This window comes from Cynocephalus volans, chromosome 3 (assembly GCF_027409185.1).
Source record: "Cynocephalus volans isolate mCynVol1 chromosome 3, mCynVol1.pri, whole genome shotgun sequence".
Taxonomy (NCBI): Eukaryota; Metazoa; Chordata; class Mammalia; order Dermoptera; family Cynocephalidae; genus Cynocephalus; species Cynocephalus volans.
Window position 1 is genome coordinate 129,130,159 of NC_084462.1, and position 122,521 is coordinate 129,252,679.

At 34.9% G+C, this 122,521-nt stretch overlaps 4 protein-coding genes and 1 non-coding gene across 11 annotated transcripts; 4 read left to right on the top strand and 1 right to left on the bottom strand.

Moving 5' to 3' along the window:
• The first annotated feature begins 3,852 nt into the window (after window positions 1–3,852).
• Window positions 3,853–37,649, top strand: PRPF39 (pre-mRNA processing factor 39). Of its 3 annotated transcripts, none has more exons than XM_063090732.1 (14): window positions 3,853–3,968; window positions 19,833–20,185; window positions 20,642–20,767; window positions 21,417–21,535; window positions 25,826–25,993; window positions 30,598–30,763; window positions 31,234–31,341; window positions 31,807–31,971; window positions 32,285–32,411; window positions 32,779–33,047; window positions 34,359–34,543; window positions 36,151–36,225; window positions 36,579–36,699; window positions 36,972–37,649. In XM_063090732.1, the coding sequence occupies exons 2-14, from the start codon at window positions 19,862–19,864 to the stop codon at window positions 37,026–37,028; spliced, it is 2,010 nt and encodes a 669-aa protein (XP_062946802.1). In that variant the 5' UTR covers window positions 3,853–3,968; window positions 19,833–19,861; the 3' UTR covers window positions 37,029–37,649. The 3 variants fall into 3 exon arrangements, with proteins under 3 accessions (XP_062946802.1, XP_062946803.1, XP_062946804.1); XM_063090733.1 differs by lacking the exons at window positions 3,853–3,968; window positions 19,833–20,185 and adding exons at window positions 20,954–21,022; window positions 21,126–21,288 and having other exon boundaries at window positions 20,684–20,767; XM_063090734.1 differs by lacking the exons at window positions 3,853–3,968; window positions 19,833–20,185; window positions 20,642–20,767 and adding an exon at window positions 21,084–21,288.
• LOC134374463 (small nucleolar RNA SNORD127) lies at window positions 33,108–33,189 on the top strand. Its single transcript, XR_010023307.1, has one exon. It is a non-coding gene; the product is annotated as a small nucleolar RNA SNORD127 (small nucleolar RNA).
• A 344-nt stretch (window positions 37,650–37,993) lies between the features above and the next one.
• Window positions 37,994–56,529, bottom strand: FKBP3 (FKBP prolyl isomerase 3). Of its 5 annotated transcripts, none has more exons than XM_063090737.1 (7): window positions 56,357–56,529; window positions 53,438–53,539; window positions 52,556–52,663; window positions 42,079–42,214; window positions 41,389–41,456; window positions 39,793–39,890; window positions 37,994–38,339 (listed from the first exon to the last, which is right to left on the bottom strand). In XM_063090737.1, exons 1-7 carry the CDS (start codon window positions 56,462–56,464, stop codon window positions 38,285–38,287), a joined length of 675 nt encoding a protein of 224 aa, XP_062946807.1. In that variant the 5' UTR covers window positions 56,465–56,529; the 3' UTR covers window positions 37,994–38,284. The 5 variants fall into 5 exon arrangements, with proteins under 5 accessions (XP_062946807.1, XP_062946808.1, XP_062946806.1 ...); XM_063090738.1 differs by having other exon boundaries at window positions 39,809–39,890; window positions 56,348–56,529; XM_063090736.1 differs by having other exon boundaries at window positions 56,348–56,529.
• Window positions 56,530–57,962: 1,433 nt separating this feature from the next.
• LOC134373547 (Fanconi anemia group M protein-like) lies at window positions 57,963–86,256 on the top strand. The gene is made up of 11 exons (XM_063091454.1): window positions 57,963–58,470; window positions 59,053–59,225; window positions 61,651–61,728; window positions 67,284–67,442; window positions 70,309–70,440; window positions 72,480–72,612; window positions 73,122–73,247; window positions 73,753–73,839; window positions 78,439–78,623; window positions 83,889–84,095; window positions 86,035–86,256. The coding sequence occupies exons 1-11, from the start codon at window positions 57,963–57,965 to the stop codon at window positions 86,254–86,256; spliced, it is 2,010 nt and encodes a 669-aa protein (XP_062947524.1).
• A 3,487-nt stretch (window positions 86,257–89,743) lies between these two features.
• LOC134372751 (Fanconi anemia group M protein-like) lies at window positions 89,744–120,769 on the top strand. The gene is made up of 12 exons (XM_063090131.1): window positions 89,744–89,887; window positions 91,355–91,552; window positions 91,700–93,260; window positions 97,594–97,688; window positions 97,804–97,872; window positions 100,070–100,198; window positions 101,085–101,241; window positions 103,507–103,613; window positions 104,375–104,938; window positions 117,508–117,883; window positions 119,389–119,680; window positions 120,631–120,769. Exons 1-12 carry the CDS (start codon window positions 89,744–89,746, stop codon window positions 120,767–120,769), a joined length of 3,831 nt encoding a protein of 1,276 aa, XP_062946201.1.
• The last annotated feature ends 1,752 nt before the right edge of the window (window positions 120,770–122,521 follow it).

Below are 122,521 nucleotides of genomic sequence, written 5' to 3' on the forward strand. Positions count from 1 at the left end.
AAAAGCAAAAGACTGAACAATGGTAGGATTTCTTGGCAAAAATAAGGATCTGTAGTGTTAACCTCATTTTTATTTCTGATGTTATTAATTTGTATACTACTCAGTCTGTGGATCACTTACTTTTCAGACTTTACCCTTTTCTCTCTTAAGGTATCTGAATATACAACGGGTCTTCAAAAAGTTAATGGAAAGATTTGTATTATCTATTCATTCCATTTTCCCATGAACTTTTTTCTTTGTTTTTTTTTTCCCATGAACTTTCTAAAGTACCTTTGTATGAGTGGGATCACTGTGTTATTGAAGCAGGAGAAGAAAATAAATCCTTGGTTCTACAGATCCTTGTTGGTCTCAGCTTTGGTGTGTACGGACTAGACTGCTCCATGGATTGGGACATTGATTTCTAACCTTTTAGGCTTTAATTGCTGGTGCCCATCACCAGAATCCACACCCTGGCCATTTGCCTTTGGTCATGAAATTTCTGCTTGAGGCAACCCCTTCATCCTGATCCTCTTTGCCCTCTCAGCACCTTTTTGTTCCTTCAAGTGGCCACAGAAGAACCTAAAAATCTCTTGCACAATATGAGCAGACCATGGTGAGAAGGAAGTGTGCCTCAAACTCATCTAGCCAAAATGATTCTTTCTTTTTCCTAGCAGAATCCTTAGGCTTGCTCAGTCTAAGACCAATTATAGATGCAGTTTCATAACACTGTGAAAAGAGACACAAAGACCTGGAATACAGAAATGGAAAAAAAAAAAAGATTAGAGATTAAAATGCAAATATCGCTCTCATTTGGTCATTTCTATAGCTGTAAAAAATTACAAAATTAATATTTTAATAAATTATCCAGAAATAAGTTGAACATAAGATCCAAATAAATAATTCTCAGAAAGACTGAACTGAGGAGATACCATTTGAAGTAAATCTTAAAGATCAAGTAATAGTTGGGAGGAAATAAGCTTCATGTTGTGTTTAGATTTAAATCTCCTGGGGCCACACTTTTAAATTTACTTGCTTTACCAGTAAGGAGAAAAACTACATATAGGAGTTTGAATGTTTCTAATAGAAGAGCCCCACGATTTAGTAAATAATGGTTTATTTATAATATAGACCAACGAGTTCCTTTCCTTAGAGCTAATACGTATTAATCTGTAAATTAAATGGCCACATGGTGCTTTATGCACTTTTTCATTGTATCTTACATTTTGAAGAGAATAAACAGGAACCTTGTACTCAATTGCCCAGAAAGAAATTGTGATTAACACTGGGTATCACAAGAAACATTTTGCTCTTTTATCAGTCAGGATTCCAGAAGGAAATGGATGGCATACCAAAATCAGAATGATTTGAGAACTTGTTAATAAGGGACTATATACAAAGGCAGGGTTTAGGGAAACCTGGAACCTGGAAGAAGAAAGTGATATGAAAAGGGCCATCTTGATTAGAGCTGAGATCCCCACATAGAGGAAGCTGGGGGAACAAATACCCTTACTTCACTTCTCCCTTCCATTGTGCCAGGACTCTTTGTTGGCCAGACCCAACCAGCAACCAGGGAGCAAGGGAACCCAGTGAGGTAGTCTCTACTGGTCAATCTGCAGAGAATGGAGGAGGGTGGAGAAGGCTAGACAGTTGATCTGGAGGGGCAAATGGAAGAAGACATTGCATTAATAAATAAAACCTTTTCCCATCTGTCTGATCTGTTTGTTCTCTTTGTTTTTGAAATCATCTGACTTTAAATATGTATTTGAGAGCACTCTCCCCCCACACCCCAAACTACAGTATTTGGTATCTTTTTTCTTCCCAAAGTTTTATGATTGTGATATGCAATTTCTTTGAAAGCCAATTAAGGCTAAATGAATTTTTAAAAATAACTTATATTTTCAGTGGTGAGGAACACATTCTAGGCAGAGAAAAAAAAAGGGCTCTGGAAGCAGTAGGTTCTGTGGAGTTATGGGGAAGCAGAAACAGTGAGAATGCTGGTGTGATTATGAAAGACAGTATTTTCAATGCTAAAAAGTTTAGGTTTTTCTTATAAAAAGTAGGGAAAAACCAGTAGAGATTTTTTAAGCAGGAGAGTGAGAACAACAGTGCTGTCTTGAAAGGTAGGATGTAGAAAACTAGACAAAGGGAAACAATGAATCTACAGTAAAGAAAGTTGAAGAAGCAGGTAGATTTTTACAAAATGGCTATTAGACGGGATGAGATCTCACAATCTCACTTACTGATGAAGAACTTGAGGCCACTTAGGAAAGACTGAAGGAACCAGTAAAGGAGTGAAGGCTGTACCAATCACAGCCACTGAATGACAGTGCCTGCAGCAAACTCCAGCCTGTCTTCTCTTGACTATATCACTCCCTTGACTGCTCCTTCCCACAGTAAACACTTAAAAACTGAAGATTAAACCTGTAAAAAGCATGGCTGCATTATCAGAGAACAAAAAAAAGTTAGCTGGAAGAGTTGAAGAGGCAAATGGAAAGGGAAAGCTGCAACTAGGTGCAGTTTGATGAGTGTTAAAGGCAGAAGATAAGACTGATTTTGATGTTTGGAAGCAAAGGGGCTGTTGAGGGGATTTCTGATTAACAGGGTTGTGGACAGGAAACATTGTTTTACACAGAAACATTTCTGGAGGCAGACAGCTTCTAGAGGAGGAAATTGGGTCCACTTGTGATACTACAGAACCTTGAACAAGACATTACATGCTAAGTGAAGGTGAACACAGGTACAACTGTAACAGAATCTTAAAGAGAGAAATGCCAGATATAAAAGAAAAACAAATTTTTTTAAAGGTGTGCTGGGGATACAACTGAAGGGAATTGCTAAGATTGTCAACAGAAAGCAGCCTCCATTCGTCCAGAGGATAATTTTAAACATCCCTTTACTTGTGACAAAGTTTCTTTGCTTAGCCAAACCTTAGTCAGGCTTCTGGATCTTCTGCTAGGCCCATCTATGCTCTTCCTTGTAAAATCTAGTTTTAGCAAAGAACCCTGCTACCTCAGTTTAGTAAGAGCCCTTCCCAGCCTTGATATTTGGTCACCCTTGATATCAGATAGGTTCCTCAGCCTCCACCGTCCCCCAGGTGATGCCTGATCACCCTCACCTGTCTTCAGCAAGAACCCTGTCGGGTCAGTTTAGCCAGAATTCCGCTTATCCCTTATCTTTCCTCTCAGTAATTTTCCACCCACTGAACCCCACACTGTTCTTAAAATAAATTTCCACTTGCCTATGCTGTATTCCTCGAGTACAATCTCTCTTCCTGACTTTAAAACCCTGCCGGAATCGTCCCAATACCTATGCCAATGGTCCTGAATACAAGTCTTTCTTACCGAGTGTCACTGAATAAATTTTTCTTTAACAGTAGTTCCCCAACTCCAAAACCCAAGACTGTTTCATCTTCAGCAAACTTGAGTGGGCCCAGTGTCCATACCGTCTTGAAATCTGGGGCTTTAAGACTGAATTTCTAACTATTTTCAGGTAAATTTTTCGGGGTAAAACCTGAGTAATTGTGAGGAAAACCTTTGAAGATTTGTCCCCCTTCCCTCCCCTCCAAATAATATCTTACTGTTTTGGGGGTGGGGAGCGAGGAGGGAAGCTCGGGGCGCTGTCTGTACTAGCATGAGAGGCCCTAAACACTGTCTTCTGGCTTGACAAACCCCATCGATGGACACCCAGGCAAGCGCCTTGTCCCCCGCCTTCGCGGGCGGCGGGGGCGGGGCGGGGGCCGAAGCGGCGGGGGCGGGGCTGGAGCCGCGGGGCAGCGTAGATCCCGGGGAGGGCGAGGCTGGCGCGCTGCGGAATCACGTGACTTTCTCCTCCCGGGACTCCGGCGCATGCGCAGCGTGCTCTCGACGAGGCGGCCGTGGCACTGGAGGCGGCTGCTTCAGTGGCTGTGAGGACTGAGGCGGTGGAAGTGCCATCTTCGGCAAGGTTGGCCCAGGCTTCGGCTCATGGCATCCAGTGTCGTCCATCGTAAGGTCAGCTGGGGCGGGCGCCTTGGAATTGGCCGGAGGGGGTGATACTCGGGGAAGGGGCCTGCTGTGTCTCAGGCCACTCTCAAGCCGCGGCCTCCCTCTCTGGCCCTGTTTGAGGCCTGGCTTGGACTCGGCACCCAGCTGCCCGTTTCTTTCTCCTTCCCACCTGTTGGGTGGAGCGCTGCGAGGTTTTTTTTCTTAGACAAACGTTTCTCTTGACGGGTGCATTAAGTCGCGCGGAGAAGTGTGGGCCTCCTTCACCTGGATTTAGGAAGAGATATGGGTGTGAGTTTGAAACCCTTCCTTCCCCAAGAGCTGGAAACCAGTGTGGCTGGGACGACTGGAAGTGGAAGGGGCTCATTAGCAGCTGCCAGAAGATTGGGAAGATATAGTACAAATTCTATTAATAAAGCATTTTGGCACCACGTAGGGCGCCTTCCGACTACATAAACAACACTTTTGGGACCCTGAGTCGTAGCACACCAAAAATCAACCAAACCTTTTGGCGAGGTAGGATAGAAACAGAAAAAAACAAACAAACATCAGAGATCTTATTAGGATCTTTTAAAGAAATCTGTTTGACAATGCTTATCTTTTGTAATCAGAGACCAGCACTGGTGTTTTTCTCGCTCCAAAATCACATCTTTAAGTTGATAATACTTGAAGTTAATAAGTAGTACTGTTTAATGTATTATTGATGATGCTATAATACCATATACTTTTATGCCGATTCAGATATTACTTTTTAGTTTGATGTTCATGTTGCCTTCTATATGAGGACTTCAGATTATTTGGCAACTGATCTAATCTGTTCAGAAATACTTTAAACTTTTCCACAGCTGGAAATGGTGAAGCTTAAGAAAGCAGGTTTCATACGGGCAAGTATGATGCTCATGTTGGAACTTAAAAGTGTTTTGGGCTCTGTGAGAGCTTAAGTGTATTGAAAAAACAAACAATTACTGTCAGGTTCCCCTCCCCCCCCAAGATTTATAACCTCATTCTAGAGTTGCAAAAGTTGGAACTTTCCACTGTTCACTTTCTGGTATGGATAAAGTGACCCAAAGGAGTTCTCCCAAAGAAGACTTAGTTCCTTCTTAGAAGCTGTGAACTCTGAAATAATTAGGGGTTCACCAAAGATGTCTAATTAGTAGGTGGTATTGAGATATTTGAAGTGAGAATAGAAAAGCAGAATTTTTCTAGTTTCAGAATATTTGATAGTATTTTTATTTGTGTACCTTATAGTTGAATAAGAAAAAGGATTTTACAGGTCAAATGATAAATATCTTGTATGTGTGTTGTTTTCAAGAGAAAGAACAGAACCTTCTATGATATGTTAACAAATAATTCTGCATAAAACATAGGACTTTTTTTTTTAATAGCCAAAGGAGGAAGAAACTAGTAGTTCCAGACAAATGGTAATTTTTTTCCAAAGATCTAAAGATGATGCTTGACCTTTATGTAAATATGTATACAAAGTCCAGTTTCTGGAATGTAATATGTGTTTAATACTTGTATGTGAAAACTTGGAAAAAGGTTCAAAAGGTTTAAATGAAGTGTGGTTTAAGTTTAGGTGTGGTTCACTTAAATAAGTGAACATTATTTTTTATACTCTAAATACAGTAGATATGATAGCTTCTTTTCTTCTTACAGCCCAAATTTTCAAATTGGCTTGTGGATGAGGCAAAGAGTGGTTTGTGGATTGCAAGGCTAGTTCCTTTGCAATACCCAAACTCCTGACTTTCAGTCTTTTGTGATGACTTAAGAGTTTTATATATTGCTGTGTTTATGAAAAAGAATAACCAATGATGTAATTTTTGAGTACCTCTACAGGTTTAAGGGGCATACAGAGAGTAAAAAAAGAAGTCATTAGGTCAAATGTCCCACTTGTCCCATTTTTAATTATGTGTTGGTCACTTAAGTCATTCTCTAAAAGACCTTTGAAGTTTTAAGGTGTCATGCTGAATCCTTAGTCACATGTTTAATGTATACCATAACTACACTAAAAGTTAGATGTATGATATAGAACTGTATTTTTTATGTACTGCATATTCACTTTATAATTTATCATGTTTCTTTTTTATACCTGTGTACTTTATGCCTATCATCTGATTTTATAAGAAAATGTAATGTAGTAAAAAAGGTATCAATTACCTTTTGAGTTGAGAAAAGGAGTTTTGTTAGTCAGAGGGAACAGCATGTACCAAGGCTCAGGCCTGAAGAATGTAATGGGCTCTAGAAATGGCAATGAGGAGGAATACTGTAAGATTAATACATTTGGAAAGTTAAGTATCATTCAGTTGTTCAAAGAGAGTTATTGTGCTGTTATGTATCAGGCACTGTTTTAGGTTCTTGGGACACAGCAGTGAACAAAACCAACAAGGCTCCTTTCTTATTGAATTTAATATTCTAGTAAAAGTAGTTTATCTGTAGCAGTAGTGCTGTAATATTATTCAAATTTTTGGACTGCCTTTCACATCACAGCCCAGTAAACAATAGTCAAATTGTGTGTTTGTTTTGACAATATGCCCTTAATGTGTGTATGCATTCTGATTTTTTTTTTTTTATGTTTTTCCATTAAAAAAAAAAAAACAGAAGCTGTTTGAAGCAGTCTGCAGTTTGAAAAACATTGATGTAGAGGGGAGGGAATAATTACTTAGATTGTAACAATAGTAGTATGAATGATAGTAGTATAAATGAAAAGAGGGATAGTTCATTTTTATATCAAGGTATGTGTGATTATTTTGTAGAGGAGGCTTAGAGAGTTTAAGTAACTTGCTCTAAGTTCTGTAATGAGTAGCCAGACTAGATCTTTAATTAATTTCTGTTAGCCTCTAAAGCCCAAGCACTTACCACTTTTCATTTGGTTATGAAAATAGTATACCAGGTTTTAATATGGGTGACTAAGAACTGTGATGCTGTTTGTTCATTACGCAATGTACTGAATTTGTATGAGGCCTCCAGGTGTACCATATTGACAGATCTGGTCAAGAAACTTGTAATCTAGTAGAAAAGAGACATTGAACAAGTACATAAATGTGATTTGTGCTATTGAGAAAAAGAGAGAATGCTGTGGGAGCATAATTGGGGACAACCTCCTAACTTATTTGGAGGGTGTGGGAATACTTTACAGAAAGTGATATTTAAACTTTGTCCAGAAGAATAAGTAGGCTTTAGTTAGTTGGAATGCACTGAGTAGGAATGTGGGGATAGGGGAGGAGGAATGGGAGAGCGTTCCAGATAGAAGAAACCACATACACTAAGGTCCCAAAGCTGAAAGGACAGAATTGAAGGAAAAAAAAAAAAATACAGAAGTATTATGTCTGAGCTATAGAAGTGAGTAGAGAAGAGGCAAGAATTTTGGTGTTAGGATGGGGTTGTATCCTGTTTTGTTCCTTACTACCCTTGTAAACTTGAACAAGTTACTTACCCTTAATAAATTTTGGTTTCCATTCTTAAAATCGGGAAAGTGGCATTTAACAAAATATTCATTCAATAAATAGCATCTCTTATTATTATCACTAATAGCTAGTAATTGAGTCATAGCAGTACATGGTGACATGCTTTTATTCATTCATTCTTTCATTCTTTCAAAAATAATGTGTCTTCTGTGTGCCAGGCAACTCAATATTGCAATAGTTGAATTGCACGTGTGTGCATAATTGCATTAAAATGTCATGAAACAATAGTTCTACTATGTGCAAAGCATTGTGATAAAAATTTTTCTATTCTGTTTTCCACTTGAAAAAAAGGAAAAGAAACTGAAGCAATCTGCAATTTGAAAATTACTGATACAGTAGAGAGATAATGATTATTTAAACTATAGCAATAGTAGTGTGAATAAAAAGGGGCTGGTTAATTCTTATAGCAAGGTATACTAAATAAGTAAATTATTCACTATTTAGAATATAATAAATTCTATGTGTAAAAGAAGAAAAAGTATTTTGGGGATGGGAGCAAGTTATAATTTTAAATAGAGTGGCTCAGGCAGGTCTTATTGAGAAGATGACATTTCAGCAAAGGTTTAAAGGATGTGAGGACGGTAGCCATGTAGGTATCTGGGAGATCATTCTGGGCAGAGAGAACAGTAGTGCACAGATTCTAAGGCTGGAGAGTGTGTTCTGTTTGAGGGATAGCAAGATGTCAATGTGGCTGGGATTGAGTGAGAAAGGTGAGAGTAGTAGTAGATGAGGTCAAAGAGGTAAATGGTGGGAGAGTGAGCCATTGAAAGGACACTGACTTACTTTGAGATGGAGCAGTGAAGTGACATAGTATGATTTATGTTTTTAAAAAGTAGCTGCTGTTTGAGAATAGACTGGAGACAGAGGTGGGGGTGAAGGGAAGCAAGAGAAGAAGCAGAAGGCCTATAGAAGGTTATGGAAGACTATAGTAGTATTCCAGCTGCAAGATAAGTGGCTTGAATGAAGATTGTAAGAAATAGGATTCTGAATATATTTGAAAGATTTCCTAACAGATTGGTTGGGTGTGAGAGAAAGAAAAGTCAAGGATGACTCCAAGATTTTTGGCCTGAGCAACTGGAAGGAGGGAGTTTCTATTAGTGGAGATAGGGAATTCTGTGGATAGAGCAGGTTTTGGGAAAGAGATCAGGAATTCACTCAGGGACATTTTAATATTTGAAATGACTACCTATGTACAGATGGTGTGTACTAGGCCTTTGGATATATGACTCTGGAGTCTGGAAAAGAGGTCTAGGCTGGAGATAGAAATTTGGGAGTCTGCATACAATTAGTATTTAAAACCAAATGAAAGTGGGAGTTAATGGAGTTGGAGAAAGGAAGATGACCAAGGACTGAGTCGTGGGGCACTCTAGCATTAAAAGATCGGATAGAAGAGGAGCACCCATTCTGTTTTGGGACAGTATCACTCAGAGAAGGAGTTATAGTGTGACAGTAATACCAGGAGAGGTGTGACCTGGAAGCCAAGTGAAGAAAGTATGTTAAAGAAGAGATCATGGTTAGCCCAGGGAGAGTGTTGACTGGGAAAAGGAGAGGCTGAGGACAAAGCCTTGGGTACTGCTAATTCTTATTGGATAGTCAGAAGAAAAAAGGGTCTTCAGAATAAGGGAGCAGCCCAGGGTAGGCGGAAATCTAGGTGAATGTGATATGTCAAAAAAGGCAAGAAAAGATAATCTTTCATGTAGGAAGTCATCATTACTGTTGGATGCTGTGAAGAGTAGGTCAGAAAGATGAATTGGAGAGTGTCCAACTGGACTTATAAACAAGGAGATTGCAGCCTCGAAGCTAAGTTGAAGAGTAAATGGAGTATGCAGAAGTGAAGATAAGAAGCTTAGACAACTTCTGTGGCTTCCCATTGTCTTTAGAACAAAGTCCAAATCTTTAACATATTTATGGTTACTTTTTAGTAATTTTTAAGTTTGGCTATGTTGTAGTATTGTAGTATGTATGTTATAAATTATTATATGAAAGAGGAGAGATTTTTCATTTGAATATTAATGGAAGTAATCTAATACACTGAGAAATACTGGTAAGGGGAGAGTAGAGATACCTTAAAAAGCTAAATTCTTGAGAAGATGGGTGGGAGAAGTGATCCAACTCATGAGTTCCTGGGTTTGGCCTTTGATAGCAGATATACTTCATCCATTGTGACCAAGAGAAGGATGAGGGTTTGGTTACAGATGCCTTTAGGTTGGGAGATTTGGTAGTGGGAAGAATGAAGAAGTCACACTTGATTGCTTATGGTCTTAATAAATTATGAGAATACATGTAAACACAAATAATGGTTGTATATTTCAACTGTTATAGGAGTGCTGTAATACAAAATACATACTTTGAAAGCAAAAAGGAGGAAAGATTATAATAAATAAGGTAAGGGGATTGGGAGACTGTGGTATCATGATGGATTTACTACTTGGAAATGTAAAAAATCCAAGAAGAAGGGAAGGGAATAGAGGATTAATAGAGCTCTAGTAGGATAAAGACTGACCATTGGTTGTGGCAACCAGGTCATTATGAGAATCGCTGGAGTGATTTGGGCTGGACTGCTTAATATACCAACAAATGGTTATTTTTTTTAGAAAATGCTGCAATAAACACCCTTGTTTGTTATTAATTCTCCCAAGTGCTTTAAAAAAAATAATTATTTCTAACTGTAGCTTCTGAAGATGAGAATGCTGACTGGAACTAAAAATAGGATTGGTTCAAAGTTTGGTATAGTTAAGATCCTAGATTTTCCTTCTCCATCTAGCATAGCCAGTGAAAAACTGGATGGTTTTTATTTGACAGGGGTGGAACTATAGAAACTTTGGCACAGCTAGTGGGAGTTGAGTTAGGCTGAAGTATCTTAATGAAAATGGGGAATTGAATGAAACTTTTCATATTGAATGGGAGATCACCAGCCCCATCTGTCTTCTTTGCTCCCAGAATGCTGGTTGCCTTGCTTATAGTTTTCTTAAATTTTTTTTTTTTCGTCTTTTTCGTGACCAGCACTCAGCCAGTGAGTGCACCGGCCATTCCTATATAGGATCCGAACCCGCGGCGGGAGCGTCGCCGGGCTCCCAGCACCGCACTCTCCCGAGTGCGCCACCGGCTCGGCCCTAGTTTTCTAATTTGAAAGATTCTTTGGAGAAACTTAACCCAAGGGAAAAGATGTACAGCGCTGACATTTAGTGGATTCCCTCCCTCAACAGAATGTCGTCCTGCACTGAGGTCCACCAGTTGACAAGCCCTGTCTAACTTCCAATCCAGCTTTGTAATGTTTGACACTTTTTCCTAAACACAAGTTTGAAGGTCACTATTCTTGAGAGACCAGAACAGTAAAAAGACACTCAGAAGAAGCAAATAATGTTGAGAACAGAAGAAAATCTGAAGTGAATTATAGAAAGATAACAGGAGATATTGCATCAGTAAAACAGGAACAGGAGACTATACAAAGATTGTTCAGAGAATAAGAAATGGAAATTAAAAATTTGATGCATATAATAAAAATCCAGTGAAAGGGATAAGAGACTATCTCAGAATGAGTCAAAGGAATGGGAAAAGATAAGAAAAGTAGAGATCAATTCAAGAGGTCAAACATCTGAGTAATATGAGTTTAAGAAAGAGATAAGAGAGAAAACCAAGGAGAGAGAATCATCAAATAAAAAGTAAATACGGGCTCCCCTGCCATTTACCTCAGTTGATTAGAACATGGTGCTGATAACACCAAGGTCCAGAGTTCAGTCCCTATACTGGCCAGCTGCCAAAACAATACAAAACAAAACAAAAAGAATCATAAAACACTTCTAAGAATTAAATGGCTTAAATATCTAGATTAAAATAGGACTTCCCAATGAATGCTTTGCAGAATGAGTGGAAAAGACTCACATTAAAGCACATCACTTATGTAAAAGGAGTTCTTTGGATGAAAATGAGTAGACACACTTAGACAAGACAAACCAGTCTAAATTGCTATAGAATGTAAGATGGTTTCAGAAAGGATGTCTCCAGAAGGGAAAAAAGCATTGATAAGTATGAATGCTACATTGTTTTTGAAGGACTTTTAAAAGAGCTTTGGAGGGTGTGGTTTCAGTTTTGAAAAACAGCAAAGCAAATGAAAGTAATGAAGAAAGATTTAAAGATGTAGAAGCAAGGAAATGTAATTATAGTATACAAGATAGCTCAGCTTGAAAAAAATGTTTACATAGGCATACTAATGTAAACCTGAATAAGGATTTAACCCCAAACTGATAGAGGGAAGTGGCACAAGTGTTTGGTATAAGAGCTAAATCCTAATCTCTAGATTAGGAAGATAGCCAAAAAAAAAAAGGTCTAAAATTGAAAAATCAAGAAATAAGATATACCTCATATAACTCTGTGTTGACTACAAGTATTGTGAAGTCAAAGTTAATAGCTTTTTTCTCTCTTAAAATTTTTACTGCAAAAAAATTTTGTGCATCATGAAGTTATTTTTATTTTCCTTAGTTATTTTAAACTATAAAATCTTAAGTTGGAATATCAGTTTCAAAGGAATTCAACATTTTATAGTAATACTTTCACTTATGGGAATTTATAGTTTTTAAGACTTTCACATGTTTTTATCTCATTTAATTTTCTTAAAAACCCTATGAAATAATGTAAGTACAGTCATACGTCACTTAATGGGGGTATGTTCTGAGAAATGCAGTTAAGCCATTTTGTTGTGCGAATGTCATAGCATGTGCTTACACAAACCTAGATGGTGTAGCCTGCTGCACACCTAGGGTAGTATAGCCTGTTGTAACCACCATTGTATATGTGGTTCGTAATTGACCAAAATATTATATGGCACATGACTGTATTATTAGTCCCATTTAGAAGTGGGAAAAGTTAAGACTGACCTAGGATCACACAGCTATTATGGAAGAGGAGTAGGAATCACTTCTCTTCACCTTGTTCTTTCTAATATTTATCATACTATACTTTATCTTCTTATGACATATTAAAAAAAATTGACAAATTAAATTTAACAGAGTGTATTTGAGCAAAGAATTATTCATGAATTGGGCAGCAGTCAGAACCAGAAGAGGTTCAGAGAGCTCTGGTCTGCCATGTAGGCAGTGAATATATACAGATGGAACATGAGAATAAAATACAAAAAAAGCTTGAATGATTATAGCCAGGCATTTGCCTTATTTGAATATGGTCTGATCAGTTGGCTACTTGTGAATGCTGAGACACAGCTATCTGTTACAGAAATTAGATTCCTAAGTTAGATTTTGGTTTAAGTACTAAGTTGGGTTGCATTTTGTTACATAGGAACTCAAAGTACTGAGACAGACTCAGGCCAGTGACCTCTTGCTTGTTTAAATATTTAACAGATGAAAGAAAGACCTGTAAATTCTACTTTCTTATGTTTTGAACTCTATATTTCCTAATTTATTTATAATTTTAGATGTCTTTTTTTATTGTGGTAAAAAACCACATAACATAAAATTTACTATTTTAACAATTTATAACCTTTTATTTATTTATTTATTTTGGCAGCTGGCGGTACTAGGATCCAAATCCTTGACTTTGGCATTACAAGGCTGCCCTCTAACCACCTGACCCTACTGGCCAGCCCACCATTTTTAACTGTTTTTAAGTGTATAGTTCAGTAGTGTTAAATATATTGACATGGTTGTGAAACAGATCTCCAAAACTTTTTCATCATGTGAATCTGAAACTCTATACCCTTAAACAAACAGTTCTCCTTTTTACCCTTCCCTCCCCATAACCTCCCTGCTACTTTCTATTATTTCACTACTTTAGATACCTCATCTGAGTGGAATCATACAGTATTTGTCTTTTGTGACCAGTTTATTTTACTTAGCATAATGTCCTCAAAGTAAGGTTCATCCATGTTGTAGCATGTGACAGGATTTTCTTTCTCTTTAAGACTGCATAATATTCTATTGTGTACATATGTGTATATATATATACATATATATACATTTATATACACACACACACACACACACATTTACATATTGATGAGCATTGGGTTGCTTCCTTCCACCTCTTGGCTATTGTGAGGATAGTGCTGCTATGAACACGGGTGTGCAGGTTATCTGTTTGAGATGGTGCTTTCAATTCTTTTGGCTATATATCCAGAAGTGAGATTGCAGGATCATATGGTAATTCTATTTTTAATTTTTTGAGGAACTGCCGTACTGTTTTCCATAGTGGTTGCATTATTGTACATTCTCACCAATGGTGAATAAGAGTTCCAGTTTCCCCACATATACACCAGTACTTGTTATTTTCTGGTTTTTTTCCCCCCCTGGTGGCTGGCTGGTATGGGGATCCAAACCCAGGACCTTGGCGTAGTAAGGCTGCACTCTAACCAACTGAGCTAACTGTTTTTTTTTTTTTTTTCGTCCTCTTTTGTGACCGCGCTCAGCCAGTGAGCGAACTGGCCATCCCTATATAGGATCCAAACCTGCGGCGGGAGCGCTGCTGCGCTCCCAGCGCCACACTCTCCCGAGTGAGCCACGGGGTCGGCCCTTGTTGTTGTTTTTTATAGTAGTTATCCTAATGGGTGTGAGATGATATCTCTTTGTGGTTTTGATTTGCATTTCTCTGATAATCATTATTATTTTTGTTGTTGGTGGTGTTGTTTTTATCTCTAACAATGATGTTGAGTCTTTTTTTTCACATGCTTGTTGATTGTATATGATTTTTGGAGAAATGTCTGTTCAGTCTTTTGCCCATCTTTTAATAAGGTTATTAATTTTCTGTTATAGACTTGTAAGAGTTCTTTATGTATTCTAGATATTAACCCCATATTAGATGTATGATATGCAAGTATTTCTTCCATTCTGTAGGTTACCTATTCTGCTGATTGTGTCATGATGCCCAAACGTTTTTAAGTTTGATGTGGTCCCATTTGTCTTTTTCTGCTTTTGTTGCATGTGCTTTTGGTGTTTTATCTAAGAAACCATTGCCAAGTCCAGTATCATGAAGCTTTTCCTCTGTTTTTTTCCTAGGAGTTTTATAGTTTTAGGTTTTACGTTTAGGTCATCAACCCATTTTGTGTTAAGTTTTGTATACGGTGTAAGATTAAAGGGCCTAAGTTCATTCTTTTGCATGTAGATATCCAGTTTTCCCAGCACCATTTGTTGGAGACTGTCCTTCCCTCATTGAGTAGTCTTGGCACCCTGTTGAAGACCATTTGGCAGTATACAAGTGGGTTTATTTCTGGGCTCTGTATTCTTTTCTGTTGGTCTGTTTTTCTGTCTTATGTCAGTACCACACTGTCCTTTTCTTCCTTTTAATAGTTACTCTCTACTCTTTGCTGTTTTATGTTGCTAGTTGGAGGTTATTGGTTGTTATTAAGCATAAACAGGAGCTAGTAATTGACATAAAGAATATGTTGTAATAACTTAGTAAAAAATAACTTCAGTGTATTCTTCTTTTGGCCCTGTGATTTATGAAGTAATCTTCAAAATGATCTCCTTAAGGGTATGGCTGATGTTCTTAATTCTTTTTACAACACTGTGATTGCAGGGTGTGGAGTAATTGACAGTGTCTGAAGATTTAGGGGTGTGGTAAATTTGCTGATGCCAGAAGAAACTTTTATGTTCCACTTAAGTATGCAATTAGAATAGGGTAGGTAGTATATGATTCAGAATGTATCAGCTAACAATCTTTTTTTAACTTAGTTATGAAATAAAAACCCCACAAACTAGTGGCTAATTTGCATGTGGAAAATTAATCTTCAAGTGTGTCTTTTCTTTAAAGGAGGGGGAAAAGAGAGCAAAATAAATTGAGAAGTTTCTTTACCTTTTCCAAAGGTCTGAAATGGTTTAAACTTAGAAAAGTTAATGATGTTAATCAAAGTCATTCAAGTAGAAGGGGATTTTTCTGGTAGTCTAATACTTTGGGTTCTTCTTTATATACTTTGGTTTCTCCTTTATTAGGTACTAATTAGGTTTGCTTTTTGTGTCATTTCTTCTCTAATTCCTCTGTTGATAATCTGGCCGCACCCTACTTATTCTGCTTCTTACCCTGCAATACAAACTCTCTTTATTCTGATCAATCTATGTCTACCTTAAGTTCTTGTCAGTAATTTCCACTTCTTGTGTACTGTCAGAAGTTGTTCTGTGAAGTCAGATGGGTTGTTCTTCATTCTGGAATAACTTACCATTCTTTTCCAATTATTTAAAGCCTGTAATTTTTCAAAGTTAAGAACTAGTTCTATATTTCATGAAGATTTTGTAGATTGCTATCATTGACTTTGTTTTATTTGAGATTTTAACTTATCTCAATATTTATTTATGTCTAATAATTGGTTTTTGTGTTTTTGATCTCTTTCCACCTAGTTAATAAACCTTGGAGACTGAGGACCTTATCTTACATTTATCATGTATCTCTACAAGGAATGTAATACTGTGCTGGACATACATCAGGCGTTGGAAACTTTTTTGTTCCCGTCTAACCTCCCTCCATGTCCCTTTTTTTCTTCATATTTTTGTCTAATCCTTAGATTCACCTAGTTATAGTTTATTTTTCCAGTAGTACCCAGACTCGGAATGTGTATTGATGTAACATTTTGGATTTATCTTTTGTTAGGAAAAAGTTAGCCTCATACTACATTTTTTTTTCCCAGGAAATTCTTATTGTTCACAGTAAACAATATTTTTAGAGTTCTGGGTTGCAAGTATTATAGGTTTGTTTTTCAGAGGCTATATATTATACACAATTTATATCACAATTCTAGACTTCTTTATAGTAAAAGTATGTAATTAACAAGTGATTTGTTGGCCTTTTTTTTTTTCTTTAAAAAAAAAATTTATTTATTAAGAGTATTCATGAGATACAAAGCTAATTGTCACCCCTGCTGTCCATGATGTGAGGGCCAGATTCATACTGGGGGCATACCCATTACCAGAAATTAGTTTTCTACCCCTTGTCCTCACCCAATTATCCCCGAACCCCCCCCCCCACACTCCACTTTGTAGCCCTAGGAATGTTTCCTCCCTCTGTAAGACCATGGCACTACTGTGGTCTTTCTTTCCTTCCTTCCTTTCTCTCTTAGCTCCCACATATGAGTGAGCACATGCAGTATTTATCCTTCTGTGCTTTGTTTATTTTGCTCAATATAAGTTTCTCCAAGTTCATCCATGTTGTTGCAAATGGGAGTATTTCATTCTTTTTTATGGCAGAGTAGTATTCCATAGTGACATACTGTGTATTGAAATGATGAAAATGTTTTAAAATCTGGATTTCATATCTACATGACAGTTTAAAGGATGTCTTACACACACACACACCTCAAAACGTAAAACTAGCAAGAAGACAAACTTAAAAATATCTCATAATGTATTTTTACAGAGATCTGATTTTCTTAGTTTACAAAGAGCTTTGCAAAGTAATAAGAAAGAAAAAAATTAGTAATGCAGAAGAAAATATGGACAAAAGATGTGAAAAGGCGTTTAAGAAAAAAATATAAATGTTACTTCTCTTATAAATGAAAATTAAAATGAGGTATTCATAGATGAGCAAAACTTAAGTTTCATGTTACCTAGTGCTGGTGAGGGGAGATGGAGAAATGGACAGTCTCAGGGGCTGTTAATGGGTTAATCAGTTAGGAATGCATTTTGTCTGCAAGTAATAGAAAATCTGTCTGTAGTATAAACTATAGATAGTAGTTTAAACAAAAAGGAATTTATTTTCTCACACAGTAGGAAGCTGGCATTGTGATAGCAGCTTGATGGCGTCAGGACTGGCCAAAAATTTTCTTTATGTTGTTGGCCAGTCTCTTATTGATTCCCTCATGGACATAAGTTGTTTCAAATATGTTCAAACTCAAGGTAGGAATAAAGTAGTAGAAGGAAGAACCACAGTAGTTGTGACTGTCCCTTTTTATCAGAAAAGCAAAAGCTTTCCCAGAGCTCTGCAGCAGGTATCAGTTTCAGTCTCATGATCCTTTTTTTTTTTTTTTTGTCGTTTTCGTGACCGGTAAGGGGATCACAACCCTTGGTGTGGTGTCACCCGCACCGCCCTCAGCCAGTGAGCGCACCGGCCATCCCTATATAGGATCCAAACCCGTGGTGGGAGTGGTGCTGCGCTCCCAGCACTGCACTCTCCTGAGTGCGCCATGGGGCCGGCCCAGTCTCATGATCCTTTATGTGGATTAAGTATATTGCTGCTCTGAACAAAATCAGTGTTTTATTAGTAAGGAAGATGGTGAGAGGGGTTATTGGATAGGCAACTAAAAGTGTCTGCCAGATGACTAAGTTTAGTTTTCCTAGAGGTAAATGGTCAGCATCTTTCCAAATTTAAAAAACACTTATTTTTTGATCCAGAAGTTCCATTGTTCAGAGTTCACACATGAATAAGTTTCTATTTCTCAGAATTACTTAGAGAACTTCATAGAAGTACAGCTTTGTGGGCCCTAGTCTAGACCTCACAATCACTGGAGTTGAGGCCAAGGAATCTGTATTTGTTTTAAACAGCTTACTCATTGACTTTTGTGTGGGTCTAGATTTGAGTATTTCTGTGTAGACTTCAGATTTAAAAATCTGAAAGCCAGATTTTTAAAAAACAGTCATAAAATTCCAAAAGAAAATTGTAGCCAGCCAACCCACAGCTGGCTTTTTCTTAAAATAACAAAAACTCTTTTCCCCCAATTCAGTAAAATAATTACAATTAAGCCAAAAGAATAAAGCACTCATCCCACTTTTGTAGGGAGAACAACTGTTAACAACTATAAACATTTTTGTTTTATTTAGTGTAAATCCTTACAGATCTGTGTGTGCATGTATACAGTTGTGTGGCATGTGTACGTATATATATATATATATCCACCTATATATATATATATATAGTGGATATCTTTCAGTATCAACACAAATATGTATATTCTTTTTAATTGTTTATAATTCTATCATATGAATATACGTTTATTAAAATAGTCATCTTCTTAATACCCCTCCCTTTTTACTATAATAAGTGTATTGGATGGATGTTTTTGTCGATTATTTTCATAGTGTAAAATACGCACAATTGCCAGTTGGAACATTTTGCTTGAATGTCTTCCAGAAAGATACCATTTTTTAAAAAAATAAATTTTTGGCATCTGGCTAGTGCAGGGATCTAAACCCTTGACCTTGGTGTTATAAGTCTGCACTCTAACCAGCCAACCAAGAAAGTTATCTTTTTAATTGTTACCAATTTGATATTGTGTTATTTCAATTTACATCTTTATTATTAATAAAGATAGGATTCTTTCATATGTTTATTAATCATTTTCATTTATTTTTTTGCATTATCATAATAGTCTCAATCATCTTTTAATTACACTGTTCTATATAAAGTAATAGTATATTCTGAGTATATTTTAAGAGGAAATGATTTTTAAGGTCTGTTTAGTTTTAAACTATTAGAAGAGGTTAATTAAACTAACTATGAAAATATACTGTGATATTACCTTAAAGGGATAATTTCTTATTGTCTTATGGACTTAAAAATTAGATGACATAATTTAAAATATGCACTTATGATCCAGATGGTAAATCTTTCTTAAATATGTTTTAAATAATGTTTATTCACTTTAAAAACCATTCTTTAATTTTTTAAAACTGTAATTTGTGTCTTCTGTAATAAAAATGAAACCTAGCTGCCAGGATTTAAAATTTATTATAAAATATGTAGATATATTTTAGCAATATGAGTTTCCCTTTTCTAAAACTTTATCCTGAGCTAAGTGATGTGTTTATATCCATGACCAGGGTTTGTTTTGTCAGTTTTACTTTTAGCCTCTGGAACAGATATTAAAGATAGCAAGATAGTGATTGATAGCAAGATAGCATTTGAGCATTGAATTTAATATTCTTAGCTAGCCAAGAAACACTGAATTTTATTTATTTATTTATTTGTTTGTTTGTTTATTTATTTATTTATTTTTTTAAAGATGACCGGTAAGGGGATCTTAACCCTTGACTTGGTGTTGTCAGCACTGTGCTCACCCAGTGAGCGAACCGACCATCCCTATATGGGATCCGAACCTGGGGCCTTGGTGTTATTAGCACCGCACTCTCCCGAGTGAGCCACGGGCCGGCCCCGAAACACTGAATTTTAGATATAGTTGCTTCATTAGGGAGCAGGCATGTTACTCACTTGTTTTGTGAATGAAAGAACTAAATTCATGATTATTTAATTTTTGTTCAAACACCTAAGAAAAAAAATGCAGTTTTGTAAAGAATTTGTTACATAATTTTCTTTATATATAGAAACTAATGAACTTTGTGGTTATGACTTATGGGAGAGATCAAGAATCAAATTAATGTATTTCTTTAATATCTAAATAGGGCTTTTAAAAGGTGTTCTTGATACCAACTAATTTTATTAGCATTTGGAAGATATTTCTCTTTTTTTTGTGTTTCCACAGATCATTAACTAAAGACAAAATAAATAGCTATGCAAAATTCTCACATGGATGAGTACAGAGATTCTAGTAATGGCAGCACAGGCAACAGTTCAGAGGTAGTAATAGAACAGTCGGCTGATTTCAGTACTGAGATTATGAATGTTACGGAAATGGAACAGTCACCTGATGGCTCTCCCAATGTGAATGCATCTACAGAAGAAAGTGAAGTGGTGAATGCTGTGGATCTTCCAGTGACGGTGACAGAAACGGAAGCAAATTTCCCTCCAGAATATGAAAAATTTTGGAAAACTATAGAGAATAATCCTCAAGATTTTACAGGCTGGGTATATTTGCTTCAGTATGTAGAACAGGAGGTTAGTAACTATTTAAATAGTATCAGAAGGAACAAATTAATCGAGTAATGTCAATTTAGGCCTTAATGTTTTGGAATTAAAGTTGACATAATTTTTAGATTGTTGAATAACATTATGTACATACATTTTAGCTTTGAAAAAAATAACTAACAGCATTTGTACATTGTGGAGAGTCAGTACAGTCAAAACCTAATGTTCTGTAATAAACAGGGTGTGTGGGGGGGCATGTAAAATTACTGAAATAAGAAGTTACATTGCTGTTTGACAAAATTAGTTCCTTCTGTTTCAATTGCATTTACAGGAAAAAGGGCAGCTGTGTGTGTGTTTTTAAGCCAAAATTTGTTGTTTTTGTGGGTGCGTGTGTGATAATACATTTGAAAACATAATAATTTTTTTTTTTTTTTTTTTTGACAAAAACTCCCAAGATCTTTAAATGCCTTGTTTTATTTTCATCAGAATCACTTGATGGCTGCCAGGAAAGCTTTTGACAAATTTTTCATACACTATCCGTATTGCTATGGTTACTGGAAAAAGTATGCAGACCTTGAAAAGCGGCATGACAACATTAAACAATCCGATGAGGTGCGTACATCATTGAATAGAGTTATCTCCATTAGGTACTGTAAGCCAATTAATAACAAAACAAAGGCTTTCTTTTTTGGCTGGCAGTACCTACCATTTATGGTCAAACATTTTTTGTAGGGTATTTTATTTGCATTTGTCACTCTTGTGGCATTTGTAGCTAATATTTTCTCTCTTTGTTGGCAGGTGCGTTAAACCTCTACAGTTTGTCAAGCTTTGCAGTGCAAGCCTCTGTATTACACTGCAGCTTAACAAGTAGGGCAGGGCTTTTCTCTCACTTACATTTATTTCTCATTTTCCAAACAATATAGTTGGTTTGCTAGTCACATTTGCTACGTCTTATTGCATTTTTGGTCAGACGCTGTCATTGATGCTCTAATGGGTCTGTGCCCTATGGTCTGTAACCCAAAGCCTGCCCACACAACCCGGTCAGAATGCAGGGACTGCTGCGCTTTGAAGATCAAGACTCTGCACGTGGGGATCAGAACATTGCCATGTTCTATCCAACCTCCACCCAAATGGTAATGGTAGATTATTTAAACAAAATTCCAGTAATTAGTATTTCTAAGGTTCAGCGGATAACACAGTGTTGCCTCTCTTTTAAGAAATAATTAAATATTTGAAGTACAGTTTGTTATTTTCTTCTTAGGTTTATCGGCGGGGGCTTCAAGCCATTCCTCTTAGTGTTGACCTTTGGATACATTATATAAACTTCTTAAAAGAAACATTGGAGCCTGGTGATCCTGAGACAAACAGTACAATAAGAGGGTATGTGAAATGTTGATACTCAAATGTATTTGAAGATAGGAATAATAGAACTACTCATGAATGCTAAGCTAGAATTTTAACTTTTATGTTTCTTTTCCACTGTTTTTTTAAAATGATACATGCAATAAACTTATGCTTGATTATAAGAAAAATGCAGATAATAAAGTCCTCCTCCATTCCACATACTCCACTCCCCTCATGGTTAATGGCTTGGTGTGTGTTCTTTCAGATATATGTAGATGTACATATTTGTGTGTGTATTTTACATGTTGTTCTTTGACTTGTTTTTATTTAACAGAATGGTTTGGAATCTACCATATTTTAACCTTTGCAAAAGTATTTTATAGTGTCAAAGTACTATATTTTATTTGACCCAATCCTTATATATAGGAAATTATCAGAGCTGCAGTGAACATCTCTGTACAAGTCAATATTTTTGTAGAATATGCTAGAAATGGTACTTCTGTCAAAAGGAATACACAGCTAAGTTTATCAAACGTTCCTTGAAAAGTGGTATCAATTTTAAAATCTCAAGAATAGTGTGTGAAGTTAGTCATTCTCCCACAGTGGTGCCACAGTTTTTTAACCTCTGTGGTATCTCTTTGTTTTAATTTGCGTATACCTAGACTGCTCATCCTGGTTTACAATCTTCTCATAGGCTTATATGAGGCATTTTAAAATTGTTTTTTCATATCATTTGCCCATTTTTCTATTGGGTTGTCTTTTTCCTATTGCTTATGGGAATTTGTTAACGTATTTTTGATTTTGGTTTTTAAAAGCAAAGTATGTGCATATAGTTGAAAATGTCAGTTAGTGTTAAACTACTTGTAAGAAAAAACAGTCCCTCTACCTCCCTTCAAATATTTTAGCTGTTTCTTCTGGTATTTTCTACCATCTGTGTGATAGCACCATCCTGCTTTCTTTCTTACTGTATCAGTTATAGGCATCCTGTATCTGTTATGGTAGATGAGAATTTTAGCTCACTTATACCCTGGCTTCCCATATCTTATCTTTCCAATATAGCTACAAGATAGGTTTCAATAAAGCTGTTTCAGTGGGGGTTTTTTGTTTTGTTTTTAAGTCATTCTAAAGCTATAGATATTTTCCATCATAATGTACTTTTATATATAGCCTTTTGTTTTTCCTGGAGTTAATTACCGCCCCCAGCCCCCGTTTTTCCCATTTGTCTAATTTTAAGATTTTTTGTACCCTCTGACAGCTTTGTAAATGGCTTTAGATATAGCTTTCCACACAACCAGACCTGTCAGATAATCTGTAAGTCCCATTATTACTCCTCCCTCTTGGAGCTATCCTTCCTGGAACCCTCTCTTCTGTAATCTAGACTGGTTGCTCTCTTCTAGATCTGCTGTACAATAGTTGTTTTGGGATTTCCTCATTGTCGTGATTCTTGGAGATGTCTTTACCTCACTCCTGAGTTTCATGCCTTGTTTATTAGAATTTATTAGGTCCCACTCTTTATTGATATTATACCCACCGTTTAGAGGAACACATCCTATAACTTTCTGATAAGGGTGCTTGGGATGAAAAAATAATTTTAAGATTTAGTAGGATATAGAATTTTGGGTTGAAAATAATTTTTCCTTAGAGCTTTGAAGGCACTATACATTCTTGTATGACTTCTGGTGCTGCCGTTGAGAAGTCTTGTATCTTCCTCTGAATTCTCTTTCTATGACTTGTTTTTCGTCTCTGGATGCTTTTAGAATCTTCTCTTTATTTTGTATATAATGCAAATTTTATAATGATGGTTTTGTGTGGATTTTCTTTTTCTCATTTATTGTGCTTATTGAGTGGGTCTTTTCAATATGGGGTGCTTACGTCTACCTGTTCTTAGAAATGGTTTTTTTTATGGATTCCCTTTTTTTTGGCAACTGGCTGGTATGGATATATGAACCCTTGACCTTGTTGTTATTGGATATTCTTATTTTGATAATTTCCTTCCTTTGGTTTCTCTGTTGTTTTAATTATTTTAATTAAAAAAATTTTTTTTGACAGCTGCCCAGAACAGGGACCCAACCCTTGACCTTGGTGTTACAACACTGTGCTCTTACCACCTGAGCTAACCGACCAGTCTGTCTGTCTTTAATAGTTGGATGTTGGCCCTCCTTTTCATCATTGCATTTTATCTTCTTCCTTCCTATTTTTCATCTCTTAGACTTTTTGAGGATTTTTTAGCATCTGCCATCAGATTTTTAATATCCAAGAATCTTTCTGTTCTCTCAACATTCCTTTTCTTATAACCTCCTATTCTTATTTCATGGCTGCATATCTTATTACTTCTTTGAGGTTATTAAGGATAGTTGAAGTTTTCCTCTGTTCACAGCACTGTCTTGTTTCCTCTGAAGTTTTTTGTTTACTTGCTTTCATCTCTGAAATGTCTGGTTTCCGGATTTCTGTTCGTGTTAAAGATTAGATATTAACAAACTGTATGGAATCTCTCTGTTTTTTATGGAGCATTGTTAGCTGGCCTGGGGGGCACAGTGGGATGATCAGGTGGCTACTCAGGTTTTTGCCCGGAGATTCCCAGTGTTTGTATCCTTATATCTTATTCCTGAACCAAGTAGTTTTTTCGGAGAAGGATCATCTGATCTGCCTGGGGAATGCAACATAGCTTCTGAAATCCCATAGCTGGGCAGGAGGTTGAAGATTTCTTATAGTTTATTATGCAGATCTTCTTCTAAACATTCTGTCTTTACTGTAACACCTTCTTATTATCCTCTCCAACACTTTCTCAGTGTCCTATACATTAATTTCCTGAATCATTTCGGGGTTCTGTAGGGACAGAAACATCTACTTTATTCTTTTGAAAACCTTACACACAAACATGCATATGCATGCCTATGTGTGCAGGCCTGCATGCATGCACACGCATACACACACTCTTAATCCTTTATCTCTATATATTAAACATATTTCCTCCAATGTTGGCATGTCTTCTAACTTTGTTTATAGGGTATCTGTCATCATATGGAGGTTTTTTTTTTCCCCCTTACTGTGGTTTAATTCTTAATCTTATATTGATATTGGTTTCTGACTTTTGTGCTTGTCTTGCCAAGAATGTATAATTCCTATATTTTTTCTAATTTTTTAATAGGGTTTTTTTTTTTTTTTTTTTTTTTTTTGGTCATTCATCTGGCATTTAATTTGTATCAGTTGTGAGATAGACATTAACATTTTATTTTTTTCCTTTATTGAATAGTCCAACCTTTCTGCATTAATTTAAAACAGCTCCTTCTTCATATACTCAATTCTTACACACACATTGATCTGTTTTTGTTTTCTTGGCACTGTTCTGTTGGTCCATTTTTCTGTTACCAGGCTAGTGCCATACTTGTAATTGCTGTAGCCTTTTAGTTTCTTTTGATATCTTTCAACAAAATGCCTGCCTCACTGCCGTGCTGCATTGTCCTTTTACAAAAACATTTTGCATTTTTCTATGCTAGACAAATATTAGAATTTGATTTTCCTCTTCCACCCAAAATTCATTAGAGCTTTTGATTGTGATTATATTAAAGTTGTAGGTTAATTTAGGGAGTGTGTAGTTTTATACTGTTGAAAAATTTCTCTTGATTTTAAGATATTTATTTTTAAAATATGTATCTAAAAGTTTTATCTTGTTGAGATATCAAATCCTGTGATTAAAACTGTTTACAGAAATTTCTTGAAATGAGCTAGTTATTTTAAAATACAGTACTTGTTTTGGTAATAAACTTTAATTACACAATTTTAGAATTGGGAGAGGCCTTTGAGAATTTCAGAATATATGTGTAGTTCTCATTACCTTATGAGTCAACTAGATCCCTTTTTAGAGAGGTTTTTTTTCTTTGTTTTGGGTTTTTTGTTTGTTTGTTTGTTTTGCTAGAAAGTATTTTTTAAATTGAGGTAAAATGTGCCTCTCTGTAAATTCTTACTTGGTTTAGTTTTGTCTTCTACCCTAAATGAATCTATACAATAGACATTTCCAGTTTAACAAATACTTGTCTCCTGTGTCACTCTTACCTGTTTACAATGTATACATTTTGCATTGTAATTTTGTATAAGATAAATTACATAAAAAGTACATTTATCTATTCTTTTTATATTTTTCTTTTTTCTTTTTTTAAGCAGGTATTGTACACTTTCTATCATTCCTTCTCCCTTTTAATCTCTGCTTGCATAGGAAGCATCTGAATATAATTTTTTGAATTTAGCATTGTATTCTAAATTTAGAAATAATATTTTTAAAGTGATTTAATCTTGGAAAGGTAACTAAAGAGTAATTTAATTTTTCAGAACTTTTGAGCATGCTGTTCTAGCTGCAGGAACAGATTTCCGATCTGACAGACTGTGGGAAATGTATATAAACTGGGAAAACGAACAAGGAAACCTGAGAGAAGTTACAGCTATATATGATCGTATTCTTGGTATTCCAACACAGCTATATAGTCATCATTTTCAGAGGTAGGTGGAAAAATTCAATATTTGAAATATCTTTGATTTCTTAGGTAATTAATTCCTAATATTGAGTGTTATAATTGTCTTGAAATGTTATTTAAGATATTATTAGATAGAAACTGGAATAAATTTTCTTGCTAGGTAATCACAATTTATACACTTTTTAATTTTGACATTTTTCCATATGCCTTATGAAATGTTTAGGAATTTTACTGTTTTTAGATAGAAAGTTCTCCTTATCCATTTTATAGATGAGGAAACACAGGAATCCTGTCTTGTCTAAGGTATTTCAGAGTAGTAACGGAATGAGAAAATCGAATGTAAGTTGATTTATTTGTTTGTGGTACTAAATTAGCACAGTGCCTGGCACATAATGTATGCTTATTTTTTTAATAACTTAATGATTAATATAAACACATTTTTGTGATTCATGTAACACCTTATATTCAAAACAGCGAAGAATGTATTTATTTATTAAGTCCTATCTATAGCCCAGTAATCAAGTATCGTCCCATTTTAATTTTCCACCATGATTTTCTGTTATGGATAGTATTATTTAATTTTAATTTTTTTTTTTTCTTAGCAGCTGGCTAGTAGAGGGATTGAACCTTGGACCTTGGTGTTACCAGCACCATGCTCTAACCAACAGAGCTAATTGGCCAGCCTGAATTTTTCTTTACTACAAAAAATAGAAGACTTTGTTAAGCATTTGTAAAGTACTGTGGATAAATTTGCTAAACATAGAAGTTGTTATCCAGACTCAGGTTAGAAATAGGAATCCTGTAGATCTGAATATACTCTCTGTTTTTGATGAAATGGAGGAGCTGGGCAGATTTCTAGGATGTAATGACTCAGGGAGACACTTGCTTAAAAGACATTATTAACACAAGGCTTAGTATATGGAAATGCTGGGTAAATATTTATTGAATGGATGAATATAAAGGTACTTTTTTAAAAGCCTTATAGGCCAAAAATGGTACCTTTTCATAGACTAATTCTTCTGTGATTTAAAGTACTCTAGGTAAAATCTATAATCATAAGAACTTTACTGATGGCAAGAAAAAAATTATGCCCAGGAAACACTTTTATATAACATTTGCCATACCCAAGACACTGTACTAAGTACTTTATAATTCATTTTACCTCACAATAACTCAGTGAGGTTGGTATTATTGTTATCCCCATTTTATGGAAGTGGAGGCACAGAGAGATCAGAATATTTGCATAAGGTCACAAAAGTTAGTAAGAATCTAGTTGGAACCTAGACAGTGTGGCCTCAAAGTTCTTGATATGTTCTTTAAATCTTGTTTTTAAATGAGCATCCCGCTAGGCTTTTAAAAATGCATATATGCTTATAAAAGAAATTAGTAGGATTGTATTACACACACTGCTCTATAATCTACTGTTTTTCACTTAATATTTTGAGAACCACTTTCCTTATCAGTTTATAGAAAATTTATCAGTAGTCTTTGTGTAAATAAGTTATATTTTATATAACCAAACTGATTCACTTGAATAACTGCTTTGAGAACTGCTGAAATATTTTCTTTTGCCTAACTCCCCATCCCCACCAAAGTCATATATTTAGTACTTGCTGTTTGCCAGTTGATATGCAGTTTAAGTTGTAGGACTAAAGGCCCAAAGAAGTTATGTGTGAATGTTCTTGCCCTCAAATTGGTCAGAAGTGTAGAGGAGGAGGCATGTGTTTAAACGTGTATTCTAAGTGCTATAATAGAAATATCAATTGTGTAGGCTTGTATATTGGATATACACTGAAGATTATCTCTAAGCTAATGTCAGATTTAAAATTTTCTTTAGCATGAGCACTTTGTGATCTTGTGTAACTTCTCAGGTTCAATCCCTGGTAGTTCCTAAGCTCTAGACACACCCAAGTACTGATAATTTCCCAAAGGGCAGTGTTGTTTTATACTTTTTATGGCTATAATACATTTTCTACTTTCCACTTGTTTAGTGAACTCATATTTCTCAAGACCACACAACTTAGTGTCTTCTTTGTGAAACTTTCTCCAGTTCACCTAAGTTGAAGTATCTGTTCTGTCATTTGTGCCACCACTGTACCTATGTTTATTTATATTTATATTAGCACTGATAACACTGGTTTGAATTTACATCTCCTATATCCTCTACACATGTGTCAGTTTTTGAGGCTTCTTTGTGTCTCTAATACCTAGGAATAAAGCTCAATATATATTAGACATTCAGCCAGTCTTTATTGGATAAAGATTAGCTTTATTTTTTAATTTTTTAATATTTTTTGGCAGATGGCAGGTGCGAGGATCTGAACATTAGCTTTATAGTACAAAAAAGTGAAAAAGTACTACATAGTATTATGCACATTTTATCACCATTTTAAAGAAGTTTCTACATGTTTTAAATTGATCTGAAAGTAGTTATTTTTAAACTTTACCTTATTTCAAGTTTTTTATCTATATTCTGACAATATTGAGTTTTAGTGTTTATCTGAATATTGATACTTCATTGTCATACCTCACATTTGAGTTGCTTCCTTATTTTTTAAATTTTAAGTTAAAAGGCAGTATTACTTTAAAAGGCAATCTATCGTAATTTTTTCCTCCCAGTGTTGGAGGTGGGTCAAATTATCCCGAGTCCATTGACTTTGCAAAATTTAAATTAGTTACCAATGTTATTTCATATATTTGTGAGAGTCTTAAACCATTTAAGAAACTTGGGGGAAAGAATCTGTAAGTTTGGAGCATATTGCTGTACGTGTACAGCCATGTCAAATAATTAATTTGAAGAGGTGGGCCTGGGTCAGCATATAAAAGACTTGATCTAAGGAGGTTAGATTTGAGCCTGAATACAGAGTGAAAACACTGAAGTGATTTTGGCAGAAGAGGGATGTTCATGTTTACCATTTTTATGTTTAGTTTTTAATAATAGAACTGGTAGCAGTATTGGGTTGGGGATGGAATTTGTGAGAATAGAAGCTAGAAGGTCAGTTTATGTTTATCCAGGTGAAAAGTGAGGAGGTCATGAAGATGTATGTATGTATGTATGTATTTATTTTGTTTTGGCAGCTGGCTGGGGCATGAAGATGTATTTAGAAGGTAGATCAGTCAATAGGGCCTGGTATCCAATGCAGTGTAAGTGATAAGCTAGGTGGAAGAGATCAAGAAACTTAGTGGTTGATAGTACCATTAATCAAGATTAGAAATGCTGAGGGTGTTAATATTTGGATGAAGATGATACCAAGTTTAAGACATGTTGTAAATGAGGTTTGTATGGTACATTCAAATTGAGTGGTAATAGATATTTTAGCTGCTCAACCTGGTGTTTTTGATTAAAATTTGTATGTAGGTGTTGTAACACCAAAGTCAAGGGTTTCAGATTCCTAAATGGGCCAGTTACAAACAAACAAACAAACAAACAAACAAACAAACAAATAAATAAATAAATAAATAAATAGCATGTTTATAAATTAGAATGTGTGAAAATAGTTAAATGACATTTTCTTCAAAAATATTTTTATAGATTAGCTTAAAACCAATCTATATTTCCTTGTGCAGTGTTGGCATTTGGATATTTCTCCTAAATCTGGAATTTAGGAGAAAGGTTTGAAGTTGTGTTACAGTTTTGAGAGTCATCATAGTATAGGCATTATTTGAAGCTGTATTAGTGAGATTGCCCAGAAAGTATATAAAAACATGAGAACAAAATGGAGAGTGGAATTCTTGGAATACTAGCAATTAGGGTAGGTAGGAAGGGGGAGCCATAGGAGATTAAGCAGCTGTCAGAGGCTTGGAGGAAAACCAAGGAAGTGGTAACTGAAAAGCAAAGGGAGGAAGAACATTCTAAAAGTAAGATGTGATTAACAACAAATACCGAGCATATTATTAGAATAGAAGATATACTACAAAACAAGTACCCATTTAGTTTTGCATATAAGAGGTAATTGGTGACCTTCATTAGGATGATTTCATTGGTTTGTTGAACACACAGGGATTGAGGAGTAATTGGGAGGTGGGAAGGAACTACTGACGTTTACAAGTCATTTACACGTGATCATTTATAACTTAAATATAGATTACTGTATTTAATTGTATTGTAACTTTGCAAAATAGGTTTTATTGTCCCATTTTATACATGAGCAAACTCAGATTTAGAGAAGGGAAAAACTTCCCTTAAGTTAGGTAATTAGCAACAGACAGAAATGGGTTTGAATTTATGCCTTTCTTTTTTTTTTTTTTTTTTTTGTCTTTTTCGTGACCGGCACTCAGCCAGTGAGTGCACCGGCCATTCCCATATAGGATCCGAACCGAACCCGCAGCGGGAGCGTCGCCGCGCTCCCAGCGCCGCACTCTCCCGAGTGCGCCATGGGCTCGGCCCGAATTTATGCCTTTCTGTGCCTTGTCTATTCCACTGCAAAGGCAGGAAGGAAATGAAGATATCCTTAGACATTTATCAAGTGGTAGCCTTTCACTATAGATGGGAAAGAGAAAGGTTATGATATTTTGGTTTCTTTCTTTAAATCAGAGTTCTTTTGAAAGAGTAATGTGTATAGGAATCTAACATGGGATCTAAAATTATGATTCAAATATAGAGCATGTATTTTTATTGTCTTCCTTTAGATTTAAGGAACATGTACAGAATAACTTGCCTAGAGATCTTTTAACCGGTGAACAGTTTATTCAACTGCGAAGGGAATTAGCTTCTGTAAATGGACATAGTGGTGATGATGGTCCTCCTGGTGATGATCTACCTTTGGGAATTGAAGACATAACTGATCCAGCAAAGGTAACCAGACTTACTCAAAAGTCCTTCAGTACATGAGAAATTAGACCTCGTGTTCCTTGACTACGTGTTGTACAGTGATAAATTATATAGCTGGCCATTTGCCCAGTGACTTGTAGCTTGTTTAAAGTTAGTTTTTGATTGAGTCTAGTGGAGGTTATTTAGCTGGTATGGTTGAAATATAGATTTAAGGTAGAGAAACCACCTGAAAATAATGTAGCTTCTTAGAAGGAATATTTTGCTTAGGTTGTGATCTACTAGTCCTATTAAGAAAGAAATACATAAGAAGATGGTTTATTAGGAGTTCTATCACAAATTTTAGTATTGTTAATTGGACTTTACACATAATTGCTAATAGTTAAAAACCCACCACTATTCTAAGACTGAAGTATCTGTGGATGATACTTAAATATAAGCAGTAATGTTGAACAATTTTGGTATATAACGTGAGATTTTTTCTTTTTCTTCCCAAGCTAATTACTGAAATAGAAAACATGAGACATAGGATCATTGAGATTCATCAAGAAATGTTTAATTATAATGAGCATGAAGTTAGTAAAAGATGGACATTTGAAGAAGGTGTAAGTGTTTCTGTTTTTTAACAATCTTGAAAATATGAAGATAGGAATAATGTATTTTTCTTTAACTTTTGATAATGTCTGTTACTTTTTCTAATTTTTGCATATTTAAGTAATACAGTCATCTCATTTATTGCTACCATTATCAGTGTTATCATTTTCTATTATCAATTTTAGAATCTTGTTGAATTTAGACTTACTTGAATTGCAAGATATCTGCTTAATCTGTACAATTTTTTATAATTGTTGAATTTTTAAAATCAACTTCATTGAGTTATACTTTACATACAGTAAAATGTACCCATTTTAGGTATATAATAAAATTGAGTTTTTTCACCACAATTTTAATTTTTTATTTTTTTGACTCATAGCTTTATTGAGATATAATTCAGTTGTCGTATAATTCATCCATTTAAAGTATGCAATTCAGTAGTTTACTTTCATTGCCATTTCACGATTTTATTACAGATTAAAAGACCTTATTTTCACGTGAAACCATTGGAAAAGGCACAGCTAAAAAACTGGAAAGAATACTTAGAATTTGAAATTGAAAATGGGACTCATGAACGAGTTGTGGTTCTCTTTGAAAGATGTGTCATATCATGTGCCCTCTATGAGGAGTTTTGGATTAAGGTAAGAAAATTATATGCTCTCAAACTTGTATATATTATAAACATTGATCTAGTGACTAACCTTTTTTGTACTTCTGTTGAATGTTGTTCATATAACTATATCTGTTGCATTAGGAGATGGTCTGCTTGCAACCAGATTTGACTGCTGCATATGCCAACCTCGTTGCCTCTCTTCGTCCTTCCTTACAGAAACTAGTCTAGTGGTTCAATAAAGGTGCTGAATGGGTTTAAAAATAGAATTTTATCGTTCTGTCACATATTTAATGGCTTGTTCAACTGTAAATTATTCAGTATTTCCTCTTTTCTGTATGTAGTATGCCAAGTACATGGAAAACCATAGCATTGAAGGAGTGAGGCATGTCTTCAGCAGAGCTTGTACTATTCATCTCCCAAAGAAACCCATGGTGCATATGCTTTGGGCAGCTTTTGAGGAACAGCAGGGTAAGGATGAGGAATTTCAGTTGATATTTTTGGAATTTTAAGTTATTTCAGGATTAAATTATAGGAATTGAGTGTTGAGGGATGGTATAAAGCAGAGATTGGAAAACCTTTTTGGTAAAGGGACAGATAGTAAATATTTTAGGCTTTGCAGGCCATATGGCCTCTTTCCTAACAACCCAACTCTGCTCTTGTAGCCCCAAAGCAGCCATAGACAATACATAACTAATAAGGATGGCTGTTTTTCTTTTTTTTACAAAAACAGGCAGAGGTCTAGATTTAGCTCTTAGGCTGTTGCTTGCCAATACCTGGTGTAAAAGATCCTTCAGAAGTTTAAACGAAAGTGTAAACATTTAATTACTATTTCTAGGAAATATTAATGAAGCCAGAAATATCTTGAGAACATTTGAAGAATGTGTTCTAGGATTGGCAATGGTTCGTTTGCGAAGAGTAAGTTTAGAACGACGGCATGGTAATATGGAAGAAGCCGAACATTTGCTTCAGGATGCCATTAAGGATGCCAAATCAAATAATGAATCATCGTTTTATGCTATCAAACTTGCCCGACATCTTTTCAAAATACAAAAGAACTTTCCAAAATCAAGAAAGGTGCTTTTGGAAGCAATTGAAAGAGACAAAGTATGTATTTTTATTTTTTTAGAGTATCTTCCATAAAATCAGTGGCCATTTTTTTCACTCTGGCAACTGTGATGAAACATTTGGTCTGTATGTAATTTTATTACTAAGTGAGGACAGCAGTCCCTCTAAACTGATGTTGCCATTTTTAAAATTTCTTCAAATTATTTTGAATTAAACATTTGAAAAAAACTAAGGTTATTTGGCTAAAAAGTGTTGCAGAAATTATACTTTCCTTTTAGAAATTTTACAACACATTTACTAAGTAGAACAGAGGGGTCTGGGAGAATGCTTTATAAACAAAAGCACAGCATTTGCCTACATGGTAGCAAATGTAGCAGTGAGATGATTTTCTTTTTACAGAGTATCCTTTTACATATCAATTGATAAAAGGCAGTGTGTAGGAAATTTCTCATTTTTTAGGTTTTTAGCTATTGCTAGGTCTGTTTAAGGCATAGATTTTTAAGTTTGTTTCTAGCTGTCGTTTAAGATGTTTATCTAGAGTTGTAAGAATTTAAATTGTTGTTGGGCCGGCCCGTGGCTCACTTGGGAGAGTGTGGTGCTGATAACACCGAGGCTGCGGGTTCGGATCCCTATATAGGGATGGCCAGTTAGCTCACTTGGGAGAGCGTAGTGCTGACAACAGCAAGTCAAGGGTTAAGATCCCCTTATGGGTCATCTTTTTTTTTTTTTTTTTGTCTTTTTATGACCAGCCGCACCACGCTCAGCCAGTGAGCGCAATGGCCATCCTTATATAGGATCCGAACCCGCGGTGGGAGCACTGCTGCGCTCCCAGCGCCACACTCTCCCGAGTGCGCCAGGGGGTCGGCCCCCCCTTATGGGTCATCTTTAAAAAAAAAAAATCGTCGAAATCATAAGAGACCATTTTTTGTGTTTTATTTTCTAATTGTCATGGTAGGTCAAGTCATAGTAAATGCAAGATGGGATATAGAGTTTTTTTTTTTTTTTTTTGGTGACTGGCTGGTACAGAGATCCAAACCCTTAACCTAGGTGTTACCAGCACTATGCTCTTCCAAGTGAACTAACTGGCCAGCCCACTGGATATAGAGTTTTGATTTATTGGCATTCAACAATTTGCATAGTTTGGGAGACAGCTAGAATGATGGCATTACTTATCAATGTGCCAATGAGTTTTTCACCTCTTTAGATGTATGCTGAAAGCATTTAACATGAGTTGTATTATAGTGTAATTTTCAAGTTAATTTTTTGAATTGAGATATAAAAAGGCATTTTAAATATCTATTTTAATAAAAATGTTTCAGAAATGTTAATTGATACTGCTTTTTTACACAGGAGAACACAAAATTATACCTCAATTTACTCGAAATGGAATATAGTGGTGACCTGAAACAAAATGAAGAAAATATCCTTAATTGTTTTGACAAAGCTATACGTGGTTCATTACCTATTAAAATGAAAATTACATTTTCTCAGAGGAAAGTGGAATTTCTTGAAGATTTTGGTTCAGATGTTAATAAGTAAGATCTTAATTATGCTATCTATTTAAATGGTAAATGAGCATCAGTACTTTTGGATGGGAATTTGATTAGTACAGATTAGTACATTGTTAAGTTTAAAAATGTTTGCTTAGCTTACTTTTTCCTCAGAGATATGCCGGGGTAAATTCAGTTTTATAAATGTATATGTGCTTAAGAGGAGGACATATGGTTTGTCTTTCTTTCAAAAATGTTTTCTCAATTTTAGAATAATTTAAATCGAGTGAATGAGAGAAGGCAGGAAGTAGCAATCCTATGAAAAGGGAAATGGGACAAGGATTGAACCTTGAAACATATAACATTTAATATATAGGTCAATAAAGGTGGATGGAATATAGGAATGCCATTTTATCTGAGATGGGAGAAGAGGATGGATATTATCCCACAGCTTGTGCTTGATGGCCTTATCCTCCTGCATTGTAACAGGCTGAAAGTTAGAGGGTGGTAGGATTTGCTCTAGGGGATTTGGGAAAAGGATAAGTTTAAGATTTAAATTTGGTAAACAGAAGAGTAAAAAGATTGGCTAAAGAATTGATGAAGTTCAAGTCTTATATGGTTCTAGTAAGGAAAAAACTCAGTGCCTGTTAGGCTTTCCTCTAATTCTGATTGAGAGTGGTTTCCATTGAAAGCACTGTAAAATAACAGAATTGTGTGTATGCTTGTATATGTTTGTATATGTTTTTGATGGCTGTGTAAAATTTTAGTTCAGCTAATACAGCAGCTAATATTTATTGAATGTTTGGCATCATGCGAAATGTCTAGATGAAGACAGGCTTAAAGAGGGATTAGGCAGTTTTTCCAAGGTCACTTAGCTATTATATTGTGGGGCTGGGATTAGAACTTATTTCAAAGTTTGTGCTCTTAACTACTTCATGTGCATTTAGTGTCTTCTGATTGATTTGCACTGAGGAAGATATACAAAAGAAATGACATTAATTCTAGCTTTTGGTGTGGTTGGATGGTATGAATATAAGAGAAAATATGTAAGTGTATGAGGTAGTATTAACTTTTAAGAAGGCTGTGATCTATGTGGATCAGATTGGATTTGTTATGCTTCATAGAGGAGGTGGGGGCTTCATTTAGTTGCTAATGGATTCTGATAAGCTGAATAGAGAACACAATGGTAGAAACAAGTTCATATTAAAAAAATTTTTAAAGTTTATATATAAAAAAGTTTATATAAAATTAACATCTACTTGACTAGAAGATTTTGTGAAGTAGTGGAAGTGTGCTCTTGATTGTGCTGTGCCTTGAAAGCTAGGCTGAGTTCAGAGCATATGCAGTAGGTAACTGACAGGAGCCAGCTATTAAGAGTTTTGACAGATGAAGTTAAAAAGACACATCCTTTTAACTTTGCAATAACAAGCAGAAAAATTGAACACAAAGATGTCATTTAGGCCCTTGCAGTGAGTCTAAGGACTTAACACTGTTACAGTTGAAAATTAAAATTAAGGAAATATGAAAAAATAGATGAACCACTTAGAAATTTATGTAGGCAGTTTCCCTAAGTGGAAACAGCTTAAAATCTTAAAATGTAAATATTTTGGAGTTTGTATATTCCAGAGGACTTTTTTTTTCTTCTCTCTCAGGCTTCTGAATGCTTATGATGAACATCAGACACTCTTAAAAGAACAGGATTCTTTAAAAAGGAAAGCAGAAAATGGGTATGTAACGTCTTGCTGAATCAGAAAGGGATGCTTGAAAGAAGACATTTCATAGTGCCTTTAAAGACAGATATTTTTAAATGTTACCTTTATAATTTAGATACTTAATTTTCATGTTTGAAAAAAAGTCAGGGGCTGGCCAGTTAGCTCAGCTGGTTGGACCATGGTGCTAATAACACCAAGTTCCAGGGTTTGATACCTGTAACAGCCACCTGCCAAAAAAAAAAAAAAAAAAAAAAGAGAAATCATAAAATGAGTGGTTGAAAACTTCAGTAAATGTACATAGGTGACATTCATCTATTGCTTCTTATCTGTGGGAGTTTTGAAAGTTTCCATTTTGACCTTTTATATAGATCAGAAGAACCAGAGGAAAAGAAAGCACACACAGAAGATACAACTTCGTCATCTACACAGATGATTGATGGTGATTTACAGGCAAATCAAGCTGTATATAATTATAGTGCCTGGTATCAAGTGAGTCCATATAATTATAATTTTCTGCTCATAGATGTTGTTAGAAGGATAAATTAGGATGTCTTTTTTTTTTTTTTAGGGGAAAACTTTTTTGCTTTTGTTCTAGACTGTATATAATACATTGTTTTTTGTGGTTAAATCTTGGATTTCGGCAATGAACACATGCCGATTTTCTTAAACATACCTGCTTTAGTTATGTTTTTATATATGGATCTCAGCCACGGTTTTAGTATGCTAACATGTCTACTCTTTCCTTTTTCCTTTCCTTTCAGTACAATTATCAGAATCCTTGGAATTATGGACAGTATTATCCTCCCCCTCCAACCTGATGGGAAAATGTAATTTTCAGATGGAATGTGTGAAAAATATCAAATTATTTTTTTTTAATGAGGGATGTAAACATAGCATAAACTTGTCATATTTGATAACTTGTCTTCCCTGTTTCTGTGTAACATGATCTGTTTAATAATAGGGGAAAATGTCAGTTAGTTGCTTACCACAGATACTATTTCCTACCATTTATAAAATTTACTTTTTATTGGAGAACTATTTTTTTGATTTTTGCATTAAATGGTCTAGAATTTTTTTGCAATGCACTTGCAACAGTTTTGTAGCCTTAAGGGTAGGAAAAAAAAAAAAAACTGACTGCAAATCATGTCAGTATAGTACAAGATTTTGAAAACACGTAAGGGCTGGTTATTAAGGACTTACCTCTTAAAAAAAAAACAAAAAAAAATAGATTTGGTTTTGTGTGTTTTGGTTATATTTGTGAATTTGGTTATAATTGCAGAAAAGATATTAAAGTACTATGCTTTGGAATAGAGATTATAAATGAGAAAATGGAATGTTTGCATCCCTTTAAAAAATGAAAATCATATCAAAAGTATGTTGTTTTGGGAGACTTTGTATTTAGAATATTCATGTAAAACTTGTAAGCAAGCTTTCATTTTGATCAAACTGATTATCTTCATTTTTGTAATAAAACTGAAACTCATCCAGTAATTGTTTATGAATTTATTTGGAGGAGGGGGATTGGTTTGAAGTGCCCTTTTCCTAAATTTAGCTATTATCTTCCTGCCAAGATTTCTTAGGCCTTTTAGGTTTCTGCGTCCTCTCAAGCTCTATGCTTTTGCCTTCTCACATACAGGAATATTTAGAGATTTTAAGATGAGTGTCACTGGCAAAGCTGTCCAAAAATTTTACTATGAGTTACTCTCTGGTTTGATGAGGTCCTTAGTCCTGATTACCTAATCTGAACATTAACACCAAACAAATGACAGTAAAATCAAGACAGTGGGTAAATTTTTATTGAGCCTTTTAGTTTACAATATGAGGTAAAAGGAAAAACAGTTCTTAACCAGTATTTTACACAGCTGTAGTAAAGTATTTTAGACTTCAAGGATTTATAAGGGATTACATTTCTCAGATGTTGGGATCAAGTAAACAAGTTTTAACTTAATTACTTGAAATTTCCAGTTGACTCTTCCCTTAGAATAGTTAACAAGCTCTAATTGGTTATATAAGTTTCTTCAAGGCCAAATTTTATCATTGTTGCTGATGTCTTTAGATCTGAAGCACTGCTATTTCAATCAATATCCACTAATTCCACTTCAAAAATGAGTTTTGCATTTGGTGGAATTCTGTTGAAAAAGTCAAGGTAAATTTGATTAAAAGTGTCCCTCCCCTACCTACAATAACCTTAGTCTAAAATTAGAATTATGTATACTGGATATTAGTTAGTAATTAACCCCAAAGGGAAGAGCTTCATAGTTGATTTAGAGGCTAATACATACTAGCCTAGAAATTCCTAAAGGTATCTTTAATGATATATGGATATCATATCCTATTAATATAAGCTGACAAGATGAGTTTGGATGAGGATCTTCCTTTTCCTAGATGCCTCACTGGTACTCTCAAATTAGCCACCACTTAATGAAGACTGCTACTCAGTGATTTCAGCCTAGCTGAGTATATAAGCTATAATTAAAGTTCATATAATGTAGTATATGATAATTACTGTGAATTTTAAGATGCTAAGTTCAGAGAAGGGTGTGATTTATGTGCATCAGACTGGTCTTGAGATGCTTTACATGGAGGAGAGGGAGCTGCAGCTGGCCATCTGATTTGGATAGGCTAAGAAAAGATCTATTATATTCCCAAATAAGTTGAACTGATAAGACCACAGAGAGGTCTTCCAAATTCTTTTCCTCAAACTTAATCTAATCGCTCCAACAGGAAAGGAACCAACAGCAGCTATAAACTACCTTACCACTAACCTATTGGATTGGTCTGGTCTGAATGGTCTGGAGTCAGTTTTTTTTTTTTTTAAATGTTCACTAATTGGGCCTATCAGAGAAGTATTGTCATTAATAGTAATAATAAATGCTTACTAACACTATGTTGGTCCTGTGGTCTCCTTCATTTTGTAACTAGTAATCTCCAAAATGTATTCCATATTTCTAAGTTTTAACTACCCATTTAATTGCCTGCTATACTGTAGCATAAAAGTACCATGAACCAAGCTGGCCAGTTCACTCAGTTAGTTAGAATACGGTGCTGATAACACCAAGGTCAAGGGTATGGAACCCTGTACTGGCCAGCCACCAAAAAAAAAAAAAAAGAAAATTACCATGAGCCCTATTTGCATATTAGTTTGCTACAGTTGTTTGTACTGGGCATTGTGATTGGTTAAAATAAACCCTTCCAACATTGAGAATTGCCTTTCACAGTTAGCTCAGTTGGTTGTAATACCAAGGTCAAGGGTTGAGATCCTCACACTAGCCAGCTGCCAAAAAAAGAAAAATTGCCTTTCAAAGATGAAAGCTTTTAAATTGCACCGTTAAAGTTTTGAAAATTAAGAACTTGAATAAGAGAAAAAAGGAAGATTACAGAGCAAGTTCAAATACTTTGTACCAAGAGAAAATATTAACTACTGTCTATATTGGAGGTGATGACACATAAGGACCTAAATATCAGGAAGACTAGTCTGGACAAGATTCCTGATCTGGAAGTTAGCCCGGACAGCATCTTTCATACCTTCGGATGATTTTTCTTAAGAGTTTTTTCATTAATTATGAAAGGAAAAAAGGATACTTGGCATCAGGTTGACCTTTCTTTCCATAAGCCCATTCTGGTTCAATCTCCAGTCGAGCCTTTTCTCCTTTACTCATAGTCAAGAGTGCTTCATCCCACTAAAGGCAAGAACAAAATAAAAAACTTAATGATATTTTGCAAAAAGTACATGCAATACCAGAACAGTCAATATTATATTAAAAATGCATTCTGTTACTGAATTTCACTATGTCCTAAGGTAATGTCTGGGTGATTCACTACATCTTTAATTTCCTCAATGGAAAAAAAAATAAGGATATATTAAATAATACTTTTTCAATGGGATACTCGAACTCAAATGAAATAATGTGAAAGCACTTTTGTAAACTGCAACATGCAATACATTATTATTATTAGCACCATCATAAAATGCTATACTTTTACATCATTGAACAAACGAGTTTATTTTTATAGGGATAAACTAGCAAGTTTATCAATCTAAAAGTATTTTAACGTCACCAAATTTTAATAGTGGAGTCATGATTGTACATAAAATAAACTATATGTAAGAGCACTAAAATCTTCTGCAGTAGGTAAAACTAACTTCAAAGAAATGAAAAAGGCTTCTGGGTTGCTTTCATTTTTACCAATTTGGTTCTTAAAGCCAATTGTCAAAAACAGTTAAATCAACATGATACAAGGATACAGAGTATATTCCTAAATATTACATACTCTGTTGTAATAATCACATAAAGCATAAGGAGTAAAGATAACTGTTACATTGGGAAATTATGAATATGACAGACTGGAAGAAATTTACCAGTGTGCATGTAAGTTACAGAAATAGAAAAATAGCCCAACTTGATATATATAGTTATTGACTTGGTATAAGCAGGTAAGGTTATGTTCAATTAAACCTTTAGTTTCAAGATGTTTTATATACTGTTTTGGGCTCTGGATATGACTGTTAGAACCACATCTTAGGACTTACAGTACAAAGAGTAATACATTAGGGTTCTTATAAGTGCATTTAAATAGGTGTTTCAGTTATCAATGTTTGATGTTTTAAGTAAGTACAATTTAAAATGAACAATGGGCAGGCCCTAGCTTGAAAACCTGATTCAGGAAAGCTGACAATCAGCCCTAAGTTTCCTTCTCTTTGCTCACAAGTAGGGGTGGGTAAAGCATGCTTATATTTGAAAGATTTTGTGTTTGAGCCTACACTGTGAGAGGTGAGAAAGCTACAGAAACTCTTGCTAATGATATTTTACCTTTCTTGATTAAAAGGTGTCAACATTCTTGACAAATTTACAGGGCCAGACATTCTGATAACTTATGAAGAAAAACAATAAAAAGGGTGGACATGGAAGAAAATGATATGAGTCCGTACTGTATTAGGTGCTTCAAGTTATGTTCATTTAATCCTGTAACAACTCTGAGGTAGGCAGTACTGTCCTAATTTTATAGATGGGGCAACTGAGACCCAGACAACTTAAATTGTGCCAGATCAGCTTGCACCCAATTTGTCAGACTCCAAAGACTGTTTTCTTTATATTCCCAAACTTTATTCTTCACAGCACCATACTATAAGGAGCATGTGCCAGGGTATCCACTGACTCAGGGCCATTCTTTACTTACTCCTCTGATAACTTTGCCCACTCCAACCTTAAAACTTAAAGGCTTGGCATTTTTCTTCTTCTTTGAACCTGTAAAACAGATTTTCCTTATAATTAATAATACACTCTTATTTTTATTACAAAATTAAGTTCCAATGGAAAAATACAGTGGTTTACTTGACTTCAGAATTACAATACTATGTATTTGAAAAGAAAAATTTAGAAGGGCTGGCCCGTGGCTCACTTTGGAGAGTGTGGTGCTGACAACACCAAGTCAAGGGTTAAGATCCCCTTACTGGTCATCTTTAAAAAAAAAAAAAAAATTAGAAAGCCAGGTAATTCATCAAGAAAACTCTGGATGTAAAAATAATTATGGTCTAAACAAAAGGTGGAGGCGTAGGACCTATACTTATACCACTAAAATAGCACATTATTCTGCCTTTTATATTAAAATACTAAAGCCTCACTTTGGGACATTAACCAAGTTTAGATTAAGCTTCCTTATATTTTAGCTTTCCAACAACTAAGAGGTCTTTAGCCAACCAATAGTCAGTGAGCTGAAGACTTCTTCCAAGTAAATCACTGCTACAAAAGACATCTGGAAAAAAGTAGGTAACAGCCAAGAAAAAGGTACTGCCAGCTGCTCACGTGTTTACCACAAAAATATTCTGCAATGTCTTTAAGAAAAAGATAAGATTACATTTAGACTTACTTGTTTGAACATTAGTATCAAACACAGTCCCATCCTGTAGTGTTCCTGTGTACCAGCAATGAACAACATCTCCCTTTTTGGGAAAGTTTGTTTTATCTCCCTTTTTTAGAACAGACTTTGTATATTTTGGTGGACCCTATAAAAAAAAACCCCAAAAACACGGAGAGTTATTAATTCATGTCCTTCTTTTACAAGGATGACAAAGAGGATACCCACATAGCCAACAGTAAGCAGTCAGGTCCTAGAGTTTGATAGATTTGATAACAAATTGTTTTGCCTCTAGTCCACCTCAATGAGTTTTTAAAAACCTCACTATCTCATTTAAAGACTGTGATGAGAATATCAGTAACTTGAACTTCCAGTTTATTTAGAAACCAAAATTCTTTTGATATTCTGTTAATTATGCAACAAACCATGACATAAATGAATTCAGTTATTTTCCAAGGTCAGAAAAATCATCACTATTCCTATAAAATCATAAGGTATTAAATAAAATATTGTGACCTTTCTTCAAAGATTTGTGTTATGTTAGCAGTAATAATTGATATTACTAGAGGTTTTTTTAAATATCCAATTAGAATGAATACAGTGATGTCTTTGTCCCTGAACTTGAAAGTATGTTCACACAATGAATGAAATTATTTACAGAAACTGCCATAAGAAGCATATCTCATAGAACAAAGAAAATCATCAAGGTCTTTTTAAAAATAAGGCTATAGGCTAATTAGAGAAAATCATCTGTCAAGAATCTTAAGGGGTTAGATCAAAAAACTACCTTTTCACATGTAATAGGACCAATAAATGTTGAATAACAACAACAAAAAAGTATCTTAGGGGGTTAAAAAAACTAGTTGAAGTAAATGTAAAAGTATCCCTACCTAAATCTATTTGGTTTCTGAGTTCAGACAGGGAGAGATCTGCATTATCCAAATCTATATTTGATTTATAAATTTCATAAAATAAGTAGTAAGGGTGTGGTTGGAAATCAAGTATTTCAAATCTATTTGGTTCCTGAGTTTGGAAAGCAAGAGAAAACAGTGTTTTCTTTACTCCTCCTTGTCTATTTTTTTTTTTTTTAATGTTCCATCTATTTATATTTTAATGTAAAAGTATATATTTATTTTTTATGTATGCACATTTATGCATATATTTGTATATGTACGTATGTGCAAATATGCATGTTAGTGGTGTATCTAATAAAAATGTATGCTTACATTTTACTATAAATATATTACACATTTTATACATGTATAAACATTACATGTATAAACATGTATATGTAATGTGTACATGTGCAAATACATAAATACTTGTATAAGTAATACTTCATCCCCAGAAATCTGAATTCTAAACCCTCTTCCCATGCCCAAGGTGATTTTTCTGCATGTTGTTCAGGGGTTGGGACTCAGAAGGTCTGAGTTTCAGAAACCATCACCCTCCAGGAGCCCACGGCTTCATGTCCTACGTACCCATTCCTGCATAGGAGGCCTTGATGTCCCCCGGGGCCACCAATGCAATGGGTGGGGGATGACAGCTGGACCTTGTCTCCCTGCAGTAGTTCAGCTTCCTGAAGCTGGTGCTCTGGGTCAGCAACCTGTGGTTCATGCTGAAGGAGACAGGCTGGACCACCCCTTTCCTGTGTGCATCTCCCGGCACCCCTGAGAAGCAGCCTGTACCCAGGGATGCCTACAGTGATGCAGGCAGGTATGGGTCCCAGGACTTTATGGGCCCCCAGACAGCTACCAACCAGACTACCAGCAACCCACAGTAGTGGTGGCTGTGGTGGTGGTGGTGGCCTCCCCTTCTTATCTATTTCTAATTGGCCAAGTGATGGAAGTTTTTATTCACTTTCATTTCCAAGTTCAGGATTTTATCTCTTTCCAAAACTTGTAAGTAAAAAAAGTCTGATCATCTTGCAAATAGTCTATGCTTCTGACAAAGATTCTCTTCTTGATCAAGCTCTAGCTGGGCTCCTCTGAGCCCTCTTCTTGACTTGGCCTCAACTTTGGCCTATAAAGACTTGAACAAACAGTTTCAAACAGCTCAAGGCCTTATCCCTAGGATGACCCTATCCTTCCTTAAAGTGCCTGCCTGAGAAAACTCACAGCTGCCAAGAGAATTTACTGTGTGTTCTAGCCAACACCTAAAGATAGGAACCTTCTCTCCCAGTCTCTGTGGGAGGTTAGGAAGGAGCCTAACTTTGATAAGTGCTAGTTAGCAAACACAGGTGGGTTTCATATCCCCCATACCCCGCTTTTTGTAATTTTTAACTTCTCTGACTGCTCAAGTCCTTGCCATTCCTCTTCTCCCATTCTCCCTTTAAAAGGCCCAATCACATCTTCAAAAATTGGAATGGAGCTCAGCTCTTTCTCCTACTGCCAGTGGACTGAATAAAATGTTTTCACTACTTTAATATCCAGCTGTACTTATTTCTGACACTTTCAGTCAGTCCTTTACTCAACTGCTAGAGTGATGTCAATAATTATTGCTTATAGTTTTATGCCCAAAGGCCTATGCCACACAGGATCCTATCCCCCCTCAAACTCCAGTTTCTTCCATGAACTTCCCACTAGAGCTGACATGTATTTTTTGCGTCTGTGTGGTAAATCCTACAAATCTCTAGTACGACAACTTTCAACTTAATGTTGTAATTTCTTAACTCCAAGGTCTCTAATAGTGGATCTCAACCAGGGGCAATTTTGCTTCCCCAGGGACATTTTAGTACTGTCTGAAGACATTTTTTATTTTCTCAACTGGGAAGGGCTGAGGACAGAGGTGCTCCTGGCACATGGTGGGTAAGGGCTAGGGATGCTGTTAAATACTATACAACGCACAGGACAGCCACCAACAACAGAGATAATTCTCCAGCCAAAATGTTGTTATTGCAAAGATTTAGAAACTGTGACCTAGAATACACTTGGTTTTTAAGAAATATTGAATGATTAACTGAATGAACTAGTTGACCTCTTACATAATGTTTTTTTTGGGGGGGGGGGGGGTGGCTGGCCGATACAGGGAATCCAAACCCTTGACTTTGGGGTTATCAGCACCACATTCTTCCCAGTGAGCTAACCAGCCAACCCCTTACATAAATTTTATATGGGAGAAAATGTACTCTTTAGTCCACATGAGTACTCACTGAAAGCAATAAACTGGTATTCTGATTTCTACATTAAACTTTTGTGGTTTTGGCTGGAAATTAATATGTGATATATAAATAAAATAAGCACTGTGATGATCTCAACAAGCTCATTATGTCCTGTGTGATCTTGTCAGAAAGCCAGTTTCCTTTAGGACAAACTGTAAATTGTACCAGATTATTTCACTTTCTAAAGTATTCTTTCAAAGGATTACATGATTTATACTTTGATAAGAACAATCTTCTTAATAAACATAACAATTTTCATGAAAGCAAAGATTAAAGAAATATATGACTATACTAAGAAAATTTAAAACTTTTCCTATTAATGATCTCTGGATTAAGTAAAGTACATTCAAAAATCAATTTGACACAGTTATATATTTTTTAAGTCACTTATTAAGTATCTTTGGTTTTAAAAGGGGTGAATGCCAAATAACTAATTCTCAGTATTCAACTTTTTGATATGGAATATCTGTTTCCTTTATGGAAAAATTTTTTTTCTGGGGCTATAGTCCTAAAATTATCCTACAGTTAATTCTATTTTTTTTTTTTTTTTAGCTTTATTGAGGTATAATTAACAAATACCTCCAGTATATTTTTGTTTGCAGTCCTAGAAAAAAGTAATTCTACAGCATATTCCTTAATCTGAGAATGCCCCAAAATGAGGAGTGCCTCACTCAATACTATTAATAGACTAAGAAATTTTATTAATGAGTTAATGTCTGCTTGAGATGTTTTGCCCAATATGTGACCAAATTTAAAAATATATTGAATTTTACACTAAAGAACTTTTAATAAGTGGTGGGAAAGGAAATGAGATATTAAATACCTTTTATTGACTGGTCACTTAACACATATCATCCCACTTAATCCTAACAAAAATCCTCTGAAGAAGGTATCACCTACTTACATTTTGCAAATGTTCAGTGAATTTATACACATAGCTAGTGAACAGTAGAGAATGAAGTTGTACTTGGGTCTATCTGAATCTAAAGCACTCATTCTTACCACTATACCACAACATTTCAGATAATGATAGTCAACATCTACTGAGGCTAATAGCTAAAATAATTAACATCTCTTTGAGTATCCTTTAGGTGCCAGGTGCTATTCCAAATGCTTTACATGAATGAACTTTTTTAATAGTCACTACAGGGCTGGCCGGTTAGCTTAGATGGTTAGAGCACAGTGCTGATAACACCAAGGTCCAGGGTTCAATCGCTATACCAGCCAACTGCCAAACAAAGAAAAATAGTCACTACCTACCCTTATGAGGTAGGTAATATTACCCTACAGATAAGGAAACATAAAGACAGAGTGGTTAATTAACCTGTTTCAGGTCCAACAGCTGCTAAATGGCTGAGCAGGATTGGAACCAGGCAGCCTGGCTATACAGCACATGCTCTTACCACTTTACTACTTCTTAAGCACATATGTCAGGTCAGGTACTATGCAAGTCATTTTCCTATGTCAATTCATCTAATCTCACAGCAACCTGGCAGTCTATTCTCCATCTTTTACAGAGAAAGTAAGGCAGGCTTGGATAGTGCATATAGCCCTATTCAAAGCTAGGCTGCCTCCCTAAATCACAAGAAAGTCACATCTATAGCTTGAGAATAATGTGTATTACAACAGTAACTAAGCATTAACTTCCCCCTTGACACTTCCATTCTAAGCTTGTTTTAGCTATCAGAACTACTATAAATGGTCATGTGTCTACTGGTAGCAGTGTAAACTGGTGCCATCCCTTTGAAATGCAATTTAATGATATTAAAAGTGTGAAAAATAATCAATTTACTTATAAAAATATATGCTTGAGAAATAATTTGAAATTTAGGCAAAAATCTTTACTCAGTTATTCAATACACTATTATTCAGAACAGCAAAATAATGATACATTTCTGGTGAAGGAATACTTAGTTTTTAATGGTGTGGAGAAATTCTTAGAACATTAAGTGAAAAATCAATACAAAGTTCTAACTACAGTAAAATCTCAACCATTTAAATAAATATATGCATAGAAAACACTCAAGGAAAACATTCTGAAATGTTAAACGTGTTCATTTCTAGGTATTGAGATTATAATTGCATATCACTAGTTTTAATGGATGTGACTAGTAAACAATAACCACATTTTAAATCTTAATGTCATTCCATTGTTTTCCTATTTATTGTCCCAAGTTGCTTAGGCATGTTGTGCTACCAACATTAGAGATCTCAGAATAATACAAAAACACATTAAATTGAGGGTTATGGCTCAGTCTTAATGGTAAAGGTCCCAATATGCCCACAGATGGCTTTCATTCCAGTATTTCATAAAACGTCTTACAGATCACTCATTCCTTAGCAACAGGTCTAACATTACTAAGTTTGGGAAACACTAGGTTAAACAAAGGTAAATAGTACTCTCTTCTGCGTGACTTCTCAGAGCTGTCATTAGCTACTATGCACTGTGAATCTTCAAGTAGGAGATGCAAAGGGGTCTTCAAAAAGTTCATGGGAAGATTCATATTATCGTTTAATTCTATTCTTCCCTAAATTTTTTGAAGTATCCTTGTGCAAGATTTAGGTTCCAATGACCTCAGAAAGCAACCTGGAGCTTCTGGGCCCTATCTGCTTTGAGAAATGCTGCTCTAGTTATTTGATCTGATTTGGGGTTTCATTGCAAGAACCTGGTTGGTTTATGGTAAGATATCATGGTAAGATCAGTCCTAAGGCCAACCTGCAATTATATGATTTAATAGACCTTACTTTTAGGTATAGTTGTCCCTCAGTATCTGCAGGGGATTGGTTCCTGGACACCCCCCTACCCCCACCCATGTGATATCAAAATACTTGGATGCTCAAGTCCCTTATATAAAATGTATAGTATTTGCTTGTAACCTACACACATCCTCCCATTTACCTTAAATCATCTCTAGATTACTTATAATACCTAATACAATATAAATGCTATATAAGTAGTTGTTATACTGTATTGTTTTTTGTGTTATTTTTTGTCCTTTTTAAAAAAATATTTTCATTGTAGAGCCAACTGTACTTTCCTGGCTTTCCAACAATTTCTTTTTTTGTATTTTAGTGGCTGGACAGTACAGGGATCCAAACCTGTGACCTTGGTGTTATAAAACTATGTTCTAACCAAGCTAACTGGCCAGCCAGCTTACCAGCAATTTTTTTTTTTTTTTTTTTGTGACAGGTAAGGGGATCGCAACCCTCGGCTCGGCGTCGTCTGCACCGCGCTCAGCCAGTGAGCGCACTGGCCATCCTTATATAGGATCCGAACCTGTGGCCAGAGCACTGCTGCACTCCCAGCGCAGCACTCTCCCGAGTGAGCCACCGGGTCGGCCCTTACCAGCAATTTCTTAATCCGGAATGATAAAAAGAACTACATTCCCGAGATTGGGTCTGAACTACATACTTCTAGAATCAGAGATAAAGGAACTTTGCATGAGAGTAATCATGAAAATTGCAATTAACTGGATCTACAAAGTATATATTACACAATTATCCCTATTATTAATTCAAGAAATACTGGAGCATGTTCTACATTAGAAACTGGACAGGGCCAAACCCGTGGTTTACTCGGGAGAGTGCAACGCCGGGAGCCCTGAGGCCGCGGGTTTGAATCCTATATAGGGGTGGCTGGTGCGCTCACTGGCTGAGCGCGGTGCGGGCGACGCCAAGCCGAGGGTTGCGATCCCCTTATCAGTCACAGAATAAAAAAAAAAAAAAAAAAAGAAAAAAGAAACTGGATACACATAGGTGAGCCAGCAGACATGGTCCCTGTTCTCCCTCTAGCAGGGAATATAGACATGTGTATAATTACATATGTTATGAGAACTACAGAGGAAGTTCAGGGTGCTAAGATGAGAATGACACAGTGACCTAACCCACTATAGGACGTAGGATGGGAAAGGTTTCTTTGAAGAAGTGGTATTTAAATTGTATGCTGAAGGACAAGAAGACATCAGCCAGGTGATGAGGGGAAGGTTTACAACAGCAAAACAGCACTTTCATCGCAGGGAAGAGCATGAAAGTACTAATGTCTGCAATGGAGGAATGAAAGAGAGAATAGCATGAAATGAGGCTACAAAGACACGTAGGACATGTTAGTAAGAATCTGGGTTTAATCTTTTGGTCACTAAGCAGCCAATTAAAGAGTTTTAAACAGAAAAGTTTTAGAATCCGATTTGCATTTTAAATAGATCACTGTGACCGGACTGTGAAAAACAGGCCGGGAAGCAAAAGTGGAAATGGGGAGAATTGCTTGGAAGAAAATTATAGTAGTCTAGGTCTAGACCAGGGTGCTAACAATGAGGATGGCAAAAAATGAATGGCTTTGAGATATATTTTGGAGGCAGAATCAATAGAATTTGGTGATGATTACGTAAGAAGTTATCAAGGATGGGTACTTTTATACTCATTTATGACTGTTGAAGTGAGTTCCTGCCCCAACTTATACTTTCTCCCCTGTACAATATTTATTCCCACTTGAAAACTTTACTCAACACTATTTATAAATATATTGACTACAGCTGATTTAAATACACTGACTACAATACATTTAAATATATTGACTACAACTGATTTAAAGTCTAATAAGAGTTGTGGGTTGACCAGTTAGCTCAGCTGGTTGGAGTACAGCATTATCACAGGTTCAGATCTCCATAACATCCAGTTACCAGAAGACAAAACAAAAAATACGTTATGTTAAAGTCTAGTATGAGCTATTAGACATAGTTATTTATATTAAAATATACAAGATAGAAATAAATAATATAGACACAGGCTGCCCAGATAGTTCAGTTAGTTATAGCATGGTGTTATAACACCAAGATCAAGGGTTCTGATCCCTGCACCAACCAGCTGCCAAAAAAATAAGTAAATAAATGAGCTGGGTCTTAAAGCACAGAACTAACAAATAGGGAAGTTAAGAGGATAGACACTCTAAGGAAGAAATAAAATATGAAGGTGGGAAAGGGCATGGCTTAGTAGACAATGAACAGAAATTTGTGGTTGAAGAATATTTCTATACAGAAATATGGAGCTTGGCAAGGGCCAGATTTGGGGAGGCACTGAATGCAAAGAATAAGAAATTTGGATTTATATTGTAGACCAGTGCTGTCCAGTAGAAATATAATGAGAATCACAGATGTAATTTTAAGTTGTCTAGTAGCCACATTAAACTACGTAAAAAGGACAGGTGAAGTTAATTTGAATAAAGTATTATTTAAACCAATACATCCAAAGTATAATTTCAACATGTAATCAAGATAAAAACATTAAGATATTTTACATTCTTTTTTAAAAAACCATACTAAGCCTTTGAAATTGAGTGTGTATCTCAATTTGAACTAGCCAAAATGCTCAGTAGCTACATATGGCTAGTAACTACTGTCCTGAACAGTGTGCAGTTTTAGACAGCACAGAATTACTGAAGATTTTTGAGCAGGGCGTGGTTTACAAAGTATTGTTTTAGAAACCTTACTAGAGTAGTCATTTTGGGGCTGAATGGACCAAAAAAGAAAATGGAGGCAGGAGATGAATCATGTTTCCAACACTCCAGATCTGAGGACTTGCTTGCAACACTTGAAAATGGAAAAGGAATGAAGCTTTGAAAAAGAAGGGAGATATTTGAGAGCATTAGTCCTTGAAGGAGACATGAGAAGAAAAAAGAGAGTCAAAGATTCAGAAAACTTTTAAGCTGGGAAGAAGAGAATGGCTATAGCTATAGACATTCACATTTTGGTAAAACAGGACAGAGGAGCATATAATGAGAAGGGACTAAGAAGGGACTGAGAATTTGTGAGAAAATGGCAAGTAGTTTATGTGGGCAATGTGATGGAATGAGGGATAGTATAAATGTTGCTGAGTAGCAGTGAAACCAGAAAACATGCTTGGCTAATATTAAGCATAAATTTATACGAGGCCCAATAAACAGTTTTACAATTAAGTATTTCTTCACAGTGCTTGCTCTGCAGTCCTAAAGCACAAACAAAGAAAGTAGACAGTAGGTATCAGCATGGGACTGGACAAGAGGCTATGGAATCTAGGTTATAAGAAGACAGTGACAGCACATAATTGGGCTCAAGCTGCCCATGTAAATGAAATGAAATTAAATGAAATAAAAAGAGGGTCTGAAAGAAAATGATATAGTTTAGGACCTTCACAAGATCTCTCTAGATTATCTCTAGCTCTTACAAAGTTTCCTTTTAATTTGTTTAAACTACTTTTCTTATCCCCTTAATGATATACTCATTCTAATTTTCTGGAAGGTAAACTATGTTGCCAATTACTTTTTTGGCAACTAGCCAGCAGAGGGACACAAACCCTTGACCTTGGTGGCCAATTGCTTTTGAAACCCTTTAGTAATTATCATTTTGTTTACCTTAATAACTGCTCAATATTTGTTCAGTAAATACAACATTTATCAAATATTAGTTGTGATAAACCTCAAAATTTTCAGATCCCTGTACCAGCCAGCTGCCAAAAACAACAGCAGCCACAAATATCCTCAAAACTGCTTTGTGTGTACATGCTCACAAACAATAATTTGCTCTTTTCAACCAATAGGAAAAGATCATGCAAAATTAACTAGACTTAATCATATAAACATCTATAACTCTATACCTGAAGTTACATTATGTCCACAATACCCAAATACTACACCTTCATCAATAGGCTTCATCTCTTTACAGGAACTAAAGATAGACTATTATCATTGTAACAAGACTGCTAACAATGAGTAAGCTTAGCTGGCAAGGTAGAATCAGAAATGGCAAGATTATTGTCAATTCAACTCTGGTAAGGCTATCTATAGTAGCTGTCCTTAGCTCTATTAAGGCTGTCCATTTGCAGAAATGATTTTACTTGGTTCCTCAAACCTTTGTACAAAATACAAAACTTGGGCTGGGAAAAATCAGACAGATGAACCCATACCCTGCAGCCAGGTCTGGAGTGTTTCTGTTGCCAGGGACACCATGTACATTAGAGAAAGCTAAAAATAATCAAAAAAGAAGTTTCTTTCACTCGGTCCAACTTGGCTATAAAATCAGAACCTTAAAATAGCTTTGAAAGCTCAGAAGGTCTGGCCAGACGTGAAGGCATTATTGAATACAAAGTCAGAAATATCTCACAAGATAAGCTAGTAACTGTAAAGCACTAGGCTTATGTCTGTCCCAGTACACATAAGGGAGAAGGCACACTCCAAACCAGTGTTTGGCTCACTGAAAGTGGCATACTCAACTGTCCCTCACTATGAGAAATCAGTGATACAAAGCAAGTACTATTTCTAAAATTCACACGAGCAATAAAATTAAAATAATATGTACAAACCTCATCCACAGTTTCTTCAGACTTCGTTTCTTTGGGTTTTTCTTCATTAAGTTTCACATTTTTCACTTGCTCGGACACTTTACTTATACTTTCGGTACCCTTGAAACGCTGTGAAGAAAATGTTCTAACATATTCAGGACTAGCTAAAAATTAGGATGAGACATCTAGATCTCACCCTGTCAATTAAATGAACATCTGCATGATGAATATAGGTTATACAACTCAAACATAAATAGATGGTCTAAGGAGACTGCCTAAGAAAAAAGGAAGACTATTGTTAAGCATTTAAATCAATAAATTATGACCATCAAACCAGGTCACATAAACTCTGAAATGAGAACCATGACCTTTAGAAGGACAATTCAGACTTGGAGATATAAATATTACTCAAACAACTCCTTAATAAAGATTCTTTTCTGTGGAAGATGGTCATTTCACAGTGAACAAATTTTGGAGAATTTCGGAAAACTCACTTTTCTAAAGAGTCAGCCTAAATCTAAATCAGACTTTAAATTCATTAATGAAATGAAACTTACTTTTTCTGTATAACATTTAATATGCAGTGTAAATGCTTAAGTAATATGGTAATACCAATTAACCTAATGGATTTATAACTTTTCAGTGACCTTAAGAATTTGTTGTTTCAGTTTATAAGCTAAGAGGATATTATTTTAAAAAATTTGGTCCCTTTCAAAATACCAAAACATCCCACCATACTGTTGATTAGCCTTGCTAAACTGATATCTAGTCCACTTCTGATTACAGTGAAGAAAAACTGCAGGTGGAAAAATTCCAACATATTCTTCAAATAAACGAATTTAAATCTTTTTTGGATAAAATTTCTAAAATGATATTCTTCTAATACAATGTAACAGTACTCACCTTACTTTCAAAAAGATGGTTGTAGGCTGTAACCAAGTGGTCCTTGTTCGCTGTCTTGGCTACATTTTTAATGTTTCCTAATAATTTATGTTCTGCAAGAAACTATAAAGAAAAAAGCTGGGTAGTAAAAATAATTCTTCTCAAGTAAAAAGGTCCTAAACATAGAAAATCACCTTTTTTATGTCAGCAGCTATGTTTTCAATAGTACTAATGAAGAAGAAATAAACACTGTATTTTTATGTCCTTTATACCTTACTTCATTACAAAAAAAATTAAGATGAAAAAATACTGGGTTTTTATAAGAATTATTCACAAGACTGGAACTGTAGCATTATATATGGACACAGTGGTTTGTTCTAACCATTTTCCCATCACAGAACTCACTGAAAAGAACATTTATACAGCAAGCATATTGCAGTGACCGTATAGCAGAAAGCTACTTGGCCCTGGCATGGGAGCCTCCAGCCATGTTGGGCACAGATACCTTGACAAATCTATAGCAATGTGCTTCCCAGTCTTCCAAGGGTGGGTTACAGATATGTCAAGATAGCTTTGCCCAACATGACACATACAAGATTACTTCAAAAAGTTCATGGAAAGATTAGTACAATCTTTCAATTCCACTCTTCCATGAATTTGTTGAAGTACACTCATATTATGAGTCTATGGGCTGTAGAGTCATATGATCTGGGTTAAAATTCTAGCTGTCTGGCCATGGACAAGGGACTAAGGTTTTCTAAAGTCTGTTTCCATATCTGTAGCGAATGATTAATAACAGCGTCTATGTTAAAGGGTTGCTCTAAGTATAAAATGCAAAAACACATTTAATGCATTTATTTTATTTATTTATTATTTTTTTAAAAAAGATGACTGGTAAGGGGATCTTAACCCTTGGCTTGGTGTTGTCAGCACCACGCTCAGCCAGTGAGCGAACCGGCCATCCCTATACAGGATCCGAACTCGCGGCCTTGGTGTTATCAGCACCACACTCTCCCGAGTGAGCCACAGGCCGGCCCTTCATTTAATGCATTTAGCATAGAGCCTGTCACATTGTAAGAACTTAATATTAGCTATTACGATTATAAAATAATGTATTAAATAACTCAAGGTAACAGCAGAATTCCTTTTCTCTCAAATATAAGACTGCTAAGTTGGCAGATGAAAAACAGTACTACTACTGAAATATCAAGTCATAATATCTTCATCTCAAAATCATGTAATGTGAGAATTTTAAAAACTTTTTTCCCTCTTATTTTATTCTGCTTCCTTTTCTACCTTGGGTCCTTGATTCCTCATTTTGTGACTATTTCAAAGTTGTCTTTCAGCACCTTCTAAGCTTTTGATAAAGCAGTTTTTCTAATACTATCACTAATGTATTTCTTTTCTTTGTTTTTTCTCTCTCCTAAGAGAAAAGTTCAAAATGATAAAGGCTGATGGGGAAAGGAGATAGAGTTGTTAGAACTTTAGCACTCTGTGATTTCTTTAGCAAGATTCCAGGAAAATATCCAAAATATAAACATCTTTGATCTCTTTCATATCTTATGACCATTAAAATAATGTTTAAGTATGTGAATGATCACTGGAGAATATGCATTTAAGATTAATGTGTTATAAAAATATTTTGATAATCCAAGTCTCTTCAAAGTGTCCTGTGTGCACCAGTTTTATATTAGAGTCCCCAGTGGACTTTGAATTTGATGATGATGATGATCATTAAATGCCTCAGTACACTCTTCCACCGTTTCAGATGAAGTACTAATTGGCTTAAGAGAAAATAATTCCATTAAAATGGTATAAAATCCCTGGTGCACGGTCGTTCTTTCTCACCCTTGAATCCCCAAACTCTGAGAATAGTTCTGCTATACGTGCTGTATAAATATTTGCTGAGTTGATCTAAGATGCTAATGGCAGGATAATTATTCACAAACAATGAACTGGAAGTTGGAGAGTTCTGCTATCTCCCCTTCCAGATTCCTCAAAAGGAAAATAAAATACTATCCTCTCAATAGAACCCAGAAACAATTTTTCTAAATGCAAGATTAGAATTTAAAAGATTGTAGAGAAAACACATGTGGGCTGCTGCTGCTACTTCTGATTAAGTGGAGGATGCTGCATGCACAACAACGTGTACAGTAGCTCAGTAATTTGAAAGGTATGAATGATCTTATTTTCCGAAGGACAAAAAAGTCAGGTCTGACAAAAACAACCTGTGACTACACACGGTTGGTTAAGATGGAGACTATACTGAAAAACGAAAGGCGTACGGTATGAAGTATGCCAAATAAATTTCTTAGTCTGATTGTTTATTACAATGGGAATAGACTATACAAGAAAAAATGGGCAAGTTAACCCCCCTAAGTATAGAGGTGAAAAGATCATTTAGAGAAAGGTCGCTATTTTGACAAAAAAGTTAAACCGCTATCTACGGGTTTTTAAAAAACCACATGCATTCACGTTCCATGTTTTGAAAACTGCTGAAAAAAAGCAAGGTGTACACACCATTCCCACAGAAATCTTCATATCCCCTCCCATGTCCTTAGTAGCCTGCACTGGGCTCCCGGAATCTCATCCAAGCCCTGTTCCTCGGCCCCCCCACTTCGGCCCCCAATATCTCCGGGTTCCTCTTCTCACGGCCTCTACCCCCACTCAAGGATTTCAACTAGGTTCTAATCGCGCGATCGCGGTCCGCACTCCCCAGGAGATAAGGTTTGCTCCCCACCCCCGCGAGAGTAGGGCCGGCCCGAGGGGCGGGTGCGTGGTTGCACAGCACACGCGGGGCCGCTCCGGCCTTCCCCGCCACGGGCCGCGAGAGGACGAGGGCGGGGGCACAGAGGGATATGGGATGTATGGGCATCTCCGGGGGGGGGGGTGAGGCGTCCCTCAGCCGCACCAGCCCGGCCGCCCCGCCACCTCTGGTACCGAATCTGAACCGTGGTCCTGCAGAAACTTGATAATGTCTTTCTTGGGCAGCTGCTCGCTGCGCAGCTGCTCCACGGTCCACGCCCGCTGTGGAACGGCCGCCGCCATCTTCCCCCGCTGCCTCTGCTTTACTGAGCCAGCCCGCCTCAGTTCGGCGTCGCCCCGCCCCTGGGGCGTGGCGTGGATTCCGCGAGTCGCTCGAGGGGCGGGGTCACGGAGCTACCAGGCGGGATTGGGGCCTGCCCTTGAGTGACGTCAAGGCCGTGCTATGAGGGCTTCTTTGTTGAGTCTGGGTGAAAAACTGCGGAGGTGGCCGCGGCGAAGACTGCATAATGGAGTTCTAGCGGCGGTTTACTCTTAGCTGGACCCCTTGTGAGGCGACCTGATGGTAGTGGTATTTGCCAGCCATCACCCACACTTATCACTTACGGGCTGCTATGCTTTAAAAGTCCGTTCTATAACCTGTTCAAAGAAAACAACAGCATTCAGACTCCTAATCTCATTTTATCTAGTTCTAGCCTAAAAATTCACACCTGAACTGGCTCAGTCCTTTCTCATCAGAACAACCGATATCCCACCATCTCCCTCTTAAAGCTCACACTTAGGAAACTTGAATACGAACTGCTCTCCCACCCCACCTCCCTACAAACACGAGAAACAATTCGTCTAAATCAAGTTCAGAAACTTAAACAAATGAAACAGTGTAAAGAAGTTGGACTCAGAATACCACTTACTGATGGTGATGAGGATGGCATTATTAATGCTCATAACAATTCCATGATGTGTGTGTAACTGTACAGAGATTACTCAAAGTCGTCAGGTTTAGAGTGGAGAAGCTGGGAATTGTATCCAACTCTGTGGTAGAAAGCCATCGATAGAATGGAATGATTGCCACATCTCTTATTGCTCTTGTCTGTAATAAAGATGTAATGGTGGAACATCAGGACGTCTCGCTTAAAAAAAAAAAAAAAAAAAAGAATAGTGGGACCAGACCACATTCACTTCCCCTTAAACAATAAAAATATTAAAATAGCGGATTGCCACCCCTAACGTGGTGAAAAAGAGACTTGGCATTTTGTTTTCTCAGCCTAGAGCAATGACAGATTACTTAATTCTATCTACACACTTTTGCTTTTTCGCCTCATCTTCTGATTTAAAAATATAACTAACAAGGAATAAGGCTCTTTAGACGTTCAATAACGTTGAGTTCACAACATTATGGGTATTCCATTGTTCCCGGGATCTCAAGATTATCATTTTAAGTGAGATCACATTAGTAATGACACCCAGGCATCTAATCATTGGAAATGGAACTCAAATTTAGAGTCTAAAAAACAGCAACAAAAAACAAAGGGGAACAAATTTAGAGCAACTCCTTAACAATGCGCATGCGTCTCCGGGAGGCCCACGAGGATTTCCGGGAAGCAGCCAATCATATTCCCAATGCAAACTAAGAGGCGGCATTTTCAAGTGGATAAACTGGCTGCAGTCCCGCCCTTTCGTTCCATAGTTTTATGGGAAGGAAACCGATGGGGTTCGGAGCCGTGGCGGTTGAGCTGCTGCAGCTGCCCGCGTCTTAGCGAATCTTTTGGTGGTCGTCGGCCTAATGAGCGGACGGCAAAGAACGCTTTTCCAGACGTGGGGCTCAAGTGTCTCTCGATCTGCTGGGGCACGGGGTTGCGGCTCTGGAACTGAGCGGCCGCAGACCCCTGGCAGCTCCAAAGCGGGTTTGCCTGCGGCGGCGGAGGCTCAGGCGGAGTCGGACGATGATGTGTTGCTGGTCGCGGTGTACGAGGCTGAACGGCAACTGGGACTCGAGAATGGCGGGTTCTGCACCTCAGCGGGCGCCCTGTGGATTTACCCGACCAATTGCCCGGTGCGGGACTACCAACTGCACATCTCCCGGACCGCTTTGTTCTGCAACACGCTGGTGTGTCTGCCAACCGGGCTGGGAAAGACCTTTATTGCCGCCGTGGTCATGTACAATTTCTACCGCTGGTTCCCTTCCGGCAAGGTGGTCTTCATGGCCCCCACAAAACCCTTGGTGACACAGCAGATCGAGGCTTGCTACCAGGTGATGGGTATCCCGCAGTCCCACATGGCCGAAATGACAGGTATTTTAGAAAGAATGGGCTAATTTGAAACGAAGAGCTGGGTGCCCCGGGGAAAGCGTGCGTTCCGGTGGATATAGAGCTAAAGGAATTCCTGAATCATGTGGAATAGTTCCCAAACCCAAATACGCTCATTTTACATCCCCTTCCTTAAAATATCATCTACTTGTAGTAAGTCCAACTCTGATGAATAGGGGTGCTTTATTCGATATTCGGAGAATCCCTGTAGTTTCTCAGAGTATTTTGAAGCGATTATATGCGTATACCCCATGGGTAACTGAACATGATGTTTCTTGATATTCTTTCCAAGAGGGATTTCCCAATTGAAGAATTAGCTTCTCTTCAAATATTACACCATTTTGTTGGAATTCTCTAAAGACAATCGAGTTGTGGTCTTAAATAAGGGCCAGCTTTGACATTTGGACCACATAAGAACTTTAAAATGCAGCATTCCAATGAATTGTCGAATTGTTCTCTTAAGCAGATTACCAAAGCATTTATGCATTCTAAAAATAGGCCAGACTATTTATATTTTACAGGTAATAGTTTGAAGTTTAGAATATAGAATGTCACTTCTGTTTACAGGGTCTACTCAAGTTTTCACCAGGAAGGAAATATGGTGCAGGAAGAGAGTTCTTTTTCTTACACCTCAGGTCATGGTAAATGACCTATCTAGAGGAGCTTGTCCCGCTGCTGAAATAAAGTGTCTAGTTATTGATGAAGCTCATAAAGCTCTTGGAAACTATGCTTATTGCCAGGTAATAATTTTGTTAAATGGTATTTTGTAGTGTAACCATATTGTTTAAAAGAGTATTTTGGGGAATAGTTATTTGTGAGGAAGTTATTGATGATATATTGTAAAAAACCTTTAACATCTATTATCTCAGAACAGATGGTGATGGGAAATACTTTCCTTCTTCCATTCAAATCAGTGTCTCTGCTGTCTTTTCTTTCTTTCTTTTTTTTTTTTTTTTTTAACCTGAATATGTTGAGTTTGAGGTGTCTATGAGGAATCCAATTGTCGGTATCCATTAGGCAGTAGGTGATAGAAGCACGGATCTCAGTGGAGAGTGCTGAGCTGGAGATACAGATTTGGAAATCATCAATATACGGATGGTAGTTAAAACTATAATAGCTGGCGATGTTAGGAATAGAGTATAGAGTATAAGTAAGAATAGAAGAGGGAAAAAGAAGGTAAAGACATCAATTTTACTTCCAGTTTGTAAATTTGTAGTTTCCTTGGGGACTTTATGTGTTACTGTATCATATTTCTTTATCATTTTAGGGAGAATTGTCATCTTAACTGTTTCCAGCAAATAGATATATCTTTCCATTTGTTCTTATCCTTCCAAGTTAATGCACAGTGTGTTAAGAATTATGCTTGAGAGGGGAATTTAAAAATTTTTATTCTAGGGCTGGCCATTTAGCTCAGTTGGTTAGAGAGCAGTGTTATAACACCAAGGTCAAAGATTCAGATCTCCTTACCAGCCAGCTGCCCAAAAAAATAAAGATGAAAAAATAAAAATTGTTATTTTAACTATATGGAATTTATTTTGTAAATTTAGCTTATATTTAACTCATTTGTTTTATTTTTTAAAATTTCTAGGCATTAGATTAGATGATTTTTAAAAATTTTTTTTTGGCTGCAAAGCTTACAATTAATTAATAACCAAACTGCTCTGAGAGTTTACACTACATTGAATATTTCACATATATGTTCGAATAGGCCTATCAGCTCCGTGAAGTATGTAGCTTCCTGGGTTACAAACACATTGTAACACATTTTCTCTTCTACAAAATGCTTGAGAATTCCTCCTGAAAAGAAGTAACAGTATTTGGCTCACTTTTTATGTGTAGAAACAACAGTTTCTGGTAGGCATATACCAATAAAATGATTTCACTCAGAACTCCCAAAACTGCTTCACAATCTGATAGAAAACTTCAAATTCTGGCTATCATACAAAAAGGATTTTTAAAAGTACCAATCCAATAAGTGTTCTTTTTAGTTTTTCTTGCTGTGTTTATGACTTTTTAAAATCCTTCTATGACATTTTAGGGCATCACTTCTAGCACTAAACTAAAATGGAAATGCTCATTAGGAATATTTTGTCTTACATCAGTTTTTAATTAGAATAATTCTACTTGAGTCTCTGTTAAGTATAATGTCTTCATATGCAATCCGTATCATGTTAAAAAAAACTTCATAAATAAAATTTTTTGAGTATTAATCAAGATTCAGTATTAGTCTCATTGAATTTATCTCTGACTTGGGTTGAAATTGGATGATTTTTGGATGGTCTGGTTTTATTGTTTAATTCCCTATCTAAAGTAGGAGTTATAGTATACTGAGAGCTGTTCCTGCAACTGTTTACTTGGGAGTCCTTTTTCCTTTGTATTGGGGCCTCATGTGAAGGGGCATATGGGAATCTGGCAAGTTATCCAGTACTAATCTACTACAAGTGGGTGTTGAGTTCAAACTACAGAGGGTAGAATGGTGCTTTGGTGTCACTGAGGAAAGGTTTTAGGATTTAAAAGGAAAGTTTGATTTTAAAAATGACCTCAAATTACTTCATTGTTTTATGAAAAACCTTAATTTAAAAAGTGAGCCTCCCATATAAAACCTATTTTCTTTAAAGTCTTTCCTAAAATTTTTTTCTTTTCAAATCTAATTTTATATTGCCGTTTAAGTTTTTCTTCGCTATTTTTATCTGTTATGGTTTACCTTAATCTGTCAAATGTACATATGGATATAGCTGTAAGGCAGAACTGTGGATCAAGCAATGGAGAGTACACTCTGTCTTCTTCTTCCACTTGATCTTGAAGTAGCCCTCTGAGTATTTTGATTTGCCTCTATATTAGGCCTTGACATTGTAGTTTTTTTATGCAGAAGCCCTAATGTGTTCTTGATTGGTGTAGAGTGTATACCTAAATCAATTGCTCTTCAGATAATATGACTAGTGGTAGTTCCACTCACTAGACCATCAACATGCCATTTAAGGAATAAATAATGGGCCATAAGAGAGTACTTCAAAAAATTTGTGGATAAATAGAATTACACGATAATACAGATCTTTCCGTGAACTTTTTGAAGTACCCTCGCATGTAACTGTTTAACAGAACTACTGTTATTTTTGCACTGGACAGATGAAATTTAAAAACTCTTTTTTTTTTTTTTCCCCTAAGGTTGTAAGGGAACTAGTCAAATATACAAATCACTTTAGAATCTTGGCTCTTAGTGCCACGCCAGGTAGTGATATAAAGGTAAGTAAAATGTCTTTTCATTTATTAACATTTAAGAAAATAAGAACTTTTGTATGGGGTCAGATCACCTTTCCATTCTAGTATTTATCTAGTTTGACATTAGTGCTACATTTTCTACAACAGGGCCTAGCTTTTCTTCTGTGGTTGCAGGAGTTTCTTTAGATTATTTTCAGAATTCAGTGTGCATGAGAATCAGCTAAAGCTGTTTGTTAAAAGTATAAAAGTACTAGATTTTTTAAATATTAAAACAGTTTCTTTAAATTGTTACTGTTTTCTTCTTTAGTTTTATTTTGAAATAACTTTAGACTTCCAGAATATTTGCAAAAATATATTTTTTTCCACTGTATGACCTTCATCCAGCTTCCCCTAATGTTAACACAGTATATAGTCATAGTAGAATGATTGAAATCAAAAAATTAACATTAATGTACTAGTACCTAATCTGCAGATCTTATTTGAGTTTTGCCAGTTTTCCCACCAATGTCCTCTTCTGTTCCAGGGTCCACTCTAGAATCTCATGTTATGTTTAGTTGTCATGTCTCCTTACTCCCTTCAAATCTGTGACAGTTTCTCAGTCTTCCATGACCTTGATGATTTTGAAGAGTAGGTGCCAGGTATTTTGTAGAATATTCCTCAATTTGAGTTTGTCTGATATTTTCTTATGATGGACTGAGGTTATGAATTTTTGGCGAGAATATGCCAGAAATATATAAATATCCTAGATGCGTGCTTTTCTCAGTACATCTTGTCAGGGAATACATGATGTTTGTTTGTCTTATTACTGGTGCTATTAATCTTGATTTGGTTAAGATGATGTTTTCTGGATTTCTTCAATGTAAAAATACTATTTTTCCGTTTGTGAGTAGTAAGTATCTTGTGGAGGAGATATTTTGAGACTATGTAAATATCCTGTATTATCATCGGTGGTGGTTCTTGCTTGTAACAATTATTTCTGTGGTGTTTGTCTAATCATTTTTCTTTCCCTCATTTCTTTTACATTTGTTACTTTGAATTTATCTGTAATGAAGAGGTACCTCTTACCCCCTGCCCTGCCCCATTTATTTATTAATTCAAGTCATATGAACTGCATGGACTAATGGATATTTATTTTTTTCTACGGACTACAATCTAGTAGTATAGTAATCAATTTTGTTGTTCTGATTTTTCCAGCTTTGGCTTTTGTGAGCTCCTTCAAGATGGCACTGTGTCCTTTAGACATGCACTTTTTTTTTGAGCACTTCCTAACTTTCTAGCATCAACAGGATACTTTATGTTCACTTAGTATTTTTCCTGTGCCAGCCATGGATCGAAACTTTTCTCCAGGGAGCTCTGGTTTCCTTTATTAGAGAATAGTAAAAATGCAGATTTTGGATTCTATCCCATAACATTCCGATTTTAGTAGCTCTGAATAGTCTTTTGTATTAGGTAGGGATTCTATTTGCTACTTTCTAAAATAGTTTTTAACTCTGCCAAGCTGCAAGACTTTTTTTCTTTGTCCATATTCTTGATGATTTTCAGAAATTTCTATCCTATCCCTGGTTTCCCCTCTAACCTTCTTGAAGCATGCTTAATTGTTTTTTAGTCAGTCTTTAGGTCTCTGCTTAAGTGTTATCCTTTTAGAAAGAGCCACTCTAACTAAGCTATCAAAAGTCAGCATTCCCTATCTTGTTCTTCTTAATATTTATCATAATCTATCATTTTTTTTTTGGCTTTTTATTTATCAGCTACAGAAAGGTAAGGATTACGTCTATTTTGGTCATAGCTCTATCACTAACTCAATGCCTGGCACGTGGGAGTTACTCAAATATTTGCTGAATGAATGAATTATTAAAAATATTAAAGTCTTACTCAATTTTATAAAATGGTCATAAATATACTCTAGATTTGGAATGTATATAGACCCCCAGTAACTATAATGTGTTATATTAGGAACTGTGACAGTTGTTGGGAATACAAGGTGACTTAAGATGTTATTCTTGTCCTTTTGAATGTTTTTTCTCTGAAACTAAGCCTATGAGGCATTCTAGTTTTTAAAAAAGAACTCTTAAGTTCTAAATACTCTCAGGACCCCCCCCTTTTGTTTCTTTCTTTTTAATTGTTCTTTTTAATTCTTTTTCTTTTTTTTTAAATTTTATTTTGTCGATATACATTGTGGCTGATTATTGTTGCCCATCACCAAAACCTCCCTCCCTCCCCCCTCCCCCCTCCCCCCCAACAATGTCCTTTCTGTTTGCTTGTCCTATCAACTTCAAGTAATTGTGGTTGTTATATCTTCTCCCCCCCCCCCGGTTTTTTTTTTTTTTTTTGTGTGTGTGTGTGTGTGTGTGTGAATTTATATATTAATTTTTAGCTCCCGCCAATAAGTGAGAACATGTGGTATTTCTCTTTCTGTACCTGACTTGTTTCACTTAATATAATTCTCTCAAGGTCCATCCATGTTGATGCAAATGGCAGTATTTCATTCGTTTTTATAGCTGAGTAGCATTCCATTGTGTAGATATACCACATTTTCCATATCCACTCATCTGATGATGGACATTTGGGCTGGTTCCAACTCTTGGCTATTGTAAAGAGTGCTGCGATGAACATTGGGGAACAGGTATACCTTCGACTTGATGATTTCCATTCCTCTGGGTATATTCCCAGCAGTGGGATAGCTGGGTCGTATGGTAGATCTATCTGCAATTGTTTGAGGAACCTCCATACCATTTTCCATAGAGGCTGCACCATTTTGCAGTCCCACCAACGATGTATGAGAGTTCCTTTTTCTCCGCAACCTCGCCAGCATTTATCGTTCATAGTCTTTTGGATTTTAGCCATCCTAACAGGGGTTAGATGGTATCTCAGTGTGGTTTTAATTTGCATTTCCCGGATGCTGAGTGATGTTGAGCATTTTTTCATATGTCTGTTGGCCATTTGTATATCTTCCTTAGAGAAATGCCTACTTAGCTCTTTTGCCCATTTTTTAATTGGGTTGCTTGTTTTCTTCTTGTAAAGTTGTTTGAGTTCCTTATATATTCTGGATGTTAATCCTTTGTCAGATGTATCTTTTGCAAATATTTTCTCCCACTCTGTTGGTTGTCTTTTAACTCTGTGAATTGTTTCTTTTGCTGTGCAGAAGCTTTTTAGTTTGATATAATCCCATTTGTTTATTTTTCCTTTGGTTGCCCGTGCTTTTGGGGTCATATTCATGAAGTCTGTGTCCAGTCCTATTTCCTGAAGTGTTTCTCCTATGTTTTCTTTAAGAAGTTTTATTGTTTCAGGGTGTATATTTAATTCTTTAATCCATTTTGAGTTGATTTTAGTATATGGTGAGAGGTATGGGTCTAGTTTCATTCTCCTGCATATGGATATCCAGATATCCCAGCACCATTTGCTGAAGAGGCAGTCCCTTCCCCAGTGAATAGGCTTGGTGCCTTTGTCAAAGATCAGATGGCAGTAAGTGTGTGGGTTGATTTCTGGATTCTCTATTCTATTCCATTGATCGGTGTGTCTGTTTTTATGCCAGTACCATACTGTTTTGGTTATTATAGCTTTGTAGTATAGCTTAAAGTCAGGTAGTGTTATGCCTCCAGCTTTATTTTTTTTGCTCAGCATTGCTTTGGCTATGCGTGGTCTTTTATTGTTCCATATAAATGTCTGGATAGTTTTTTCCATTTGTGAGAAAAATGTCTTTGGAATTTTGATGGGGATTGCATTGAATTTGTATATCACTTTGGGTAGTATGGACATTTTCACTATGTTGATTCTTCCAATCCAAGAGCATGGGATATCTTTCCATCTTCTTGTATCCTCTCTAATTTCTCTCAGCAGTGGTTTGTAGTTCTCGTTATAGAGATTTTTCACCTCCTTGGTTAACTCAATTCCTAAGTATTTTATTTTTTTGGTGGCTATTGTAAATGGGCAGGCTTTCTTGATTTCTCGTTCTGCATGTTCACTATTGGAGAAAAGAAATGCTACTGATTTTTGTGTGTTGATTTTGTATCCTGCTACTGTGCTGAAATCATTTATCAATTCCAAGAGTTTTTTTGTAGAGGTTTTAGGCTGTTCGATATATAGGATCATGTCATCTGCAAACAGGGACAGTTTGACTTCATCTTTTCCAATCTGGATGCTCTTTATTTCCTTCTCTTCTCTGATTGCTCTGGCTAGTACTTCCAACACTATTGAATAGGAGTGGTGAGAGTGGGCATCCTTGTCTAGTTCCTGTTCTTAAAGGAAAAGCTTTCAGCTTTTGCCCATTCAGGATGATATTGGCAGTGGGTTTGGCATATATGGCTTTAATTATGTTGAGATACTTTCCCTCTATACCTAACTTATAGAGGGTCTTTGTCATGAATGAGTGCTGAACTTTATCAAATGCTTTTTCAGCATCTATAGAGATGATCATATGGTCCTTGTGTTTGACTTTATTAATATGGTGTATCACATTTATTGATTTGCGTATGTTGAACCAACCTTGCATCCCTGGGATGAATCCCACTTGATCGTGGTGAATAATTTTACGTATGTGTTGCTGTATTCTGTTTGCTAGTATTTTAGTGAGGATTTTTGCATCTATATTCATCAAGGATATCGGCCTGTAGTTTTCTTTTTTGGTTATATCTTTACCTGGTTTTGGTATCAGGATGATGTTTGCTTCATAGAATGAGTTTGGGAGATTTGCGTATGTTTCAATCTTTTGGAATACTTTGTAAAGAATCGGTGTCAATTCCTCTTTGAATGTTTGGTAAAATTCTGCTGTGAATCCATCTGGTCCTGGGCTTTTCTTTGTTGGGAGCCTTCTTTTTAATTCTTTTTAACTGTTATTGCTATAGTCTTCTGGTACAGTAGTTGTTTATACCAACAGGTTAAATGTTTTTGTTCCGGTTCCCTAATTTTACAATTAAGTCCCTTTATAAGTTTTGGGTGAATGAAATTTAGCCCCAGAAATACATTCATATCATATATGTTGATTTAAAAGGAAACTATTCTACTAATTTCATTAATGATTGTTTTATTATAGGCCCTATGGGCCCTCAATCTCTTAATAAGCCAATTTGTAAAGTATTCCTAAGATACATTTATGTCCTTTAATAGTAATAAGATTTCTTCCTGTTTTTCCCACAAAAAATCAGTGGAAAAATGTATTTGACAGGGAATCAAGAAACTGGGTTCTCGTTGTCGTTCTGAAATTGATTGTGTTATATAATGTTTTGGGGACTTAGTTTGCTAACATAAAATGTCTGTTTTGTCTGAGTCTTTATAAAGACTCCTTTTGAAAAGTGCCAAAATACATTTGAGAAACTTGTTGGACATTTACTAATATCTTTGTTTCTCTGATGCTTGGCTTGAAGGACTGTGTGGGGAGAGGATGTTTCAATAGCATTTTCCACCTATTGTGCTGCTTTTCATGTACTTTCTTTATGGGCGTGTCTTTTTTTTTTGATACTTAATGATTTGAATTTCTAGTGCTTCTTTCTAAAACTTACTGCTATTTTATTTATGTTAGTGACAAACTAAAGAAATTTAATATGTAATATAACTTATAATCATGCTTAATTGATTTTGCATAGGCTGTGCAACAGGTAATTACTAACCTACTAATTGGGCAGATAGAGCTTCGTTCTGAAGATTCTCTGGATATTTTGCCATACTCTCATGAAAGACGAGTTGAAAAGCTTGTTGTTCCCCTTGGTGAAGAACTCACAGCCATCCAAAAGACATATATCCAGGTATGCCATTTTTATTATGGTTCAGGATTTTGATAAATGAACTGGTGATGTAATTATTTCAGCTAACAGAATTTGGCTGTGGTGATATACTATTGTTTCGTTTTATGTAATCAACATGTTGAAAAACTTTTTGAAATTAAAATTTTTGGAATAAGTACCATGTTTTCTGTGTACTAGCAAACTATTATTTAAAGGGGAAATACAACACACAAACAGCAAAGTGCACAAAACATAAGTTTATAGTTCAGTGAATTTTCACAAAGTGAGCACACCAGCTATACATACCCCGATTTAGCCAGAAGTTGTAATTAAACATATTTTCTGTATTTTTCTCCCTGATCCCATATACAGCAGCAAATCTCAACTGAAAGTGAGTTTTGCCTACCTGATGATATTTGGCATGTTTTTGGTTGTGATAACTGTGGGTGGGAGAGAGGGAGAGGAGGTGTGGAGTATAGAGGTGCTACTGGTGAATAGGCGCCAGGAAGCTGCTAAACATCCTGCAGTGGACAGGATAGCCACTCCACAACAAAGAATTATCTGGCCCAAGTGTCAATATTGTAGCTATTGAGAAACTGCTTAGCTGTCATTTTCAGTGGGAGAAATTTGAGGTAACACATTGTTTTTCTATAGTTCATGAGTAGTATGGTAAGAGAACATATTTTTACATTTTCATTGCCATGGATTAAAGATGGCTGCAAATTCTTTACCACTCCTACTAAGAGATGGGATAAATTTCCCCTTTCCTTGAATCTAGGCTGACCCTGTGACTGACTTTGACCAGTAGAAAGTGATGAACCCCAAGTTAGGTCTTATAAACCTCAAGTTAGCCATGTTAAGGCACAGAATATGGCCTGAGTCAAGCTATTTCAGCTAGCACCCAGCCATCCAAAGCTCCAGATATCAAGGAGCAGAGACAAACTGTCTGTACAGTGCCCTAACAGAGTTCTTTTTTATTTTTAACATTTTATTTTGCAATATTTTAGACTTCCAGGAAATTTGCAAAAATAGTACAGAGAGTTCCAGTGGGGAGTTACTTTGAGACTATGCAAATATTCTGTTTCTCAGAATATTCTTGCCCACTGATTTTAGCAGGCAATGATGATTCTTACCTGCAGCAATTATTTCTGTGATGTTCACCTAATTGTTTCTTGTTCTCTCATTTCTTTTACAGTTAATTTGATCTCTTGCAATGAAGAGCTGTTTCTTCTCTAACTTTATTTATTAATTCAACTCTTTATATCAGTATAGACTAAGGGATATTTATTTTTTTCTATGAGCTACAATTCAAGATTATCATCACTAATTTTGTTGTTCAGATTGTTCCAGCTTTGGCCATCAGGAGCTCCTTCAAGATGGCTCCTGCATCCTTTAGACATGTACCTTTTTTTTTTTTTTTTTATTAGCACTTCCTAACTTTTTGGTACAAGATACTTTATGCTCATCTAGTATTTTTCTTGTGTCAGCCATTGAATCAATCATTTCTCCAAGGAGCCCTTGTTCCTCTTATGGAAGAATGGTATTTAGAAACCAGTGTCTGTGCACTAGGTGTGCTCATTGTTACTGTCATTACTTCTGGGCCCTCTCAGTGACCTACCCAAATTCTTACTCACAGAATCAGGATCATGAGCAAATAAAATGGTGGTTTTAACCCACTCTGTTTTGAAGTAGTTGATTATATAGGAACAGATCACCAAAATATCCATCTATTAGTTAACCTATAGTAAGTCTCCTTAAAGCAAAGTTTTATAGAAATATGGTTTGGTTTTTGTTTTTAAATTATTTGTTGCAAAGTTCTAAGTGTTATTAATTTAAGATATGACAGTCTTTCCAGGAATCATCTTTTAAATAGTAATAGTTTATTTTGATTAAAATTATAACAACATAAAATTATAATTTGTATAATTACATAAAACTGGAATTAAATTTTGTTGATATTTTTTGAGTGCTTCTTTAGGCAGTATGAGCAGCAAAGCTGGAGGGAGGAAAGAAAAATGTACTAAAATAACCCTATTTTAGGAAATAAAAATTAGACAAAATTAAACAATTAATTATGGAAGTAGGTCTGTAGTAGATCTTCATCTGGAGGTCTCTTTTTTCAGCAGTCTCAGGACTGCTGTTTCCTCTTTTTGGAAATCTCTCTCCTTAGAATCTCACATGGTAGACACACCTCCTGATTTACATGTCAACTCAAATATTACCTTCTCAAAGAGAAGTCTTTGTCTACCTTATTTAATAGTTATCTCTTTTCCCTCAAAGACTCTACAATATTATTGTGTTTCACATTCTTAAGTGCATTTATCATAATCGAAATTATCTACTTTCTTTGTTCACTTCTTTATTCCTTGCTTCCCCCCATTGGAATGTAAACTATATGAGAACAGTGACTTCATTTGTCTTAGCCACAATATCCCCAGCATTTAGAACAATGTCTGATACATAATAGATGCTTAATAAATATTTGTTGAAAGAATGAATCAATGAATGAAGTCAAATATACTCAAAACATTTCTATTTATTCAACAGTCTACAAATATTTTCTGAGGACCTATGACCACAGACTCCGTGCTAGGCACTGAGGATAAAACACTGAAGAAATTATGGAAGATTGAGGGAGGGAGAAGTTAAAAAATAAGCAAATAAATAAATATGTTCATAAATTATAGATGGATGTAATAATTGCTTATGCTCACTCATATGGATGTTATCTGAAGATAGATGTCAAATACTTTTAAGTTTTTTTTATCTTTGCTGTGTTTAGTTAAAAATGTTTTAAATATATAATGCCTATTTTAATATGAGAAAATGATTATATTTGGAAAAGGACTTTCAAAAACCTTAAACTAAATTTCTGTTAAATTTGCAGATTTTGGAAGCATTTTCCAGTTCTTTGATTCAAAGGAATGTTTTAATTAAAAGGGATATCCCCAATCTAACAAAGTACCAGCTAATTCTCGCAAGAGATCAGTTTAGGAAAAACCCATCTCCAAATATTGTGGTAGGTATTTTAAAATAAATTTTGATGATAGATAAAATTTTATTCAGAGCCAGGATAAAATATAAATAATGATTTTCTGGGTATATATTAGCTAATCAATAATTCAGATATGATTAATGTAGTTTATAAAAGCATGACAAAATCTAGCAAAAATACAATTTAATGATTTGAATTAAGATAAATTTATCTTTTAACTTTTAATAAAGAGTCGACCAGTACAGGGATCTGAACCTTGACCTTGGTGTTACAAGGCTGTGCTCTAGTCAACTGAGCCAATTGGCCAGCCTAAAGAATTGGTCTTTAACTCCATTTCTATTTTAAAAGTCACATGACCATGGTAGGGTAGATTCTAACTAAAGTTTAGACCCAGAACATTTAGTCTTATTCTTGATACCAGAGGCTGGAGGAAGCATCACAGCAAGCTTCTTATTTCTAATCTTCATAGGAAAAAAATAGCTGGATATGAAAATATCGATCAAGCTAGGTCCAAACTCAGAAGAAATGCTCACAAGCACAGAAAGGCACTAAGTCATTCTTTGAACTGAGAGAGAATGCATGTGCAAAAGAACAAGGCAATTGTACAAAGGCACGTAGGAGACAGTGAGCAAACCAATTTGGCTGAGGTAGAGGATTGAGGAAGCCAGATATGATAGTTAATGAAGGTTGTGACCACATTAGAGTAGCTTTAAATATTATATCAAGAAATGCAGTCTTTATTCTATAGTATCTGGGGAACCACTAAAGGAGCCCTTTCTGTGAAATTACTTTAATAAAGTGTATTTTAATTTCTGCTAGGAGTTACAGGTTCATTGAAATTTTAAATAGTAAATCTAAACCTGTTGAACTTGATCTTGATAGTGAGAATTTATATTTTACAGAAAGGTAGTTTTACTCTTTCAGGTAATTAAGGTGCCATTTGGGGGCATTTTTTGGTATTCTGGAAAAAATTTAAATGACCATCACTGATGTTAAATGCTACTAAAAGTGTAAGGTAGAAAACAGTAGTCTTCGTCTCAAGAAAAGTAATTAAAATATATTCTCAATGGTCTTTAAAAAAAAACTATCTTATCATATGTTTACACCTGCCATATGCTCCCGTAAAAGGAATGCATATTTTTTTCGTGAACATGGAGGTTGAAAGCACAATTTGAAACTCAGGGTCAAATTTCCTGAGTTTTAATATCAGCTCTACTACTTGTCACTTGTATGAGCTTCCTCATCTATAAGATAGGCATAATAGTACCTCCCTCTAAGGTGTTAAGATTAAATGAATTTGTACAAGTAATGTGCTTAGAACATGTCTGGTACTAGTATTAGGTATTATTATGACATGTATACTTGCTATTAAACGTTAGTGTTAAACAGTCTGATTAAATATTTTGTCCTTTTGCCAGAAAGATCCATGAGGATAGGTCCATATCTGACTTATTTTCCATTTCCATTGTATCAAATATCTAACTTAGTGCTTGATGTGTAGTAGGTGATTATTGAGTAGTTTTGAATGAACAAGTTAATCTATATACTGCTAATAATTTACCTATAAAGAGAAATAGTATATAATAAATGTTTTTCCCCTTTCCTTATTCTCTTTAAAATGTAAGTTTCCTGTTAAATTTAAGAAGCAAAAACCAGGGCCGGCCCATGGCTCACTTGGGAGAGTGTGGTGCTGATAACATCAAGGCCATGGGTTCGGATCCTATATAGGGATGGCCAGTTCACTCACTGGCTGAGCGTGGTGCTGACAACACCAAGCCAAAGGTTAAGATCCCCTTACCGGTCATCTTTTAAAAAAAAAAAGAAAAAAAACAAAGAGACAGATTTTATAAGGAAAATACATTGGCACATTTCCATAGCAACATCCTATAACCTAACATTCAATAGAACCTATCAGTTACAGTCAGTATTGAAGGGAATAATTATTGCGATCATTTGGATTATATTGTAAATGCTACGTTGGCTGTTAGCCCAAAAACTTGGGCACGGAGCTTGTGTCTGCTTTTCTTTCTCTGGTTTAATTTGACATACGCTTGTTTTTCTAGGGAATACACCAAGGCATAATCGAAGGAGAGTTTGCTATTTGTATTAGTTTATATCATGGTTATGAATTATTGCAGCAAATGGGAATGAGATCATTATATTTCTTCCTTTGTGGAATTATGAATGGAACTAAAGGTAAATTATATGAAAATATTTAAAGAAATAATGACTTGTATTATTTTGGTTAAAGACATTAAACAGTTTGGGCCGAGCCTGTGGCGCACTCAGGAGAGTGCAGCGCTGGGAGCGTGGCGGCGCTCCCACCACGGGTTCGGATCCTATATAGGAATGGCCAGTGCACTCACTGGCTGAGTACCAATCACGAAAAAGACCAAAAAAAAAAAAAAAAAAAAAAAAAAGACATTAAACAGTTTGAGTTACTGAAAAATTCTTTATTTTAAAAAGCAATGGACTAATTATATAACAAACAGCCATGTTTCTTTGATTTGTGAAATTTTCTGAAAGAAAGGCATTCATTAATATATATGTGGAGGTGGAACTGGAAAAAGTTACTGGTTTTCATGTTTAAATTTGAAAAACTTGCATTCATTGCTAAAGTTTAATTTCTTTTTAATAAATAATAAATTTGATTAACTTTTCTATTAAGCTTACTTATTTGGAAAACCTTTTCTTAATTTCTGAAGGAATGACACGGGCAAAACATGAACTTAGCCGAAATGAGGACTTCATGAAACTCTATAATCATCTAGAATGCATGTTTGCACAGTCACGTAGTACTTCAGCAGGTGGTATTCCTGCTATCCAAAAAGGTCTGCTTTTTTATTTAAAATTATATATTGTTTTTCTTACTCAAGGTTCATTTTGAAATTTGGCTCCATAGATGCACACATGTCTATCATAATTACTTATATTTCTGTAGCACAACAGTCTTGTTAAATGCTTAACAATTTTATTAAGTTAGGGTTAATATATATTGAAATTTAAAGTTTATAAACTTTAAATATATAATAGATGCTAGTAGTTGTTACTGGTAGTGAAAATTCTCAGAACTACGAAAAATGGATCTATTAACTAAGTATGTATTTTTAAAATTTTACTGATGATTCCTGTTTAGGTTCTATTTCAGAAAGAAATTTTCATAAAAATTTAATTTATTTTATAGTAAGACTTACGTGCTACCCAAATGCTACTTAGTTTAAATAAAGAGAAAAAAGTAAGTTTTAACATAATGCATTTTGAAAAGGACAACTTAATATACATTAATGTAATTGAATATGGAAAAATATAGAATAATATTTGTTTTTTGTTTTACAGGAGATAAACATAAAAAATTCTTTTATAGTCATCCAAAGTTAAAGAAATTAGAAGAAGTGGTAGTTGAACATTTCAAGTCATGGAATGGTAGGTCATATTTAGTAGCTTCAAGGCAATACAAAGTTACTGAAAGAACCAAAACTTCAACTCATTCTGTGCTAGCACTTCTTATGGAGAAGGTGGGCTTGTAATTACTCTGGATAATGAATATTATTTTATTTTATTTTCTTAATTTTTGGATAGTGAATATTAAAAAGCTCCGAGAAATTTTAGAATGACAAGGGCAAGGGGAATGGTGAGAATGTTAAGAATAAGGTATTATATGAAAAAGAAAAGTTAGGTTAGGACAATATAGGGGAAACAGACAGTAATACAATATATAATGGTAGGGAAAAGTAAAGCAGGTAAGGAAAGAGTCATGGAGAAGTGCTGTTTTATATAAGGGTGGTTAGAGAAGGCCTGTCTGTAGAGTGATATTTGAACTTATACCTGATGGAAATGAGGGAGCAAGCCTTCTAGATTTCTGAGAGAGAATCATTCCAGGCAGAGGGAATAGCAGATTCAGAGGCCCTCAGGCAGTAGTGTGATTGAGGATCAATAAACAGACCAGTATGGCTAAAGTAGTATGAATGAGGGTAAGAGTGGTATAGGCAAGAGGGCTTGTAGGCCAAGTCAGCGTTTTGGTTTTTAATCTATGAATGTTTGTGCTTTATGAAACTGTTACATTGACATTTAGAGCTGTGGAGTGACATGATCTGACTTACATTTAAAAGGATACTTCTGGTTTTTTTGTGGAGAGTAGACATTGGTAAGAGACTATTGTAATAGTCTTGGGTGATGATAGATTATAGTGGCTTGCACCGAGGCATTACTGGTGGAGGTGCTGAGAAGTGGTTAGAGTCTAGATAATATATGTAGAAGTTGGAGCCAACATTATTTTTTGGATTGGGGGTAGGGTATGAGAAAAAAATAATCATATGGCTGTGTATATATGTATGTATGCATATATGTTTGCAAATGATTATATGAGTGAAAAGAAAATTAAGAACAACATAGAGGGCTGGCCCATGGCTCACTTGGGAGAGTGTGGTGCTGATAACACCAAGGCCACAGGTTTGGATCCCTATATAGGGATGGCTGGTTAGCTCACTTGGGAGAGTGTGGTACTGACAACACCAAGTCAAGGGTTAAGATCCCCTTACTGGTCATCTTTAAAGAAAGAAAAAAAAACAAACAAACCCAAAACAACATAGAGATAAGTAGGTGAGGTAATGTATATGTTAAATTAGCTTGATTTAGCCATTCCACAATTTATACATATACCAAAACATCATTTTGCACACCATAAATATATACAGCTTTTATTTGTCATTTAGAAAAAAAGAATGGCATAGAGAAGAAAGAGCAACTATATTAAAATGTTTTTGAGACATCTAAGTGGATATGTCAAGTAGCAGTGCCAGTCATAATCCTGAAAGACACAATCTGAACACCATAATCCCGAATGTTCAAAATCTCCAAAGTCCCCCAAATCACAATAAAGATCAAAATTCCTAGAATATAATTCTGTAAAAAATAATTTAAAAAAATTCTTTAAAAGATATTTACTTATATATATATATATATATATATATATATATATATATATATTTTTTTTTTAAAAAGATGACCGGTAAGGGGATCTTAACCCTTAACTTGGTGTTGTCAGCACCACGCTCAGCCAGTGAGCGAACCGGCCATCCGTATATGGGATCCGAACCCGGGGCCTTGGTGTTATCAGCACCGCACTCTCCCGAGTGAGCCACAGGCTGGCCCTTACTTATATTTTTAAAAGGAGATTTATCCGAGAAACATAAAAACACGATGGAACACTTTATAGGCCACTTTACACAATAAAATAGCCATAATATACACATTTTGCAAGCATAAACACTCAAGTGTTTAATGACGTTTGCATAGGTATAATTGTATATTGCTATGGTATTTGGTAAATGTATGCACCCAGCTTTGTAACTGCAGTCATCTGAAATACCATGAATGACAACCTAAGTTTCTATACAAAACTGGTCAAAAACTGTGATGGGTCACAACATATGCAGTCACCCATATGTGACACGAGAATTTTATCTTTCACAAATGCAGATATACAAAAAGGACATCTCTTCATTTATTCAGGAAGTTTCAATGTTTTCATGTACATGCACAGATATTACACACAAAGCCTATGTTGTGATAATGCACTTTTGTGTAGCCAAATTTGTAAAAAAAAATGTACAGAACAAATTTAAAACCCTCTAAAACTCTTAACACAATTTATGCCTCTCGTACTGGAAATGATGCAAAGATGAAATAAATAGCATAGCGAATTGTAAAAAATAATGCTGACAATTTAAAATAGTAGGAAAATCAATTTGTGTATTTTTTCTTTTGTTGCTTGTGTTTTCAGGGTCTTATTCATAAAGTCGTTGCCCAGTCCTATGTCCTGAAGTCCCCGATGTTTTCTTCTAGGAGTTGTATATCTTCAGGTCTTATACTTAAGTCTTTAATTCATTTTGAGTTGATTTTGGTATATGGCAAGAGGTATGGGGCTAGTGAAATAAGCCAGGAACAGAAAGAGAAATGCCATTATGTCCTCACTCAAAAGTGGAAGCGAAGAAAGAAAGACCATAATAAAATGTTGAACTTTCAGAAGGAGAGAACATCCCTATAATTACTAGAGAGGAAAGGGAGAGGGGAAGGCAGGATAGGGAGTAATTGGGTACGGGACACAAAAAGTAATTATGATTTGTAATGATGAACATGCTAATAATAATTGATTTGATCATCACATACTGGACACAAATACTGATAGTCAACTCTGCACCCCATAAATATGTATAAATAAAAATAATAATAAAAATAAATAAAATAGTTGGGAAAAAAACCCGGATAAAAACAAAAAAAACCCCACCCCAAACAAAAACATACTAATCTTTTCCCCAGAATTCACCTTTCACTGTCTCAACATTCAGGATTTTAAACTTTTGAGATTGTGATTTTCAGGATTTTAGACATTAGGAGTTTTGATATTTAGGGTTTTGGTCTTTTGGGATTTCAACATTCAGGATTATGGCATTTGAGATTGTGTCTTTCAGGATTGTGGCCCAAACCCATCAAGTAGACATTGGATAAGTGAATCTGAGTCTCAGAAGAATGGTCTGGGCTATTTTTACATGTTTACATATACATAAGTAAATTTTTACATATATATATGAATAAATTTTGGAGTCGTCAGCATAAACATAATATTTAAAGTTTAAGGAATAGATGTGATCATCAGGAAGACAGTTTAGAGACAGAAGAGGGTCCAGAATGGAGTCCTGAAGAATACCAACATTTAGAGTTTAGAGAAGAAAAAGCCACCAAGGAGCCTGAGAAGGAAAGCCGATAAGTGAAGTGCCAGAGAAGCTGAGGGAAGAGACTGTTTCAGTAGGAAAAAGTAGACTGTTAAATTCTAAGTGTGATAAAATGAACTAAAAAGTTCATTGAATTTGAAAATATGGATTATTGATGATTTTGGTAGAAGGACCTTCAGTGGAATGAGGGTAGAAAGGCAAGCTGGAGCAGGTTGAAGGAGATAGGCTTTGCAATGAAAGTAGCAATTCATCAGGAGTTGGTCAGATACAGAGGCTTGTTGCTATGATGATTCAAAAGAGGTTTATTTAGAATAATTTTGCTCGCAAGAGCTGCTTCTTCAAGTCTTGTTTTCCGCATGTGCATTGTGAGTTAACTTTTTATGTATTAAGTCATTTAATCCTTAGGGTTATTGTGAAGATTAAATGAGTTAATATATACATATAAAATGCATAGTGTAGTCCCTGGCACACATATGATGATTAATATAATATAAATCATAAGGAAGAAGAATGAATTGTGAAAGTTTCAACCAAGCTTAAAAATTAAACAAATAACCAAAAAACCCACACAACTTGCAATCATTAACTAATTACTGTATGCAAATTTATATACTCTACATTTACTGTTTCATTTAATCACTAATCTATTTTAGATGTGAAGAAACTAAAGCTTAAAGAAATTAAATAACTGCCGTGGTCACCCATCAACCAGAGAATAAATGGTCCAGCCTCAAAGATTATGTTCTTATTAGTTTATTCTATTGCTTCCCAAGCACAGAGATTGGGAGCAGCTTTGGTGACTGTAGGGTACATTCTGTGGTTTTCTTTGGAGAATTTGAAAGTATAGTAAGATTCAGGGACAGAATGGACAGCCTGAGTTAATACAGTGCCTTTAGTGAACAGAAAAAAAGGAAGATTTATGAAATTAGTGGGAGCTCTACAGTTCTGTTCTTCTTACTGTCTTAGAAGGTAAAAGCAGAGTAACAGACATTATTACTAAACTGAAGGACTGGTCAAAAATAGTTCCGCTAATTCTTATTTGATCTGCTTATGAAGGCCATTGAGAAATAGGGAGCCAAGATTATTAAAATTACTAGAGAATGTAGTAAAAAAAAAACAAGAAAAACAAGACAAAATAAAAAAAAAACCCCACAAAGGTTCAAGATGTCTTAAATTATTTTTTGAAAGAATTATCATTCATCAGTATGGAGTTTCAAGCTTGTCTTTTTTAACTAGTTCTTGCCTAAATGTTTTTTTTTAAGTGGTAATTAAAGTATTTTTTATTATATAGCTCAAAACACCTCTAAAAAGAAATATGATGAGACCAGAGTTATGATCTTCTCTTCATTTCGAGATAGTGTTCAAGAAATTGCAGAAATGCTTTTACAGCATCAGCCAATTATTAGAGCAATGACTTTCGTTGGCCATGCCTCAGGGAAGAGCATAAAAGGTTTTACTCAGAAGGAACAACTGGAGGTAATTATTTTTGGAGATGATGAAAATAAGCTTTGCACTTATGCTTTTTTTGTTTGTTTTAACTCACTGGTAAATTGGCTACTTGATAATTTTATAGTAAACGTAACTAAAGATAATAAGCATATTTCAGAAAACCATAAAAAGTATTTTATGTGGTTGTGATTTTTTTATTTTAATTTTTAAATTTATTATTAGCATATTCATTCTTACAAATTGTGATATTTCTTTATGCTCTTTGCCTGACCTAACACTTTCCAGACCCCCTCCCTCCCTGCCCCCCATCTCTAGTATCCTTAGGTTTGTTCTCTCCTTCTGAAAATTCGACATATTGTTGTAAACTTTTCTTTCTTTCCTTCATTCCTTCCCTCTTTCCCTCCTTTCTTTCCTTCCTAGCAGCCAGTTATAAGTGAGAACATGTGGTATTTCTGTTTCTTTGTCTGGCTTATTTCACTAAACATAATGTTCTCCAGACTCATCCATGTGCTGCAAATGGCAGAATTTCATTCTTTTTTATGGCTGAGTAGTATTCCATTGTGTATATATGCCACATTTTCTTTATCCAGTTATCCATTGATGCACACTTAGGTTGGATCAATATTTTGGCTATTGTAAATAGAACTGCAGTGAACATGGGAGTGCAGGTATCTCTTCAACTTGGTGATTTCCATTTGTTTGGATATAAACCCAGTAGTGGGATTGCTGGATCCTATGGAGCTCTATCTGTAGCTATTTGAGAAACCTCCGTAATGTCTGTCCTAATTTATGGTCCTACCAACAGTGTAGAAGAGTTCCCCTTTCCCCACATCCTTGCCAGCATTTGTTATTATTATTAAAATAATGACCAGTCTAACTGGGGTGACATATCTCAATGTGGTTTTGATTTCCATTTCTCTGATGACTAGTGATGCTGAGCATTTTTTCATGTATCTGTTGGCCATTTGTATGTCTTCCTTTGAAAAGTGTCTGTTCATCTCCTTTGCTCATTTTTTTTTTTTTAAATGTTAATATATTTTTTATTTTAAGAACTATATTCCACAGTAAAATAGTCAGTAAAAGATTCACATGCAGAAATGTTTATAATAACACTCACATTGTAAATTAAATGGGAAGTGTTAAATAAGATATGGTATATTCCATGGCTGATAAATTTTGATTTAAGATAAAATTTAAATATATAGGTTAATGCTTATGTTTTTATGTTAATATTCACAGATTCAACTCTTCTATAGTGTTATCCCAAATTTAAATATATATTTAATGTTTTTTTAAATAATGAGCATGCGAATGATTTTAATTTTTAAATAATGAGCATGCTCATTTTAAAATTGGATTATTATTATTATTATTATTATTTTATTTTTTTTTACTTTATAGTCATTTGAGTTCTTTGTATATTCTGGATATTAATCCCTTGTTGGATGTATAGGTTGCAGATATTTTCTCCCATTCTGTAGGTTGTCTTTCTGCTCTGTTGATTGTTTCCTTTGCTGCCCAGAAGCTTTTTAGTTTGATATAATCCCCTTTATTTATTTTTTCTTTTGTTGCTTGTGCTTTTGGGGTCTTATTCATAAAGTCTTTGCCCAGTCCTATTACCTAGAGTGTTTCTGCCATATTTTCCTTTAGAAATTTTATGGTTTCAGGTCTTATGTTTAAGTCTTCAATCCATTTTGAGTTGATTTTGGTATATGGTGAGAGGTAGAGATCCAGTTTAATTTTTCTGAAAAAAAAATTTTTTTTTTAAACATAAAGTGTAATGGTTAACTAGTAAAGGCTCTGGAATCATACTACCTAGGTTAGAATCCTGGCTCTACCAGTTACAAGTTTCTTTACTTCCTGCCCCTCAGTTTTCTTTATCTATAAACATTCTTCATAGGGTTGTTATAAGTATTAAATGAGATCTCTTTGTAGGGCTGTCAGTAAATGTTTACTATTTATTTAATTTAAGTCCCTTTAATAATTTATTCTAAGCCAATAATGAGCTTATCTCTTTTTTCAGTTATTTAAAAATCTTACTTTAAAAGTATGCTCAGAGGAAACCACGGTGGTATTTAAGCTAGTTCCAGACTCTGAATAAAAGGTCATAAGTTTTCTAAGTTCTGTGATGTTGTGAGGAAACTTTTAGACTATCAATTTTTATAAACTTTGTACAGGATTTTACAGATTAGCTATATAGATCTACACCTGAGTAGTCACTGACTATTATGAGTCTCTTTAATGTCTAGCTCATTTTGACAGATCCTTTCTTGATTCTGTTGACATAGTAGCTAAAGAATCCTTATTCTCTAAATATCCTTTCTACAAGTTCTCACTGTACTCTGAAGAGTCTGTTTAAAGCTGACTGGCTATGATGGGGACAGTCTTCTAGAGTGTAAAGGTAACACCTTTACCCATCGTCAAGTCAGATTATAAGTTCTTTAAAGGGCTCAGACACCTAGTGGGTGATTATTACTTCTCTTCGCATTTATATATGAATGAAAAATGAAGTAGATTTTTGCCTTGGGAGTAATGCATTTTTATTATTTGAAATACCCATAGTATCCAACCTGGTTTCTGGCCAATTTCAATTTTACCTACTCATTATTTCCTGAGTTTGTCAGACACCATAAGAAACCTTATTAATTTTATTGACTTTATCATTTACTCATTTATATATTTATATCAATAATATTTTTATGTAGGCCAGAGTAAAAACCTTTTTATTATTCTATACATAATTGCTCTCATAACAGCAGTTTTATTCTGAAATAAGAGTTCATGCCAATAGTTGTAATCAAATTAACCATTTATTTAGAAACAGGAGATTAAGTCAGGGAGGAAGGGGAGGTGGGCAGTACCTTAGGGTCTTATAGGTCCTACTTTAATAACTTTGGTTTTTACTCCTAGTGAAATAAGGAAAAGCCCTTGGAGAGTTTGGAGTAGAGGATGGCCTGATTTACATTTTAAAAGAATCACACTGGTTGCTGTCTTAAAAATAAACTGTAGGGGGGTTACAGGTAGAAGCAGGGACACCAGTTGGAAGACTTATTACAATTCAAGCTGAAGATGATAGTGGCTTGGACTAAGGTGGTGGTAGCAGGGAAGTGGTTGGGTTCTGGATATATTTTGAAGGTCAAGCTGACGGGATTTATTGACTAATTAGAGTAGGATGTGAGATAAGGGAGTGTGAAGTCAGACTCCAGGGATTTTTTTTCCCAAGGTTTTTGGCCTGAGCCACTGAAAGGAGCTGCTTTTAAATAAGATGGATAAGACTGCAGGAAAGCAGGTTTTGGTGAGAATGGTTTTGGATGAGTTAACTTTGACATGCCTATGAGATTAATGCTTTTCAAACTATTAAAACTGGTGGAGGACCTGTTTATTTCTTCCCACATCATAGACTGATACTTTTGAACAATACAATAAAAATGAATTACTGGAAAAGTAAAATTAATGAAAAAGTTCAGGTCCAATTTTTTTTTATTACTGGAGTCAGCAAACATAAAATTACTCTGTCAAGTTTCTAAACACTCTGAATTTTTGTGCTTATCTTGTCAGCCAGTAGTAAACACTTTGTGGACTGCCACCACTAATATACAGTTCACAGACCACACTTTGAGTAGCATTGTTTTAAACATCAAGATGAGATGTTGAATAAACAATTGAATACATAAATCTTGAGTTCATGGAAAAGGTTTATGGAAGTGTATATTCAATGGCCAATCAACATCAATCCTAGGCAAATAAGTTTAGTTTATACATGTTAACTAAAAAGGAAATTGATGTCTTTTATTAATCTGTTAAATATTTTGGTTAAAGAACTTTTTTATACTTACCACCTCTATATAGATTAAAAAAAAAAAAAGATCCTTTTTTTATATCTCCAGCACTGTAGCATTTTTTTTTTTTCCCTTATAGTTAATTTTGTTTTGTTTTGTTTTGTTTTTTGATAACTGGCCAGGTCAGGAGTCTGAACCCTTGACCTTGGTGTTTTGAAAACTGTGCTCTAACCAAATGACCTAACCAGCCAGCCCTATTTTTGTTTTCTTTATCTGGGCAAAAAGGACATCTGTTTTATTAAGTTATATACAGTAATATTAGGTCAGTCTTTCCTTGGCTTAATCTCATTACAGATTCCAAAAGGAAATGAATTATTCCTAACTTTTAATCATGATCATTGGTTCTCCCTGTACTCTGAGGTTTTCCATATTGAAGGAAAATCCTCTGACCAATGCTACTGGAAAGGTTTATAAGAGGATCTAACATGGTAAGTTATATTTATTATCCTACTTTTAAGGTTGTTGTTTTTCACAGTACAACTAGTGTAAGGATTAAGATAATAGATTTTTGGAGTCAGGAACACCCAAGTTCAAATGCTGACAATTATTAGTAAGACTTCAGGCAAATAGTTTTATCCTCTCAGATCTTCAGTTTCTTTAATAAAAGTACAGTAATGTCTACCTCTTAGGGTTATAGGGAGTAGTAACTAATATATAAAGTACTTAATACAGTATGTGGCTCATAGAACACCCTTGTACATAGTAGCTGTTATTATCAGCTAATTCACCTTTTGATTTTATGTTATCTCACTTAATTACCACCACCGCCACTCTACCATACACAAACCTGCAACGTTGGTGTTGCTATGTATGGAGAAACTGAGGCTCAGAGCAGTTGAGAACTAAGTTTATAAGGCTTAAGGAAGTTTTTCAAAATGTTTCGTTGACTTTTTCATTAACTCATTCTCATGCTATTGTGGTTTAATTAAACTGATCAGAGAGAAATTCTGGAATGGCAGTTTAAAAGGTAAGATATGAATTCTAGGAATAGTGAAACATTTTTACTTTAGATACAACTAACTATACATTTAGGTCTAAGATATGATAAATGGAAGTAATTGCTCTAGGCCATTTACCTGTCCTATGCTCCTTTCAGTGGTGCTAAAAATAAGATCTGGGGTTTCTCATTCACTGAGAAACTGTTAAATTGTTGACAAATCCTTTTGGTGTCATAGCCATCATCAAAGCAAAGGAATTAGGGCTACTCTTTTTATTTTACCATAATCTCTTTTGGCTTAATTGCTACTCTGTGATATATATATATATATATATATATATATTTTTTTTTTTTTTTTTCTTTTCTTTTTTTTTTTTCCCCTCTCTCTATTCTGTGGTATCCTTGATGCTGATTTTAAATCTGATTTCACCATTTTGGAATGAGTGGGAAAAATATGCTTTGATCTATAATTCTCTTACATTCACATCTAGTTGTTTTAAATCATTTTTATTTTAGGTAGTGAAACAGTTTCGTGATGGTGGTTACAACACATTGGTTTCTACCTGTGTTGGTGAAGAAGGTTTGGATATAGGAGAAGTTGATCTTATAATATGTTTTGATGCCCAGAAGAGCCCAGTCCGTCTTGTACAACGAATGGGTAGAACTGGCCGCAGACGTCAAGGCAGGATTGTTGTTATCCTTGCTGAAGGAAGAGAAGAACGTGTAAGTAGACATGTAGAAACATGATTTGACACTTGAAATTTGAGGAAAAAAAGCCAAAGGACAAATATCAACATTTTAGCATTCAAAGTCCAAACAATCCATAGGTAATTGTGGTTTATTTTTTTCCCCCTTGTATTAAATTCTGACTATTCTTTTCTTAATTAGGGGAATTTTTGACTGAATTCAGTTTCCTAATTTTTATCCATGTAAAGAAACACATTTTTTACTTCAAGGTTAATTCAGAGACACCTAGATACAAAAACCAGTATGTGTTACTTTGTTTTACCATTTCCCTGTGCTTCTCAGGCCTGTTTTTTGTGTTTTGTTTAGTTTTTTCAATTATAGTGAACTAAGAATGGTTTTTACACTTTAATGGGTTTCCAAAGTAACTAACTAATTAAATAAAAAGCATAGTATATTCACCAGAGACGTATGTGGCCTGCAAAACTTAAAATATTTACTTTCTGGCCCTTTGTAGAAGTTTTCTGATGCCTAGTCTTAGTTATAAGGTGTTACACTTTCCCCTGTGTAACAGAGACATAAAAAAGAATTATGCGATTACTCAAAGCACTGTGTATGCATTGAGAGGCCTGGAAGGACTGCACTTCAATAATTTCCCCATTAGGAGGAGAAAATTGAATGTGACAGCCCCAGTTCAAAGTTAGCTTCTCCCTTTTATTGTAAAGACAAGGAAGTTTCACAAGAAAATTCATTTGATTTAATCATTACAAAGAACACAAGGACATGGGCAGAGTTATGGCTAAGAATAGTTTTAACAGTGGAAACTAGTAACATCAGTGAAATAAACAAAGTGACATTCCATAATGCAGTTTGCAAAAGGTTAAGTGATCCACCAACAAAAGCTTGCTTTTAGCAAACTCTTTCTTTTCCTATGGCAATTTCCTCAGTATGTTTACATAACAATCAAGTAACTTTCTCAACATATCAATCAGTACGTTAACCTGCACCAAGGACACCTGTCCTTTGAGCTAGCAATTTTGCTGTGTTACAATTCTTTACCTACAACAGAGACTTTAGCCTGGGGAAAGTTTCCTGTCCTTTGCAAGCTTAACATTTTTATATGTAATTTTAAAAAACTAGGTTGTATCTGAAAATACAGGGCTTTGGAAGCTAGGCCCTGTGAAATACATTTGCTTTATAAATTTTAGTAGCCTCCACAATAAGGAACTTGAATTACATCATAATTTGCTACACTTTTGGTATACATATTATACATATTATTTTGTGTTTGTTATATTAACGTATTAACTATCTTTTGTAACTCATTGGGACTAGTTCAATGCACAGATATGTAGTTTCACATTAAAGGTTTTCTCATCAGCTATGATAGTTTTTAAAAGTTAATTTAAAATGTTTTATATATCCTTTAAAATCATCCTGAAAAATGAATTCTTTTCCCTAATACTTTTCATGTGATTATAGCATATTCCTATGTACCATCCAGTTTATCCATAAAATGATCCTAATAAACCTAATGTTTTGTAACTTATAAAAGGCCATGTATTATCAATGAGTGGAATTGGATTCTAGTGGATTGTATTACCTAGCCAAGTCACTTAACCTCTGTATTCAGGTGTTATAGTTTTCTTATCTGTAAAATAGTAATAATGGCTTGCATTTATTGAGCACTTACTCTGTGCTATGCAGTGTTCTGAGTGCTTCAGATTCATTTTCTTATTTAATCCTGTCAACATCTTTTATAATAGAATTTGAAATGATTTTCATCAAGGGTTAATCTAACAGTTTACTGACATGTTTTAAAATTAAAGACAACAGAAAATCATTCTCTAAGTATTTGAGTGGATCAGGGTTTTATTTTATGTTTACAATAAACCCAAACTAATGTAATCATTGCTTGTTATTGCTAAATAATTATTATGAAATAATATAATTTGACATTTTATGTTTGCTTTTGCAGACTTATAATCAGAGTCAGTTCAACAAAAGAAACATTTATAGAGCTATTTCAGGTAACAGACAGGTTCTTCATTTTTACCAAGGAAGTCCACGAATGGTTCCTGATGGAATCAATCCAGAATTACACAAAATGTTCATCACACATGGTGTCTATGAACCGGAGAAGCCTTCTTGGATCTTGCAGCGAAAGTCATCTATCTTTTCCTGTAGGGATGGTAAATAAAAATTTTTCCATTTGACACATGTATTTTTTTTTCTGTCCTTAGTTAGCAGGTCATATCTTAATATCTCTTCTTTGAAAACCTCAATGTACATTGTAACATGTTATAAGCATTCTCTTTGGAAAGGATAAGAGATTGTTTATGGGACAAAGGGAAGGAGAGTACAGAGTGATGGAAACTCAGTGTTTTAAAAAGTTAAAAATATCTTAACAACCCAGAGAATCCTCTCCACAAAGTATAGAAAAGAAAGAAAACAGCTTTATTATTGAATAAGCATTAAACCAGATTACAATGTGTGTTGTAGACAATTTGATAAGATAACGCAAAGACAGAAATTCTTTTCCCAAAATATGTATTTATGTACTCCCAAGGAGTTACAGTCCTTTACTTACATGTTTTCTCAAGATGAGCACTAACTTGTCCTCATTTAAGAGATCAGGACCGGGCCGAGCCCGTGGCGCACTCGGGAGAGTGCGGCGCTGGGAGCGTGGCGATGCTCCCGCCGCGGGTTCGGATCCTATATAGGAATGGCCGGTGCACTCACTGGCTGAGTGCCTGTCACGAAAAAGACAAAAAAAAAAAAAAAAAAAAAAAGATCAGCACCATTTCTCATACATTCTTTCATAGTTCATCACAAATTTACCTGGCGGCCGTTTGTGTTAGCTAGCTGCTTTTATCCAAACGCATAGTGAAACTTCTCATCTCTGTGACAAGCAGATATTGACAGCTCTGAGAAAGGTGCCTAAGCTAAACTCCCATGGTGTTTGGGAGATAGAGACACTATCTTTCTTAATGTTTATATTTCAAAGAGTCTCCTAAACCTATAAGAAAAATATTTCTGGTTTGAAAAGCTGGGTAGAGGTTTATTTAGCCTTTTCAAGGATTCGCATACTTATCAAAGGGTTAAAAGAAGGATTTACAAACATTAGGATTCTCTGGACGTGCTCTAAGAAAGGGAGGGGGAAACATCTCTTTGCCTATTCACAAAGGAAAAAAAGTTGTTTTTTTTAAAAAAATTTATGCTTACACTAGATAGTGGCAAATTTAGACAAAGTTATTGGTAATATTTAGACAGTGAGAAACAAATACTTTGGTGCCAGGAGCATAGTTAGTAATAGAGTGTTGCTAGCTTAAGAATTGCAGAGACTTTGGTGATACCAAGAAAATATCTTGAAATATTTGCACTATGAAAATGAGAAAAAAGTTTATTTTTTGGGTTCTACTCGATTTTTAAGGAGGGCCTTTAAAGAATCATGTAATTATATTTTAAGATTTGGAAGGAAGCTTGGGGGTCATCTGGCCCCATTACCTGTCAGAGTAGGAATGCTTCCTGCAGGATTTTTGTTAAATGCATATTCAGTCTTGACTTGAATATCTCTGTGAATAGAAATTATATTCCTTTATGAGGGTTCATTCCATTGTTGAAGAATTTGTTTCTTTGTACCTTTTTCCCATCAATCTAGTTTTGTCTTCTAGATAAAAAGCACAGTTTTCATCCTTGGTTGACCTATGTAGCACAGTTATTTATATTTGAAGACCATGCTTCTCAAGTTTGTTCAACTGTTTGTGCAACTGGTTTTCATATCATAAAGTTTTAAGGTTCTTACCCTCCCAGTCTCCTGCTTTGGAATCACTTAAATTTGTTAATGTTCTTTCGCTTAACTCAGAGCCACAAAACAATGCTTTTTGGATATGCCTATTAAAGCTGATACAAATCCACTTAATAGGAATATACCTGTCATTTTACAAGACCTTGCCAAATTTTTAGTTAAAGTGGAAATATAGTATGTCATTTGAATAATAGCATCAAAACTTGATTAGGTTGGGTAAATTATTTGTAGTGGTGATCACTATAATTTTTAGAAATGCTAATTAATCTTATGTTTAATAATTGTTTCTAAAATGTTATGAGGGATTGAAGGCAAATATCTTTGGCAAAATTCTGGAGACTGTTCTTTTTACAAATTGAGATAATATTAACTCATCATCTTGTTTCTGTTCTTTTCCCCCCTCCCATTCTCCTTGATTTTTCAAGTTTCAATGATTCATCTTGCCAAGATTGTGTGTGTGTGTGTGTGTGTGTTATGTCTGTATGTGTGTATATATGTGTGTTCTGTACATTCTATATGTAAGTCTTCTATACATTATTATACCATTCATCTGGTCTTAGCGGTCTGAACTTATTTTAAATGATTAGGAGATTAGAGTACCTTCCTTTTTCAAGTCTTAGAGCGGTCTCTGTGTCAGATCTGGAAGGGACCTCTTTTCGATTATTTTTTTTTACCTTATAGGAATGAGACAAAGTAACTCAAGGAAAGATTGGTTTTTATCAGACGAAGAATTTAAATTATGGAACAGACTGTATAGATTAAGAAACAATGATAAAATTAAGGAGATACTATTGCCTCAAGTTCAGTTTCTATCTTTACTAAATGAAGAAAACACACCAGTAAGTTGAACATGTTTTCAGATGCTCTTTGTAATGATTATGCAGTAGCTTTGAGAGTAATGAGAGACTTTTGTTATTGGAATGTCAACTTACTTAAAAAATTAAGGATGTAATGAGTTTAAAAAAGAATCGTTTAAGTCTAAGTTTATAAAACTACTCATTTTTTTCTACTGTTTATTGTATATTTTTTTTACACAACTGTGATATTTTTACATAAGTTTTGGCTTTTCTTTATTACCTTACTATATAAACATTTCTATATAGAAATAATCTTACATGGTTGTCACTTTACAATATACTGTAGTTTGCTTGGCTATTTCCCTGTTGTTTTGGATTCTTTTCAATATTGTGCTAACATAAATTATGCTGTCGTGAGCATTTTTGAGCACACTGGTTTTATTTTTCATTTTGAATTATAGTTAAAACTATAAATTACAAATTATTGTTTATTTTGTTTGTTAGGAGCGAATAATTGGTGAACATAATGAAAGTCAAGAGAACCAATCAAGGGTTATGTATATGCCTAGAGAGATGGAAAAACAACCTCAAGATAGATGTCTTTTAGGAGATTTATAGGGCTCGCAATATATGGCTGTCAGAATTTTTATATTATTCACTAACGGAGAGTGAGGAATGGCAGCAGGCATGAAGACTTGGATCAGTATCACTGAGAGATTATGAATGCCTCTATATTAGATTGTAGGATATAAACTAGCAAAATAGTAGTTTGAAGCCAAATATATTTTTTTCAAAATTTGCTCTTAACATGGAACTATATAAACAGGGATATGGTCAAGTTGTAACTCATGTGAGAGTTATAAATGTATTTAAAAGGGTACCTTTGCACTTTATGAAATTATTTTCTGTTTATCTCCTGAGATTTTAATTGAGAGTACCTAAATGAGCTTAAATTATTTATGTTAGGCTGCTTATCTGTATCTCAAGTGTGGTTTTTAAAAATCACTTTGTGAAATCTCAGTATGTGTATGCGTTTTCATCATTTTTATTTTTTTTAAATCATTATTAAGACTCAAGAACCAATGACTGGAGTTCATCAACTCTCTCTCTCTGAGTGGAGATTGTGGCAAGATCATCCTTTTCCTACACATCGAGTTGACCACTCTGATCGATGCCATCATTTTATAAGCATTATGCAAATGATAGAAGGAATGAGACACGAAGAGGTAGAGTTTTTTTGTAATTTTCTCCTGCCGGTATGATAGTTGAAACTAAAATACTTAACCTTTATTTTTCTTAATTTGAACTCATTATAAGAAACAAAAGTATTTATTACAAATAATTATAACTAGAAATATTTTGTTTCTGTATAGCTCCTTGTGATCACAATCAGGAACCAGTTTTCTGCCTTAGAAGAAATAGACTTAATTAATTGTAGAAGATTATCATCTGTAAATATTGATAGACCAAAGTAAAATTGTTTATAAAGCTAATTTAGGATTCTTGTTGGATTTGGTTATATTAAAATATTCTCAATCGTGTAGGTCATTTGGTGTCTCTCTTGTATCCTGGTGGTTTAGGGGATTATTGATTCTTGAGCAGTTCTTGATTGTTCTTTTTTGAGGGAGTCAGAATAGTGAACCTATTATGAGTGTGAAATCTGTAATGCCTGGGTTAGAATCCCAACTCTACCTCTTATTGATTGTGTCTATAAGTTATATAACCTCTTTGTGCCTTGGTTTCATCTCTAAAATAGGAATAATGATAATACCTACCCACAGGTTGTTGTAAGAATTAGATAACTTAGTACATATAGAACACTAAGAATAGTAACTAGCACTATTATAGAACTCAAATTGTAGCTGCTGTTTTTATTATTAGCTATTGTTCATGAATACATGTAAAGTAATTAGTTGTGGATCCCAGAAAAATGTGTGCTATCAGATTAACATACTGTATTTACTGAGTGCCTTCTGTATGCCATGTTCTGTTTTTAGAGATAAGTAAGATTTAGAAATTTACTTTAAGTGTTCTTGGTTGGGGGCTTTGTTAAAAATAGAACTGTATTCTAAGCTATAGCCTAGTAGACATACAGGTACCATTATTTCAGAAATTCTAAAAGCTGTTCTTAGTTACTTCCATTGAGAGAGTAATTTTAACATATACATGTGTGTATGTATGTTTTAAAAATACCTATGGTAATTTTTTAAGTATCTATTTTTAGGAAATTAGAATAATTATTCTATGTTAGAAGTGAAAAAACTCAGTATTTATGTTCTTATATATTCATTAAATTTGTTCTTTGTACAAATAGTTATCACAAGTCTTCTGTATATTAAGTACTGGGGATACAAAAAAATTATTGATCAAAGATAACATGATAATTTCACAGTGTATCATTTATAATTTTATTTATTAAGACATAAGGACTTCTGATTTATTTTATTATAATGTTTTTATTGAAATATAATTGATTGTACATGTATGGGGTTCAGAGTTGACTGTCAGTATCTGTATATAATATGTGATTATTAAATCAGGATTATTAGCATATTCATGATTATAAAACATAATTATGATTTTTCAGCTGAATAATTTAATATTGTTTAGAAAATATTTTAATATAGAGTGAAACTCATCTCTTAGAATTAGCTTTTTCTTTTGTTTTTCTGTGACTTTTTCTTTATTTATAGGGAGAATGCAGCTATGAATTGGAAATTAAATCTTATTTACAAATGGAAGATGTTAGATCAACACTTGGTGCTCCCAGGAATAGATATAATAATCTTGCCAATGACACTTTTACTACTCACAAGAAATCTTCATTTGAAAAGAATATAAATAAAGACAATTCACTCTCAATGACAGAATCTGATGAAGAATGTGATGAAGTTTTTAAACAAACTCATATCAAACATACTAAAATTGTTTCTTTGAAGAAAAAAGCATCTAAAGAAATGAAAAAAGATCAGTCGAAAAAAGAAAATAATGATTCTTTAGATACTGAGAGAAATTCTACTGTGGAAAATATTTTTCAGGTAGACCTACCAAATGATAAAAGGATATCAGATACAGGTGAAGTTGCTGCCACATGTACTATTAAAGAAAATGTTGTTGATCAGCCATGTGTATTATTAACAGAATGCCAGTTTGAAAATAAATCTACTAGTTCATTTGCTGGAAATTTTTTAGACTCTGGTTATAATAGTTTCAGTGATGAGAAATCTGTTTCATCTAATTTGTTTCTTCCATTTGAGGAAGAGCTTTATAAAACTAGAACAGATGACCAATTTTATAATTGTCACTCATTGACAAAAGAGACATTAGTTAATGTAGAGAGATTTTTATCTCATTCTCCACCTTCTCTCAGTGGACTCTCAGACTTGGAATATGAAATTGCTAAGGATTCTACACTTGAGAATTTGCTTTTCTTATCCTATGCAGAGCATTTACAAAATGATAAATCCACCTGTTTGATGTCACATTCAGCTGTGAATTCTCAACAGAATTTAGAATTGAATTCACTTAAACTTATTAATGATCCTTTTGAAAAAAGTTGCCTTTATGGTGCAATTAATGATAAGGTTTCTGATGAGCCAAGCTTCTGTGACTGTGATGGTAAAGGACATAAAGTTACTCAAAATGAAAATTTAGAACCTGAAGATCATGTTCAAGTATGCATAGACCCTGTGAAGAAGTTAGTTGAAGAAAAGAGTCATGATGTTCATAACAATGACCTTGAAGTATTGTTCACGGATCAGAATGAGAGTTTACTATTATTTGAAGATGTTAATACAGAGTTTAATAATATGAGCCTTTCTCCCTTGAATAATAAATGTAAATCTTTATGTGTGTCAGACAAAACTGCTGTAAGTGAAATGGCTGTGGTCTCTCAGTTCTTAATTTCTGATGAACTTTTGTTAGATAATAATTCTGAGCCCCAAGATGACGACATCTGTGATACTAATAGTCAGAAATCTCACGAAGATTTGAGAGGTGTACGTGAGGAAAAACTGACGAGTGATGAATATGTTTTTGATTGCTCTGGGGATTTATTTTCTGTTACCTTTGATTTAGGATTTTGTAGTCAGGATTCTGATGATGAAATATTAGAACATGCATCAGAGACAAATAACAATAGACTTCTAGATGATCTATCTGGAAGGTATTTAGGTATTAAGGAAATAAGTGATGCCAAGTATGTTTCATATCAAACAGCAATACCAGAAGATCATATTGAAAATTTTATGAGTGAAATCATTATCCCATCAAGTAAAGATATGCAGAGCCCAAATTTTCCTCATTTTCCACTGAGTACAGCAAAAATTAAAGAATTTACATCTCCTGGTTATTCTCAGTTTTCTTTGCCAGTAGTAAAAAAAGTTATGAGTACACCACTTTCTGAATCAAACACACTGAACTCATTTTCTAAGATGAGAGGAGAAATGCCTAAGACGCCAGATTCTAATAAGGAGAAAGTAAATCTACAGAGTTTCAAAGAAACATTGAATTCAACTTTTGATGATTCAGGATTTTCTCTAGAAAAGGCTAAAAGCAGTAATCAAATCCATCTGCATCAATCCTGTCATTCTGCTGAAGGTAAGATTCCATGTTTATAAAAACCATAACCCTTTCTAGAATAATTAACTCTAGAAATACTTCTGTAATTTTTTCAAATGTAATTGCCCAGCATATGGTGCAATATATATATTGAATTAAATAACTGATGTACTATATTTTTCTCATGTTGATGCTTACTGATATAAGATTTATTCTGTTTACATAGATTTATAGCATGCATGCGATGGGAAAGGTATTATGCTAGATACTATAAAATATACAAATAAGTGTAAGATTTGGCCCTAGCCCTGATTGTGAAGCACAAACAATTATGTGATATATACATTTGAAAAGATGCCAGTAAAATGTGGAAATAGCTACCAAATGCATCATAAGATGGTGGCTGTTTAGGAAGTTAAGAGAATGGTGAAATTTTAAGTTATATTAGATTAGAAAGACTTCATATATGAGGTTGATTTTCATTTTGGCTCCTCAGGAATATTTGATTTTACCATATGTTGAAAATAATAAGGAGAATTTGGGTGTTATACAAAGTAATGAAAGCAGAGGGAAAGAAGGAAAGTATATGATTTTGAGGGGGCTGTTGGAAGTAGAGGATTTCTGTAGCCAAAATATTTGAGAAATTTAAGACTGGGGTTATTGAGCCCAGACCACAGAAGATTAGAGGAATCTCAGGATTTCTGTGATCTAACTTTACAGTCACAGAAAAAATAGAAAATATATATAGTACAAGGGTACTTCAAGAAGTTCATGGAAAGATTCATATTATCTTTCAATTCAAATTTCCATGAACTTAGGGCCGGCCCGTGGCTCACTTGGGAGAGTGTGGTGCTGACAACACCAAGTCAAGGGTTAGGATCCCCTTACTGGTCATCTTTTAAAAAAAAACAACAAAAAACAAATTTCCATGAACTTTTGAAGCACCGTTGTAGTAAATGTTTGGTATTGAAATGATTTAAGTATCCTTTAAATCCTGCCATAGAACTCAACTCTAGTTTATTTATAGATTATTATATCAGGCCATTTAAGATTTTTACTCCTATGGTTGTGGAAAAAAGAGTAGCTATAGGATAAAGTGAGAGTTTCCTCTGTAAATCTGTTCGGTATGTTATTCTCATTAGCATCGAGGGCATGATTTATCTATGTTATATTTAAAATGAAAACATGTTTAAAGTAAGTTCTGGAAGTATATTTAATTTTTAAAACCTGACCATTCTGCATAGCTGAGGGGTGTGCTCCAATGTAAGTATTTTTACTAAGTGTATGTTGTCTGAGAGCCATCAATATTTGCTTTGATACCTCTATATTAAGTCCATGTTAATGGTGAGATCATTTTTCTATTTTTGTGTTAGATTGCATTAAAACTTTTTTTCAAGCATTGTGCTTAAGTGCAGTCATGGGCAATATAATTATGAACACATGTATATTTGGGAATTATTTATTAGGGAATATTTACTTAGTATTTTTTCTCCCGTCTAATTGAAAGAGAGGATTTAGTAGCATTTACCATATTATATGTAAAAAAAAAAAAAAAGTTCACTAAAATACCACTTAAGCAGTTAAAGAGAAAGCCTTCTGAAATGAGTTGATTAGTATAGACAAGACCTGCATTTAACTCTGGTTTCTTTAGGAGGTAATGAAAAAAGAAAAACTAGTTGGATTATACAGTGCTTATCTGCAAGAAGGAATCATTCAAGTCTGGGTAGATGTTTTACTAGCAAAGAGTATAGAGACAAATTTCCTGTGTGGGTTCATATTAATTATCTATTGCTGTGTAACATATTACCCCAAAAAACTAAGTGGCTTAAAATAACAAACATTTATCTCATATTTTCTGTATGTTAGGAATTCAAGAGTTGCTTAGTTGGGTGGTTCTGGCTTGGGATTCCTCACGAGTTTATAGTCAAGATTTCAACTGGGGTTGCAGTCACCTGAAGGCTTGACTGGTCAAGGAGAATCTCCTAAGATGGCTTGTTCAAAAGGAGTCAGGGAGTGATTGAAAGTATACAAGAATTGCTAGTCCATTGGCATTTCTGAAATCTAGCAGAGCTGAGAATGGAAGTTCCTTGATTAGGACTGAAAGCCTGGGAATAATTCTCCATGATTCTTGGCTCCATCCTCTGGATGCTTGGTCCTTTTTAAATATCAGGTGGCACCTGTGGCCTTTTTCAGCCTGCTTCCTTTTGGTTAAAATTTGGGGCTCCAAAGGCCTCTTTTCAGTTTGTACTGTCTCTATCCCTTTCTGTTGCAGTTGGCCGCATTTCTTCCAATATAATTCTCAGAAATCTTTGTGGATCTCTTGTGAATCTTATGGGGTTCATTCCATTAGATACTAATCATGCCCACAAATACTTTGGAAAAAAGTTCTTCTCTACATTTGGCTTCTGCTGAGATGTTCGGGGATAATTTCTTACATTCCCTAGAAGGCCTGTTGTTTGATAGGATATGTGAGGAGCATCCTTAAAATATTTAAGGGGCCTTTTGTTTGACTGAATGGTACTTTGAGACACTGCATTTGATCTTTATGAGGTCTTAAGCATTTATAGTTACACCCTCAGCATAATAATATTTTCTTGGCAGTCCTCTGGATTTGATCTTTGCCTAGAAGATTTCTTAATTTTAGCACTGTTTGCCACCTAGAAAGGCTGGGAATTTTCAAAACCAGCAAGTCCCAGTTTTATGTTTAATAGGCCTTTCTTTAGTTTCTCTCTCCCCTTTTGCATTTTACTATAACAGCAAGAGGCAATAGGTGATATCCTAAACATTTTGTCTGGACATTTCTTTAGCTAGATCACCTCATTCACTGAGGTACATTTTCTACTTTCTGTGCTAACAGCAATGTTGCTAAAACTTTCTGATGCTATGTAAAGAATTAACTTTCCTCCAGTTTCCAATGAGATTTTGCTTACTTTTCTCCTCAGTGGCCATTAATCTTCCTACAAACAACTTCTTTGAGGTTCTTCAGGCCTTCACTAAAACTCTCCTTGAAAGTCCTCTCAGCTTCCGTCCACTATCTAATTCCAAAGCTGCTTCTGTAGTTTAGATTTTTGTTATGGCAACTCCCTATTTCTAGGTGTCAAAATCTTTATTATTTATTTATCATTGTATTGCAAGCTACTCCCAAAACTTAATGACTTTAAGCAACAAACATTTATTATCTCAAGGTTTCTGTGGGTCAGGAATTCACGTGTGGCTTAGCTGAGTGGTTCTGGTTCAAGATATTTCATGAGGCTGCAGCCAAGACATTGACCAGGGCTGCATTTATCTGAAAGCTCGAATTGGTTTGGAGGATCTGCTTTTAAGATGGCTCACTCGCATCACTGTTGTGATACGTGGACCTCTTCATAACATTGCTTGATACGTTCTTAAAACAGTTTCTTGCCACATGGACCTCTCCATAAAGTTGATGGATATGTCCTTAAAACATAGCATCTGGCTTTTTCATGCAGGTGATGCAAGAGAGAAAGTGAGGGTGAGGCCTCAATACTTTTTATAACCTAGACTCATAGTAAGACACCTTCACTTCCTTTTGTTAGAAGCAAGTCAGTAAGTCTCATTCACACTCAAGGGGAGAGGAATTATGATCCACTTCTGAAGGGAGGAGCATCAAAGAGTTTGTGAACATGTCTTTTAAAACCACTACAGGTATCTTATAGAAGGTTTTGTGAAGACACAGAAAGGTGTCTTCAATCAAAATTTTATTAAAGTGCAGAACTAGAACTGTTGTTAAATAACTGAAAACTTGAAGCATTTGATTTCATATACAACGGTTTTGTTTTTAACATTCCCCTCACCCCCTGAATTTGTAGTTCTAGTTACAGCATTTTGGTGAATATCTTACCAATTTTTATTTCATGCTTGTACACAAACACACATTATATTATATATACATATATACACACATATATAAAAAAAGAATCTTTTCATATATTGTTTTGTAGCCTGCATTTTCATGCTTTAACTCCTTCAATGAGAAAGAAAATAAGATACACAGGGCAGAAAGACTACAGTAAATTTTAAAGGTGAATTCTAGAACCATTCACTAATAAAGTTACATTTTGCCTTCTTTTGACCTCATTTCAGTTAATTTATAAAATTGAACCTTATTCAAATATGTGTATATTAGCAAAAGCTATTGTCTCTTATTTTCCTGATTGGCACTTTCATTTTTCTGTCTTTTCCCATGTTGATTTTTTGGCCAAAGTTCTGAAAAACTATATTTTTTGGAAGTGAATAAATGTTGAGATTGCCAGAAATAATTTTTATTATAGCCATCCATTAAACAGATTGTTATGATTGGGTAAACTTAAGTCTATTGATCAAATTTATTATTTTTAAAAATAAATTATAGATGAACAATTATTAGCAAGTAATGAAAGTGAAGATGATGAGATTTTCCGAAGAAAACATAAAAAACCGAAAGGAAATGTTTTAAAATCCCCTGAGGTGAGTCATTCACAATAATGTAATCACAATAATGTAATCATATAAAAGCTATTTTTGTTCCTTGAAGACTTTTTGCTTTCTTTTACTTTTCTATTTATTTATTTACTTTATATAGGATCAGAAAAATAGTGAAGTTGATTCTCCACTTCATCCTGTCAAAAAGCGCAGGGTTCCTATGAACAGAGTAAGTAAGTAATAGATAATGTATAGTAATCCAAACTCCTTTGGATAAATATTACAGGAAATATGTGTGTACAGATAAGTATAGATATATTTGATCTTTCAGGTATATGGTTAACAGAAAAATTGATATTACATCCTGTGTGATTGGAATTTCTATCTTCTGTTTTCAGATATATTCACTGTAAACTTTTCTAAGCATAGTGAGTATAAATATTAACTTTACACTTTCTTTAAAAACCACCCTATTTTTGTTAGTACACTTCAGCAGTTCAGCATTGTTCATTAAGTACTTACTATGTTTCTACTTTGTAAAATGCTGGAGATACTATAAAGAACATATCTTTTTTTAACCTTTTTTTGGGAGGACTGGCTGGTACACGGATCAAACTCTGGACCTTAGTGTTATCAGCACCATGCTCTAACCAACTGAGCTAACTGGCCAGCCCAAGAACATATTTTGATGCTAATGTCACCTATATTCTAATAGGAGATATAGTTAAGTAAACAGATAATTTCAGTATACTTTTTTAAGTTGAGTGATAAGAAACCCTTAGCCTAGATTTTGGGAGTTTGGGCAAGTTTCTTGAAGGTAATACTGTAGTTAAATCTTAAAGTGTATGTGGCACTTAGACAAAAGAAGGGAGAAGGGAAAGCATTGTCAGAAGAATGAATGAACAGCATAAAGAATGACCCAATGGTGGAAGCGGCATTTCTGTTATTAGATTGTAAAGACAAAAGAGTTCCAGGAAATAAAATTGGGGAAAAATCTGGATCAGTTTTTGGATGTCCGATTCTTTCATTTGATTACTGAATGGGTTTGAAAGAAGGGAAGGAAGGGGCCTGGGATGACTCTCTGGTTTTTGGCTTGGGCTATTTGGCAGGTGTGTCACAAATTTAGGGAAGAAAAGAAAGAGATGGCAAGTTCAGTGTTGAACATGTCTGAGTTTGAGGTTCTTGTCAAATGATAAAGTGACATGTCGGGCAGGTATTGATGACTGTGAATCTGAAGTTTGGGTAGGTGGGCAGGTCCTAAGGCTAATGATACTCATTTATTATCAGCTTATAACTGATAGCTAATTTTGAGACTAGCAAATCTTATGTGTTTTAATTCTCTAATACAATCTAGAATAAGTAGTGCAAAATTACAGATGCTTCTCTACTTACGGTGAGATTATGAGCCAATAAACCCATCATAACTTGAAAATATTTTAAGTTGAAATTCATTTAATACACCTAACAATCATAGCTTAGCCTCGCCAACCTTAAACATGCTCAGAACACTTAATACTAGCCTACAGTTGGGCATAATCATCTAATGCAAAGCCTATTTTAAAATAAAGTGTTGAATATTGAATAGCTCATGCAATTCATTGAATACTGTACTGAAAGTGAAAAACAGAATGGTTATATGGGTACTCAAAGTACAGTTTTTACTGAATGCATATCGCTTTTGCACCACCGTAAAGTTGAAAAATTGTTACGTTGATCCATCATAAGACAGGGACCATCTGTAATTAAAAATCCAACCAGTTCATATTAACCTTGTATATGCATATAAAACTTGACTAGAAAAATTGCTTTAGCTTGCTACCTTAACTAGAATGTCAGATCAGCTTATCAGAAGTGAAATAAAATATTGATAATGCTGATGATTAATCCTTTTTAAACTGAAATTATCTGTTAAATTATTTTGATTCTTTTGATTGGTTTTATATTATTCTGTGAGAGATGTTTTGGTAGGCCTCATGGTCAAAATTTGTTGTTGTTATATTGGATTTCTTGGTTTGAATGGATTCCTGTATGTTTGGAATGATTCCCATGTCCTAATTTACAGACTTAATGAATTTTTGTGAAGCCCTTGAAGGTCTTCTAAAGAAAACAGTGTTAAACTAAAAATGCAAATTGTGATCAAATATATTTGCTGAAGTACTAAATTGAATGACTACATATACTAATATTACTTGTATTGTCTAATTTAGAATTTTAACATTTAGTATACATACCTTATTGGTTTTAAAATTCTTAAATATTATGTATTTATAGTATGGCTCTGAGTTGTGAGTAATTTTGTTTTTCTAAGAAGAAAGTATTGGGCCAAATATTTAAAATGAAAATAAAAGCAATAATCCTTGAGAAATTCGCTAAGATAAAACAATTCAATATTTTTTCTTATGTAAGAATTTGTTGAATTATTATAGTCAGAATTATCATCTAGTGATGAAAGTGAGAATTTTCACAAACCAAATCCTCAATTAGAAGACTTCAGGAGTTGTAACAAGAATTCCAGAGAAGGCATCAAAGTCAAAAAGAGACAGAGTCACCTAAAGGTAATTTTTTTTTAGTTTCTTTATTATGTATATATGTTATTAGTAAAGATTATTATCTTTTACATCAAAGTAGATTTCTCTATACATTTTCTTTATAGAAAAAACTATTTTAAAAAATAACTGGCACAGTTTTGTTTCTTTATAGGGATCAAAATCTCAAAATTTGTTATTTTTGTTTTCATACTTTATCTTTCAGTGTTGTATTTTGAATGACTAAATGAAAAAACCTAAGTGTATTGAGAATTTATGGCTCAAACTGAAGAAAATAGAGACAGAAATCTAAGTTTTAGAATATTTGTTATACAGTCATTATATTGTTTTTATTTCTGTCCAATATTCAAATATTTGAAAAAGATTTCTCAGCACCTTTCCCTTTTGGTCAGTCCTTTTGTGGTGCAGTGTTTTTCCTGACCAACATTAGTAAGTTGGAAGACTGAGGCGACTTTTTGCTTACTAAGAAACATTCAGCAAGCTGAATGCCAACTTCTACTTTATTTTACTTAGAATTATCAGGAGAAATTTTAAGTAGATATGTTACTTTATCATTTCTTCTTGCAGTTTTCTATTTTTATTATTTTTAATCTTAAAATCATTGACAGGAAATCCGTTTTCCAGAACTATTTCCAATTATGAAAGAAAATGATTTTCTCAAGGGTATCATCATGTTTTCTTTTTTTTTTTTTTTTTAAGCAACTGATATTTTTAAGTGTTCATTCTTTATTTATTTATTTATTTATTTGTCTTTTTCGTGACCGGCACTAGTGCACCGGCCATTCCTATATAGGATCTGAACCCGCTGCTGGAGCGTCGCCGCGCTCCCAGCGCCGCACTCTCCCGAGTGCGCCACGGGCTCGGCCTTATCATCATGTTTTCTAATTCGTTTCAGCATGTAGCTAGGAAGTTTTTAGATGATGAAGCAGAACTTTCCGAAGAAGATGCAGAATGTGTTTCATCGGATGAAAATGATGAGTCAGAAAATGAACAAGATTCCTCATTACTTGACTTCTTAAATGATGAGACTCAACCTTTCCAGGCTATAAATGGTAAATGTTATAGTGATGCTTTTTAGAAAAATTTTTCAGTGTTTTTAATGTGTTTATATTTAGATATTTTAATCAGTTTCCAAAGAAACTAGATTTTAACTGGGATTAAATTTGGTATGTGCAAAATATTATTTGATCATTTTCATTCAAGTTCTGTAATAGTTGCTTTATTTTAGACTTGGCTATTTATAGGTTTCTGCTAATTCAAATATTTTTTACCTTGGTGGCTGAAGTGTGAAATATTCATTTAAGATGTGTTTGGGGCTGGCCAGTTAGCTTGGTTGGGTAGAGCACCGCCTTGTAACACCAAGGTCAAATGTTCGGATCTCTGTACTAGCCAGCCTCCAAAAAACTAAAGAAATTAAACAAACAGAAAAGAAAGGGGCTGGCTGGTTAGCTCAGTTGGGTATAGTGCCACCTTCTAACACCAAGGTCAAGGTTTCAGATCCCCTTGCTGGCCAGCCACCAAAAACCAAACAAACAAAAGAAGTGTTTAGTGCCCACTAGGTGCCTGGTACAATGTACAGCACTTGAGAAAGATATGTCAGTTAACAAAGTGGACAAAAATCCCTTCTTATGAATCTTGCAGTTGAATGGAAGGACACAGACAATATGCATATTAACTAAGTGATTTAGCATATTGTAAGATGAAAAATGTACAGAAAAATGAAGAAGTTGAACAGGGTAAGAAGGATTTGGAGTGGCAGGGGTCAAAGGTATTAATAATGGACAAGTTGCAATTTTAAATAAGGTGATGAGAAGTAGGCCACACTGAGAAGGTGACTTTTGATCAAAGACTAGAAGTGGGGTTTACTGATATGGATTCTTAAAACTAACTAAGAGTAAGGGAGATCTGCTCTTTCAGGAAATTCAAACAATGCTTGAGCAGGTGTTCATCATACTGGCTGTAACGGAAGTGAGAAATATTCTGATTGGCTCACAGTATTCTGACCTTTCACGGCTCTTAGCATTTATTCTGCTCTTGCAGTCTCATATGATTTAAAATGGTTTAAAGACAAAGTTCTCAGGACTATGTCCTTGATACTGATAGGATTTTCAGAGTAGAATTTTATGCCCTTGATATCATGAACAGAAGTGGCTTTTGCAGGTTTACAGTATAATCTAGTAGAAGAATTTTGATATAAAGATAACAGTCAGTGCAAAGGCCCTGATACAAGACTGCCTTGCACGTTCAAGGAGCAGCATTGTGACTGAAATGAGGGAGAAGGGAAGTAGACAGAAGTGAGATCAGAGATAGTGAGCAGCCAGATCATGATCTGACATGTTTTAGTGGACTCTCTCTAGCTTCTGTGTTGAGAATGGCCTATAAGGGAACAGAGTTGGAAAGAAACCAGTTAGGAGGCTATTGCAGTATTCCAACCAAGGAATGATAATGGCTTCTGCCAAAATGATAGCACTGAGGAGGGTGAGAAAGATTGGAGTCTGGAGACATAAAGCTGACAGGATTTTCTGGTGGCTTAGAAAACAAAAGAGAATCAGTGGGCTTGAGCCAACAGGAGGGATGTAGTTGTTGTTATCTGGTGTAGTTGTAGGAAGGCTGCAGATGGAGCAGTTTGGATGGAGAGTAGAGAGATCTGAAACCCCATTTTAGACAGAGTATGTATGATTTAAATGTTTTTTTAAAAAGTACTCAGAAGTTTACATTATCTTTGTTTTCACGTATCATATTGTAAGTGCCCTTTGCTATATTTATAACTTCTAAAAATGATAGGCATAAGTAAAATCTGCATGTTTCCTGATTTTTACTTAACTGAAAATAATGAAATATACTTACTATTGGCTGTGGCTTTTAATGTTTTTAGTACATGTTTTCTTTTCTGCCTGGATGTCTTGTGTCTTCTGAATACTTCTATAAATTAGGTACAGTTCTAAGGCTTCTTTTTATATCCAGGCATTTTGAATGAAAAGACATCATCCTAATCCTCATTTTTAGAAGAAAGAGAGAGCTAAGACACAGAACTTAACTGAGTTGTTCATGATCACCCAACTAGATGATCTGATTTCAAAGACAAAACTCCTAGTTTTGCGTTTTTGATTAATTATTTTTAGATATTTTTCAGTATAAAGTATATTTTTGATTGTTTTCTTTTTTCTTTTGTATTTTATATTAAGTATCTTTGGTGTAAAATTTTTTCACAAGGTTTAAATCATATAAATTTGGAATAGGTCTAAGTGAAATACTTTGCCAGTTTTCGTTTAAATCATTTTGCTACTTTATTTTAAATTTTTATTATCTTTATGCAGATTCTGAAATGAGAGCTATTTACATGAAATCTGTGCATAGTCCATTGATGAGCAATAAGTACAAAATGGTCCATAAGAAACATGACAACATAAACATTTTTTCACAGGTATGAACTATAAAAATATAGTGGAGAATTTCCTGATGGTAATGCTGAAATATGTTCTTGTTAATCAAACCTCCATTTTGTTTCTGAAACTGGGCTATCAGAGCTATTTGGGATAATTTCTGACCAGAGTCAGGAGGGTGGACTAAATGAATTCTCAAGATCCCTTTTAGTTCTAATTTGATCACATTATTCTTTCTTTGATTTGAGCTAATTAGAATGTACTATGTAATTTTTTTTCAATTAGGAGAATGTTTAATGGAAGTAAATAGAATTTTATCATCTACTAGTTAAATTTTTAATTCTCATACATTGTCATATTTCTCTTGAAAATTTAATTTTTCATTAAAATATTCTAAAAATTACAGATTATGTTTTACTTGTGGATAACATTTTCGTATTAGACTTGGTTCTTTATAAATTGCTATATTCAGCTTTGGTAGTATGGTTATTCATATCTCTGCACTTCCAGTGTGCTTATTATATAGCACTTAGCACATTTTTTGTTATTATTTACTATTCTAGATGCCTACCCTAGATTGTGTATTTCTAGAGGGTAAATCATTCTTTTTCGTTATCCCCGATTTCCCCATTTTCCTCCATAAAGAATGTACTCAATATATGTTAGTTGAACAAGTGACTGAATTAATAAAGTAGGTGAAATAAGTATTAATGAACATTTCATGTGCTTAAAAGTATAGGTTAAATACCTGCTGATTATATGAAACAAATTTAAAATATTCTTATTTGTGTTTTTATTGTAGATTCCCGAACAAGATGAAAACTATTTAGAGGACAGTTTTTGTGTTGATGAAGAAGAGTCTTGCAAAAGCCAATCAAGTGATGAAGTTTGTGTTGATTTTAACTTAATAACTGAAGGCTGCTTTGCAAATGGGAGTAAAAAATATAAAACCCGACGTGCAGTAATGCTAAAGCAAATGAAGATGAAACAAAATTGTGCACATTCAAAAACGAAATTTTCCAGAATTATTTTACCAGATGATTCAAGTGAGGAGGAAGACAATGTGAATGATGAAAAAGATTCCAATATTGGGGTTAACCCAAGCACTGTTAACAAGAACAAACAACAGGACCGTTGTTTGAACTTAATGCCTTCTGTGTCTGCATTGCAGCCAAAGGTTCGATGTAATCCAATAGATAATCGATCACCAAAGCAGAGACAACAGACACAATTTAATTTAAAGAATATGATTTCTGAAGTCTCAGGCTCCAAACCTCAGAGCCATAATAAAGTTGAAACTACCTTACCACCACTAACTACTTTTGATTCACAGAAAGACTGTAGAAAATTTCCAGTGCAGCTGAAGGTATGAATCAATGAAAGAAAAAAGGCTCATATGTTTACCAAAAGTTTTGTTTTTGTTTTTGGTGTGTGTTTTGTATTAAATTATTAGGTCAAAGAAAAATTAGCAAAAAAATTTGAGGAAAATTTCTTCAAACAAGAAAACAGTACACTGAATTATGTGAGCAGTTCATAGGATATTTAGGTTTTAATTTTTAAATGTCTTAATAGTTTTCTTAATATTCTGTAAGGAAACTGGATAATTTGATTAAAAGTATTTAGGAAAATAGGACTTTCTTCAAGAAGAAATTAACAGAAATTATGTGCTCAGAACTAGTTCACAGATTAACTTTTCTTTTTCCCCATAGGCTTCAGGTATGTAACTCTTATCTCTTTATTGGGGAAAGGAGTTTCAGGGCACCATATAGTTTCCTTCCTTTAAGTTTCCATTTCTTTCCAGAATGGCTGCTTAATAGTCCAGTTTCACCTTCTCATCTTGCTGTTACTGAAAGAATCACTAAAATCATTTTTAGTTTTTCAGAATTTATAGTTAGAGTAAGGGGTTAAAGTCATAGTAATAGGAACCCCGTAACTGTAAACATCGATTCATATGTTTGACTATCATTTAAGTGTGAGACTGAAACAGACTTTAAAAAAAAAATTAAATTTTTTAATTGACAAAAATGATATATATTTATTGTGTATCTGAGAATGTTTGTATACATTGTGGAAGGGCTAGATCAAGCTAACTAACTTATGCATTACCTGACATACTTTTATCATTTTCTGTGCTGAGAACTCTTAAAATCTGTTCTCAGTAATTTTCAAGAATGCAACACATTCTTATTAATTATAGTCACCATGTTGTACAGTGGATCCCTTGAACTTATTCTTCCTATCTAACTGAAATTTTGCATCTTTTGACCATCATCTCCCCAACCTCTCCCTGTTCTATTCCCCACCCTTCCTAGCTCTTGGTAATCACCATTCTGCTCTTTGCTTCTATTTCCCTTTTATTCCCAGGATGTTTCACTCCACTCTGCCTTAGCAACATGCTCCACACTGTTCACATAATAGACTTCAAATGTGTATTTCCAGTTTTAAATTGTCCCTGGCTTTTGTTTTATGCACAAAGTTATATTTCTTGAGGAAATATAATTAGGAAAAAATTGACTAAGTCTTTACAGTTGATTAGGAAAGAAGAAAGTATTCAGTTTCCTGGGATTACAATATCTTTATCTATAGTATAAAGATATAGTAATCCCAAGGAGCAGGTTAGGTAACGTATACACAATAATTTGAAAATGAGTAAGCACTATCATTTTATTTTATTTTATTTTATTTTTTATTTATTTATTTTTTTAAAAAAATTTTTAACTTTTTTTTTTTTTTTTTTTTGTCGTTTTTTCGTGACCAGCACTCAGCCAGTGAGTGCACCGGTCAGTCCTATATAGGATCCGAACCCGCGGGCGGGAGCGTCGCCACGCTGCCAGCGCAGCACTCTACCAAGTGCGCCACGGGCCCGGCCCAGCACTATCATTTTAAAGAACATTTCTGCTTAACTGAAAAATAGATATGAGCTAGTAATACTTTGAGGACTGTGAAAAAGGATAAGTACATATTAACAGAAATGTGTCTTAATCTTCTTCGATTACCTAATACAATTCCATATAGCATGATTCTTCTCACTTGAAATGAGGAGGGGAAAGAATTTGAGGTAAATTTGAAAAGATAGAAAATACGTGTCTGTCAAATAATGTCCTGTCAAAAACCTTACCTTCATATGTTAAAAATGGTAACATTTGCTTTGTCATGTATATTGCAATCAGTATTCCTTGTCCTCTGTCATATGCCTTTTTGGGTTTTTTTTTTTTTAGTGTTTTTTGCCATATGAAAATATAACTTTTTTATGCAGTCCCAATTTTTTTCCTAAATGTCCTGAATTCAGTTTCGTGTTTAGAAAGCCATATTCTACTCTAAGATAATTAAGTATTTCCAATATTTTCTTCCAGTTCTTTAATGGCCATTTCCTTTCTTCTTTACATTTATTTTTTGTTTTTTGAAATTAAATGTTAAATGTATTTTATTTTATTTTGTTCATTTATATATTCTTTGGCAGCTGGATGGTATGGGGATCCAAACCCTTGACCTTGGTGTTACAACATCATGCTCTAACCAACTGAACTAACTGACCAGCACTTTAAATATATTTTAAAGATTATTTCTGAGTGATGAGGACATCTGTATTCGTTTAGGATGGAGAAAGATGGAAAGAATGTTGCTGTCATCCTTACAACAATAACAACAAAAAGCCAGATAATCTATAAAATAAGTTTTATTGAAACCATTAGAGAGCTGAGATTGTAGGGCAACCAATTTGGCTAATATCTGAGGAAAGATAGGCACCTCCAACGAGACTGGTTGATTTGGGGCAGTCCCTAGACAACATAAAATCTGGTGAGAAGAATTCAGCTAAAATTTTGATGAACTGCAAGAGGCAGTGGACGAGCATGACAGTTTAGAACCTCTGGGAGTTGCAAACACAAGGGGAATTTGCAACCATTCATGGGCTCCTCTCCACAGACTCATCAGATGTTCACTAGAAAGACAGAATCAGAGGAGACCTTCCTGATGCAGACCTTGGGGAAGTGATCAACAGTTACTGTGGAAAAGGCACTGAGCCCCATCTGGTTCCTTCCCCCCATTTCTCCTATGGAACAAAAAGCTTTAAGCCACTGGGGGAAGAGCAGCAAACATTATAGCCCTCAGTGCTTAGGTGAAGACTGCAGATCGGAGAAAGGAACAAGAAAAAAAAAAAAAAAAAAAAAAACCTCTACACCTGAGAGAGTACTCCTCTACTCTCATCTTAGACCTGGACTATTAGAGAACTCCAACCACTGGGAGGGAGGGCAGGATCATTAAGTTCCCGCCCATGGGATCTAGGGACACAGGTCCTGCCTGAGAGTAAGGCTGAACCAGGACGACAAAAAATACCTCTTGCCCCACATTCCTAGTGCTCCCTCCCATCAGGTTAGCAAGCACCAAGTAACAAAAGCAATGTATTACTGAGGAAGGGACAAGAGGATGGGAAGAGAACTTCTTGCTAAATCCAAAGTCATAAAGATTTGCCTCTATGTTTTCTTGTAAGAGTTTTATAGTCTTAGCTCTTAAATTTTGGTCTTTGATTTATTTCAAGTTAATTTTTATATATGGTATAAAGTAAAATTCAGCTTTTTTTTTGGCAGGTGCCTATCTAGTTTTTCCAGCACCATTATTGAAGAGACTTGTTCTTTCCACATTGAGGGTCTTGAAATCCTTGTTGAAAATTAGTTGACTGTAAATGTGAAGGTATATTTCTGGACTCTCAATACTATTCCATTGGTTTTTATGCTTGTCCTTATGCCCATACCATAGTGTTTTGATTACTGCAGCTTTGCAGTAAGTTTTGAAGTTGGGAAGTCTGAGCTGCCAACTTTGTTCTTTCTAAAGACTGTTTTGGATATTCAGAGTCTCTTGAAATACCATATGAATTTGAGTATGAGTTTTTCCATTTCTGAAAAATATGCTTTTGGAGTTTTGAAAGGGGTTGCATTGAATCTGTAGATCCCTTTGGGTAATATTTTCATCTCAAAAATATTAAGTTCCTATCCATGAACATGGTATGTCTTTTCATTTATTTTGGACTTTAATTTTTTTCACCAGTGTCTTGCAGTTTTCAGTGTACCGTCTTGCCCGTCCTTGGTTAAATTTATTCCTACATGTTTTATTCTTTTTGATGTTATTATAAATAGAATTATTTTCTCAATATCCTTTTTGGATTGTTCGTTGCTAGTGTACGGAAGTAAAATTGATTCTTATCTGTTGATTGTGTATCTTGCAACTTTGCTGAATTTATTAGTTCTAATAATTTTTTGAGGGATTCTTTAGAATGCTCTATATGTGAGATCATGACACCTGTGAATAGAGGTAGTTACTTCTTAATTTCCAATTTGGATGTCTTGTTTTGTTTTGTTTTCCTTGCGTAATAGCTCTGGCTAGAACTTCCAGTCTTGTGTTGAATGGAAATGGCAAAAGTGGGCATCCTTGTCTTGTTCTGATCTTAGAAAAGCTGTATGATATTAGCTGTAGGTTGTTCATATATGGCCATACTCATGTTGTGGAAGTTCCCTTCTATGCTTAGTTTTAAGTATTTTTATCATGAAAGAGTGTTGGATTTTTTCAGATGCTTTTTCTGCATCAATGGAGATGATCGTGTGTTTTTTCCCTTCATTCTATTGATGTGACATATTACTGATTTTCATATGCTGAATCACTCTTGCATTCCTGGGATAAATCTCACTTGGTCATAGGGAATAATCTTTTTAGAAGGCTGTTGAATTTGATTTTCTATTATTTTGTTGAGGATTTTTGCATATATTTTCATAATGTGTGTAATGGTTTGCAATTCTCTTTTCTTGTAGTATCTTTGTCTGCCTTCAGTATTAGAGTAATGCTGATCTCATAGAATAAATTAAGGAATCTTCCCCCCTCTTCAATTTTGGAAAAATTTTGAAAAGGATTGACCTTGGTGTTATAACACTGCACTCTAACCAGTTTGGATAACTGGCCAGCCCAATTCTTCTTTAAATGTTTGATAGAACTCATCAGTGAAGCCATCTGTTCCTGGGTTTTACTTCATTGGGAGGTTTTTGATTACTGATTTAATCTCCTCACTTGTTTTAGGTTTATTCAGATTTTCTGTTTATTTTTGAGTCATTCCCTTAGCTTATGTATTTCTAGGGATTTGTCTATATCTTTTACATTATCCAATGTTGGCATACAGTTAGTTCATTGTATTCTCATATAATCCTTTTTAGTTCTGTAAAGTCTATAGCAATGTCCCCTCTTTCATTTCTGATTTTAGTCATTTGAATCTTTTCTCTCACTACTATTTGGTTACCCAGTAGTATAGTTTGTATGGGAAAAGGAGGTTAAATGCTACGTTCTTTCCCTTTATTTATCACTATTAGAACAATACGTTTATTTATAGCATCCTACAACAGTTTTTTTGTTTTTTTTAACTTTATAAACTCATGGATTTAAACATACCTGATATATTTAACACTTTGTAGGTTTTTGGGGTTTGTTTGTTTGTTTGTTTGTTTTCTACTGCTCAAATTGTCCCAACTTTGGCCAATGAGACCTTCTTCAGCGCGGCTCCTGTGTGCTTTTACGTGACCCTAACAGTCTTTGTTAGCTTCTTTGTTATATAATTTCACAAGACACTCCAGGCTCATTTTTACATATTCTGTCCCAGTCCTAGAGGCAGTTATTTCTGCAGGTTACCTTGTTCCTTTTAGTGGAAAATGTGGTATGTAGACACTATATTCTGAGTGCTTGGGGGTGCTCATCTTCTTTGCTGTATGGGATGGTAAGATATGCCAAGCTACCTTGAACATTTCCTACCTTAGACCAGGAAGCAGCTATTTCAAGTTTCCCTGGTTCTTCTTAGGGGGAAATGAATTTTGGTGCTCCTTGATACTGGATAGGTTATTGTTTCTAGGCCTTTTTAGTGGCCAGAGCAAGGAAACATATATGTATTTCACACATGCATGCACACACACAAATGCACATGCATGCCAAAATACATCATGAGTTCATGCTGATACTTCAAATTTGGGAGTTTTGGGTTTTCACTTAATTTTTAAAATTTTATATCTTTAAAAAAAATCAATTGTACATTTTTGTGGGATTTGGTATGTTTCAATACATGCATATACTGTACAATCATTCACTTAGGGTGGATAGCATAAACATCACTTGAACACTTTGTGGTGATTCCAGTCAAGATCCTCTTTTCTAGCTATTTAGAAATATACAATATAGTAATATTAGCTATATTATGTCACCCTAGAACACCAGAACTTATTTTTCCTATCTGCCTAGAGCTTTGTACATATTAATCCACCACTCCCACCTACCCTACCCCTGCCTTCCTGTCCCAGGCTCTGGTAACCATTATGCTACTCTCAACTTCTGTGAGAACTATGTTTCTTTTTCTTTTTTTTAAGATTCCATATATGAGTGAGATTGTGTGCCGGGCTTCCTTCACTTAACAGGATGGTCTCTAATTTCATCCATTTTGCTACTAATGACAGGATTTCTTTTTTTTAAATAGCTAAATAGTATTCTATTGTGTACATATACCACAGTGTTTTAATCTATTCATCTAATGATGGGCATTTATGTTGATTCCATTTCTTGACTATTGTGAATAGTGTGACACTGAACATGGGAGTGCAGGTGTCTCTTTAATATATTGATTTTTTTCCTTTGGGTATATATCCAGGAATGGGATTGCTGGGCCATAAGGTAGTTTTATTTTTAGTTTTTTGAGGAACTTCCATACTGTTTTCCATAATGGCTATATGAATTTACATTCCCACCAGCGGTGTATAAAAGTTCCCTTTTCTCTACATCCTCTCCAGCATTTGTAATTTTCTATTTTTCTAGTTAGCCATTCTAACTAAAGTGAGAAGATATCTCATTATTGTTTTAATTTGCATTTCCCTGATGATTAGTGATGTTGAGCATTTTTTGATGTGCCTGTTTGCCATTTGTATGTCTTTTGAGAAATGTCTGGTCAGGTCCTCCGCTTATTTTTTTTTAAAAAGATGAGTGGTAAGGGGATCTTAACTCTTGACTTAGTGTTGTCAGCTCCACGCTCTCCCAAGTGAGCTAAACGGCCATCCCTATATAGGGATCCAAACCTGCGGCCTTGGTGTTATCAGCACCACACTCTCCCAAGTGAGCCATGGGCCAGCCCCCTCTGCCCATTTTCTAATTTTTTTTTTTTTTTTTTTTTTTTTTTGCTGTTGAGTAGTTTGAGTTTCTTATATACTCTGGATATTAGCCCATCTCATGTGTAGTTTACAAACACATTCTCTCATTCTGTAGATTGTCTGTCTCATCACTTTGTTGATTGTGTCCTATGTTGTGCAGAAGCTTTTTAGTTTGACGTAGTCCCATTTGTCTGTTTTTGCTGTAGTTGCCTATGCCTTTGTAGTCTTGCTCAAAAAAGTGCTGCCCTCTCCAATTTCTTGTGGCATTTCCCCTATGTTTTCTTCTAGTAGTTTCATAGTTTTGGATCTTAAATTTAGGTTCTTAATCTCTTTTGAGTTGGTTTTTGTGCGTGATGAGAGGGGTCTAGTTTCAATCTTCTGCACGTGGATATCCCAGCATCATTTATTGAAGAGGTTGTTTTTTCTCTGATGTATATCTTTGGTTCCGATATTGAAAATCAGTTGGCTATAAATGTGTGGGTTTATTTCTAGGCTCTCTATTCTGTTCCATTGGTCCATTTGTCTGTTTTTATGCCAGTACCATGCTGTTTTGGTTACTAAAAGCTTTATAGTATATTTTGAAGTGAAGTAGTGAGATTCCTTCAATTTTGGTCTTTTTGTTTGAGATTCCTTTCGCTATAAGGGTCTTTCGCTTTATGGTTTTCACTGTAGAAGGCTTTCGCCTCCTTGGTTAAATTTACTCCTAAGTATTTATTTTTTCTTTTTTGGGGGTAGCTATTATGAATGGTATTACTTTCTTTATTTCATCTTCAGACATTTTGTTATTGGTGTATAGGAACACGTTTTTGAGTGTTGATTTTGTATACTGCCACTTTACTGAATTCATTTATTAGTTCTAGTAATTTTTTGGTAGAGTCTTTGGAGTTTTCTATATATATGATCATGTCATCTGCAAATATGGATAGTTTGACTTCCTCCTTTCCTATTTAAATGCCCTTTATTCCTTCTCTTGCCGTATTGTGCTGGCTAGAACTTCAAATACTGTATTGGATAAGAGAGGGGAAAGTAGGCATCCTTGTCTTGTTCTGGATCTTAGAGGGAAAAAGTTTCACTTTTGTCTGTTCAGCATGATGTTAGCTATGGCCTTGTTGTATTATGGCCTTTATTGTGTTGAGGTTACATTTCTTGTTTACCTAATTTGTTGAGTATGTTTATGATGAAGGGTGTTGGGTTTTATCAAATGCTTTTTCTGTGTTTATTGAAATGATGATATGATGTTTCTTAATTATGTTGATGTGATGTATCACATTTATTGATTCACGTATGTTGAACCATCCTTGCATCCCTGGGATGAATTCCACTTGATCATGGTGAATGATCTGTTTAATGTGTCGTTGGATGTGGTTTACTAGAATTTTGTTGAGGATTTTCACATCTATGTTCATTAGGGATGTTGGTCTGTAGTTTTCTTTTGTTGTTGTGTCTTTTTCTGGTTTTTGGAATAAGGGTAATGTTGACCTTGTAGAATGAGTTTAGAAGTATTCCGTCCTCTTTAATTTTTTGGAAGAGTTTGAGAAGGATTGGTAATAGTTCTTATTTAAATGTTTGGTAGAATTTGGCAGTGCAGCCATGTGGTCCTGGGGTTTTCTTTATTGGGAGAATTTTTATTACTGCTTCAATCTCATTACTCATTTTTGGTCTGCTTAGGTTTTCTAATTTCTCATTTCAACTTTGGTAATTTTATGTGTCTAGGAATTTATCCATTTCTCCTAGGTTTTCCAGTTTGTTAGCATATAGTTGTTTGTAGTAAGCTCTCATGATCCTTTATATTTCTGTGGTATCAGTTGTAATGTTTCCTTTTTCATTTCTGATTTTATTTGAGTCTTCTCTCTTTTTTTGTTAGTGTAGCTAAAGGATTATTGATTTTGATTATCTTTTGAAAAAAACAACCTTTGTTTTATCAATCTTTTGTATCATTTTAAAACCTGCAATTCATTTATTTCGGTTCTCATCTTTGTTATTTCTATCCTACTGATTTTTGGTTTGGTTCTTGTTTTTCCAGTTTATTGAGTTGTAACATTAGGTTGTTTATTTTACGTCATCGTACTTTCTTGATGTAGGCATTTATTGCTGTAAACTTCCCTCTTGGAACTGCTTTTGCTATATATCCTATAGATTCTGGTATGTTGTGTTTTCATTTTCATTTGTCTCCAGGAATTTTTGAATTTCCTTTTTATTTCTTCTTTGACTCAGTTGTTTAGGAGCATATTGTTTAATTTCCATGTATTTGTACAGTATCCTGTTATTGATTTCTAGGTTTATTCTGTTGTGGTTGGACAAGATAGTTAGCATGATTTTAACTTTTTAAAATTTGTTGGGACTTGTTTTTTGACCTAACATATACTATACTCTAGAGAATGTTCCATGTGCTGCTGAGAAGAATGTGTATTCTGTAGCTCTTGGAAGAAATGTTCTATAAAGGTCTGTTGGGTCCAGTTAGCCTAGAGTGGAGATTAACTTTGATGTTTTTTGGTTAAGTGTCTGTCTAGATGATCTGTCCTTTGCTGAAAGCCCCCAACTATTACTGTATTGGAGTTTATTTCTCCCATTAGATCTAACCACTTTTTTGTTTTTGGCACCTGGCTAGTATGGGGATCTGAATCATTGACCTTGGTGTTATTAGGACCTCTCTCTAACTGATTGAGCTAACTGACCAGCCCCTCTCCCATTAGGTTTAATAGTATTTGCTTTATGAATCTGGGTGCTGTGGTGTCAGATGCATGTCTATTTAGAATGGTTATATTGTCTTGTTGAACTTATCTCTTTATTATATCCCTATATTATATTATATAATTACCTTCCTTATTTGCTGTTCTGTGGCTAATTGCCAGATTGGGGGAAGACTTCCTTCAGAGAGCAGAACTTGCACATGTAGCTGAGCTAAATTGCTGCCTTACTGAGGCAAACCCAACTTAGCTATGTGGAAAATCTGGCCCAGGACTGAGTCTTTCCCACAAACTACGCCCTATGCAGTCCTATCATAGTAACCATTCTCACTGTGTAGTGCCCATGCCATTGGGAGGTAGATCAGCTGTCAGTGATGAATCCTGGTGCACCCCTTGTGGTTCAGCCATTCTTCCAGCACTCCAGACATTTCCTCTGGGTCAGTCCCCACATGATTCCCCCTTGAAGACTCTCAGACCTCTGAGCAAATCAGGTACCCACCTCCTACTCTCTCCTTTCACCTCTGAGACAGCAGGTACTGTGGCCCTCTCAGTGTACAATGCTACGCTGGTCTTGAAGGTGGGAGATGGGATTCTTCAAAGTGATTTTTTTCCTCCTGTTGGCTATGGCCTATCCCTCCTATGTGGGCACAGGGAAAACATACAAGTAGCTTTGCTGGCATGGGAAATGGAATGTGGCACTCATAAGGGTTTTTTGTTTTTGTTTTTGTTTTGCCTGTTTTCATGGCAACCTTCTCCCTTGCAGACTCCAGGTAGCTTCATGCAAAGGGTGCTGCTGGCTTTGCTATCTCCAGGTGGCTGCTCTGTGCACTGGTATGTGCTCTGTGTGCTGTACTGTGCCATGCCAGGAATCAGCTGGGACTGGGACTGATCAGAGTGATTCCTTCTACTGCTTGCCTTGACCTTCCATGGCTTCATGGACTCAGAGTGTCACTTCTCCTCTTTGCCTGAGTTTCAGTAGTTTCAGGACAGCAGTTTTTGTGTTTTAATAGTAATAAATTGATCTCTTGGGAGTGGGGGAGGAGTGACAGCAGGGATCATCTCTTCTGCCATCCTGGTGCCATCACTGTCATCAATTAATTTTGTATCTTTATATCCTTTTTCCTATGTGTAGAATCATGGTTCTTGATAATATAGGGAATAATAGAATTAACATATTATGTAATTATTTTGCCTTATCCCCCAAATCACATAATAACAGTTTCAGAATAACTGTACCATTGTTATCATCAATAATATTGTTACTGAAAACAGTTTAAGATTTTTTGTGGCAGTTCATTTTGTCTAAAGAATTTGTAATTCTTTACAACTTATTTGTATTAGTTCTCTCTGATTATTTCATCAACTGGATATATATTAAGGTTAGTTTTATTTTTACAGATTCTTTTCAATTTTGTTTTATAATTATGTACCATATTTACATGATTCCAAATTGAAATAAACAAAATATATTCAAAGAAGTCTAGCTTCTACTTTTGTGCCCTTCACCTGTTTCTTCCCTTGTACAAAGGTAAAAACTTTTAAAATATGTATTTTGGTTTGTTTTTATATTTTTGAAATATATAACTAAATGCATTTATATTTTTAATCTCCCTTACCTAAATAGTAGCATACATTACACACTTTTCTCCACCTTGCTTTTTCACTTAAAAATGTGTCCTAGTACATTAGGATGTACACTTTACAGTAACACATAGATATACATTCCTCATTACTCTTTATAGCTGCATACTCCTTCATTGTATGATTATGTCGTAATTTATTCAACAGTTCCACATTGATGCATATCTGGGTTATTTCTGATCTTTTATTCTGAAAAATAGTCCTATAGCAATTAGCCACGTGCATGTTTTATATCTTGGCAGTGTAGCTTTGGGATGAATTATGAGAAATAGAGTTGGCTGTAAAAGGTAAATGCATATGTAATGTTGCCAGATATCGCTAACTTTTTCATAGGATTTATACCATTTTTTGTAACTACCAGAAATGTAAAAGGGTTTGATTCCTCCAGAGCCTCATTATCAGAGAATGTTGTCAATCTAGTGAGAAATGGTATTTCTGTATAGTTTTAAACTTGCATTTTTCTTGTAGCAAAGTTGAAAACATCTTTTCATATAGTTCCATACATTCATATGGCTCATAAGGGCCATTTGCACTTCTTTCCTAAGAGCACTTAGTAATTATTTTTTTCGAGGTTTTTGTGGACCACATAGGTATTGTGTATTCTGGCAACAAACCCACATGAGGGATGGAGGGCCAGTATGTATATACTGATTCTGAGAGGATTTTTTCTCCCCTCTACCAGATGTCAAGATTGAGAACTGTTTTTTCTTTTCTGCTTTTATGGAGTAGATTTATTTTTTATTTGCTCTGACAGCGAATGTTTAATCATTTTTTGGGCAGGGTTTCAGGCATCTAGCACTATGCATGTTTCCCATGTCCTATGCCTCTGTCAGAAGACAAGCTCATAGTAAATCAGATTTGGCAGATACTTTGCAAAAGAAACCTGAATTTGTTCACTTAATTAACCTATAGCATTCTCACTTTAATTTTTTTTTTGTCTCTGTGTATTCCTTACTTTGTCAGCCCAGTTACATATCTTTAAATTTTTTTTTTAAAACATGTTATTTAGCAGGTTTAGTTGTTTTCAGCAAGAAGCATTTTCTAGTTATCTAATCTCCCAGTTATTTTTCAATAATATCTTATCTAGTTTCCATATTCTTCAAAGTTAACTCTAATCTTCTGTAAGGTTGCTATTTAACCGTTGATTTGTTTTTTTCTCTAGGCTAAAAATTATGACAATTTTCCTTTTTAACACATTTCTTTTCTGTTCATTTTGAGACTTTCTCCTATTTCTTTACATCCTCCTATTAGCTTTTGTTGTTAATTGTAGCTTTACAATATTTTTGAGTTATTATTTCGAATAGTTATTTGTTCCTTTCCTGCAGTTACTTTGGTCCTGTTGAAGGAAGAAAAAAAGAGTAAAGAAAATCAACTTGAGGTGTGAGAAGTTTATTGCGCTAATATATATTTAACCTGATTGCAATCAATGTTTTCTACTTTTCCAGGTTGGTAGTGCTCTGGAGGATTCTAGCACTTCAGCGGCATACTGTTCCAGTTCACGACCACATTTGGCTGGGATGCATACTTCTCTCAGACTTCCACAGGAAGGAAAAAGAACCTGTGTTCTTGTAGGTAGTCGTGAAATTGCTTCTGGTTTAGAAGTAATTTCTTCCCTAAGAAGAATTCATGGGTTACAAGTAGAGGTTTGTCCTCTTAATGGCTGTGATTACATAGTGAGTAACCGCATGGTGGTGGAAAGGAGGTCTCAGTCTGACATGTTAAATAGTATCAATAAGAACAAGCTCATTGAGCAGATCCAGCACCTGCAGAACATGTTTGAAAGAATATGTGTGATTGTGGAAAAGGACAGAGAAAAAACAGGTTTGTATTTTACAATGTCTTTGTTTATATAACTTATAAAGGAACTTGACTGTTACTTATTTTGTTCTTCTACTGTCAGGATTTGGGAAACTTAAAACATAAATACCTTGCTTGTGAATGTCATTTCACATTTTCATAATGCCGTAATGTTTTTCATTAGTCATTGTATTTAAATATAGCTTAGGAGAACTGAGGGGTGAGAAATTGAAGGCAAGTAAACCAATCATAACACTTTTTCAGGAACCCCAGAAAGGATGAGGGCCTGAAATAAGGCAGCAATGGTGAAGAGAAATAGGATTCAGGGGCTGTTTAGGAGTCAGGACTAGTAGAAGTTGGTGGGAGGAGTTGAGAATTACTCTGAGTTGACCAACTTCTTGGTTACTGGGCAGTTAGGTGGTGGTGCTGTTTATTGCAATTATGAATAAAAGAGAAGCAGTAGATTTGAGGAGCAGAGGGAGCTGGTTCAATTTTGAACACGTTAAGATGCATTCTCAGTGGGTCACTGAAAAGGGTGCTTAGGATGAATTTGGAAATGCAGAATTGAAACTTCAGTTAGGGGATTTCTGTGGTAATTATTTAATTGTATGGGGAGGCCTGAGAATAGTGAAAAGATCATAGGCTGTGGGATTAGAAGATGCACGCATTGACAAATCACTACCTCTGAGAGATTGATAATATACTTGTCTAGTCATCTTGTAAGGATTAAGTGAAATCATGTAGGTGAAAGCCAATATGGAGGAATTGAAAAATTATACATAAAAGGAAATAGAGTAGGTTATATAAAACATTGGGTTTTGAATTGGGCAACTTTTTCATTCCCATGCTGTCACTGGTGAACAAGGTAATCTTGGATAAGTCACTTTATCTTTCAGTAACCCTTTTTTTTTAAATTTGAAAATTGAGGGATAAAGGAAATATTTGGAATAGAGAGGTAAGTAACATGGCAAAAGTTATGGAAAAGCACCTTTGGGGGGCGGGTAAGGGCAGCATAATGGGGAATGCCAAAAAAAGTATGTAAGTAGAATATGGAAAAGAAAATGAATGGGACCGGTAGGGAAGATGATTAATAGCAAGATGACATTAAAGTGGGTGTGCAGGTCATTTGCTACTCTTTGGAATAAATACATAAGGTAATTTTATACCACTTAAATCTAAACTTAATGATCCCTTCATCAGTTCTAGAATGGAAAAAATCATGGAGATGAGTAGAGTAACATGGTCTTGGCCTTCAGGAATCAATTATCTAGGCACATAAGCTTTCCCTTACTGTTCACCTTCCTTTGTTGATTCCAGTTCAAGCCACTCATAACGATAGTTCTCCCTATTTTCTCTCTGATATTTGAGAATCACATTAAAACTTTAGCTGTAGGATTTCTCAATAGCAGAATGTGTCACTAATTTGCTCAATGGTATAGATATTGGGATTTAATAATATAAAGTATATTAACGATTCTACTTAATATTAGTTACTGAAGTTTGCATTTTCCTACATATGAATTATTTAGGAGACACATCAAAGATGTTCAGGAGAACAAAGAGCTACAACAGCCTGCTGACTACCTTAATTGGCGCTGGGATCCGAATTCTTTTCAGTTCCTGCCAAGAAGAAACTGCAGATTTGCTAAAGGACTTGTCTTTAGTGGAACAAAGGAAGAATGTTGGTATTCATGTTCCAATAGTGGAGAATAGTAGTAAATGTGAGGCACTTCAGTTTTATTTAAGTATTCCCAATGTAAGTTATATAACTGCATTAAATATGTGTCATCAGTTTTCATCTGTGAAAAAGATGGCTAACAGGTATGTCTGCTTTAATAATAATCTTAAATGATTACTTTTAAATGATTCTTACAAGCATTTCACCGAATTTTAGAATTTTCAAAAAATTAAGAGGTATAATAACTGTTAGGATTATTTTAATCAATAAAGATTTTTTTTGCCCGCCAACATATATCAGTTACTGCTTTAAGCTGAGGACATTAATGGACCAAAAAATGGAAAGAAAAAAGATGTAGACATTGCCTTCCAGGAGCTTAGAGTTCTTTGGAGAGAAAGACAATAAACAGTAGTTACATTTGACCTCGCATTCTAACTTTCTTGGGCTGTTCAGTTTGTAACTAGAAAAATATTCAAGTTGAGAATTTTACTAGTTTTTTTTAATCGTTATATTGCTCGAAAAGGGAGATTTTAGAACACAGGTTCATATAAATTAAAGGCCCCTTAGCTTGGGTTGCTATAACTAAATACCATAAACTGTGTGGCTTACAAACAACAGAAATTAATTCTTACAGTTCTGGAGGTTGTAAGTCTGAGATCAGGATGAATTCTGGCAAGGGCTCTCTTCTGGACTGCAGACTGTTGACTTTTCTATCCTCACAGAGTGGAAACTGAGCTAGCTAGCTCTCTGGCCTCTTCTCATGAGGGCTCTACTCTTATGATCTAATTATCTCCCAAAGGCCCCACCTCCAAATAACATCACATTGGGATTAGGGTTTCAACTTAAGAATTTTGGGAAGGCACATTCAGTCCATTGCAGATGGTGAAATCATTGTTATTGCAGATGATTTTTAAAGGGAAACATTTTTTGTTTTCTTTAAATTAATGCTAAAGATGTACCAACTGGATGTATAATGCTTAGGAAGAGATGATTTTCTCAAGGTTATTGTGTTTGGTGTTTTTAAAGTAAGAGTATTAAATTTTATAAAAGTCAGAAGTTCTAGTGTAATGATTATGTCTAATTTATTTTTCAGCTCACTTCAAGAAATCTCCATGAATGCACAAGTAACTATTCAAAAGGCTGAGGAGATCTATAAGTACATTCATTACGTATTTGACATGGAAATGTTACCACATGATCTTAACCAAGATAGACTGAAATCTGATGCATGATCAGACTACTCAAGATGAACTTACCAGAGAACTCTCGTAATACTAAATGCACTTGAATAATCGTTGCTGTGGTTTGTGATTATCGATTTAAAATTTGTAAATAAGAGAATATCACTTATTATATACTGAGTACATTCTTATATAGGTTATAAAAATTATTAAAAAAGAACCTCTGTTCAATATCATTTTGACTAGATTATGAAATTTTATTGAATAAAACAAGGTTTATTAAAAGTTATGTTGAGGGTTAAGAAAATAAAAAGTTAGATATATTTTGGAGTTTTTGAAGTATGTATAAGTCATTGTTAGCATAATAGGTTGATGTGTCTGTGACTGCTGCCAACTTAATGGTCATAAACAATTTTTCCTATATGTAAATAACAGGATATTTTAAACATATTAAGCCTAAATATATATGTGGGTGGTGGGTGCTGTGAGATAAATGATGAAGTAACTAGGGAAGTAGAAAATTTAATTGAATACATTTATCTTACCAAAGGTGTTCCACTCAATTATAGCCAAATTCTAATATGAACTCTAAGCTACATTATTTTTGTTTAGATATATTCAGAAAAGTATATTGGCTTGCACTTGGAAATTCTTTTAATTATTGAACGTGGACTTTCATTATTACCCATTATATTGTCTGCGATGCTATTAATATTATAAAAGATGACTCTATGTTTATATCTGCAACATATATGAGGTTCTTCCTCCTGTTCAATCTAGTGCTAAAACAACCTTTAATTATGGGCATGGGTTTTTTTTTTTCCATTTAGAGTTCTTTACTCTGATTGCTTTACTTTTTTCTCCTGTTACATTGTTGGTAGTTGAGTCAGCCTCACTGCAGAGAGCTTTCCTCACATTAGACCTGGCAGAGATTTCAGAACTCATTCAACTCAAACTGTTTCTTTTTCCTTATCAGATGATAAAAGCGATGCCCAGAAACAAGCAATTTATTAAAGTTTAGACTGACAAATCTAGAACCAGAACCCAGGAACTAGTACAGTTCTTACACTCTACTGGAGTGATAAAGGGGGACAAGTAAAGTTACTCTAATTGTGAACTTAGCTCTTTTCAGATACTATAAACTCTCAATTCTGAAAACAGCTGACCTCATATATCTGCTGCTCAATAATTCTGTCAAAGCCAAAGAGAAAAGCAGCACTATAACTTATTGGCTGATGTACAGTTATCCATTAATTCTAAATTCACATTCAGTATCTGTTCTGCCCAAATGACTGGACCTTTTTTGAGCATTTCTCTTTTACAGTAAGCATGGCGCTAAGCTTTATCAGGAGAAAATGGGCCTCTCTTCCTGGTTCTAGTGTACTTCTAGCTGCTACATGGTCTGTCAGACATATGTGTGGGTAGAGACATCTGGTGGTCTGCCCCAGCTGCATGCCAGAAGCATGCAGTCCCTCAACAACCCCACATTGACCTGGGCTGGCTGACCCCCTTGCAGCATCTCCCACGCAGATACCATGCTTAGAATCCTTCCGTGTGTCACCCATCAGACAAAAAATTACATAAACTAACATGGTGTAAAGGACATAACCTAGACAAATTTATTTATGCTGTGTGGAGAGCTCACTATCCATATTTAGGCTTGCAATAACCCCCTTCTATACTCTCATTGGTAGCCGTTAACTATTAATGCTATTATTGAACCATCTTATTTCAGGCCTTGGGTCCTTAAAGTCTTTCTATTTTACTTTTAAGTCTCCTTTGGAGGTTACTTACCCTAACCTG

Bases quoted from the DNA above. Each gene is read 5' to 3' on its own strand.
- LOC134373547 (XM_063091454.1), top strand. From the start codon at position 57,963: ATGAGCGGACGGCAAAGAACGCTTTTCCAGACGTGGGGCTCAAGTGTC. The intron at 78,624-83,888 runs GTAATTATTTTT...TTTTTATTTTAG, and splicing joins CTCAGAAGGAACAACTGGAG to GTAGTGAAACAGTTTCGTGA. The intron at 84,096-86,034 runs GTAAGTAGACAT...TTGCTTTTGCAG, and splicing joins CTGAAGGAAGAGAAGAACGT to ACTTATAATCAGAGTCAGTT.
- PRPF39 (XM_063090732.1), top strand. From the start codon at position 19,862: ATGCAAAATTCTCACATGGATGAGTACAGAGATTCTAGTAATGGCAGC. The intron at 25,994-30,597 runs GTAGGTGGAAAA...GTCTTCCTTTAG, and splicing joins TATAGTCATCATTTTCAGAG to ATTTAAGGAACATGTACAGA. The intron at 31,342-31,806 runs GTAAGTGTTTCT...ATTTTATTACAG, and splicing joins GATGGACATTTGAAGAAGGT to ATTAAAAGACCTTATTTTCA.
- FKBP3 (XM_063090735.1), bottom strand. From the start codon at position 56,464: ATGGCGGCGGCCGTTCCACAGCGGGCGTGGACCGTGGAGCAGCTGCGC. The intron at 53,540-56,347 runs GTGGCGGGGCGG...TTTTCTTTATAG, and splicing joins GTTCAGATTCGGTACCAGAG to TTTCTTGCAGAACATAAATT. The intron at 42,215-52,555 runs GTTTGTACATAT...TTTTTTTTATAG, and splicing joins CTGAAGAAACTGTGGATGAG to GGTCCACCAAAATATACAAA.
- LOC134372751 (XM_063090131.1), top strand. From the start codon at position 89,744: ATGACTGGAGTTCATCAACTCTCTCTCTCTGAGTGGAGATTGTGGCAA. The intron at 89,888-91,354 runs GTAGAGTTTTTT...CTTTATTTATAG, and splicing joins AAGGAATGAGACACGAAGAG to GGAGAATGCAGCTATGAATT. The intron at 97,689-97,803 runs GTGAGTCATTCA...TACTTTATATAG, and splicing joins ATGTTTTAAAATCCCCTGAG to GATCAGAAAAATAGTGAAGT.